The sequence below is a fragment of the Equus asinus genome, chromosome 8 (assembly GCF_041296235.1).
Source record: "Equus asinus isolate D_3611 breed Donkey chromosome 8, EquAss-T2T_v2, whole genome shotgun sequence".
Classification (NCBI taxonomy): domain Eukaryota; kingdom Metazoa; phylum Chordata; class Mammalia; order Perissodactyla; family Equidae; genus Equus; species Equus asinus.
Window position 1 is genome coordinate 86,821,038 of NC_091797.1, and position 107,847 is coordinate 86,928,884.

Genomic DNA, 107,847 nt, shown 5'->3' on the forward strand with positions numbered 1-107,847 from the left:
CCTCCAAACACCAGGACTGCCCGCCTCTGCCAACCTGGAGCACCCCCGACACCCAGCTGCCTGCCAGGCCTCCCTCAGGCTCTCTTCCGCCTGGAGCTGCTGCAAACCCACCCACGCCGGCCCTTCCAGGAACATTCTTTCAGTCTCCACGGGCAGTGTGAGGAAGACCCCATTAAAGAAACAAACAAAGAACTGGCACCCGGGCGTTCTGGTCACACGAGAAATCTGTCTGCTCGCTCTTCAGCTGCCTTCGGCCTCCTGAGCTGCGTACTGAAGCGGACTGACTTCTTATCCTCCGACCCCAGGCTCCCTGGGCAATGGCGTTGGTACTGCTTTCCTGTCATGTGAGCCGTGCTGTTCACCCACTCACTCCCCTCACCCCCATTTACTAACTCAGAACCTTAAAATCCGTTTTCTTACCCAGTTTCATCTCCATGCAATAAAATAAAACTACACTGCGCTTCAAAGACCCCGCCAGCCTCTCTAAACTCACCCTCCTCCACATTTCAACGACCTAACAGACTCAGCAGCTACCCCATCCTGGAGTATCTTTGGATCTGGAGCACTTGCTCTCTCTCCACTTCTCCAGAAACCTGCCATCAGGGGCTTTCACAAAGCGCACCATGATTACCGTCTCCCAGCAAACACCTTCCCCTCTAAGCTTTCGGTAAACCGTGTGCTGGTGACAAATTCCTGGGGGCAGGGACGAGGAAAGCTGTTATCCACCCGTCAGCCCTCTCGACCTTAGAACTGGACACATCCCACCAGGGAGGTGCCACCACCCCCATGTCAAACAGAGCAGGGAGCCAGGACTGAGAGGAAGCGAGCTATAATGTATTCTCGCCTCTCCCTGGGCGAGAAGACATTTCCCAGTGTCCAGGGCCTTCTTTCTTTGCCATCCTGGAGTGGTAGGCAGTCTGATTTTTACGTACCAAAGCTCTCTTTTCGTCTGTGACTGGTTTCACTGCTTTGGGATTTAAAACGTTCTCGTCAGTTTGAAGTCTAGATAAAAAGGGACTTATTGTTTGCTTCTAAATTTGGAAAGAAAAACAGTTTCCTTTCCTTTGACTACGGCCTCCACAGAGAACGCACCCTGGTGTCGCCGTGCGGCTCTGAGGAGCCCCCGCCCCCAGAGCTGCTGAACGACGCACATTGCTTCCTTCCCCACCACTGACTCACCATGCTTGTTCTAATCTATTATTAATTTATCACACATTAATTTTAATAACTTCTTTCTGGGAATAAAGACATTTACAGGAAATTTAGAAGTTCAGAAAAATCCAATGAAAAATTACCCATAACAGCTACATAGCAACACAAAGCAACAACATACACATAGCAACAACATTTGTGGTATTCATTCCACACATAAATATACATTGTTTATGCATAGATCCTTAAAAGGGTTTGTTGAAAACCATCTGTCCTGGGGTCCTTAGTTAAGTGACCTTGCTCGACTCATTTTTACTCTTCCAGTTCCTAAATATATACCTCCTATAGCTTCCTTAGGACAAAATTCCCAGAGGTGAAAGTCCTGGGCCAAAAGGTAAGAACACTGAGAGCATACCCTGTCACACTAGTCTCTGGAAGGAGTGTACCAATTTGCGCACACTCCTAGCAGTGGAGGAAAGGATTTTTTTAAGTAAAAAAAAAGGAACAAAGGGCGCTGTCCAGCCTGGACAACAGTACTGCCTGTCGGAAGAAGGAAAAGTGGGTGTCCTTGATCGTGACTCAGGTCCACGACCTGGTGATGGCTTTAGGACGCCTAACATGCTGGCAGAAAGGGAAGGGCCACTTAGAGTTAACAGATTCTTAAGAGCCAACAAAACGTTTTTCTGGACACAGAACATCAAGTATGGCAAGGGAAGTAGCCTTTAAAAAACGGAAGTTCTCCGGCGACAGGGCCTGGCTGCCGGCTGTCTGGAGCTAAGATGGTGACCTCTCAGTCTTCTCGAAAGCCAGGCGGCTGAAGTGAGAAGAACCGTGGGTCGTAAACACTCCACACCACACGTCTGCCCCCTGACCACGGGCACCCAGGGGCTACAGACAGCATCTGCCAGCTTCTACTTCCTGCCACCACGCACGCTGACCACAAACCTGGCCGCCGCTACCCCAGACTACAGCAACTTTAGGAGAAGGTGGGTGAGGAGGGGAGCTTCGTGCCACCCTATTTACCAACATTCAGAAAAACCAAACAGTGGGGAATTCTTCACTAGAGTCACTGAAATGTCATGAGACAATGTTTTAGTGCAAAAAAGGGAAGCTGGAATAAAAATCAGAGCCAAGCCAAGAGAATTTTACTGCTACTGAAGAAGAAAGTGCTTTCAGAGGCCGTCAGGGAAGCAGCTGGGCAAAGGAACCGCGACAGCCGCACAGTGAGGGCTCCCTGTGCGCCAGCTCTTTCCCCGAAACCAGAGAGTTCCCACCACCCCTCTCCCAAAATAAGAAAAGGGACTCACCCAAGTTAGGAGCTCTGCCCCCGAGCACAGCCCGGCGAAGGCTGGAGGCAGGATTCAGATATCCAGGCCTGCGGGAACGTGGCACGCAGGCACTCCACTCCAGGCGAGCCCTGGACCTGCCCCTCTGGTGAGCTGAGTGGCCCACCACACGGCCCCGTACCCCCCCTGAGAGGTCAAAGTCACCTGGCTAGTTCCACTGAGTCAGAGAAGCTGGGCCAGGCAGAGCCGTGGGCAGCCTCCAAGACAGCCCAGGCGTGAAATAAACACGGACACCATTTTGTAGTCAATGATTTTTTATCTTTGAAAATGGAAGCAAGTGTTTTGACAGAACACCATGGCTGCTCTATAAGAGCCGATCTAGGAGTAATGCACTGGTTCTCCTCCGGGATAGCACGGCTTAAAGAAAAGACAGAACAGGACAAACAGCCCACAATGCTTCAGGCGCCCATTCTGAGCCTGGCGGGGCACCCGCTCGTTAAGTCAGCCGTAAGCTGCACACTAGGACCAGGGTAACCTCTCCTTGCCCGCCCTCTTCTCTCTGAACCACGCTCCTGATGGTGCTTCACCAACAACAACAATTTTGTTTACTTACTTAATTTGATACTAGAACTGTAAAATATTTTTGAATCTTCAAAATGAAGGTCCTCAGCAGACTATGCTGATAAACATGTCCAGATTGGAATATAAGTCACTGTAATTATTGTTTTCTTTGTATCTCATTATCCACTTCAATATTAAAAACACACATATACACACACACAAAAAAAAACCACACCAAACACTCAGATGCCCTGAAATTGTGGAGACAGTGTTCCCAGTATGGGTTAAGAACACGGTACCTTTTCTACGCAACATCACCCCCAGCTTGGCTGCATTCTAACCCGCTGTCACCACACTCTGCCTCCAGCCTTGCTGCCAGTGCACAGACGCTTCCAGCCAGTTCCAGCCCCATACCAGCACGAGCATGTGCAAAAGTGGGCCCATTATGGTCCCAATGACCCTCTATGCTCCATGTTCCATCACAGACACTCAGCCATTCCAGAACAGAAGCTCCTTAAATCCTGCTTCTCAAGCATGCACGAGAAAATGGAAACGGAGAGAAGGCCTAGCTGACCAAGGAAGAGAGCAGGGGACCAGGGCTCAGCCTCCGGCCCGCCTGAGTGGGGGGCGTCTGCTGTGACACAGCTGGGTGCGAGCTGGAGGGCGCAGCAGGTTAGTCTATGCAGAGGGGCAGACGGACATGTCTGTACATGTTAAAGCTACAGCAGAGGTCTGCACTCCTCGTCGTGCTTCCTTCTAGACCATTCTTCTCAGCCTCAGGATCCAACAGCACCTCTGGCCTCACCTCAGCTGAACGGTTAGAGCCAAAGGGCAGGAAGGAACCGTGAGCGAGGCAGTGCACGGCGAGGAGGGAGGGAGGCACAGGGAGAGCCCTTCTCCCTGCAGCACGGCCCAGCCCAGGACAGCAGGGGACAGGCGGGAAAGCGGAGGGTCACACAGGCAAACCCTCCCCTCCAAGGCCCCTACTTCTCAGCGCCCCAGCGTACTCAGGTGCTGGGCAAGCTGCTGAAATAGGTGAGAAGGACACTCAACAGTGCGTGCGTCCTCTCGTCCCGGCACGTCTAGTCGAGCACTGGCCCAGACCTGAAGCCCGATGTTAAGGGGATGAGGGCAGCGGTTCTCTGTGTAACGACACTGCAGACACACGTGCTAGTTAGGCTAGAGTGTAATCATCTGAAGCACAGGATAACCACGAAGCAGAATTCCGTTCTGCTACAACCACCCAACTTCTAGAAAAGAGAAAGAAAGGAAATGATACGCTCTGGAGCTTTTTTGATCAGAAGACTCAGTGAAATGAGAGGGGTGGGAATATGAATCCACGTGATTTTTCGAGTCTTCCTTTTGTACAGTCACTAAGATGACCAGGTCTGCGCTGCGAACGAGCCGGCACGATGTGCCTACTGCTCAGATTGTTTTCAGGTGAACGTTGATACAAAATAATATCTTATCTTCATTTAGTTTATAAACATACACAGTGCTGTCCCTTTCAAATTAAGGAAAAAATAAAACCCACACACAAATACTGCAAGGTAGCAAAATACAAAGAAAAAAAGCTACTACTTTTGGTTTTGGCAACATTTAAAAAAAAAAGAAATATAAAAAGCAATGTGGCATTGGTCCCTGTTTGTAAAAAAAGGTACTTGGGCACGACACTGAATCAGAATTGGTTGGTTTTCTAAAATTCAGAATATCTGGGATTTTAAAAGTAGCACTTTTGTCTTTTAAAAGTTCAACAAGTCACATAACACTTAAAACATCAAAAAAGCTTTCTGATAAAAAGCTCAGCTTTTAAATCACATTTTGTTTCTGCAAATTTGGGAGACGAATTGAGTTCTTCCTGGAATGTGGCCTATCGCTGGTTAACAATCTGAAATGGAATGTCTCCCAAGGGCAGTGCCTCCCTTTCGCCCTCCCTGGGACCACATCGACAACCAGCCACGAGCACAAGTCCTTGCTCCCATTTTGGGGGTGGGGGGTGGACCTTCAGGCTGCTATCTTCGCCATCTGCTGTTCTAACTTCGAAATACGTTCATCTTGATTGCAGATTGTGTCTTTTATAGATTTGATCTCTTTTAAAATCTCATCCAACTTGGCTTCATTTTGCTAAGGAAACAAGAAAAAGGAGGGAGGGAGGAGGGTGACCAAAATGCAGTACCCAGGGGCCAGCAGGTGGCGCAGCAGTGAAGGTCACACGTTCCGCTTTAGCAGCCGGGTAGCCACCAGTTCGGATCCCGGTGCGGACATGGCACCACTTGGCACGCCATGCTGTGGAAGGCATCCCCCATAGAAAGTAGAGGAAGATGGACATGGATGTTAGCTCAGGGCCAGTCTTCCCCAGCAAAAAGAGGAGGATTGGCAGCAGACGTTAGCTCAGGGCTAATCTTCCTCAAAAAACAAAAAAGCAGTAAACAAAATTTAACGCAGTTGACAATTTATAAGGCATAAAATGTAATTTTCTATTTTGGAAGTGGCAAGCCATAGCTGCCAGGTTGGGCCTTATGAGAAAGTAATTAATGCTGGTCAGTCCATCAGACACCCACAGCAAAACCACAGTGCATGACAGTGCTACTTCTGGCCCCCATGCCTGTGCACCCATCTGGACCATCTCTTGGGGCACAAGTAAACTGCAGACAAGATTGATTCCTTCAAAGCTGCCCTATGTCCCACAACCCCAGTCATGGAACTCCATCAGGAGCAACTTTCTTTTTGGTGAGAAAGACTGGCCCTGAGCTAACATCTGTTGCCAATCTTCCCCTTTTTGCTTGAGGAAGATTCTTGCTGAGCTAACATCTGTGCCAGTCTTCCTCTATTTTATGTAGGTCGCCGCCACAGCATGGCTAGATGAGGGGTGCTAGGTCCACACCCAGGATCCAAACCTGCAAACCCCAGGCCACCGAAGCTGAGCGTGCAAACTTAACCACCGCGCCGGCCCCAGGAGTAACTTCTATGTGACCAGGATGAAGGCTGACCTTTCAGAGGCTACAAGGCTCCTAACCATCTCCGAGGGAGGGTCCTTCTTGGGAGCTAAATCCTTTGCCCTGCCTGCTAACTCTTCTAAAGAGGCCGAGGCCTCTCCCACGTGGAGCTGATTCTTTTGGAAACCTTGCAGTCACCAAAGTCCACTGTGCCTCATGTGGCTTCCTCAGACACTGCCAAACAGCAGCTCCTCCTGGCACTCTGCCTCTTCATCCCCTTACCCTCTCACTGAGAACTGGCGGCCCTGCGCTCTGGCTCCCTGGAACTCTGTTCCACAGCCCACCACTCCCTACCTCCCCCTCCCCACCTGACCCTGCTCGCCCAGTAGCAGTGCTCTCCAGCAGCCACACGGTCTGCAACGTCAGGCTTTGGTTCCCATCGCTCCATTAAAAGGGTTCTTGCCAGGGCACCCAAGATCATTTCTGTTGCTAAGTCCCACACAGTGCCAGATCCTTCATGTCACTCGAACGCTCGGCAACCTGGGAACCCTCTCGGCACCCCCTCCTTCCTGGGACCTTCTCCTCCTGGCATCTATGCCCCTATGCTTTCATGTTTCATTTCTACCCCCATCAGAGATGGCTGTAAACAGTTTGGGGAAAGACAGTTAGAAAAACCCCAAGGGGCTCCTGTTCACTCTCAGAGATGGCAGGGAACCAACTTCTGTCCTGGTCATTATCAAAAACACAGCTAAAGGAGCCAAACATGGCCACAAACTCATAAATGTCACGTGATTGAGGAGGTTCTTCTAAGAGCACAAGTTGTCCTTTACTGAAAGGCCCATCTGTCCGTGGGGACAGTACTCGCTGATGCCCGGGACCGAAGGTGCTCTCAGAAGCACCAGGCCCAGCCCAGCCAGGCACATCCTCCCTCCCATGGTCCTTACCACACTGGCCGTGTCTGCAGTTTTCTTGGGGATGCTGATCAGGTCACACTTCTTGTTTGCACTGGGCTTGCTATCCAGAATGTTCTTCTTGACCACCTTGAGATCCCTGTTTTTGCCTGGAATGTATCCGTGCTTCAAGGAGATGAGGACTGGGTCCGCGTTCTTGCCCTCAAACCACTCTTCCGCCTCCAGCGCCGCTTCGGGCCCCGCCGTGTCAGGGTACAGGTCATCTTGGAACAGGTCAGACTACAAGAGACATTGTGAGGAAACCCTTAGGGAAGGAAAAAAGGTCTGCAGTTTTTAAAATCGTCTTTAAACATGGATTGCCTAGAAAAATGGGCACTTACCTTCCTGGGGACAGTCATGATAATAGGCTCGCACTTTCTCTCGTGAAGTTTGAAGAATCTTCAAAAGGGAAATAAAGGCAAAATGGCATTCAGTGAAATAGGAGGCCGACACAGGGATAGTAAAAACTCCCCTTCTCCAGTGCCACGTGGGATGGGACACTCTGCCCATTGCCTCAGCGGATTCGCCCCGGGGAGCAGGGAGAACTCAGTGTTCCCATTTTACAGATGAGAAAACAGAAGCCGAGAGTAGCTGTGCTGGGAAATGGCAGACGGGAGACGAGAACCAGGGGCAGAGAGCTCTGTGCATTACGGTGACAGTCCAATTCCAGTTATCTGGGGTCAGGTCAACACTTGTGAAAAAATTACCAAGTCACCAGACAGGAGGAAACAAACACCTACATACTAGATAGTATCTACGACGTAGATGCCAGGTCTTCTGCCCACTTGAGGTGGGTGAACGTTTGTAAGTATCAATGTGATTTTTAAAAAGGAAAAGAAGGCAATCCTAGGAATTAAAATGTTGGCATCCAAACCATATCATGCATAACACTAAGGAAAAATCTGAAATTATCCAAAATGTGGACAGAGCAGGAACAGAAAGCACAAACCTCTGCAGTCAGCACTGTGGTGAAAAGACTGACCAGGGCCCGACATGCAGCTCCGGACACAGCCGCCAGAGCGTGCGCCCCTTCAGCAAGCCTCTGTGGCCAACCACAAAGGGGCAGGAGAGGCCCACAGGGCTGTTACAGTAGGTGACAGCGCAATCCACAGGGCAGGTTCAGCACAGTGCCCAACACACAACGAATGCTCAAGAAACACTTAATAAACAGGAGGCGTCCTGAAGGATTATGCTTGTGGTCTTTTAAACTTTAAGGTGACAGTAAAAGAAGTGTGTTCCCAAACACTGGAGCAATCTTAAATTCAGATTCAATCTATTGTGAATCGTATTTTGATTGGTATGGTTGACACCACGATTTTGAATTATCTGTGACAGCTTTCCTTCATTACTCCAGTCATAGGGAGTTGAATGGATTAAAAAAAAAATCCATGGGGGGAGGGCACAAAGGGTGAAGTGGTGCACCTACAACATGACTAACAATAATGGACAACTGAAATTCCACAAGGTTGTAAACTATCATAATCTTAATAAAAAGTTAAAAAAATAATAATAATTTTGTATCCTAAAAAAAAAAATCCAGGGCTGGCCCCGTGGCCGAGTGGTTAAGTTCGCGCGCTCCGCTGCAGGCAGCCCAGTGTTTCGTCGGTTCGAATCCTGGGCGCGGACATGGCACTGCTCGTCAGACCACGCTGAGGCAGCGTCCCACATGCCACAACTAGAGGAACCCACAACGAAGAATACACAACTATGTACCCGGGGGGCTTTGGGGGCTTTGGGGAGAAAAAGGAAAAAATAAAATCTTTAAAAAAAAAAAAAAAAAAATCCATAGTGGTTAATATAGAACAGGGCTTATAAAAATTCTTTCATTTTTGTTTTTAAAGATGTTAAGTGTCGGGGCCGTCCCCATGGCCAAGTGGTAAGTTCACACGCTCCGCTGCAGCGGCCCAGGGTTTCGCTGGTTCAGATCCTGGGAACTGACATGGCACCACTCATCAAGCCATGATGAGGCGGCGTCCCACATGCCACAACTGGAAGGACCCACAACTAAAAAAATGCACAACTATGTACTGGGGGCTTTGGGGAGAAAAAGGAAAAATAAAATCTTAAAAAAAAAAGACGTTGTGTCAATTATTTAATAGTGTGACCAGAACAGCAGACTAAGACAAGTGTCCACATAAACATAGCGTTATACAAATGTGTGCTAGGATGTTACACCTAATAAGGTAGTGACAGTGATTCTGTTGTTTAAAGTGGCCAGTGGTCAAGTGAGTATCTTTTGTTGAAAAGTTTGAGAAAGCAGCCCGCCCCCTAGGACGCCCACTAGCATCATGCAATACAAGTATTTTAAAAAGCCAGGGGAGTGGAGAGGCAAGAATGACCTGACACAGCCGAATTTCCTAAACCAAGCTAACCCACCGCCCACGGTGGATCCTGGCTTCTCTAGTGTAGGATCCGCAGGGTTCACAGTCCAGTTTGGAACCTGGTTTGACCCCCTGGAGCAGGAAAACTGTCCCTTATTCCATCACAGGGCCAGGCTCTCCCCTGCTTGCCTCCCAGAGGACACTGGCCACAGCCTCAGTCCGAAGACAAGACACAAAGGCGTCACTGCTGAACCGTGTGTGCAACGCACCTCAGCTAAGGCACGCGACTGCTGCGCTTCCAGCCGTGTAATCTGAAGGGCGGAGGGGCACGGCTGGGCTGAAGGGTGGGGAACGGTTCCCTCCTGCCCTAAAACCGCCCCCTTCTAAGCACGGGCAGGAAATAAGACACTAATGCTGTGCCACCCACAAAGGGAGAGGGACGGGAGCATTCAGCACTGCTTGTCGTCGTACCGCTCCTCTATAACGTGGACTATAAACAGTGAGAACACTTTACCTGGCAATCTCACATTTGTTGACATCAAGGCCCCTCTTGGGCATGTGACCCATGCCTCTCTGAGGCTCCTTGCTGCTGAAGGTGTTGAGGTAGTGGACATAGGGGGATTCATCCGTGATCTCAAAATAGCGGATGCTGCTGTCACCCTACAAGACATCGGAGACAAGCCCATGTTGAACGTTACCTGAGCCATCGGGTGTTAGCGGGAGTCTATCCCCTATGACCCAGCCTTAACTGGGACTCCGCTGTAGCGGCTGACCTTTCTTCCTCAGAAGAGGCCCGCCTAGAGCAAACGACATCTCTCTCCCTGGCAGAGGAGGCCCTCACTCATGACACGCCAGCACGCCCCCTAACCATCTCCTCTCCTCCTACTGGAAGCTCCGGCGTTACTCCACCGAGCGAGATGCCAACCAGAGCCAGGGCGAAACAGTAACACCTCTGCCGAACAGCCACCCTGCAATCCAACGTCAACAGCAACAAAACTGAAGACCAGGAGGCCTGCCGGGAGGACGATCGACCTAAGTACCCGATCACCCACGTGGCAGAGCAGTGTCATTCACAGACCTGAGGGCGCCGACCCCGGGCAGTCAGGTGATAATAAAAAGTAAAATTTTTCTCATTAAGAAACTTTCGTTTTAGTGAATATCCTTTAACTTCAGAAGGTAGTGCTATCTCACTGCAATGTGTCAGATTCGATGATAATTTTCCTCAGAATTGTCAGATTTGGGGGAAGCATATGCTCGTTTCTCCGAGTATAAACAATTGTCACACAGTTACACCAACCTGAACAATGAAGGCAATCCTACCTGGCAGAGGGAGACGTGCATGCGTGCACGGGTCTGTGTCAGATATATAAGATAGAAACAGCCAGGCGATCTCCTGCCCTACCAATTCTTAGTTCTCCTGACTCCATTTGTTTCAATGATGTAAACATCTAAAGCAATGACGAAGAAGCTAAACACATGCTATCTGTTTTCCGCAGGCTCAAAATAATCTCCCACTTGGTGCTAACAGCTGCTCCTTTTGTTTGTTTTGATGCAGTCTCCGGCAGCTGTTATCACCTCAAGTAAAGCATCTTTCAAGGAAACAGACAAGATCTCAGTTTCTAAGTAACTGACCTATAAAAATGTAAAGCAGGCCTGCAGCCGCTCAGTCAACTGTGAAAAGAAGCGAAGCACGCCAGCCTTCCCCAGCAACCAGCTCCGCCAGGTCTGGGGGAATACGCCACACCAACAGCGCCAGTTTTAATTCATTTATTTCAACTACAGATTCTAAGGAGAACTCAACTACAAAAGAATAAGGAACCCTGAGGTTACTGCCTACTAAAATGAAACGATGACAATAATGAAAACAAAGCTGCCAACACTCTAGTTACGTGGGGATCACAAGGCAGGCGGTAGGGTTTTGGGGTTCAGTGTGGGCTCTTCCTGTAACAACTGTCACCTCCTGAAACTTTAGTCAGGCCACACATTTCCAAGCCCAGGCCCTAACACTGAACTCCAGGGACAAGAACCCCCGGAGTCTCTGAGGCCCTCAGAAGCTCACGTACTCTTCACTCTTTGGCATCAGACGTGGCAGACGAGTTACCCAGCCCCGATGCCAGCACAGAGAACCTAAAAGCACCAACCATGCGCACACTGGGTGAAAAGGTGCCCGTCTGGCCTCTTTTTCTCACCAGACGGCCCCAGCAGAGACCTCCCTGTCAGCAGCTGCCCCAACACCCCAGCCCAATCCCCGCTTCGGTCAAAAGTACTGGACACGAAGTGTTACTGCCACACAGCTGGCAACTTACTGACGGGCCAGTCTCAAGAACAAAAACAGAAGAAAATCATCTGTCCCTATTTTAGCTTGAGACATACACACACACACAAATCAGGCAAATTAAAACATTAAAATGATACAACACATTGCCTATCTACTAAATTTCTGAAGGATAAACTTCTCCTTCCTACAGAATTAAATTTAATATCCAGCATCAAAATTACTGCCTACCTTTCCACATAAGTAAATGATACTGGTGTCAGGGTCATAGAAGGGCAGCAACACCCCATTGCTAGTGTCCATTTCATGAAGAGCAATTGGTTCCTGCATGTTTTTCTGGGGAAAAAAACAGATATATATTAAAAAATGAATTTTTGTAATACTATACATTTTTTATCCTTAAGTAAGCCATTTCCCTAGAACAAGAAAAGCTTGCATAATGCACATATAATATCCATCCAAGTAAATACCGATAGGGATGCTAAACGGGCTCCAACCCACTGAAAGCTGTGTCGATCTCAGAACATAATTAATGCACATCAGTGCGATTCCATGAGAGTCCTTCTCCACGGTGACTATTTTCTTTTTGAGTAGTATTTTTATTATAAAACAAATATATGCCTTTAAAAAATTAAAAGATACAGAAGAACATAAGAATCATCCTATATTCCATAATTCCACAGTCCAGTGGGTGGCAGAAACAATGACTGTTTTGGTCTATTTCCTTCCCACACACAAACACACACAGATTGGGATCGTACCATATACACAGTTTAGTATTTTTTTTCACTTATGCTATTCTAAACATTTTCCTAAACATGATTATTTTGATTTAGACATTTGATCATATTCTTTATAAAACAGAAGTTTAGAATTTGTCTCCCAAGTCTAAAACACTGGATTCTTCGTGCATTCTTTCTAAAAAATAGAGTCAACACAGACTCCCTGGGAATATCAAGAATGCATTTTTGAAATACATTCAGTAATAAATCCCTAGTGAGGATGAGACCTTCACATCTAATTTAAGACAAGCAGGAGTTCAGAAAACTACACTGAGAATCCTACAATCTACATACCAACCCAAAGACCTGCTCAGAAAAGAGAGACAGCTCCAGGGTAAGCCAGTGGAAAGGCTGGAGGGGCATACCGGATTCCAGAGAGCCAGCTGCCGCTCGCTCATGCGGCTGAAACCCGTGGTAAAGACATTCCCATCAGCCAGAAAGATGGCTCTCATGGGTCTTGCTCCTTCATGTGCTTTCTCCTTCTCCTGGGGCAGAAAGGGCAAAGAGGCACATTACACACATTCAAACCGCAAGAAGGAAGGGTGAGGCGGGAGGCTGGGGGCTCAGACCTGGACCCCACATGCCATTTGGATTAATGGGTGTGGGGGGTGTGTGTGTGTGTGTGTGTGTACTACCTCCCCTCCCCAGATGAGGAAACAGAGACACTAAGCAATCTGGTCAAGGTCCCTCAGCTGGTTAGCGAGTGAGAGTGCCAGGAGTGGACTCAAAAGCCTCCTTCTCGCCACCTGCTGCCAACCCAGGAGCACGCACTGCGAAAATAAAACCCAGGAAAGGCCTCTGTCTGCTCCTCAGGAGGATAATAACCTGAGGTGGGAGATCCCCTGGAGTTTCCACCGATTTCTCAGGACAGGAAGAAGTTCGGTTTAGTTAACCCCTTCCTCAACCTCATTTGTTCAACGAGCACACTAGTACCAACCCCTGGAAGATTCTAGTGGAGAAAGCACTCAGCATGGGGAGGGCGAGTCCCAGTGCTCGATAAGCACTAGCCATGAGCGCTGCCTGACCCTTGAGAAGTAACACTGCTGAAGAACCACCACACCTCAGAGAAGGGCAACCACGGGCCTCAGAGTGGGGCTGAAGCGAGGCATCCCGGGAGCGAACGCGTGCATCTTCAGCCCTGACCCACGTCTCCAGTGTCCATCTTTTGTCATATGTGATTCTGCTGAGGTCTAGCTTAGGTGACAGAAACCAAGACACTGAGCTGTTGGGAGAACACGCTGCATCTTTGTAAGGCACTTTAACAAGCACTTCTGGAACAGAGCGGGGAACCAATCTGTCAAGATTCAGTACCCAGCCGGGAAGGCAGTTAACTGTTTGGATAAGCTGATTGAGACTTATAAATTCTTAAGGACTCTAGCAAACTGGTAAAAACTGTTTCTTTGTGAAAAATGGTCACCAAGTGAGAGAGAAGCCTTGGGCAAAGGCTAGAAATGTCCACCTGAAGAGAAGAGTGATCGGGAGGCAGAAGCCCGTCCAAGCCTTCTCCGACGCACCGTGTGGCGTGTGCAGACAGTAAGGGTCCACTGAGCAGCAGCGCAGCCTCTGCAGCCCACCTTACAAAGCAGACAGCTCACCCTCCCCGAAGTGCTACAAACACTGCGGCTCTTGCCCCAAGAATACTCACAGCAACAATCTCTTGCTTCCTAGGATCGATAACTCTCACTTTCTTGTCTTTGGAGGCTGTGCAGATCAGGCTGCCATCCCGGTTCCAGCTGACATTGTAAATCATGTCTGCATGCATGTCGTCCAAGTTTATAAGGGCTTCCCCCGTCCCCACATTCCAGATGATGATGGCATTGTCACAACCTAAAAGCAAGCAAAACCACGCCGCTCAGAGATCAGAACACCTGTGCAACTACACCTTTGTGAAAACCACCAATATGGTGAGGACACACATGCACTGAAGGGACGGTGCTGTTTATAAGAGACCCTACTGACAGGGAGTTAAAAACTGAAGTGACAAAGAAAAAAGACATCTGTATAAAAGAAATAAGTGTTAAAGGAAAAATACAGCTTGTTAAGTTTGGGTTCATATGACAAATAAACCAAAAACAAAGAACTACAAGAAAATAGAATCTTATGTTTTTTTAAGAGTTAAGTGGGCTGGCAGACCCCAAGTGACTGTAAGTTTCCTTTTCTAGTAAAACTAGCATCAGAATGAATACAGCTTATTTCTTTTCCAGAGAAACTAAAAATAAAGAGTTTAAATAACTGTTTAGGCCACTCAACAAAAATAAAGGATGGAGGTTATTCAAATCAATGATGCTGTAGAACGCGTCTTGGTAAATTACAGTAAGTGAAAGGAAATGCAAAGGCCACCCTAAACATCTGTTCACAACAGATCTCTATCTCTAAAAGAGGAGAAAAATAGACCGAGACCGGGCTGCTCTGAGAAGCCCAAACTGCAGGCACGTCGAGTTAGGAACTGATCCCCAGGGAGGCCACAATGGCGACTCAGCCACAACCCCTCAGCTCATCAACTCTGTCCTTCAAGGGTCGGCCACAACCCCCGAGGCCCCTCTACAAAGAGGCTTTCTGCTGTTGCTTCCAGGATACTAGTTCAAGGATGAAGCAAAATAAAAGATGGACACCCTGAAGGTGAATTTTTGCCAGTAAACTAATTTTGCAAGCACTTTAGAAAAATCAGCCACTCACATCAAGGACACCTAAGTTGCCAAAGGGTTAGATGGAGGAAATTAGAGGAAAAACTGCACAACAGTATGAAAAGCTGGAGCTGAACTCCGGGATGGAGACCTGGCCCCTCCTGTGCCTTGTTCACCACAGGCACAGCCGCTGGGGGCAGATCTTGCAGCCTTAAATGCGCAGAGCCCTGCGGCCCACCGTTCTCCTGGGCTTGTAAAAGGGGGAGCAGGGCTCAGTCTGCTTGCCATACCCTATGCTTGACCTCGACAGGAAGGCAGCAGGAACTTTCCGTGATGCAGTTCTACCTTTGGAACTGTTTTCCCTCCTTATCAGACTGAGGCTCTGAGTCACATTTCAGAGGGCTTCCTGGGTATGGTTGTGATTTTAAAAGAGAATCCTGGGTAGCATCTTTTTTGAAAAGCAGTTTCTTCGTTTCAATAGGTCCCTGGCGTTAAATTTTTTATTTAACTCATTATATTATAAAAACTCTTTATTCCCAGTTAAAAACTGAACTGGGGGCTGGCCCAGTGGCGCAGTGGTTAAGTTCACACGTTCCACTTTGGAGGCCTGGGGTTCGCTGGTTCGGATCCCCGGTGCGGACATGGCACCACATGGCACACCATGCTGTGGTAGGCGTCCCACATATAAAGTAGAGGAGGATGGGCATGGATGTGAGCTCAGGGCCAGTCTTCCTCAGCAAAAAGAGGAGGACTGGCAGTAGTTAGCTCAGGGCTAATCTTCCTCAAAAAAAAAAAAAAAAAAAAAAACTGAACTGATTCCTCTCCTTTTTACCAGTGAGGGGAAAGATCTTTTAAATTCTACCACTAACGTTAGTATTGCTTTCTTTTCCTTTTTGTAAATAGTATTTTATTTTATTTTTTTAAAGACTGGTACCCGAGCTAACATTTGTTGCCAATTTCTTTTTTTTCTTCTTCTTATTCTCCCCAAAGCCCCCTGGTACACAGTTGTATATTTTTAGTTGTGGGTCCTTCTAGTTGTGGCATGTGGGATGCCGCCACAGCATGGCTTGATGAGCAGTGCCACATCCGCGCCCAAGATCCAAACCAGCAAAACCCTGGGCTGCCGCAGCGGAGCGTGCGAACTTAACCACTCGGCCACGGGGCCGGCCCCTAGTACTGCTTTTTAATAAAGCAGTTTTATTAAGGTGTAATTTACGCACAATACGACGTGCCCATTTGAAGTGTGCAGTTGTTAAGTTTGACAAATGTGTATGTTCACGTGGCCACCATCACAATCAAGATAGAACATTTCCATCACCCCACGAAGTTCCCTCATGCCCACCGTGTTGCTTCTAGAAAAGAAGATAAAATCTCACATTTTAGACAAAGAAGATTTCTGTAGGATAAAGCTTGGAAACTACCCAAGTGGGAAACCAACAGGAAGGAACAGCAGGACTCGGTCACCAGAGTTCGCTGCAGTGCTGTTTAAAGTGAAAAATCAGAAACCACCTCAACTTCCACACACAGGGGAGTGATTAAATAAACGGAGCTATCCAGACAGTGATCACGAATGGAGTCATTAAAAACATCAGAGGAAGAACATTTAGCGGCACACGAAAGGACCGCAGTGCACCACTAAGTGCAGAAAGCAGGTAATGTGTGAAGTATCTCAACCCATCTTCGTGTGTAAAATCATTTACGTAGGTGCACAGGAATACCTTCCAGAAAGAAACATCAAAACGGTAATAATGATGTTCCCTCTGGGCGGCGGGATCACAAGTGATTTTTATTTTCTTCCTTTTGTTTATATACATTCTCTATAACATACATGTACAACTTGTATAAAGAGAAAAATTAAAGTACTTTTGAAAAAGCAGGAGGATATTTGCCTAACAGGATGACCCCAAAGTTGGCAGCAACGCCAGAGCTGGCTCCCACAAGGGTTCCTTCTCCATCAAGAGTAACTAACTGTGGTCCACGGAGGGCCCCAGCAGAAAGCATGAACCTGCTGAAATTACAGGTAAGTAAGTACGTATCTGTCCATTTTTCTAAGTAGGAAGTCCGCAGCTTCCATCAGACTATCAAAGTGGCTTCACAGACACGTGCGCACGCACGGGCTGAGGAACCACTGTATCTCAGCATCTCTTCGTGGGTTCCTAATGACCTCCTTCAAAACTGAGCAGCACTCAGTCAGAATGTGCCGGCCAGGGGAAAGGCGAGGGCCGCTTACCTGCGCTGAGAAGCACGTTCCGGGCTGTCGGGTGCCAGGCCACGATACCAACTCTCTTTGAGTGGCCTTCTAGAATCACCACAGGTTCGGTCAGGGAAAGGGTGAGTCCATTTTCTGGGATCTGCCATACCTGTTGGAAAAGAAGAAAGAGGACCCTTAGGAAAGCGATCACCCTCGACAATCACATTTACCGCGGCCATCCAGCCTGAAGACTTGCTCTGCAGAACCAGAACATACAATGGTCTTGGGATGAAAGGCAGAATATTGTGAAATGACTGGGTACAGTTGTTTTTAAAATGTAACAGGATATTAAAGATCAGAACATCCATACGGCCTACAAAATGTTACCTCTCCACTTTTATTTAATATTAATTGAGATTTTATTTTAAATTCCCTGTTCAGTTAAAAACTCTCCAGTTAGAAGCATGCAAAAAGTTGAAAGAAAAATACAAAATGATTGAAGCACCCATGAAACGAGGCGCTGGGTGAAAGCCCCTAGCTGAATCCATGGTTCTTGAGGGGAGAGCACACTCCACTCACCAACCAAGGGCTCGTGAGGGATGGTGCACTTTTAAAATAGTGTATTTTCTATAATTTTACATTTGGAAAATGAAAATATATCTAACCGTTTTGTAACGTGTACCACAGAAAACAAATCATCTTACAAAAGAAGAAAATGGGGGGCCAGCCCAGTGGCACAGCTGTTAAGTTCGCACATTCCACTTTGGCAGCCCAGCGTTGGCCAGTTCAGATCCCAGTGCAGACCTACACACCGCCTGTCAAGCCATGCTGTGGCAGGCGTCCCACATATAAAGTGGAGGAAGATGGGCATGGATGTTAGCTCAGGGCCAGTCTTCCTCAGCAAAAAAAGAGGAGGATTGGTGGCAGATGTTAGCTTAGGGCTAATCTTCCTCAAAAAAAAAAAAGAAAAAGAAAAAAAAAAGGAAAAATTGGACCTCATCAAAATTAAAAACTTTTGTCTTTCAAAGGACACGATCAAGAAAAGTGAAAAGACAACCCAGAAAATGGGAGAAAATAATCTGCAAGTCATATATCTAATAAGGAACTTTTATCTAGAATATACAAAAAATTCTTACAACCCAATAAAAGGAAGATAACCCAATTTTTTAAATGGGCAAGGAATCTAAATAGACCTTTCTTCAAGGAAGATACAAAAATGGAGAAAAAGCACATGAAAAGATGTTCAGTAGTGTGAGTCATTAGGGAAATGCAAACCAAAACCACAATAAAACATTACTTCACTCCCACGAGGAGGCTGGAATCAAAAAGACAGACAAGTGTTGGAGAGGGTCTGGAGAAACGAGAGCCCTCACACACAGCTGGGGGGAACGTAAAATGGCGCAGTTGCTCTGGAAAACAGTCTGGCGGTTCCTCAAATGATACAACACAGGGTCACTACATGACCCAGCAATAACACTCCTAGGTACCTACCCAAGAGAAATGAAAACACACGTCCTCACAAAAACGTGGCCATCAATGTCCACAGCAGCATTATTCATAAGGGCCAAAAGGTGGAAACAACCCAAACCCCCAGCGACTGTTAAATGGACAGACCTGGGTTTTAAAATGTTAAGAAACACCCTCTAAGAAGAAAGGCCCCGAGTCACAGCTAAGCTGAGGAGCACCAAGAACCCCAGAGAAAGCCAGATACTAAGTAACATCTAGGTTTGTGAAAAGGTTAGTTTAAAATAATTATCTTCTCATATATGAAGAATAAAATAAGTAAATTTACCAGCAAAAATGATTTTAAGGAACTGGTTCATTTGAAAGATGTAGAACTTGCCAGTGAAACATCATGTTCAACAGTGGAACAAGTGAAACACAGAATTTTCCTTTGCTGGGGATTTTTAAGGAGGGGACAAACAAGTGTGTGTTTTCAAGTGCTCAGGGGAAGGCAGAGGTCTGCATGAGGGGTGTTTAAGGTTCGCGTCTGTCTATTGTCCCGCAAAAAGTTAGAAGTCTGCCATCCTGAAGAGTGAGAAAAAGTTATAAATTAAGTGACCGATAATATTTACAGCTAAATACTGCCTGGGCTAAATATAATCCCTTATGCAAATCATGGCAAAATAAACCTGCCTTTTGAGGGCCCAAAGTTAGAACGTCACCTAATTTCCACTGAACTCTCCTCATTCAGCAAATGGTAAACACAGCAGATGCAAACAAGCAAAGATGGCAAAAGAACACCCACCTTGCCCCTCTCTGTCCTTCCCCAGACCACAGCCTCCTCCACCCAACAGACTTTGCCCCGCACTCCCCCCTGGGAGTGTGGGCCTCTGCTGACCACTCCCAGCATTCCATGTCTGTTCTCATCCTGATATACACGATTTTTATTCAAGGCTCATGATCAGTAAAACGGCTCCGAATTGAGCTTGGCTATATGAATATAAAGCAGGACTGATTCTTTAACAGAAGGAATAGAAAACAACTACTGATCCGATCAAAGCATGAAGTCAGCAGAGAAACAATTATGAAATGGGACTTTGGTGACTCAAGAGGAAATGCATTTTGCAAGAATTCTGATCCACGGCTAGAACTGAAGGGGTGGTAATACCAGCTGCCATCTCCAGATGGCACCATAACCACGGGCTGCTGGGTTTTCCTCAAGGACTGCAAAGCCGCCTTGCCAGACCCTGACCACAATTCAACAGCACCTCATCTAGATCCCATCGAGGCATGGAGTGCTGGGGCTTTGGTTATAAATCGGCACTTGCCATCGTGAACAGGAGGCCAGAAGCAGAGCTCCTAATGGGACTTCGCCCTTTCCCTTCTCTAGCTTCCCCTTCATCCATCTTTTCCTTGGATTGAGAGGAAATTGTAATGATGGAGCAAAACATTTATTATATAATTTTAAAAGGAGGAAATGCTCTGTTCCTCGTTTCTCTCACTTGTGGCAGATTCAGCGGTTCCCTCAACCAAGTTTAAGCACGTCACACAGGTACCTAACCCACCTTACCACCTGGGTCGCTCACTCACGCAGCACATTTCTTGAATGGCCGTCTAAGGCAGGCCTGTTGCCAGGCAAGCGAGGACAGGGTGACTGCGCACACACCTTGCTCTTGCAGGGTTTATGGTCTAACACAAAGCAGAGACCTCTATGAGACCCAAAATCAAAGACAGCAAGACAAGGGATGTGACGGAGGGTTGCAGCATGGACTCTGGAGCCAAACAGATCCTGGTGCAAATCCTGCCTGGGCTACTTCCCGGGATGGTCCTGGGCAAATGGTGTCCCTATGCGCAGAAGAGACACCAGTACGCATGCCTCCTAGGGCTGCTGGGAGGTTAAAGGAGCTACTAAAGCCCCAGAACAGGGCCTGGCACACAGTCAGTGCCACCAAAATGTAGAGACAGTGCGGTGGTTAAGGACATGGGCTCCAGAACTAGCAGAGACTGTTCAACTGATTCTGCCACGTATGGGCTGTATGACCTGGGGGACAGTCACCTCACCTCTCCGGGCCTTAAGTCTCCTCATCTGTAAGACGGGAGTAGTAATGAACCTCCTCTCACTGGGGTCGTTGTAAGCACGAATGCGGTAACACGAATCCAAAGCACGTAGAATAACGCCAGGAGTAGGGCAGGCTCTCCACAAGGGTTAGCAATTGCTGTTACTTGTATTTGCAGCGGGAAGGCACACAGCGTACGTCACCCACGCTAGGCTGGTATAAGCCAAGTGCTGCAAGAAAAAAACGGGATGCCCCAAAGAGACTGGCTGCAGGGCTGACAGGGAAAAGGCACCAGAGTCAAAAAGGTAACACAGGCACAAGGGTTTAGAGTGGGAGGAGAAAGTGACTGGAAAAGTCTGTGAAACGAAATGAAAAGACAACGGAACTCTCGCCTCTGCCGGTAAATAAAGGTGGTGTTGTTCTCCACTGTGGATGGTGGAAAAGAGCCGGCAGGTCTGTCAGTCTTTCCACACAAAGCGGACACACCCCCGGCTGCTGCGCGCTGGCCCTACTCACAGCCTGTCGTTAGGTAGCTCTCTGCCCTTTTTAGGGCTGTCCGCTGCTTCCGGGCAGCAGCCTTCCAGTTTGGACTGAGAGGTCCTGCCTCCTGCAGTGCAGGGACAATGAAGAGCAGAAGTCCCACTCGGCACGTGGTTAGTCTTCTGGAGCATCACCTGGGGCACAGCCTGGTACGGCAGCAAGGACGCTGGCCTGGATGTCAGAAGACTCGGGCTCCTGTCAGAGCAGGGACACTCATTGGCGATGTCAGCATTAAGAAGGGACTTCATTTCCAAGAGCCTCAATTTCCTTGTTTGATACTGGGGACAGCATCAGCTCTGCTTACAGGGGTTACTGCAAGGGTCGAATGAGCTAAAACATTTTGCATACCCAAAGCACCACCATAATGTAAAAAACTGAAATAGGGTGGCCTTTGACAAAACCGTCACTCCCTGGGCCTGTTTCCCAAACTGTAAAATAGGACAGACTCCTGCCCACCATGCTGGCACAAGGACTAAACACAGTCATGCTCATAAAGGCTTAAAGCAGAGCTTGGCAAAAAAGTGTCTACTCTCCGTTCATGGTTATTTTTCTCGTTGATACTGTGATCACTACGACCCCATAGATATTTCTAGGTGCGAACATCAGGATTTCTGCCATGAGTCTCATCTTCAAATTAATTCAGCACTGTACCCAACTACCTGATTTATGTCCGAGATACCTTATGTGTGAAAGCTCTGGTTCGTGCCTAGGCCAATTAGCACAAATGAGAACAACTCAGATCGCCACGCAGATCGTGAGCTCCTCTCTGTTCCACAGCCGCAGGCTAGTGCTCCAACACCAACCAGCTGCTTCAAAAACACACGCAGTGAGCGGAGAGGAAAACAGGCATCACGCAGCCTCTGCGTGCCCAGAGTGGGCGTCTCAGCGACACGGCCCACCAGCTCTCCTCCCTCCACTTGATTTTCTGTTCCGTTTTGTTTTGTTAAATAATACTGTGTGTTCCTGAAAATTTCTATTTGGACAACACATTACTATGGCAATGGTTTTGTTTTGTTTTGAAAAAATGCAATCAGTCGCAAGGCCTTCCAGATGAAAAAGTGAATCAACAGTGGAAAGCCATCATGGTTCCGGAGAAAAACAACTTTAAGCACATGTTGAGGAACGACTGAGGATCAACTGGCATCCTTTTTCACATGAAATTCTGAACACGGAAAAAGGACAGCTCAAGAGAACAGTTCCAACAAGAAAAAAGTGAGGACAAGTAAGAAACTTGGGTTTCTGTCAAGCAGTAATTTTCAGAGTAATCCGTTTGATGGTTTTATTTCTCAAACACGGTGCAAATTTAAAGCATACACCAAGTTTCCAGACACTGCTGCCTGATTTTAATCACCCATCATGAACTTGCTACTGGGCTCGCACTAGAGTTACAGCCACGGAAAGGTCTATTCCCCCTAATGGCCATCGCTTTCAAAGGCTAAGGAACCAATTCCGCAAGGAAAAGCAAGGACAGAGATGATCCTAAGAGACAGGAAGAGGCTCCCAGCTTCTGCAGCAGCTGCGGGGCGGCACAGTGCCCCGCAGGAACCACCGACCCAGGAACCCCGAGGGGCAGCGCGGAGAGGCAGGGCACTCCTAAACGAACCGTGACAACGAGAACAACAGCCGACTTGAGAGAATCAAAGCCTGAGCGCTGGGTTCTGATTCGCCACAGCTATGATTCCGCTGGCAAATGGCCCAGGTGCAATCTGTACAAAAGGGAAATAACACGAAGCCCTCCTGCCTGACAAGAGGGACAGGCATCCTGAGGAGGGCGCTCCCGTCCCACCGACAATGGCACTGCCACGTTTATTTCAAGGCAAAACTATCAGGAAAATTTACGAAAGAAGCAAAAATGTATAAAATAGGGAGTTTATTTATTTATTTTAAGGATTTTATTTTTCCTTTTTCTCCCAAAGCCCCCAGGTACAAAGTTGTATATTTTAGTTGTGGGTCCTTCTAGTTAGTTGTGGCATGTGGGACAGCACCTCAGCATGGCCCGATGAGCAGTGCCACGTCCGCGCGCCGGATCCAAACCAGTGAAACCCTGGGCCTCGGAAGCAGAGCGCGTGAACTTAACCACTCGGCCACAGGGCCGGCCCCCAGGGAGTTTATTTTTGTTGACTTCCACAGGAGTGTAAGACTGATTTGGGAGAAGGGAAAAGTGTCCACTTAAATTTAGCCATTTGGGACCATTCAGAACATCTAGCTGGAGACAAATAAGATGACACTGCCTGCAAGACCTTCCCGTCCCAGATTCTGGAAGAAACAAGTACCCAACCCCATTGTTTGAATTAGCCATTTTTTGCATTTGTGTTAGATTACCACCCTGCAGATAAGGGACAACATTGAATCAACATCGTTCACTGAACTGAACTTGGCCGCTCTTTGTATTATTTAAAGCACTATTATTTTCTTGGAGCTAAAATTTTCCCAAGTAAAATACTTAGTAGCCAACAGTCTTTAAAGCTCCGTATGAGAAGATACTGCTGGAGAAAAGAACTCTCAGTACCCCAAATCTGGAAAACGTAAGAACAGAGAATAGTTTCTAGGAAGAGGGTTTATATAATTGTTTTCTGCTGGTATAAAACACTGCTTCAGAAAGTAGGCCATTAAAGGTAAACTATGCCAATATCATTTACTTTTAGGCTGCTTAAAGAAGCCAAAAGATGAAGGACTGGACCATCAAGCTGGCATTCCTCCTCCTAAAACTGCAATCAAAGTGACATCACTGTCACTGAATCAATTCTTGCAAAACTAACAAATCAATGCCTAAATGCTTAGGACTTAATGGAATTAAACTGTAAATAGAAAAAGCAGTTTTTCAAATTAACTTAACCCTTTTACAGCTCATTTGATAAACTGGTTCCATTCTATTTTTCCTACCAAATATTTGCTAAAGATATATTCTTACTGAGTCCACTAAGGGTACACATCAAAACTCACTGCAAAAAGTAATAACTCATCATATATTTACATCTTCCTGGACCCCCTCAACTGGCATCATTATCATCATTGCTTTGCATGTAAGGGAACTGAGGCTGAGAGCATTTAAGTGCCCCGCATGCACTCAGAACTCCCACCCTCGCTTTCCCAGCATCCCTCCTCTACTAGAATTAGGCCGTGCTATGCTCTCTACTACTTGTAGCTCATAGGTTACTACTAACAGCCTAGGCTTAGGAAACAACAGCGTTTTTCTGTAAAAAGTAAAATAAAACAAAAAACTGGTGCTGTCTGAAACCATCTGACCTATTGTATGGGGTTCTTTTGCCTTCAGGAAAGCACAGTGGGAAAGGAGGTATGAAGAAGCAGGTGGCGCAGGAGGAGACCAAATATTTCTGTACAATTTCACTTCAACTGCTAAACTACAAAAGCTTCTTGTAATTACCTCAATAATAACTAATGATTTGGGGGACAATAAGAGAATGATATACCAGTGCTGTACTTAAGGGCTTAAAAAAAAGAACGAAAAACCAGGAGGAGGATTTATCCAAAGCATTATTTCACTTACAAAATGCACACTACGGCGATACCAATTAAAGGGCAATGTCAGAGGATTCTGGGAAGGTGGTGGTGTCAGTGGCAGCATAGTTTTGAGATCTTCCTAAGTCCCTCCACAAAAACACAGAGCAAGCAGGTAACAAATCAAAAACCCATGAACAGGGGCTGGCCCCATGGCCGAGTGGTTAAGTTAGCGCACTCCGCTTTGGCAGCCCAGGGTGTCGCTGGTTCAGATCCCGGGTGTGGACCTGGCACTGCTCACTGGGCCATGCTGAGGCGGCGTCCCACATGCCACAACTAAAATATACAACTATGTACTGGGGGGATTTGGGGAGAAAAAGCAGAAAATAAAATAAAATAACTGGCAGCTCAGGTGCCAATCTTTAAAAAACAAACAAACAAACAAAACCCATGGATAATATTTACACAAAACCAAGTAACAACCCCCAAATGCAAGTGGGTGGAGGAAAGCCACCAACAGCCACGTGACTTGCATATTATCGGCCTTTGTGTGGAACAATGGAGCAGCAATGGGTCGCCTCACAGAACTGAGAACAGCAAGTCATATGGACCCGTCCGGAAAGTGGGAGGGGTTCTGCCCTCTGCAATAGCAGGTGAGCAAGAGGGCCTGAAATGAAAAGGTATCAAGGGGCTAGAGCTATCAAGACCCCACACTCTAGAAATCAACCAGAGAGGGCTCCCTTCCGGGAAGGCCCCACACTGAGGAGAGATTCCAAGGAATGGACTCAAATCTGAGCAGGACAGAAATAAGAGGGGCAAAAGGAGGAGAAAGGCCAAATAAAAGCAGGCCTGGGAATCTGAGCAAGCCAGCCAGCACGTTTGTGACACTACCTGAAAACGACAGAAGGGGGAGCCTGTGAGTAGGAACAGCTATGTGAACCAAGCCGCCTTCTCAAAGCTTGGGAAAACTGAATTCACATACAAATAGGAGAAAACAAAAATCAAGGCCCCAAAATCACCGTAAGAAAAAAAAGAGGACAAGGCACAGAATAACATCCCTAGAGACAATACAAGAACGCTAAGAAAACATGCTCAAAAAAAAGATAAAAACTACACATATTTTAAAATAAAAGACTAAGAAGACAATACAAGATGGGAAACATTACAAATCAGAACTTGAAAAGTTCAAAAGTAAGGTTGCAGAAATTTTTTAAAAATTAGAAATAAAAGAAAAAGCTCTTTAGAAATGAAGACTAACCAAGAAAGAACCTAAGATCAAATAAACACAGCAAATAATGCCCCCCAAGAAAGAAAGGTAAAATCAGATTTCAGTCTAAAAGAAATGGACAGGGAAAAAAGCTTAGAGAAACTGACAAATACTGAAGACAGGTCAAGAAGATGAAGCACACAGATGACAGGAGTCCCTGAAGAAGAGAGCAAAGCAAGGAAACAGAACAAACGCTAGAAACCGTAATTCGAGAAAACTTTCCTAAAAAGAAAACTCGCAACTATATATTCAAGGAGTACACAGTGAACCCAGGAACACCAACTCAGGATAATGAACAATATTCTAGGAAAATCACTGTATTTTAAGAAAAAAATCTTACGAATATCTAGGCAGAAAGAATATAGGATTTATAAAGGAAGAAAATTAGATTATCATCTGATTTTTTTGACAGCAACACTTTATGTCCAAAGAAAATGGAATAATATGTTTAGATACTTGAGGAAAAACTGAAAGTGAAGGATTTTCTATCCAGAAAAACTCATCTTCAAGTATCAAGGTCACAGACAGGCTATTACTGATATAGAAGAGCTTAGAGAATATTTTCCATGAGCCTGTTCCTTGGAATCTCTCCGCAGTATGGGGGCTGTCCCAGAAGGGAGCCCTCTCGGGTTGGTTTCTAGAGTCCTGGGGTCTAGAATCTACCAGAGAAGAAACTTCAGATGATCCAAATGACTAGAGAGAGACCAGCATGAGGACTGATGGGAAACTAAGATACGAGAGGCTGTTAAATGTAATGGCTATGGGACCTTGAAAATATAGAGTTTATCGATTTTTAAACAGAGGGAGAACAGAGATAGCATAGATTAAAAAGTTGGTTTTTTAAAAAATTTTCAGTAATCACAGTTGGTCGTGATACTAGTATTTTTACTCTGAAACTACTGTATGTATACTGTGAAAAAGCAAATGAGACACATCCGGATATTCTGATTCACCCACTGAGTCCTTAAGAACCAGGATTCTCAGTGTGGGAGAAAGGAGATAGAAACATAATATTAACGAGGTTAGGTTAAAACTTTATGGTCCTGAATTTGAACTGGAAATATTAAGATGAAGTCACAAGGTATATCTTTAAATACATATGTATATTCTAGCCCCATTTACTTCGAAGATAAAAACAGTGATCACCATGGTGACAATGAGCATTTCTAGCACCCAGACTGTGATCTAGCAATTCCATTTTCCATTAGAAAAACGACGACAGAGCTTCTGAGAGAAATGGCTGATCCAAAGTGTGGTCAAGAGATGTCCAGGAGGATCCTAGAACAGCTTAAGAGACCAGACAGCAAGGAAGCTATCAAAGACACCAAGGTCATGTCCAAAGGACTCGGGAAACATGAAGAGATTCCTGCTGGCAAAGACTAGCCGACCTGAGCTCTGAGACAAGAATCAGAATGATCAAACCCCATGAAATACGTTCAAATCTGTGATTTAAAACAAAATGAAAGGGAAGAAAAAGACAACCCTAATTGGTCACCTTCTGAGGAAGACAGAGAACAAATTCATTATTTTGAAAACTGGGTAAATAAAAGGAAAACAATCAAGCATTTATCCTGTTTCATATACGAACTCACCACTGGGTAACTAAACAATAGAGAAGAGGGAGCATCATCTTATAAAATTTTACCAGCTAAAAACTGAAAACGAAATAATAGAATTTAATATCACCATTTGTGACCCCTAAGAAAATCCTGGTTCTAGGCCCTGAGCAGCAGTAGCTGCACAAATCAAAAAAGAACAAAAACCAGACATCTTGACACCAGGTGCCTCCTGGCGGAAGAACTGAACACTAACTATATATGATCTTGCCAAGGGGTTGAACCTGAATCCCATCACACTTCAGGATCCAGCTGCCAACCTGCAGGGAATTCAGAGGACAGAGGAGCATGCTGAACTGCACCACGAGGGTGCAATCAGCAAAATCTAGGCCTGAAAGACACAGGTCGAAGGTCAGGCTTCTTCAACAAATACACTGTTAAGGACAAGAAAAGGATGTAGGAGGAACCTACAGATTAAGAAAGACTTAAAAGACATATCAAGAACCAGCCCTGATGGCCTAGTGATTCACGTTTGGTGCACTCCGCTTCAGCGGCCTGGGTTCGGTTCCCAGGCGTGGAACCACACCCCTCGTCTGTCAGTAGCCATGCCGTGGCAGCAGCTCACACAGAACCACAAGGACCTACAACTAGAATGTACAACTATGTACTGGGGCTTTGGGGAGAAAGAAAGAAAAGAGAGAGAGGAAGATTGGCAACAGATGTTAGCTCAGAGCAAATCTTTCCCAGAAAAAAAAAAAGGACATATCAAGTTTTTAAAACTGGCCAGACTAAGCTATAGTGTCCAGAGATGCACACCTGAGTGATTAAAACCATCGAGACAGGCAAAGAAGGGAGGATTAGAAAACGCGGACGGTGGCTCCTTTGAGAGCGCAGGAGGGCTTGCGACTGGGCTGGGGCACAGGGAGGAGTCTGAGAAGTCTGGGAAAGTTCTGTTTCTAGAGCTGGGTGGCGGTTACAGGGTGTTCACTTTGTAATAAATCATTTAACTCACTTAATTCACTTTTTTCACTTAACTGAATTCATTTAACTGTTTGTTTAGTGTGTCTTATAATTCAAAAAGAAATGTTTCCAAAGGCAACATGACCAATGATGCTGGAGAGGGAGCGAAGGACCGAAGCTGCTTCCTCAACAGAGGCTAAGACTCTCAGTGTAAAACTCTGGCATCAGGTCTAAATACTGTTCCCTTCTCTTAGCAAAATGTGTCTGCAGCAATTAAAACGATCAATTTAGCAAGGCACATTAAATGGGACAATTCCTTTTAACAGCAGCATATTTCTTTAATATGCTTTGGCTGCCAAAATTATGAGATCACAGGAGGAGTTATCCTCAGCCAAAAGTCCACGAGGAAAAATGGGTAAATGTTTAAATGACACGGTTCAGGAATTAATTTGTGTTCTTGTAAAATAATGTTAACCAATAAAGCTTTCCAAACAATGTTTCTAAGCCTGGTTCAGTCCACAGAAAATGAAGAGGGAAACAGAAGCGGTGTGGTTCTCCTAGCTGCCCAACCAGCGTGGAGACACCTCTTGCACTTAATCAGGGCCCCCCTTCCCTGATCCAGTGCTCCCTGTCTCTGCTGACACCTAACCTCTCCACACATCTTGGGCTAGGATTAAAAATTGATCCAAACCAATAATTACAGTTTAAGGCGAAGAAGAACATAATGAAGAACAAGCAGCTTTAGGGGCCGGCCCCGTGGCCAAGTGGTCAAGTTCGCGCACAGAGCTTTGGCGGCCCGGCACTCCACCAGTTCGGATCCTGGGTGCGAACATGGCACCACTTATCAGGCCACGCTGAGGAGGCATCCACGTAGCACAACCAGAGGCACTCACAACCAGAATAGACAACTAGGTACTGGGGGGCTTTGGGGAGGAGAAGAAGAAGGAAAAAGCAAGATTGGCAACAGATGTTAGTTCAGGTGCCAATCTTAAAAAAAAAAAAAGAACAAGCAGCTTTACATTAAAAAGTATCCCAAACCTTGGCTTCAGATAAAACCTACTTTCGGAATCTAAATGAGGGAATGTAAAGAACTTACTTTATCTTTCAAGCTGTTTGTTTATATGTCTGCATAAAAAGGACTTTCTTTCATTTTTTTGAGGAATATTAGCCCTGAGCTAACATCTGCTGCCAAGCCTCCTCTACCTGCTGAGGAAGACTGGCCCTGAGCTAACATCTGTGCCCATCTTCCTCTACTTAAAAAGGACTTTGTTAACCAGGGTCCACTAGACAGAACATACCTTCTGACGTTAGCTTGGAAATAAGCACTTGAAAAACTCTTCCCTACCTCCCCTTATCTGTTACATATCCCATTTCATCTGTATAACCTCTGGCATCTTATTTCACAGTAATATACAATTCACGCTAGAAACTTTTTCTCTCCTTTTTTGGAAGAGGGAGGGGTCATCATGTGGTCCAATGGAATTCACAGAATTACTGGAAAGAGCAGATGTGTTTACTGTCAATAAGCACGTACACACACATACAAAAGAAGAGAAAAGACAATACAGTACAACCTCTTGACGTAAGGGCTTGTAGAAGGCTTATCTGCAGTTAAACTTGAACGTGGCTAAATCCTCATCTAAGCCAGTGGACAATCAACACTGCTCTGATTTTCTGCTCTTCAAGCCTCGACACACACACAGGCTTTGGGAGCAGCAGGTGAGTCTCCCCGGCCGTGTGCACGCCACACCCCAGGAGCTTACCATAACCGTGCAGTCCTCTGAACCGCTGGCAATGACCTGATCGTTATGTGGGCACCAGTCGATGTCGAGCACGGGTCCTGTGTGGCCACATACTGTAGGGTAGGATTTGTCAATTCGTCCAGTCTGAAAGAAGAAAGAAAACGAACCTATTAGGTAACGCCACAGAGTTGGTGTGTTTTCTGAGACCCATGTCTCCTTTATTACCTCCAGCCCAAACCCTCAACCGTCTACATACAACACTCACACCAGCCAATGTCAGCTGGTTAAGCACTGTCAACTTGCATTTCTAGGAGTAGCTACTACCAAGAACACTCCACCAAACTGGAAGGATCCAAATTTCTAAAACCACAAAGATTTCATTTACTCGACTGCATTAATAGACATAGCGAAAGAGAAAACAAAAGTCTTCTTACAACATACAATTCTACGATAGTCAAATTATAAATTATAGGTCTTTTTACTGTAGAAAGAAAAAAGGAAAATCAAAAAACCTTGGTATTATTCAAAATGTAAAATATAGCTTTTAATACAATAATCCTTGATTATACAAATTAACAGTTCTGGAAATGAAAGGCACTGTGAGCAAGCAAAGTTAAGATTATGAAAAGAAAAGCTTTAGCTACTGCTGAGGGGCTGAAGGACACACGCACTTTAATGTCTCTCTCTCCGCTGTCTTCAATGACCAGAAACGCCAATCTAATACCAACTTGGACCTCATCCACTGTCCAGTTCCACATCTCACTAAGAACACCATTTTTAACGCTGATTCTAAGTAGTCATCACAATTTGCCTGTGTTACACCTTTGAATCTAACAAGCCAATCTGGCTTATCAGACCAATTTTATGTTAACCAAGACACATGCTGTTGTAACAACAGCTGTGCAAAAGTGACTTCCTTTTTTAAACAAGTTAGCGTCAGTTCACACTGAGGGTTTCATGCTCTAAAGGCAGGTATACAAAAGGAATCCTGCAGTGTAAAACCCAACCCGTTTTCTGCTGTTTTCCCCCTGTTATGGCAAGTCGTCACAACACTGGGGCTGGCTTCTTGGAAAATTTTCAAGCTCAGTAAATTCTACGATCTCTCCACTTTGATTTGATCACGGAAATCTCCAGAGAAGCAGTATGCTAAAGTACAAAGACCATGGAATCCAGAGTCTGACAGATAGGGGTTCAAATCCAGTCCCCACTGCTTAAACAGCATGTAACCACAGGCACGTCACATCATCTCTCTCAACTTCAGCTCTCATCTGCAAAATGGGTAACAATGCTACTCATCTCCCAGGATTACCGTGAGGAGTAAATGAGAGAACGTTTTCAGCTAAGTCATAATTTAGTATTACAATTATCTCTATAAGGTAAGTAAAAAATCTAATTATAGTACCTGAAATATAGTAAACAATTAAAAACGAGTGTCACTTATTAGTGCTTCTGGCATAAAATATTAATTTACTCCATCATTAAGAATTACAAATATGTGGGCCAGCCCTGGTGGCATGGTGGTTAAGTTCAGCACACTCCACTTTGGTTGCCCAGTGTGGACTTACACTGCTGTGCTGGTGGCTCAGTTACTAAAAAACAGAGGAAGACTGGCACAGATGTTAGCTACGGGCAAATCTTCCTCAGGAAAAGAAAAAAAAAAAAGAATTACGACTATGTGTCATTTGTGAACTTTTATGGGCCAGACAACGTGCTGAGTGTTGGAGATACAGAAATGAACAGGGTAGCCCCATCCTGGCTGAGCATCTAGTCCAATGCGAGGACAAAAGACACTTAAACTGCCAGTGCAGTATGAGACGTGCTCCACCAGGACAGGCCCAGGGGCAGCAGGAACACAGGAGAAGGGCATTCAACAGCGTTTGCGGGGGTCACAGTCTTTGGGGAGGTTTTTTGCTAAGAAAGGTGGGTCCTAAACGGAGCTGTGAAGATGGCCCTGTCTACAGACCCAAGGCCTAAGTTTTTTCCACACGCTCTCCCCTTCCCTTGCAAAACTAATTAAACCCTGTTTGGATCTCCTGAACCACATCACCAAAAAAGGAATTCATAAAAGAAAATGTTAACTAACAAACAGAATATTATACAGAATCTGGGTGTTACAAACAGAAGCCACAGGGTCATTTACAGGCAGCAAAGCACCAAACTGCCTGGGTTGCAGTGGTGGCTCTGTCATTTCCTAGCCCTGAGCCCTGGCCAAATTCCCTCACCTCTCAACCTCATTCCTCATCTGTAAAACACGAAAACAGTATAGTCCATTCCTGCAGAGCCGATGTGAGGACAAGCTGGGACAATCAAGGTATAAAGCATTTGGTTCTAGCCCTGCACTGGAAGTGCTCAATAAATGTTACCCCAAACTTAAGCGCTGGAACCCCCTCTACCACACCCCTGATCACACCTTTCCGTATGAAGGAACTGCTGCTAGGCACTCAGCCAGGTGCGGCCACTAACTCCCGCATTGTGCACTCACAAAAACTAGTGAGCACCCCACCCCTGGAACTACTACCACCCCAGGTGTCGTTCTGCTGCTCAAGCGGCTGCTGGCAGACTCACAGGTGTTCATTTTATGATATTATTATATTACATATGAAGGTATATTATGTAATACTACGTATTATTATTTAAATTACAGGCCTAGTTACTCTTTTGAATGTGTGATATTTCATAATTTAAAACATTCTGGGAAAGGAAGGCCAGGATGAGGTCTGACACATATTTAAGTAGACATTCCAGAAGGAGAGAATAGAGTGGAAGAGAAGCAAAAACTTCTCTTGAAGAGAGACTTCTCCAGGAAGAGAGAATGGCTGAGAATTTTCCAGGTTCAATTAAAAGCATAAGTCTTCAGATTCAAAAGGCACAAGTCTCAAGCAGTATAAGTAAAAATCTATCTGTATCTACTCACATCCTAGTGCAATTTAGAACACCTAAAACAAAAAATCTCAAAAACAACTATAGAGAAAAGACATTACCTACAGAGAGAGACATTATAATTAGACTGACTGTGGACCAACTTCTCAAAAGTAATTACAGAAACAAAGACATGGGAAAATATCTCAAACACTAAGAAAAACAACAATATCCAGATGAACTATCATTCAAAAGTGATAACCAAAATAACCCAAACACATAAAAGACATTTTAAACAAAAAGAGATGTAGAATTTACCATTTATAGAGTCATATTCAAAAAATTAAATTCTTGGACTTATCTCAAAGAATTTGAAAATTAATTTCAAAGAATTAAGTTCAAGAACTTACTTTAGGAAAAGAAAATGGACTAGAAGAAAGAATTGGGATACCAAAACAACAGTGAGCAAAAAACCTGGTAATGTGGTCAACGTCACCAGGCACTGACTGTCTAACACAGCGGGAATGATGACTGGCTGGAGTACAAGTAACACAAGGCAGAGCTAAAACACCAGACAACAATAACGTGAGCCAGATACGATCAGAGTTCACAGGTTTCAGGGCTCTTCTCTAGAGAAAGGCAGGAAAACCGACTAGCTTCAGACTTTAAGTCACGTAAGCATTCTAAAATTACGGGTAAACACTAAAAGGAAAGACAATGTATAATTTCCAAAAAGTGTGTGGAATGGGAAGAAGGGTGGTGGAATTAAAAAAACTCCTTCGATCCAATACAAAGGGGAAATAAAAAGAAAAAAAGGCAAGAAAAAAAGTATGCAAACCAGAAAGCACAAAGTAAGATAGTAAAAATAAAACCAACTAGAAATCATGAATTGTGGTAAATACAATGGCTTAAACCCACCAGCTAAAGGACAGTGTCTCAGATTAGATTAGCCACTAGACACATTTAAAAAATAATGGTAACAAAAGGCAACTAAAGGAGGGGAGGGGGTATAAAAATCTATGCCGGTAGCTATACTAAAACAGACACACTGTAGGGTGGAGCGAGGCGTTACGTAAGACCAACGTCACTACATGATGCTGAAGGAAACAATTCACCAGGAAGGCACCGGCACCATGAACTTCTTAACTACACAGCTTCAAAACACTGAAAGCAAAAGTGGACAGAACTCTAAGGAGAAAATAACAAAGCCGTAATCTTAAGAGATTTTAACAAAGATTTAAGAAACCAAGCTAACAGATAAAGATGAGCATGAATATAGAAGACTTCAACAGAAGTAACAACTTCACCCACTGGATCTACTCAGCCTTGTAGCTAACATTTTAAAATAAATATTTTTTTTCAAGCACACATTAAATATTTATTTCTTTAAATGAGCAACAAGGATACCACAAAGCAAATCTCAAAAAATACTAGAGAATCAGTATCTCATAGAGCAGGTTCAGAGGACAATGAAACACAATTAATAGAAAAATATAAACCAAAACCCTCCAATGCATCTGAAAAAATTTAAGTTTACTAAATAATTCATATAGAAAATCATAATGGCCAACAGAAAAAAGTTAAAGCTGATCAATAAATACATGACATATAAAAACTTGTGGGATACAGCTAAAATAGATCTTAGTGAAAAATTTATAGCCTTAAATGGATATACGAGACAAGACTGAAAATTAACGAGCCAAGCATCTAACTTGAGAAGTTAGAAAATAAAAGAGTACACCCAAAGAGCGTAAAATTGTAAGAGAAGAAATTATCGAGAAAGAAAATAAATAACAAACTGAATCAACAACAGTGGACAGATTAGGAAAAGAGAGAAGCCATAAGTACCAAGAATTTAAGACACATCATTTACAAATATGGTAGAAATTTACATAATATGAAAACACTAGGAATAATTTTGAAAACTCTAGATGAAACAGGCAATCTCCCAGAAAAAATATAACTTATCAAAACTTTTTCAATAAATAGAAAAGACCCATAACCATAAAAGAAACAGCAGTATAACTCCACACACACACCCTCCATAAATCAATCAAGCACTAAATACCCAAAATTACTAGGCCCCCGATGGTTTTACAGGTGAGTTTTATCAAACATTCATGGAAGAGATCATCTCAAACAAACCTTCCCAGAGAACAGAAAAAAGAGGAGTGCCACTGAACTCATTATGTGAGGAACGTGCAGTAATAAGACAGCGTACAAAGGACAGCATAAGGAAGTTTAAGACTATGTGACATAAATATCAATGCAAACTCCCCTCCAGAAAAACAGTAAACCAAATTCAGCAGTGCGAGTTGTTCTCCAAAAACATGAGCAAAGTGAAAAGACACCTTCACCCTGGGAGAAGATATATATGCAACATACGCTCCTGACAAAGTGAACACACAACCCAACAGAACAATGGGCAAAGGACACAAGCAGGAAATTCAGAGAAGGAAACCTGAAAAGCCAGGAGATATATGAAAAGATACCCCATCTCAATGGTAATCAGAGAACTGCAAATTAAAACAGTAAGGTGAGATTTTACACCTATTAAAACTGGCAAAAATTCAGAAGTCTAAATACAAGTGCTGGCAAGGATGTCAAGAAAGAGGAAATCAGAAAACTGCTCACAGAAGACTATCCTGCTACAATTCCTTTCGAGAGCAATTTGGAAACAGCTGGAGGGGAAGATGCTCACTTCTAGGTGGACTGCAGGAGAGAAACGCTTACTTTTTGCATGAGGATATTAACTGCAGCACTGTTGGGAAGTGTGAAAAAAGCAGAAACAATTTAACTGTTCTTTGCTGTTGGAATGAAAGTTTAACACAAAACAATCATCTACGTTATAGACACAGACACATATAATAAAAGCACACAATGATGACACATACCAACTTGAAGGAAAGGATTACCTGTGGGGAAGGAGAAAAGGAGGAAACGGAATGGCATTCAGCTACACCTGTTACGCTTTATTGTTTTTCGAAAAGGGAGGCATGAAACAAACAGCAAAATATTAACATCTGTTTAATCTTGTGGGTGAGTACATGAGTGTCCTATTATTTCGTTTGATTTGTTTCCTAGTAGAAAAAATAATTAAAATATAACAAAGTCGAGAAATACACCAATGTATTGTTAATTAACTTTACATTTAAAAAAATCTTTACTCCCAAGGAAAACAGTTTTTCTATCTGAATTGTTTTATTTAATCTCAGAGTATGCATTCTTAGATTCTTCCCAGCAAACCACATGTGGCAGCCATGAGGGCCAAGGACAGTCACTGAACTCTCAGCTTCCCAGGACACCAAATCATTTCTTCCAATCTGAGCTAAAAAGAGCTTCTGCTCAGATAGAAGGCAAGTTTGAGGGGAATCTGGAAGGACCGACACTAGCTGTTCTTAATTATACTGAGAAGCTTACTAAGTGACTTTTTTTTTAGGTTAAAATTATGCAACTCTGGTTAAAATAGCTATTCACCAGTATTCTTCAGTCAAGTAAGATATTTGAGAATAGTAATAAGCATTTCTGCCATTCTCAACTCAGTCCGATAAGTCTACAGCATAAAACTACTCAAGAGTCTAACACTTTCATAGGAACTTAAATGTCATTTAAAAAGCAACTGCCACCTATTCCCCCCTTTCTATCAAAAACAAGTAATTAATAATAGTTTGAGGGGCTGGCCTGGCGGCACAGCGGTTAAGTGTGCACATTCCACTTCGGCGGCCCGGGGTTCGCAGGTTCGGATCCCAGGTGCGGACATGGCACCGCGTGGCACGCCATGCTGTGGCAGGCATCCCACGTATAAAGCAGAGGAAGATGGGCACGATGTTAGCTCAGGGCCAGTCTTCCTCAGCGAAAAGAGGAGGGTTGGCAGCAGTTAGCTCAGGGCTAACCTTCCTCAAAGAAAAAAAAAAAATAGTTTGAGTGCTAGGAACTGCATGAAGACCTTTCTATCTTTCATTCTCACAGCTACTTTTATGACATAGCAACTTTATTATCCCCATTTTCTAACTAAAGAAACAGAGGCACAGAGAAAGTCAAGAAGCAGAGATCTAAAAATCACTGACCATTCACACTACATTTTGATAGGGAAAGAAAATTTTCACTATGCCATACGGTTGTGAAAAAGGCACAGAAGTAATGTTGAAATTATTGGCAGCTGGTCATCAGAAACACTGAGTTAATAAAAAACGATACCCCACAAACAGCTGCTTCCTCTGGCTGTAACGTCATCATAAATCCTTACAACAAACACAGCAGCGGAAGGAGCCCCGTACTGCAGCACAACAGAATGGGCATCGACTAAACTTGATAGTGATAAAGGAACACAAAGGAGAAGAAAGTGAGAAAAACGGGCATTTTAAACGTGCACTGATTGTTTCACATAACAGGGTGCCCACAACAAGCAGTCAAGTATCAGCTAGCTGGATTTCAAGGGCTTATACCTCCGAATGTCTTCTTAGCCATAACAAAACCAAATCACAAGAAACGAAAACAAAATATTCCACCCAATGAGTATATTAAATAGTATACTCATTAAAGATTAAAGGGGAGACTGGGCAATTATCAACTGCTGAGAGCTCAAGTACACGGAACTGAAGGAAACCATACAATAACGGCCTTATATGGTAAAGATGAGGACACACGATTCCTGAAAGACATTTTGCAGGAGGATCTAATGAGAACGCATTTCTCACTCATCCCCGCGACACACCCTCATTTATCATCCAGTGACTGATCCCAGGAATCTGTGTCTAACTCGCTCAGCTGGGAAGGACCACTCAGACGCTCTCTGCGAGTCGTGCTGACAGGGAGGCTCACCTGCACCTCTAAGCAGCAAGTGCAAACGAATGCTGAGGCTGGAAAGAAGGTTTCCAGGAATTTAACACCAGCTTTTAGTGTCTTTTCTGACTCAATGGTGACAAGAACCATGCATCAATTTTCCAAGGATTATCTGTAGAATAATTCCATTTACTAACAAATCAGTCCACCGTTTCATGAAGGATGTGTCACCTCAGTTGCATCATCTAAAATATTGCTACTTTTCTAGCATGGAATTGAAAAAACTTAGCTGAGAACAGTATGTTAGCCATTTAAACTCTCTGCTTTAAATAATTTTTTAAATTTATTCATTACTTACGAGTGCCAATCACACGCCACAGGAGAGCTTTCATTGTACCTCTCCAGCTAAAACTCCAAGTGTGGGAATTACCAGCAAGTCAACTCAAGTGGCAAAAACGACCAAAACCAAGATTCCCAAAGGCTCAGGCCCAGAGCCCAGTTCATAAACTTGTGGGACAATTAGTTAAATAGGTCAGGGCACTGGCTTACCGACTATTATCTAGAAGATCCAGTGGCCCGCCTGGGGCCCAGCAACATGAGCCCCAGGGAAAACGCAGCCTCCCAAGTGTGTGCACAGCTGGCACAAGGGAGAGGTGTGACAGCACAATTTCCGTGTGGCTGGCCCAAGCTGAGGCTGACGGCTTTGACATGTTCCAGCCAGCAACCCCTCAGGGTGGCAGAAAACCACCTAGACACGAGCTCTATCATTTGCACTGTGTTTAGGGAAGGTCCTCAAAAATCTCCAAGCCGCCCAAAGACTCTGCAGAGCTCCTGGAGACTGCCGCTTCGATGAAACCCCCCGAGTTAGGCAACACTTTGCTCCAACAGGCATGGGGGCAGCGGGCCGAAAATCAAAATTTAAGCATCAGTAAACACAGAACTTTATCTAACTGCTCTAAGAAGGAACGTTCGTACTTTTAATAACTTTGCAAAAACATTCCTCCTTAGGCATACAAAATTCAGCATAACTCTTATGAAATGATATTTCTAATTGTGAAAGTATTTCCCGTCAATTTCAATGCGAAAACACACCTGCTTCCACCTACATCCAACAGTGTATCTTATTTATTTCTTGCACTTCTTCTCAAAAAGGAATCCATACTTAAGAAGTGCACTCATTCCACGTGCCAAGGGCAGTACCGTGCAGTCAAAAAATTCTAAACACATACCGACAAATACGTACAGAAATCTTCTCATAGATATGTGTCTATAAAGGAGTTCCACTCTGAGATGTGTTTTTAAAGGACCTAACAGTGTATTACAGATGTACCCACAGACATTTTCACCCTCCCAAACACTCAAAATTCAACACTGGGATGCTTCCAATATGCCCTATACATTATATAAAAGATCATTCAGAATGACTATTTCTTAATGTAAGATTGACTCTTCACATGATAATTGTTTTTGATCCACACACTAGCTGGCTCAATATTAGGTTGAAGATGCTACCAAACTGGTGCTAAGGAGGATCAATCTAATAGTTATTGGTTCCTTCAAAATGTAACATTTTGTGTTGGAGAGGGTGTGGAGCAAAGGGAACTCTCATACGCTGCTGGTGAGAATGCAAACTGGTGCAGCCACTATGGAAAACAGTATAAAGAGTTCTCAAAAAATTAAAAATCCAAATACCATACAACCCAGCTATTCCACTACTGGGTATTTAACCAAAGAACTTGAAATCAACAGTTCAAGGAGACTTATGCACCCCTATGTTCACTGCAGCACTATTCACATCAGCCAAGACGTGAAAGAAACCCAAGTGCTCATGGACCAATGACTGGACAAAGAAGATGTGGTGTATATATACAATGGAATACTACTCGGCCATAAAGAAAGACAAAATCCTCCCATTTGCAACAACGTGGATGGACCCTGAAGGTATGATATTAAACAAAATAAGCCAGACAGAGAAAGAAACATCAGATGATTTTACTCATATGTGGAAGATAAACAAATAGATGGACAAAGAGAACAGATTATGGTTACCAGGGGGAAGGGGGGTGGGGGGTAGGCACAGGGGTGAAGGGACACATACATATGCTGACAAATAACACACAACTGAAATTTCACAATGTTATCAACTATTAAGACCTCAATTAAAAAAAAATAAGGAACATTTTGTTAGAGCCACACAACACTCTACCCAGCAGGCTGACTCTTTCTCACAACTAACATGCTTTCACAAAGGCAATAAACTCCCACGGTGTTAAAAAGTGACACACATTAATTTTATCAGTCACATCAAATGCTCCCTCTTAAGAGGCTCAAGGAAGTCTGAGTTTACACTCTGGTTTCCAGTTTACGCTCTGAAGTCCAATCGTCTCAGCCAAACCGTTTCAGGGCGCTGGGTTGGGGCGGCTTTCTACGCCGTCTGTCTCCCTGGTCTAGTCCAGCACGCGCAGCTTCCCAGTACTTTTCCAGCTTCTAGTCTGCAGCCTTCTTATTATCCAGCCGCCTTACAATCCATTGGTATAATCTGTGCTTACTATCCAGACTGGTTACACCACCTCAGGGACCAGGGCCTAAAAGGCCCCCACCCCACTCTGACCCAAGGAACAAGGTATAAGGATTTTCCAAACTGCTCGCCCCTACTTTACATAAGTTTTCATTTCAGGAAAAAAGGGTTATCAAAACCACTCATGTGCCCCAAGTTCACTACCTTTATCATACTGCCCACACAATAAAAGCCCTCCTCGAAGGCACTGAGAGTCACTTATTACTGGCCGTGGAGCAATACCGAGACTCCTGAACGTTCACCAAGGAGGGGGGTAAGTGAAACGTGCTCGGAAGCAAAGGAAGTTTCCAGCCCAGGCATAAGGGCTCCATCCACACCGTGCGAGTTCAAAGCAATCGACAGAGCACGTCTATTGAAGTAGGTTTTCCTTTTTTCCCAACTTCCGTTTTCCCCTAACAGCATTATTTAGGCGGGCACCCGCTCGGTGGAAATGGCCCAAGGCCCTGTTGCTCCACAGGGAGGCGCTCTAGTGGCCGTGGTGGCGCAATGGGGAGAGGCTCGGAGGACCAGGAGCCTCCGCGGCCACCAGAAAGCCTGCTGCACACAGCACATGACTTGGTGACAGGCTGGTCCCTGAGACCACCGGCTCATGCACAGGAACACAGCCGTCTGAGGAGGCTCTGCTTTAAGGGAACAAGAAGCACCCACATCGAGGGCAAGAGGAGGTGCCATGGAGTAACACCCCCAGCTTGGGTGACCCGGTGTAAAGCCAGCCAGCAGCGCCGGCCGCCAGGAGAGGCGGCGTGCCTCCACAGAGCCCTCACCCAGCCAGAGCGGAGCCACGGCCTCCTCGGGCACTAATGCCAGGCAAAGCACTCTGGCATCACAGGTCCTCTTTCAAACCTGTGTTTCATATTGACTAGGCCACTTTAAAAGTCCATTAAGAACCTAAGGAAAGTTACTGTAAAACCATGGCTATTTCATTACCAGAAGGCAAGAGAGCGGCCGAGTTAATGGTTCCTTACTCAACCCTGCCTACTGCACACTGGCAAACAGGGAAGCTGCATTTCCCAACATCCTGACTCAATGAAGCGTGCACAGCGAGAACCTCGTCACTGCAGACAAGGGGCTCCATAGACACTTCTGGTCCGAGAACAAACAAAGACCAGGAACCCAAGAGGAGGCAGCCCCTAGTCCAAATAAAATCCAGCTTGAAAGCAAAAGAACTATGGACGTAAGTGCAAATACAGGCAATTCACACCAAGCACTCAGTGTCAGATCAGAAGGGAGAGCGACGGGCTGCCTAACCCCTCGCACTGGGGAGATGACAGGAAAGGGGTCTCCCCGGGGACCCTGTGAATGACGGAGCTCCAGAGTCACCCCTTCCAATCCCAGGTTCACCCACAAGCCTCAGAATAAAAACCCAGCCTCCCCGAAGGGGGGATGAAAAACAGAAAAACAGCACAACTCTGCTTGTGAGCAAGTGCGCTGGGCTGCATGGCCAGGGCACTTCACATCTTGCAGCAGCTGTAAACAAGCAGGAGGAGCGGAGTATAGACCCAGTTCAGTAGCCTGTATCATTTACTCATGACTTAAAGCTCAGCCAGAAAAGAAACCCAAGTCACCGCTCCTCTGAGAAAGCCAACACGTGCTCCATCCTCGCCCTCCCAGCGCAGCCTGCCCTGGACTCAACTCAGGCCCCACCCCTAGCTAGCACAGATAGTCAGCTTGGCAGGAACAGAAAATTTGCTACATATGGTTATAAGAAGGCTTCTGGACAAATCGGGATGTAGAAACGTGTCCATTAACCCTTGCGTCTGTTTCCGAGCCATGTCTACTCGGCAGACTTTTCTTCGCTGCTTCCCCAGACTTGGGGTGTCGCGTTTATACACTGAGGGCTTCTGGCGGCAGCACTTGCCTGGGTGCTCAGCACGGACTCACGCCCCAGAAAACCAGGAAAGGGTTAAACGTTCTTTGCACTTGACTCAGTGGCTTCCCCTGCCACACACTCCCAGATCCCACCATTCTCTGAGCGCCGCGCAGCCAATCAAAGCGGAGGAAGGAAATTATCCTGGCCGGCTGACAGCGCCAGCTCTGATGGCCATATATGGTAAAAAGCACTGTCAGAGCCGGCAGGCCCGCGGGCCGGCTGCTGCGGACAGATCAGCGAACTGCAGCAGCAGGAGAAGCCGGCTGAGGAAACGCACAAAGGACGGGCCACCCGCTCATCTCCAGGGGAGGGGAGGGCAGGGGAGGGTGGAAGCCGTCATCTGCCAGGGCACACTCTGAGTCACAGCCACTCACTGTAATCAAAAATAGCCCCAGGGTACACTGTGAGGTTCCTTCTGCCAGGACTTTGTGCTCCATTGTTAACTGGGGGTGAGTAGGGTGCACCCCTCCCACCCCAGCAAGACTGTGGAAAACACAGTCACTGGGAGAAAATGAAAAGGCCCTTCTGTGGCACTTCATGTGGTAATGAGGCCGTGCAGTGCTCGTGTGGCTGGCAGCTCGTGACACAATTTGGAAGTCATTGTTCTGCACCTGGCGCCCTCCCCCTGCATCCTCCATCCCCCTACCCTGCCTCCCAGCCTTTCACAGTCCATACAATTGACAGTTGAAGGTACTAGGGCATCAGACAGCATCTATTTCAGGAGGCAGTGAATGGGCATCGAGGACACATCAGGACACTGGCACTGAATGAAATCTCTGCCCATCACACCAAAGCCACCATGTGCCCAATGTCCACATCTGTACGAAGGGCTGCTGGCACTGCTACCCTTGAGCAAAATGGAGCCCCGCTATTTGTGGGAATGGAAATTGCCTGTCGGGGTGTACAGTAAGGGGGAGATGTGGCTGATGCAAATCCAGCAGGTGCTGGCAGTGACTGGGGGCACAGAGAAAAGCGCCATCAGGAGACTGCCATCGCTCTTGAGCTGGTCCATGAAAGAAAGCACTTACCAGCATGGCGCCCGGCACTTAGAGGAAGCCCTCAATAATGGGAACTGCTGCGATTTCATCACTGTCGCCGTTTCCTCACAAGGCATGGTATAGACCAAGTACTTTCCAAACCTTGAGACAGTTCTCTGAGCTGGCAGAATCAAAGCCCGGACAAGCTAGTGTTTTTGTTGTTAAGCCTTCTGATTCCAGGGAAAGAATGCCAACGGTTAAGCGTCATTTAGACCACAGTTTCTGCACACAAAAAAATCTTTCACATTCAGTGGGGGGAAAAATGTTAATCAAAAATATACATGTACAAACCAAATAAAGACTCAGAGATCTAGGTTCTAATCCATGAAGGACTCCACAGCTCTGGGCAATCACTCGATCTGAGTTTCAATTTGTGCAACCAGGGTACGAACAGAAGTATGACAGCAATTACACCACGTGCAAAACTAAGACGTCACTTATGAAAGGGACCCTCCCAGCACATTCTGACGTCATTTTGGAGTCTCATTTTTATGAATGTGACGTGAAGTCACTGCCTTTTCCTGAAGAGGGAGCAGAGGAAAGGTGCTATGTCAATCCCTCTATACCAACAATCCCAACATGTCGAACAGCACTGCTTACTCTGGTTCTTCTCCATACAATGATCAGGAAAACACCAATTTCTACTATTCACACTGAAATGAAGTAAAAAAAAAAAGAGCCAAGAAATGTGTGATTTTTCTCCCCAAAAGCTATCCTTCCGCTCCTCTTACTCCCCCTTCAATCAAACACCTCATTTCTCCAGGATTAGAAAAGCCCATCTCAGCGCCCAGAGAGCCAGGAATCTGAAGGAGTGCGGCTCACACCCAATCTTCACGCTCCCGGGCACACAGCACCTGGTCTAACTCATCTGTTCAGCAAACTGGCTGGGCCCCTTCTGCTTCATCCCCGGCTCCTACACACAGGAGAAACCAAATTCCAACAGAACCTTCTCTGTGGTGTCTCCCTTGACTTCGGAGCCTCCCTTGGAACTCATCTCTCACCGCCGTGTCAGAGCACTTTATGCACACACAAAGCTCCCCACTGGAGAGATCAAGGTCAGTGTTATCAAAGCTTTTTAAGAGCAAGAACTCAACAAAGTTCCTGGCACAGAGCAGGCGCTCAAATGTCTAAGAAATGAGTATGTGTGTGAATGAATATGATTTTTTAAAGTACTGTTTTAGATTTCACTAAAGTTTAAACAATTAGATCTTTCTATGTGCTCTAGTAATATTACTGATAATACTTTTTAAAAATAATCTTTAGGGGCTGGCCCCATGGCCGAGTGGTTAAGTTCGCGCGCTCCGCTGCAGGTGGCCCAGTGTTTCGTTGGTTCGAGTCCTGGGCACAGACATGGCACTGCTCATCAAACCACGCTGAGGCAGCGTCCCACATGCCACAACTAGAAGGACCCACAACGAAGAATATACCACTATGTACCAGAGGGCTTTGGGGAGAAAAAGGAAAAAAATAAAATCTTTAAAAAAATAATAATAATAATCTTTACATGTAATAAGTTCATTGTAAAACATTTTGAAAAAAGTACAGGTAATTATAAAAAAGAAAATAAAAATCACCCTTAGTTCTACCATCAATGTTAACATTCTAGACTTTTTCCCAAAAACCAGTAACATAGTTTGAAGCTATACATAAGATAGCGACTATGACCTTCTAAGACATTTTTTAGATTATATGACAGTATCTTGGAACACAGGATAACCAAATCTTGCCATATAAAGTAATTTTCTCTTGCTACTGCACAAAATCCTTCAATTATTCATTTAAGATCTAGTTAAGCATGTTAAATATCTATATGTATTTATCTACCTATTCAGACTTTCTAAAGGAGAGATGGAAAGAGTGCTTAAAACTACCAGAAAGCCTTTAGGGTCATTATGAACTACGCATTTATTTATGCATCGTGTGACCTAACATTGTGAGTCAACCACTATATTCTGCAAATACATGTATTAGGGATCAATTACTGCTTAAAAAGTTACTCTAAAACTTAGCTGCTTAAAACAATAAACATTGATTATTTCACACAGTGTCTAAGAGTCAGGAGTTCCAAAGCAGCTTGTCTGGGTGGTTCTTGCTCAGGATTCTCTTGAGTCAAAGTGTCGGCCAGCGCTGCAGGATCACTTTCAAGATGGCTCACTCACATGGTTGGTAAGCTGGTGCTTGCTACTGGTAGGAGGTCTTATGGCCCTCTCCACAGAGCTGCTTGGGTATCCTCACAACATGGCGGCTCCAAAAGAAACAAAGTAGATGCCAGTATGCTTTTATGACCTAGTCTAAGAAGTCACACTCTATCAATCCTACCATATCCTAGTGGTTACACAGGTCAGCCCTATTTAATGTGGGCGGGAACCAATCACACAAGGGCAAGAATACAAGCACGTGAGAATCACTGAGGCCATCTTGGAGGCTGCTACCACCATAGAGTAAGGCCAGATTTTGGAGAACCTGTATCAAGGGAGACCATACAAACAGCCATCCAGTTTGCATACTCCATCCAAGAGAATGTCAAGATATCAACATAAATATAATTCTAACTGCCCTCGCCTTATCTGTTAAGTGGCTAAGAAAATAATTATAATACAATGTGACAATGCAGCCTGTGGTACTGGCGACATGGACAAGCAGCTAAGGAACCCAAAGGATGATTTCCACTGTCACAGCAAATCAGAGGTAATATCTGAGTTGGATACTGAACAGTACGAGACGTTCAGAATACTGACTGAACTGAACCCAGATTTCTTCCCCAATAAACATGACAGAAAAAACACTCTAAAGCAGCCCTTGTCAACCTGTGTTCTGTGAGAGAATTGAGCCCTAATGACCTAAGGCAGCTGATGTATGTAATGAATTAATTTCTCTCCTATGCATCTAATAGCTATGCCCCACCCTTGAGAGAAGTAAGAAAATATTCATTGAAATGACTGTCTGTAGGGCTAAATTCTTTCACAAAACCCTAGTTGAAAAAGACTAAAAAATGAGCTGAAAAGACAGTTCACAGACATAAATAAAGCAAGATCCCAAATATTCCCACACACAATTCCTAAAATAAATGGAGAAACACAACTGTGTCTAAGAAGGTACTGCACAGCTATACCAGAGGAGCCAGAAGGAGAGCAAGAAGATACTGACCCACAGGGTTAACAGAGACCTGGCCACGCCCATCATGGCCCAGAGCAGAGCTGCTCTCCCAGGCAATTACTAGGAGGACGAAATTAGCCATCACTCCAATACTCCCAAAGCAAGAACAGTCAAGGGAGGGAGACAGCAATTACAGAGTATAGGAGCCCTCCAATTTGCATCCTCCTTCTAAGGGAAGGTTAAGAGATAAAGAGCATACAATACTAACCAACTCCTTCCACCCTTATTTGTTTAAATTAGGATTTACAGGTTCACTGTGATCTGAAGTTTCAGTGTGCATGCACACGCACACACACACCCACCCACAAACGTTGGTGTATTCATATGAGCCACTGTGGTTCATGATGGGGATGGGAATGCCTCAGTCCCACATCACGAGTGCGGCTACTCCACACAGGAGAGGCTTGTTCATGCCCAGGTAGGAGAGTGCACAGGGGGCTGAATCTCGTGTGCTCTTGAGACAAGGCAGCTTGTGCAGTTGTGGGGGGGGAAATCATTATAGCAAAAACCACAAAGCCAACTTCTGTTCAGCAAGACTGCTATGATTCAGCCTGTGAAAGACCAACGAGTCAGAAGATGTACTAAGCCACACCTTGAGAAGTCCTGACAGAATGGCATGCCCCGGCTTGATGGAAGCATTAGAAAGAAAGCCAGAATCACAGGCGCTAATCTCTCTCACCCCACCTCACGGCTGAGTACTTCCCTCTTCCTCCAGCAGCGACCTCTTAGAATCCTGCTTTCTCTAATAAAATCTGCCGGAAAACCTCATAAACCAGATGCTCGAAATAAACATACATTCCTTCCCAAGCTGACCTCTTGCTGAATATGTGTCTTAAGGTATTTGTCCCTACTACTCTTTCCATTTTTGATTTTACGTCCTGGAAGACAGGACCATGACTCTCCGAGAATCTAACCACAAGTCTCAAGAGGTTGCAATAATAAGCCCTATTTACTGCTGACACCAACTAGCTGCGGAGACAAATTCATGGAAGGCCATGTTGTTAAATCGTAGCCTTTCTGAAAGAGTCACAATACATCTTAAGATCAATACAGGCATATTCAATACTAATACAGACAGCCCCAGCAGCATCACCATGCCTGTCTATAACCAGGAAAAAAAAGGAAACGTTACCAGAAGTCTTGGAGACTGTTATTAAAAACCAAACCCATCTCCTAAAGTTCATATGTAGAGTAATCCCAGACTGCGAGTGACACGTGCTGGAGCCCAGTCCACACCCAGAGCATCATTTCCTGCAACCGTGATTTCACGCATCACTTTATATCATATGTGGGAATTTGGTCTTTCTTTGCTTTTAAACTAAAGCAGCACCTCATTATAAAACTATTTCAAAGTTGCCAAGATGCTGAAGTTGTAGGAATTGCTTTCCCAAAGCAGAGGACAGAGTGACATACCCATGTCCCCCTACAAGTCAGTGACAGAGCCAGGACTGAACTCCCAGCTCCCTGATCCCCAGACCTGTGTTCTTTCCTCTATGGCACATAGCCCCGAAGGCCTAAATACACACACTTTAGTACACAAAATCCCAGAGAGTATATGTGCACCCGTCAATTATAAAAGTCGATAACCCCAAGTATTGACCTTATTTCCAACGGCTGTCACGGGGCTTGGTTTACACTAATGTCACCTCCTCCAAAACAAATTAATATTTAAGAGCAAAGCCACACAAACAGTATCACAGCCTGAGAAAGAAAGACCCTCGAGGCTCCTCAAATACCAACACTTCATCCAAACATGATACTTTGTAAAGCAACTTATTCTATCCTAATTCCATACGGCTGGTTAGAGAACAAAATATTAAAATCTACTTATTAAGTGGAGGCCACTTAATGCAAGTGAAAACCAAACCATAAGATGCACTTAGCTCAGGAACTGCATACAGGTCTCCCTTAAATGGAATAAGTAAAATTCAAAGCTCCCCACGCACCGTAAAAGCAGAGGTGCGCTCAGAGCCCTCTGTGGCCATGGACTCAAAGAGAGCTGTCTGAACTCAGAGGATCACCAGCCATTCAAAGTGTATCTGGGGCTTCTTAATTGGCTTATTCCATATCTTTGCAGCAAAAAGTGTCTTAAATTTATCCCTCAGTCTACCAAAGGGGGAATAAAAGCTCGGAACTCCAAAACAGAGCATGGTGCTCCAGCGCCTGATCTTGGTTGACAAGTTGAGGTATCTTCTCAGCTGGCCCCAGAAAAGCCACGACTGAAACGTCAAGTTTCCAATGCTCCTTGCTCCTGGTGAACAAATAAACTAAAAAGCTGTGGAGATCAAATGCAACTGGCATTCAATTCCAACTCCCACTCCAAGATCATGTAAGTGCAGTTCTAACAATGTACCGCATTATTTGCCACTAAACAGCAATCTTCTCCACGGAAATCAACGTATCCAAGTAAAATGAAATTTCAATTTAATGAAAAGACTCTCCTTTAAAAGATGATCAACAACTTTGCCAATCAGAAAGTACATTTGAAAAACCATCAAATTTGTTCCCTAAAGACATCCATCTCCTATTTCTATAGCAAGATGGTCTTATTGTGTAATATCACATCGATCCAGCCACTAAAGCAAAAATCAGATGTTAAAATAAAGTGAGTTAGTCATGCACATCTGAGAGAAACAAAAGCACAAGAGAAATGGAAGTTTTCCCAGTGAGAGTTTTCCTGAGGAAAAAACACCACAATAGAATGGGAAATGATACTTCAACTGCAATTTACTTTATTCTAACGACTTGTTCAGAATCACATGGTCCATTATGATGTGACATACCCCTAACATGCAGGGCTCACACTCAGGGAGACCCACTCCTCCCAGCAGAGTGGAAACAGCTGTCCTGTGGCCCAACATCTGCATCCTCTCCACCACTGAGCCCTTATCATTCAAGCTCAGGACTCACCACAATTACTTTCCTCCTAAAAGCTAACCAGAAAACGACTCTTTCCAGGCTCTCTTCACAGCATCCCCCAGCCCACTATCTGCAATTCTGGAATTTCCTGTTAAAGCAAGTACCAATTTTCATCCATAATACTCAAGAACAGTCAGAATCACCAATCTCCTACCCTCTCCTCCATTCTGGAAAGGGCTCTCTGGAAGGACAAGGTCAGGAGAAGGGAGGAACAGGAAGCCCACTGAAGTTGAAAGTCACAGGGAGCCACTGTCAGCGAAGATCTTTCACTTCTACCACTTGTTAATGCTGTGTAGAACCCACGCTGAAACTTACTATTATCCAGACTTGAAATCTCTATTGTTTTGGAACATTTTCTTGAGCTTTCCTATTTACTGTTCAAAAAACCAAAAGTCTCAGTCCTCATGACTCACAAAAAAAGAGATTATCTTACAAATTTCTGCCCATTTAAAAACATGTTTTTAAAATTGTACTTTGTGGAAAAACTTTTGTGAAAAGTAGATGATTACTAACCAAATCATCAAATTCCTGTGCCTGCCCATTCTCACGGCATCACTATAACAATCTTTTCATCCATAGAGGGCACACCCAGAACAGAGTTCACCGTTCCACTTAATGATTCTCTGTTAGAGAAAAACTGAAGTGGTCAGTAAGGCGTGTGGAACTTAACTTGAATGACATCAGAGTCGAATATCTCAGCGCACAATTCTGAGTGAACTATCTAATCTCCAAAATCAATCCACTGTGGAATAAACAGAGATTACCAGAGGGCATCTAACAGCATGCAGGGCCAAATGACTTACCTTGTGCAAAGGGAGCACCAGGAACGCTCCTCCCCCGCTCGCTTCTACGATTATGGCAACAAATCTGGGATTGACAGCGCAAAAGGAACTATCCCAGGTCACACGAGAAACCCGGATATCATCATAACACTGGTCATTCTTCACCGCTTGTCCAAATACATGCCGAAACTTGCTCTGTCGTACCACTCGCCTCATCGTGTCTGTAGAAAGGCAAAAATTATGTTAAGATTATGCACCAAACTGAAAACTGTACTTTTACAAATGAAAAGCTCCAACTAGAAAAAAACAGAATGGTATGGCATTTTGTCTGCTCCTAAAAAATAGCCAAATGGCAAATCCAAATTTCCTCTTGCAGCACATACCCAGAGAAAACTGCAAAATGCGTCAGGGAAAGAATTACAAAGAAATGAAAAATTCCTAATTCAAGATCCAGAAACAGCTCATCAGTTTTAATTTCAGGAGAAAGATCAAGGCAAAGAATGAAGGAAAATTAGCCTTTCAACTTTGGGTGGGAACTGAAAGATAATTCACTCCAACCCTCTCCTTTCAAAGATAAGAAAACAACAAAGTGAAGTGATCTGGCAGCTTTGAAGCTGAAGACTTCCCCTGCCCAAAAAAGTTAGACTACTGTGGCTTTTCCCTCGCCTGCCAAGGTAATTTTTCAGTGTTAAGCATTTTCCCCAGACATCAGCACTCTGCTGTCTGAGAACCGTGCCTGCTCACGAGTGTGTCCACAAGACCAACTACGCGTAGTGGAGAATTCAAGAGATATAAGCCGCCACCCTTGTCTTCAAGAGCCTTCCAAGACAGGAATAAGAACGAGAGCAACTCAGAACCAAAGTCCCAGGGCTGAGTGCTACCAGGAGCCTGACTAATGAAGCCAACAGGTCAAAAGCCAGGTCTCGGGAAAGAGTAGCAAGGATTTAAATGGACAGCAATGTGATAAAAGTGATATTTAGGATGACAAGAGGTCTGGCAGTAGCATACTGGACATATCAGGCAGGGGAAACCAAAAGCAAGGTGCTGGGCTAAGAAGCTGTGACAATAAACCAGGCCTGAGAAAGGCCTGGAATGATTAGGGCAGTAGCAGTTGGACAGAGGAAAGGAAAAACTCAGGGAGGGGAAACGCAATCAGGATGGGTTTTCACGTCAGAGTTGATCATTCACCACAGCCACTTCCCAATAAACCAGGGGCCCTGGGGGAGGGAAGTGACACCGAGTTGGTGTTGCTGGGCTTCCTCATGGGTAATTTCTGACTCCAACTTCCACTAGGTCTTCCAACAGACATATGCACTGCAAGCTTTGTACTGCAGAATCACCAGGTCCCATCTGAATGAGCTTTCCTAGACCGCACCCAGTGGAATTACCCTATCTGCTAACACAGGACATTCTGTGCATACTGGCTAGGAAAGAAGGAGCCCAGAGAAAACATAAGCGGAAATGGAACATGGTCAAACCTTGACGACTCAGCTGAAAACCAGTCCTCCTGATCCCCACCTACAGAGGAGGTCTAACACCTGTCCACTCGTGCCAAATGGGACACGTGGTGGGCTGGTGCTAACTCCTTCCTTTGAATTCCCTTCCTCACGGCTCGGGGCCCACTGCTAAAAGCAGAGGGAGAGAATTTATTTTTGCCAGAGCCTCCTTCTACCCTTCCCAGGCATGTGCAAAAGTGGCCTCTCTCCAGAGCCTGGGGCATGTGGCTGGACTGAGGCAACAAATCCTTGGCAGACAGCTGAGCACCGTGTTCCTCAGACCAGCTGTTGCCAGACCTTTCCAGCTGACTACCAGGACCAAGCATTTAGAGTACTTGGTAGAGAAGATGGCAAATGATTTGCTTCCACTTGACCAGGGTTCTTCATTTGTGAAACAGTATGAAGACTTCTCAAACACGAGGAGATAAGACAGCTCCCATGAGGTAGGGAAAACCCTAAGAAGAGCACATCCGTACAAAAGCCCATGCACAGGCGGCTGGCCTCAGGACCCACTTCCCTACACGACCATCTGCACAAGTCAGCAGAAGCTGGACTCCCCACCAGCACCTCCCAGAAAGTGTTTCAACAGCGAGTTAGCAGGGAAGAAGAAACATTTGCAACATATGTCAGAGTTCCTATCCTTCATGTATAAATTTTTACAAATCCAAAACATGAAAATCCCAATAGAAAACTACATAAAGGACATGAAGAGATAATTTACCAAAGAAAGACAAATGCCATTTATCTCCATTCCTCCTGAAATGCTAATAAAATGACAGTGAAGGAATAAAAATAAGTATAAACACCAAAGGACACTGGAAAGGAGGCTACCAGAGAGCAAATGTGACCAGGAAATCTTAGAAGACGGAAACTAACACACACATGTACAGTGAGTGTTCTCCACTCAGCTGAGTGTCTCAGAAGGACGCCAAGGCTCACAGTGACACCCAGAGCTTTCAGAAGACAAACTGTGTCTAGAGACAGGGATGTGGGAGAGGAGCTGCAGAGAAAATTGACTGAAAACCTAAATCAAGAGCAGCTTGACACCCAGATCCCCTCCTTCAGTGCTGCACAATCAGGGGACTGGCCCACACCCAGCCGAGCAGAAGCCAGATTGGCAGGATGACACCCAGCACAGGTGAACACAGGTATGAGCAGGTGCCACCCTGACAACCTGTTTCTATACAGTGGCGCCTCCTCCAGCGCCCTGTACCTGGAACTCCCAGGACACTGGCTGCCAGGTGTAGACAGCACCTGCCCCACCCTGCAGATCAGACCTCAGGGCCCTCTGTGAGGCCCACCACTCAACCAGCCCCTCCACCCACACAGGTATCATGTCAGCTTTTTGTGCCTCACTTTTAAATGTGAAGGGACATCTGAAGGCTTCTACCTTGAAAAACAAGATAATTTTTCCTCTTCCTTCAAATAGGCTAGATACCATCTAATCTCACCAACAAAATGAATATTAATATAAATATGTAAAGTACACCAAATGTCTTCATTGAAAGATATTACACAAAACTGCCAGTCAACTTACACACTAAACTCCCTTTAACTCATTTCTATACCTAGTGACAACTTATTTTCATTCTAACTTCATGGAGTCAGAAAGGTATAAAGGCTGTTTTGCTACAACCATGGAGTAGAGTGTTAGCTGCAGAGCAGAGAGAGCGAGAACAGCCAGGGCTTCCACAGCACCGCGCTGACAGCCAGGCACGTCCATGCAGAGCATGAAGGGCAGTGTGCACCCGCGCAATCCAGGGTGGAACTTGATCTGAGTGAGCTCAGCTGTCCACATGTGGCACGGCTGCTTTGCTGCACACGACAGAGAAACGCAACGAGGAGGGCAGGCTCCAGAGCCAGGCAGCCTCCTGAGGGAGAAGCACAGGTGGACCATTTCCTTCCTGCCATGGTTCAGTAAAGTCACTGAACCTCCTAAGTGCCAGATTCTCTATCTGAAAATGGGTACCATACATATAAACTTGAAGTGATCATTAAATGAGCACTCAGTGAGGGACTGTGGCAGGAGATAAATTGCTAAAGCACCTTGTATGGTGAGACACACAGCTAAATACACAATAAATGTCAGCTACTGTTATCATCCTAGTACCTGATATAAAGTAATCTGGACTCAAATCCCAGCTCTGTCACTTGTTAGCAAATTACTTAATCTTTCTGAGCCTCAGTTTCCTCATCTAAAGAATGAAGAGAATGATACCAATAATAAGAATTAAAAACATCTGACAAAGCCCAACTCCAGATGGTTTCACTGCTGAAGTCTACCAAGATTTAACAAATACAAATTCTTTACAAATTCCTCCAAAGAACACAAGAGAAAACACTTGCAAGCTAATTTTGTGAGGCGAGTATTACGCTGATACCAAAACCAGACAAAGACATCACAAGAAAACTAGACCAATATCTCTTACGAATATAGACAAAAAAATTCTCAACGAACTACTAGGAGACCAAATCTAGCAATATATGACCAAATCTAGCAACATACATGTTTTATAAAAAGGGATTATACGCCATGACCAAATGGGACTTATCCCAAGAATGCAAGGTTGGTTCAACATGTGAAAATCAAATAATGTGACATATAGCAATCAAATTTTTAAAAATCACATGATCATCTCACACAGAAAAAATATCTGACAAAATCTAATTCTCTTTCATGATAAAAACACTCAAGAAACTAGGAATAGAAGAGAACTTCCTCAAATTGATTTTCTTCAAAAAAAAAAACCACACAGATAACACAACATTCAATGGTGAAAGATAGGAACAGACAAAAATGTCCACTCTTGCCACTTCTACGCAGCAATGTACTACAGGTTCTAGCCAGGGAAATTAGGTAAGAAAAAGAAATAAAAGGCATTCAAATTGGCAGAGAAGTAGTAAAACTATCTCTGAATGCAGCAGACACGTTCTTACATGTACAAAGTCCTAAGGAACCCACAAAAAAACTATTATGACTCATGAACAAGTTCAGCAAGGTTGTAGGATAAGAAATCAATATGCAAGAAGCAACTGCATTTCTGTATGCTGATAACAATCTGAAAGTGAAACCAACAAACAATTCCATTCATAGTAGTATCAGAAAGAATAAAATACTTAGGAATAAACCTAGCCAAGCAGGTGAAAGACTTGTATAATGAAAACTATGAAACATTGCTGGAATTAAAGACACAATTAAATGGAAAGACATCCCATGTTCATGGATCATAAGACTTAACATTAAGATGGTAATGTAATCTCTATCAGAATCCCACCTGATTTCTCCCCAGAAATGGACAAACTGATTCTAAAATTCATATGGAATCGCAAGAGACCCAAAAATAGCCAAAACCACCCTGAAAAAGAAGAATGAATTAGGAAGATTCATACTTCCTAACTGCAAAACTTACTTCACAAGCAATGGAAATCAAGACAGTGAGGTATGAGAACAAGGACAGACAGAGAGATCAATGGAACAGGATTCCAAGTCCAGAAACAAATTCATACATCTTCAGTCAAGTGATTTTCAACAAGGACAGACACAGAGATCAACGGAACAGAATTCCAAGTCCAGAAATAAATTCACACATCTTCAGTCAAGTGATTTTCAACAAGGGCATGAACAGCCGCCACGTGCAAAAGAAGCTGGACCCTGACCTCATACCCTATAAAATAACTAACTCAGAATAGATCAAAAACACTAACTATAAGAGCTGAAACTATAAAACTCTTAGAAGAAAACATAGGATTAAATCCTCAGGACCTTCGATCTGGCAAAGGATTCTTAGATATGCCACCAAAAGCATAAGCAACAAAAGAAAAAGTAGACAAATTGGACTGCATGAAAATTCAAAGCGTTTGTGCTTCAAAGCGCATCAAGGAAGTGAAAAGACAGCCCACAGAATAGGGGAAAATTTTTGCAAATCATATATCTGATAAGGCACGTGTATCTACAATACATAAAGAATTCCTACAACTTAATAAAAAAAAGACAATCCAATTTAAAAATGGGCAAAAGAATATTTTGACAAAGAAGATATACAAATGTCCAATAAGCACATAAAAAGATGCTGCAGGGGCCAGCCGGGTGGCGCAGCGGTTAAGTGCGCGTGTTCTGCTTCGGCGGCCCGGGGTTCGCTGGTTCAGATCCCAGGTTGCAGACATGGCACTGCCTGGCAAGCCATGCTGTGCCAGGCATCCCACATATAAAGTAGAGGAAGCTGGGCACAGATGTGAGCTCAGGGCCAGTCTTCCTCAGCAAAAAAAGAGGAGGATTGGCGGCAGATGTTAGCTCAGGGCTAATCTTCCTCAAAAAAAGAAAAAAAAAGATGCTGGACATCATTAATCATTCTGGAAATGTAAATCAAAACCCCAATGAAATACCACTTCACACCCACTAGGATGGCTAGAATCAAAAAGTTAGAGAATAACAAGTGTTGAAGAGGATCCAGAGAAATCAGAGCCCTCATACACTGCTGGTGGGAATGTAAAATGGCGCAGCTGCTTTGGAAAGCAGGCTGGCAGTTCCTGAAATGATTAAACAGAGCGTTACCAGATGACCCAGAAATTCCACTCCTAGGAATTTACACAAAAGAACTGAAAATGGGTATTCGACCAAATACTTGTGCATGAATGTTCATAGTAGCATATGCATAGTAGCCAAAGGGTGGAAACAACCCCTGTGCTGGGTATCCATTGGATGAAGGGAAAAACAAAAAGTGATATAACCATACGATGGAATATTATTTCGTAACAAAAAGGAATGAAGTACTAATACATGCTACAACTTGGATGAAGCTTGAAAACTATTACACTAAGCGAAAGAAGCCAGTCACAAAAGTCCACCTATCAGCATTCCGTTGGTACAGAAGTCCAGAACAGGCAAACCTATAGACATACAAAGTAGATTAGCAGTTGCCTGGGCAAGGGGTACCCTGCTCATTAGATCTTTCAAGTACAAATTCTTAAAACTGCATAGGGCCTCTTCTTTGCAACTGGAGGATCATCACAGCACAGCCATGCACCGTATAATAAAGATCAGTCAACGACGGACTGCAGATACGACGGCGGTCTCATAAGATTAGTACCGTACAGCCGAGGTGCGTAGTAGGCTATACCATCTAGGTTTATGTAAGTAGTCTACGATGTTTGCACAATGATAAAATTGCCTAACGACACATTTCTCAGAACATGTCCCCATTATTAAGTGGCACATGACTTATAACAGACGGAGACAGTGTAGCAATAAGTCATTCATTAAGCAAATCCAACAAATGTTTACAAATTTCCAAATAAAGTGACTTTAGATGGGAGAAAAATACAATGTGTTTTCTAATTTCCACAAAATGTGACAATTACAAACCTTACCTAAGGCCTTAAAAGATGCAATTTATCATTCTACTTCTACTTCAGACAGGACCAAGGCTATTCTAGAATGGTTTTCGTTGTAATAAAAACAGATATGGGGCTGGCCTGGTGGCGCAGCAGTTAAGTGCGCCATGTCCTGCTTCTCGGAGGCCCAGGGTTCGCCGGTTCGGATCCCAGGTGCGGACATGGCACCGCTTAGCAAAAAGCCATGCTGTGGTAGGCGTCCCACATATCAAGTAGAGGAAGATGGGCACGGATGTTAGCTCAGGGCTAGTCTTCCTCCCCAAAAGAAGAGGAGGATTGGCAGTAGTTAACTCAGGGCTAATCTTCCTCAAAAAATAAACAAACAAACAGATATGTCTGTGGAAGACAACATGAGAACAGGTTGAGTGTAAAGGTTTAACTAATGAAATGCTTCTCCGGGATTTGGGTGAAACCTCTATTTTAGAAACATGGACAGTCGTCTCCCTGCCAAAGCTTCCAGGTGATACTGAAAGCCAAGAAAGAGGATTAAGGGTTAGGGCTTCACTACCCAGGAACTATAATAATACTTTTTTTTACAATTTCTTTATCTTTTTTATAGTCACCATGCTGTAAATTACATCCCCAGGACTTATTTATCTTATAACTGGAAGTCTGTTCTTCTGACCACCATCACTCATTTCACACCGCCTCCCTCGTGGTCTATCCATGTTGTCACAAACGGCAGAATTTCCTTTTTATGGCTGAATAATATCCCATTGTATATATACACACATATCTTCCTTACCCACTCACCTGTTGATGGACACTTAGGTTGTTTCCACACCTTGGCTATTGTAAATTATGCTGCAATGAACACGGGGCACGGGTATCTTTTCAAGATAGCGATTTTTTTTCCTTTGGATAAATACCCAGAAGTGGAATTGTTGGATCATACGGTATTTCATCTTTTAATTTTATGAGGAACCTCCATACTGTTTTCCATAGTGGCTGCCTTAATTTACAATCCCACATAAATTTCTAATCAGTAGTTAATATACTCTTGTTTTTAGCTTCAAATAAAGAAAATCTAAAAGCTGACTACCAATATTCACAATACTTAACAGGTCATCTAAGGAAACAATGATTAAAACTTTCTTTACAAATTTTCTTTACATCTTAACCAAGAACAAGCTGTAAAAATAAGGTCTACCGCCAGGGTTTAAGGACTTATTTTACAAGTGTCAGAGGAAAGTTTGCTAAAACTCATTCTCAGAGTAAAATTTCCATCTTACAGTCAGCTGCTAAGCCTCAAGCTCTAGGAGAGCGTAAGGAATGTTTCTCATGGTACTGCCAAGTCACGTCACACACAGACAATTTATTTCATGGGCCATACAAGAAATGCTTTGGGTGTGAGGACGAAAATAATGTAGACAAGGCAAGGTGCTCATACTTAATGGCACCAAATAAAATACACTCAAAACACCTGAGTAAATGTTACCACATTTTCTCTCTTCTCTCTGCCTGCTTCCATCGATCTCATAAAAAAAGGACCACAATTTTGACATTTTCCTGTTTATTGAGAAGTTACCTGTTTAAAGATTCCAGCAGATGTACTTCTATGGTTCCTACAAAAGGAAACACATCCTGCTAGGAACACATACAGGAAAACCCCTACTAGCAGCAAAATCCCGCTTGGCACATTTGCTGAGACCATCCCAGAGCATCAGTTACTCAAGCGGTCAGCAGGCTGAGCACATTTCCTAGCCAGCAGCAAGCGCAGGAGGACTCCAGAATGTCCCAACAGGGACAGCGCGTGTTCCCTCTCAGCTGCTGCTCTTAGGGCAGGCACTTTCTAACGGGGGAGAGATCAGACGCGTCAGGGAATCAAAAGCGGCAAGTTGGACAGCAGATAAGGAAACAACGTCCTAAAATTAGCTATTTAAATGGCAATGCCAACAGTTAAAAATTCCTTTTAAAAAGTTGGAAATGTAATATGTAAGCCTATGTAGAATACACATTCACAAGAGAGCAGACATTCAAAAACAAATATGGGAGGTACTCCGGTTAAATACAAAAATTCAACACTCACCATTTCTGGATATGAGATGGCTGGGCTTTTTCGAATTTTCTTAAACAAAATCTACCAGTGATACTCGAAGAGTTCATCTAACAAATCATTTTCACTGCATCCAATTCCTTAATTAACAAATTCATATATGAGATAGCCAAGAAAAAATATGTCTAACTTACCTACTTTAATAGAAGTTGTTTTAAAAAGGAAGAAAACACACCACAGGTCACATTTGCTGTAAAGCACAGGAGGAAATCAGACACAAAACAGACTTCATACAGAGCAGCTACAGCTCAAAGAGATTCACACTCCACTCATGACACCGAGGTCTTAGAACAAAATGGTTTTTTCTATGGGGTTGGCACTGTGGCGCAATGGTGAAGTCTGCGCACTCTGCTTTGGTGGCCCGAGGTTTGTAGGTTCAGATCTGGGTCACAGACCTGAGCCCCACTCATCAAGCCATGCTGAGGCAGCGTCCCACATACAAAAAATAGAGGAAGCCTGGCTCAGATGTTAGCTCAGCCACAATCTTCTTTAAGCAAAAGAGGAAGACTGGCAACAGATATTAGCTCAGGAACAGTCTTCCTCACCAATAAAAAATAAAAATAAAACCTTTAAAAAAAAAGTTTTTTTCTAGAAAGACTGCTCACCACTTAAGACAACTGACTGCAAGTATGGAAAAGCCTTGATGTTGGTTCAATGCATCATTACACCAAGAATGGCAGGAATAAAGAGGGAAAATTCACACTCATTACAGCGTTCCAAATAGTTTCGCCCCATTATTTATCCAGATCATAGGTAAAATGCCAAGAATGAGGCATACCAAATATAAATGGACTAGGTTTTGAGTCAATAACCCATTATCATTTTAGTTTTTAAATGTTTCTAGGAATGAAAAGACAAGAAAATGCAAGTGACATCTCCCAAGAAGCGTGCAGTCTCGGTCCTCACAGAAGCTGGAGTGGAAAGAGTCCCACAGCCCATGAATTTCAGGCCCTTCACTCTCAGCCCAGAGACATTATGGGACTCATCCAAAAATAAAGGACTTCTAAGAGAGACACAATGACCTCGAACCACAAAGTACAGGGCACTCAACTTTCCACCCCCTGAACTCTCATACTTTTCCAATGATAAACTCCCCATCATACATACAATTTGGCTTTCCCACGTCAGCCAACAGTGCCACTCAGAGCTCTTTCAAGGGGGGGTGGGTGGGGGGTCCTTGACAGCTCACGGTTCCATCTGGCCAGTTTATGCAATTTTTACATATGAGACAGCATTGTGCTTATGCTTTATGAAACAAAGAAACTGGCCATAAGCATTCAAATATACGAGACAAACAGCAGAGAGCATTAGGTATGCCAAAGAAAGCAAAACCTTACCTCTGACTGAAAACCCTTAGGTTTAACCCATAAGACTAGGTACTCAATTGTCCAAGAGAACTGCATGAAAGGACATGCATAAAAAACTGGAAATCTATATATCAAAGACGATTTCTAAAAGCTAGGTATAATGAACAGGTCCATACTTTTTAAAGCTTTCCAAGAAGAGAACTCTTACTTTTACATTTTAAAATCTGTCCTCATTTTAGGAACCTGTTAAGAGGTTGGGGACAACCTGACGTCAACATAAGCATTCGCTGATGATTTAGAGTAGAATGTGACCATGAAAGTGACTGCTAAAAATGAAGTCTGACAAGAAATGACCTAGATATATAAATCAAATCACCATAACGTCCACTTTAAACATCTTACAAAATGTCAATTATACCTCAATAAAGCTGAAATTCAAAAAAAAAGAAATGATATGAACAGCAAAATAGCCACATATAAAGATCCAAAATACAAAAAATTATAATCCTCAATTTAACTCTCTCACACTTGTATTAGAGACCCATTATCAACAAAAAGACGTCCTGATAGGGCCTGAACCTTACTTAACATATAATAAATAAGAACGACGTTACAGAAATTTTGCAGTTACTAAAACATAAGGCTTTACGGGTCATCCCTAGCTCTTCAATGACAGAAATACACTTTATCACACTATTAAAATAAGAGCAGATTTTTCCTGAGATAATGTGCAAGGATGACACGTTTACAAGCCTCCTATCTCCCAATTTTCGCCTCATCACCAGCATCCTGGGGCTTTGAAAAAGGATTACTCAAGGAACCTCCACGGCAGACCCAGGGCAGGCACTAGCTGCCCAGAGAACAGACAGGACCGTATACACTGCGGGCAGCAGCACTCAGGGCCCTCAAGCGCACCGCAGGAGCCCAGGCTCCAAGCTGAACCGCGCTTCTCTCTTCAAAGAGCCAAATTAGTCCCAAGAGTTCACATACCAACCGCAGAACTTTCAGAGACGTGACTGACCCAACCTCACTTAAAAATTAGCAATGCCTGTGTTCTGAAATACTCTTTCTATACTGATGACCTGCTTTTCTTAACAGCTGGTAAAAAGCACACTGTGTGACTGTTCAAGCCCACGACTTAGTCAGATGGAGTTTCTCTTGGGATAAAATTTTAATAATTCTTTGTCAATATTCTTTTTTTTTTTTGAGGAAGATCAGCCCTGAGCTAACTACTGCCAATCTTCCTCTTTTTGCTGAGGAAGACTGGCCCTGAGCTAACATCCATGCCCATCTTCCTCTATTTTATATGTGGGACGCCTACCACAGCATGGCTTTTGGCCAAGAGGTGCCATGTCCACACCCGGGATCTGAACCCACGAACCCCAGGCCACCGAGAAGTGGAATGTACGAACTTAACCGCTGTGCCACTGGGCCGGCCCCTTTGGCAATATTCTTATACCAGGAAACGAAATTATTGGATTCCCAGGTCTTTTGGGGGGGTTTTCTAAGGTATTTTTATGAAGACCCTCGTAAGACAAGTCCTAGGCAAAACTAGCAACGTCAAAAACCAAAGTAACGAGCCAAGCCCATCGCCTAGTGGTTAAGTTCGGTGCACTCTGCTTCAGTAGCCCAGGTTCTGTTCCCAGGTGCAGACCTGTCAGCAGCCACGCTGTGGCAGCAGCTCACACAGAAGAACGAGAACTTACAACTATACACAACTGTGTACTCGGGCTTTGTGGGGGGAAGGAAGAAAAAAAAACGAGGCAGATTGGCAACACATGTTAGCTTAGGGCAAATCTCACCCCCCCCCCCCCCCCCCCCCCCGCAAACAAAACCAAAAACAAAACAAAGTAATCACCTTCAACTGAAGAACTTCAGTCTTCCCCTTTTTGGACAAGCAGAGATTAAATAAACATAAGCTCGTGACAATGTCTCAAGCAAACACTAGCTACAGTAGGAGCTCTGGCTCGGTGTCAGACGCGACACAAGTTTACCCTGACACAGTCACTTACCCACTAAGTCATTTTGGTCCTACGGTCGTTGGTTTCTTCATCTAAAAAGTGGGAGAACTAAAATAAATGATTTCTAGAGCCTTATTATACCCTAAAGCCTACAAGTCTCCAGGGACTGGTCCTGCACTGGATGCAGTCCTCATTCCCCCAACAAACCCGCATTCACTGAGAACCGAACTAGCGACTAGCACCCACAGGGTTAGCCACATAACACACGCACTCAACTGTGAAGGCTGAGTAGGGCTTTAACCCCAGGCGTTCATCATTCATTTATTCAACAACTATTTACTGAGCTTTGACCACGCGCCTGGCATCAAGCTAGACACTGCAGATGCAATGGTGAGCAAGCAGACCTGGCCCTGCTCTCAGAGAGCTCACAGTGCAACGGAGGGGACACAGCACAATCAAAGAGACACACACTCGTTAACGTCCTGCTGGGACAGACGTACACAGGGGAGGGAAGTACACACTACACACTGGGGTAAAGAACCACCCCTTTGTATTAGCTCCAAAGAGCCTTCTCTTTACAAGTAGGGTGTTTGAAAAGAGTAAAAACACATGAAAAACATTTAAATTATTACACCTTTTCAGATTAATAACTGGACCCGTGTCTTTAATATTAAGGCAGTTTACCTGGAGCTTGAAGGTAGACATATTGAGCATGCGAGTTGAAAATGAAACTGACACTCTTTAAAATAAAAATCTCCCTATGTTTCCAGAATTTTCTGACATCCTATACAAACAGGAAAGTATATGTCTTCAAATCTTACCGCACCTAGGGACAAATCATTTTGTCTGATCTTTTTTGGTAAAATTACAAACTATTTCCTTATCAGGAGGCCTCTCTTCTAAAGAGGGGGAAAGACAAACAGAATATCAGTTATCTACAACAGAGTATAAAAAACTGTAAGAATATAACTCACTGGGGAAACTGCAGTTACTACCAAGTAAACACTTGACCACCATCCGATACCTTCCTTCTCAAGGGCTCAGTTCTTTAGAAAGGAAGCACCGCCCATCCCATGTCACCAATAACGTGGGAACACCTCCGGGGAAGTAGGAACAAACAAATAAAGCCCACTTCCAGGAGGAAGCGTGGGCTAGGCATTCTGGGAGTGAACACTGGATCAGAAGAAGCTCTCACCAGCCTCACCAGCCTCAGCTGGTAAAACCGGAACCCGAACCATCCCAAATCCTCCTTCCTTCCAAACTCTAGGAAGATTTGAAAAGCAAATCATAGTCCTTAATTCTTTACGTTACATTAATTGGACGGCAAAACAGTGACTGAAAGAGCAACCCTAAATGCCTCAAATGAAAGCAGAAGAAACCTTTTTAAAGCATTTGGAGGAGAAGGCTGACAGAGCAGCCGGTCTCTCATCCTGATACTCTTTTAAACAACTACATTTATGATTTGTAATGATCCCTACAAACGGCCAGAAATAACATACAAACACACATACAAACAGAAATACAAAAACAATTCTTTTTTTGTGATCACATCACAACACGACTACTAGGATACAAACCAAAGCCTACAGTCCTTCAAATTTCTATACTGCACAATGAACTCCGAAATGACGAGACCATCCGACGGCTGAAACGGTGCACAACTCGCCCTCTCTGCACTTACTCCGTTCTTGTCACCCTCTCCAGTCAAAGGGAGGCAAACAGAGGAAATCCATGGAGCCCCAGGAGCCACTCACTGCCCGGAGACCGCCCTGTGACTCCTCTGAGCTGGGCCTGGAGCCCCTCAGGGCCACCCTCCAGTCTTCCCGCTGTGGGACGGCGACACTTCTCAGTCAGCCAGAAACTCGAGAAGAGAAAGACAATAAAAGGAAACTCAGCTGTCTTGATGGCTCCCTTAACTTTAAATCCTCATCTTAACACAAATTATGGTGCTTCCCATATCTATTTTGACAAAAATTTTCAAGATGAAAGCATGCTTCCACTAGGATGTTGCTTCATCCGTTTTTTCTAGAGTCAAAGTTGCTAACTGGACTAGAAAACAAAGCTGTAAGAATCCCATGCTCCCAGTACTTCTTAAATTCAAAATTCAAAATTAAAATAAATTTTAAATAAAATTAAATTAATTAAATATAACGAAATATTAAATAAATTAAATATAATAAAATTAAATTTAAATTAAATAAACAAATTTTAAATAAAGTTCAAAATTCAAATTAAAAATTCATGTCAGTTAAGTAAATTTTCAATAAAGTACCAAAATGTAATGTCACCCTGTTTTTCATCAGAATTCATACTTTTAAATAACCAGAACTCTAAAATCTGCTTTACAAATAAAATATGTTTCAAAGGGGCCGGCCCGTGGCCCAGTGGTTAAGTTTGTGCGCTCTGCTTCGGCGGCCCAGGGTTTCGCCGGTTCGGATCCTGGGCACAGACATGGCACCACTCATCAAGCCATGCTGAGGCGGCGTCCCACATGCCACAACTAGAAGGACAGGCAACTAAAAATACACAACTATGTACAGGGGGGCTTTGGGGAGAAACAAGGAAAAACTAAAAAAAATATATGTTTCAATAAATAACCGTGTATATACACAAACATTGCTAATATACTTATTTGTAATGAAAATTATGAGGTTAACTGCAAATGTTTACAATCAGCAGTCCTCCTACATCACAGAAAACTTCCTCTTTACTCCTTTCATCTTCTAGGAAAATGGGAAGACTGACAATCTTTATCACAAGTGTGTCGTGTAAAACCGAAATTCAATTATTCAAACTAACACTGAGCACCTATGGGGTGCCAGCCAGTGTGCTGGGAAGCAGAGGCACAAAAAACCTAAGACATTCTCTGCCTTCGAGGAACATGGAATGGATAGCAGTACTAGCGTCCACTTTCACAAACTGGAAAATAATAATTCCATACTTAGATTTATTTTTAAATTTCTACTCATTTAACCCAAAACATAACTAGTATTAGCATAGAAATCATTAGCACTAGGGACACCCATAAATTACATTTTCATCTACCTTTATAACTCTCTATCTAAACTATATTTACATTTTACTCAAATATATTGCATAAATGTATATTCTATGATGATGACTCCCTGCAATCTGGGCCATCCCACCTAGCCATCTTACACTACTCTTCCCTAATCACACCAGTCCCGAGTGGGCCCGGTGCTGTTTCGCACATCCACGGGTGGGGCCTCCCCTCAGCTTCCCACAGACGCTGACTCTCGATGCCCTGTCCTCTCAACCCCCAGAGCTCACTTCCCACAGAATTCAGCAGCAAAAATTACATCCTTGAGGACCAGAGGAAGCTTGTAACCTATTTTTTAAATCATTACACATTTTAAAGGTAAATCAAAACATTAAGACTGCCATTAACATTCTGTGAAGACTTTAATTGCACCAGAAAAATCAGGTCCCTAATCCTTATGCCATTTAGCATCATCAAATGTTTGAATGAGAAGAGTTCTTGGGAACTACGTGGTCCAAACCCTTCAAAGAGGCAATAACAAAAAGAAGTCAATTATTTCCTATTGTTTGAGGAAAGAAGGGGCTTTTTGGTAAGCATTTCTAAGGGAACACAAACAGAGATGGAGACCAACGTCCAGCTCCAGTCAGTACAAGCTGCCCCAGCTTACAACCATTACTCTGCCCTGATCCACTTCCCAAAGGGCAGAGAAACCAAGTCACTGCTAAAATCTAAGACCCTTTCAAGCCCTTCAACAAACAGAAAGAGAAAAAAGGAATCACGAGTATTTTGAAAAGACCATAGCAGATTCACTGTTTTAGAGGTGACAGGAAGAACCTCTCCTTATTTATCAATAGGGAATATTTTTAAAAATATTAATACTGTGCCTCTACATGGGTTAAGGGACGTGAGTGAAATAGGAAAATATAAACAAAGCCAATGGCGGTCCCAGCACTGAGTAACAGTGGTAATCTCATAGTAACTGTGGCCACCCAGGGACACATCAGTGGAAATGAATTTGAACCATTTGCTTTGCCACCACTGCTTAAAGGACTTGGCCTGAGAAGCGAGGCTTCAAATTAAGAGGGGGGGAGGATGAAGAACTTGGGTGCTGCTGTGGCATGAGGCTGCTGGATGCCACACAGCCTGCACAGACAGGCACCCAGGGTGAAGCACGGTTCCTTACTTCTGTTTCACATGACTCCCAGCTTCCAAGATCCAGATTCTGCCATCATCATTAACAGTTTCAAAAGCTGTGCTGTGAATTAAACAGATTTCTTCAATCTAGGCTGAGAACTTACCCCCCCACTTATAATACTGAATCTATACCAAAAAAATGCCACCCGAGTTCCAAATAACTGAGTTAGACTTTAGAACACAACCCAGTCCTGGGCTGGGGACTAAACGTACACACTGCCTCCCAGAAAGACACTGCATCTGGTCTCAACCATTCACCTTTAGAGAACCACGTGGTTCACAACCATCCTTTGTAGATACGATGCATCACGGGTTCTACTTGACAATGCAGTTCAGCCCAGTGCATGCAAGATACCTCTATACTGCCTAAGAAGACCAAACTGGAACTCTTAGGGTAAAAAAAAAAAAAAAAAAAAAACTTTCAATTTACCCTTTTTCCTATAGTAGCATTTAAAGCAACAGGGCCCGCAAAAGAGAGAGAGCCTACAGGACAAGTTACTCTGTTTCTAAAACAGAAAACACACATCTTATTAAATATCACCTCAAAGAGCCATGGCCAGCACTCGTTGGCTCTGGCCTTTCTCTTGCTTGCCAAGAAAAACTCGGACGACAATGTTAAGCTAAAGACACTACTAACCGCAAAACTAATTCACCATCTAGCCCGTAAAGTGACTAGTCTCCTAATAAATCCTCCTGCTTAACGGAGATGATGGCTCAAGTTCACACGTGTTTCTCAGTCACCACTCAGGCAGCATCTGAGGTTTTATATTAATAAATCAGCCTCAACTCTTTAAGTTCCTAAGAATGAAAGGAATTAAAATCTTTAACTAGAAAAGAATGCTTGACCATTATGAAAAGGAATTTAAGTATCTTTCTTGTGAAGTAAGCAAATACTGGTGATTAAACATTTGTCCTAAGGAGTGGGAGCTTGTAAATTTGTCAAGAAGCCCCTCCAACGTCAGGCGTGGAAAATACACCCCCCAAAGGCTCTGCTCTCCCAACGCCTCCTTTCCCACGTGTCTACGGTCTTTTACAAGCTGAGAAACTACAGCTTTGTGTATCCAGGATGAAGACTTCAGCAGTGGCTAGAACATGGGGACAGACATCTGATTCTACAAGGGGGCAAAAAAGGCTCTTACACCAAACTGCCACGTGTCCAGATTCCCAGTCTGTCTTGGTTCCCCAGACAAAACGATGACACTGAAGCAATGAACAACTTCTGCTAATCCGAAGAGGTCTTCATTATGCCTGTTAGAATCTGTGTAGTTCCAGCACTGGACGGGTGTTGTTCCTGTCAAACAGTGTTTTCATATACAGATGGCCAAATGGTCCCAATTATTCTCGCAAGGCAATGCAAGGGCACCTTTGCAATATTTACTGGTCTTTGAAACACTCGAGAGAAATCCTTACAACCCCAGCTTACTAATGGTCAGATGATAAGATTGAGGAAATAAAGAGAGATCAATAAAATACTGTCAAGGCACTTCACATTAAAACTAGGAAATCAAGTCTCCCAAAGGCTTATACAAGAGAGTCCATGTATTTTCAAGTTTCCCAAAAATGCATCGAAAAAACCTTCTGAAAATCTGGACCAAACTTCATAGTTTCATACACGTCCCATCTGAAGATGTGAGGAAAACACACACACACACTGGTACTATCAACTGTAGCGATAAACTGAAGAGAGAAGCTCTGAGCAGGCTCAGTGTGCAGATGTGGCAGAAGACCACGGGGGAAGGTTAAGAGGGAACTGTCGCATCAGGTCAAGGACTGAAAAAGGGAAAGCACGTCAGGTTCACACAGTAAAAAAAAAAACAAACAAAAACCCACACTACACTATAAATCCACACTACCAACTCTAAGAATGACTTCACACTACAAACGGAAGGAGACGGAAGGGGGCTGGGGAGGAAGTGAGGGATAGTTAAGCTCCTGATCTTGGGTGGGGGAGCTTCTCAAGCTCCTGAGACCACAGTCCCTCATCTGTAAGCCGAGGAAGAAGGGACTAGCGAGGTACTTTCCGCTCCAGCCGTGATTCAGAGTCAGCAGGGAGCTGTATTCATAAAGGTCTAACAGCAGATCCTCAAGAAACGAGGACCTCTGGACCTGAGAAATAATCTGCCAACCTCCCTAAAACGATATACTCTTAAAAAGGTGGTGAGATACTGGCACAAATTATGATCCATTATTCATAATTTTTAAAAAGAAATGTAGATAATTGCACAACCAAAAGGGGAAACAATGTGTATTGGGAAATTACTGCTGTCAGTCATACAGAATACAAGCCTTCCTAATCCCATTCATACTCCAGTTTCTCTCTCCCACTCGGACCTCTGCGTCAATTTGATTTCTCTTTACTATGGCAGACAAGACAAATTGATTTTGTTACTAATGTAAGACTCAAATGACGGGCCTAATTTCACATCCCATGAAACTACTGGGCTCTTTGCTCACACCAAATGCTACACTTTATCACAATGCTGCCATTCACACTATAACCAGATGAGTATCTGCAGTGCCATCTCCTTCCAAACCTTAAAAGGATCAATCTTTTGCCAGGAACTAAACCTTTTTCCTTAAAATAGATAGACAGACAGACAGACTGAATACAAGCATAAGGCCTGAATAAGAGAAGCCTGTCGGAGCAGAGACATGGTAAAAACTGCCTCGTTTTTAACACTACTTTCCTATCCTAAAAATTAGACATTTTGTACCGCTTTAGTAATTCCACTTTGATTCAAGTCTAAATACTCAAGTGGGAGTGGGAATCCACATATTAACAGCTAAACATCAGAAATAAAATGTATTAAACTTACTCTACTTGATTCTCCCCAGTTCCACTCATTAACAGACATTAAGAGCGAAGACAGAGGGAAACACAAATTCATCGTCCACTCAATACCCCAGCAAGGGACCACTGGCATCTCCATACTACCAAAGAGGAAACTGAGGATCAGGGAGGTGAGGTACTTGGCAAAGTCACAGCTATTAAGAAGAGGAGCCAAGAGTGACGCCCAGCCCAGCCTGGCTGTAAAGGCTAAACTCTTCATTGCCTCAATTTCTTTAAAGACAAAACTCCTAGAGCAAGAAACTATATAAGATACGGAGAGGTCACTGAGCCTAATGAAACAAAGAAGAAATACGAAATTTATTTTCCTTCTTCTCTTCCATACTACCTCACCACAATCCAACCACTGCAATGAACACAAAAAATGAAAACGTAGCCCAAATGGTCAGCTGGTTTCTCCTAATTGTCAGGGAGATAGTAAGTGGAGTATTTTTAATTAAGGTATTAAAAGTGAACATAAGAACACAAAATACAGGGCCAGCCCTGGTGGCCTAGTGATTAAGTTCAGTGCACTCCGCTTTGGCAGCCCAGGTTCGGTTCCCTGGCGCGACCTACACCACTCGTCTGTCAGTGGCCATGCTGTGGCAACAGCTCACATCCAAAAGAGGAAGACTGGCAGCAGATGTTAGCTCAGGGTGAATCTTCCTCAGCAAAAAAAATAACCCACAAAATATAACTAAAGACTACTACTTGAGTCAGATACTCTGAGAAAAGCAAGAGAGCAGGAACAAAGAATGAAAAGGAAGGAAGTATGTGCCCTTAACAGCCAGTTTACACCCATTATCAGGCATGCCCTGGGGTAGTTCCAGTCCTGACTGACTCAATACCATCAGGGCTGGCCTGCTGCATTTGGTGTGGCTCAATCATACCAAACTAAACGTGTTCCCTGGCCACCCGCCCTACTGGGAAGGCTGTGCGCCAGTCATCACTGTTCATTGGGGGGAAAGAACCTGGACGAGCATGTTCTGCCCTCAGGAAAAAGCTTCAAACATTCGGTTTTACATCCATTTTTTTGGTAAGGGCTAAACTCGGATGCCAGAAAGGCAGAGAGGAATCACCCGTGTACTTCATGTTATTTTTACACAGGCAACAAAGATGTGAATAATAATCAGAGAAACCCACTGACCGTGAGATCGTTTCAACTAACTTCAATAATCCTGCATTCAGCAGATAGCCGGTAGGCACTGGAGCCCAAGCTGTGAGCAGAGAACCTCGATCTGCCTTCCACGTGAATTCCCCTCTCACACCCTGCTTTCCATGGGAACAGCCTTTCCGACAGTAAGCTCAGGTTCAGGTGCAGGTCCCTGCGGCAGACAGCAGTGACGAATGTACGATGCATGCGGGCAGGGACAAGGTCTGCCTGGGAGGATCAGGAAGGTCTCCTGGAGGATCCCAAAGGACACGTGGGCCTCAACAAGTGGAAAGGGGGTGGAGTAACAAGTGCATTCCAAGTAGAGCTGAGGGTGGGAAGTTCCAGGAGTAGCGATGGGCACGGAAACATAGGGAGGGGAGCAGTGAGAGACCAGGCAGCCGAAATTAGACACCCAGATCCACAGCCACATGCAGAAGTCCCAACTTTAACCACAGACAATGGGGGGAGGCCACCAGAGGATTTAAACAGGGGAACGTTTCCTGACAAGCCCGTTTTGTTTTTTTGAGGAAGATTAGCCCTGAGCTAACATCTGCCGCCAATCCTCCTCTTTTTACTGAGGAAGACTGGCCCTGAGCTAACATCCGTGCCCACTTTCTCTACTTTTTATATGTGGGACGCCTGCCACAGCATGGCTTGCCAAGCAGTGCCATGACCACACCTGGGATCCGAACTGCCCAACCCCAGGTCGCCGAAGCAGAACATGCACATTTAACTGCTGCACCACCAAGCCGGCCCCGACAAGCCCTTTTTGATCTAAAACTAATTCAAATCTTTCCCTAACCCTTTCACATTTGGCTTTTACTTTTTTTTTTTTTTGAGGAAGATTAATCCCGAGCTAACACCCACTGCCAATCCTCCTCTTTTTGCTGAGGAAGATTGGCCCTGAGCTAATATCCGTGTCTATCAAGGTGAACCTGGGGCCAACGAGGCCAAACATGCAAACTTAACCACCATGCCACCGGGCTGGCCCCTGGCTTTTTAACGTATATAACCAAAACATTGATGAGGATGTGATTTAAGGGCTAAATAATTTCTAACTCCATTACTATCAATTCTGACTCCATTATGCATAAATTGGGCTGCACCAAAAGTAAAAACTTTTGTGCTTCCAGGAATACCATCAAGAAAAGACAACTCACAGAACTAGAGAAAAGTTTTGCAATCATCTATCTGATAAGGCACTTGTATCTAAAAGATATAAATAAGTCATAACAATAAAAAGATAACCCAATATTAAAATCGGCAAAGCATCTGAACAGACATTTCTCCAAAGAAAATACACAACTGTCCACTAATCACTTGAGAAGATGCTGGACATCATTAGCCATCAGGGAAATGCAAATAAAAATGACAATGAGATACTTCACACCCGCCAAGATGGCTAGAATTAAAAAGTCAGAGAATACCAAGTATAGAGGAGGATATGGAGAGATTGAAACCCTTATATGCTGCTGGAGGGCTTGTAAAATGGTGGAGCTGCTTCGGAAAACAGTCTGGCAGCTTCTCTAACAGTTAAATAGAGTAACCAATATGACCCAGCAATTCCCAAGAGAAATGAAAACATATGTCCACACAGAAATTCGTACACTTACGTTCACAGCAGCATTAGTCATAATAGCCAAAAAAGGGGAAACATCCAAATGTCCATCAATGGATGAATGGATAAACAAAACATGGTATATTCAACAATGCAATCTACACTGAAACTGAAATACAGTGATGCACACCTGAAATTTACACCATTGTAAGCCAATATGACCTCAATAGAGTAATTTTTAAAAAACACCACAGTATAGCCATACAATGGAATATTATTCAACCATTAAAAAAAAGAATGAAGCACTAATACATGCTACAAGACTGATAAACCTTGCAAACATTACACGCAATAAAACACAGACACAAAAGATCACATATTGTACAATTCCATCTAGATGAAATGTCCAAAACAGGCAATCAACAGAGACACAAAGTATATTAGTGGCTGCCTAGGGCAGGGTAGAGAGGAGAATGAGGTGGAAGGGGGACTGTTAATGGGTACGGGGTTTCTTTTTGGGGTGAAAATGTTCTAAAATTGTGGTAATAACTACAAAACTCTGTGAATATACTAAAACCACTAAATTGTATACTTTAAGTAGGTGAACTGTATGGTATGTGAACTATATCTCAATAAAGTGGTTATAAAACAAAAATGATTCCATTATGCACTACTGAAACACAAAATAAGCTCTCAAAAAGGAGTATAGGATCTTGTTCGCTCATTTTAAGGGATCTGAACTAGGGCAATGAAAACCCAGAGAGATTCTATTACTTAACGTTCTAGGTACTAGGTCATACTGAAATATTTATGAGGATTTCCATGTTTTAATACAGAAAAGGCATCTTAAGTTTAAAAAGACATACTCACAAGTGTCAGAAAAGAGTTTTCATAACTCAGGAATAGGATAACACAGGGAGGTCATCAAATGGAAAACAAACATGGATTTGTACCCTGGATATGAAAGTGGTACCCAAATTTATTATTGTTCCACCTCTGAAAAAGAAGTCAAAGGTAAAAAAACCAGTTAATAATGTTTCTAAAACCCCAGTTCGTGACACATCAAAGCGATTAAGAAATAATTTGCCATCATAAAGAACAGAATCTTCACATTCTCAGTTATGTAACTAAGAACTGATCATTTATCCTTTCGAACATTCCATTTCATAGGCATTAGAGTGACTTCCCTCCTCATGGTTAGAGTGGATCCCAAAAAGTGACAGATGCATTAAGCATAAAATTTAAATCAAAAATGTTTAAGAAGTGTTTAAAAAGTGCTACTTGTCAATCCTGAATCTAATCCTAAACTACATATAAATAGACATAAATGCTCATTAGCACAATCTGCAGGCAAAGTAACACCTGATGATGAAAAATTCAGTACTCTGTGCATCGATCTCTCACTGACATGCGTCTCGTAAAATCCATCAGGCTTTCATGTACCTTCCACATATAATCAAAAATAAATACAGAAAAGGCACATTCTGGATTTGTCAAAAAGGTGTGTACCCGACCTTCATACCAATCTTTGGCCAATCCTCAGTACACATGACTGCCACCTACCACAAAACATTGCACTTCCAGGCCTAACATACAACACATTGCCCAGTTTTATTTGACTTTTCCCCCCATTTATTTATACAGCTTCTCAGACCCACCCGGTACTATTAGGCTTCCTATCCAAACACTGCGACTCTGAAATGAATCTCCAAGTCAAAAAAAAAATTACTTTCCTTAAATTAGTTTTCTGAAATATACAGAATCCAGTCCAAAATAGATTTTTCCCATTTCTTCAGTTTTACAGGGAATGCAGAAAGTGAAGTCACAGAAACAGATATCTATGTGCCTTCACAATTGAACAGATGGTACAAACAACTGGTTATACCTAATCATGTTTCTGTCTAGTCTAGCAAGGCCCTGGTGTCAGGAGAGAGTTCTGCCAGATAAGGACAATGCAATGCATTATTATATAGAGTGACTAAGAACCCCAGAAATACAGTTTTAGAAGGTAATCCCAGGCAGGAGAGCTGCGGGAAGAGGGCCTAATATTTTGTGACAATTCCCAAAAGTAAATACATTCGCTACCCAGTACCAGTTTAAAAACACGCACTATATTCGATTCTGTTTAAATGTCTCACAGGAAAGAAAGGCCTTTGTATCCTGCTACCCCGAGGGAGATGAACAACTTGCAATTTGCTTCTCACACTGAATCCCACGTTTGCAACATGTAGAGCAAGGACTTCAGACACCACAAAACAAGGACAGCCTACATTAAGGCCAAATATAGGATGCGATTCTAAACCATGATGCAGTAAAGCCTACGTTTCCTTTTCCAGCGATCAAAAACCCTTTGAACACTCCCAAAAAAGGACGGCAGGGCCGGCGCCTCTCTCCAAGAGGAAGCCCCTTTCTTCTCGGCTCTCCCTGCAGCCTGCCACTTCCCCCGACACATTCAAAGCCTTTGAGAGACGGAGAGCTGGGGTGTGTACGCTTGTGTGGACAGGCGGGAGAGCTCAGCTCCTGCATTCCCACCCTCAACATCTGACCTCATCCTCAGTCATTTAGGCGCAGGGGAGCCCCACCTGCACCTGGCTCCTTTTCACCGCGCCCCTCGCCAGCTGCTCCGTTACTAGGGGAGCACATCCCTGAATCACCCAGCTCACTCGGACGCTCCAGGCCCCCGACCCTGCAGCATGCCTGCTTGGATCTCGCTCTCCCAATCGCCTGCCAGTCCCAGTCCTCCGTTCCCACCGCCGGACTCCTGCCCTTCTTCCCAAGCCGCCCCCGACCACGTAAACTCCAGCTCTAGCCCTGCCCCGCCCTTCCCGACCCCAAAGCCATACCTTCAGGGCCCAGAGCCGGCCTCGCAGCCAAAGCCAGGCAACCCCGAGGCCAGACCGCCGCCCTCGCCCTCGCCCCTCCCACGCGGGGCGCTCGGCCGACCCCGTGTGAGCCCGGCCCCAGCCCACCCCGACACCCACTCCCTCCCCACGGCGGCTCAAACCCCGCCCCAGGCCCGGCGCCCCTGGGCTCCGCGCCCCAGCCTGAAACAGCCCCTCCCCACCCAAGACCCCACCCAACCAAGCGGGGTCCCGACCCCTGGAAACCATCCCTCGGACAGCCCCGTGCCCCGCGGCTCCTCACCCGGCGGAGAGGGCGCCGCACCCCCAAAAGCCTCCCCTGGGCAGCCTCCTCCGCACAGGGAGCCCGGGTCGCTCTCGCCAGGCCTGGCGGTTCTGTCCCCAACCCCCTCCCCCCGGCCCCCACCTCCTGCACCCCGGCCTGGGGGCCCTGCCCCACGCCGCCGGCTCCTGTCAGCCGGCGCCGGCACATGCCGAGGGGACGGGTCCGCCCGCCCGGCTCGCTCCGAGCGGCCCCGCCAGCGCGCGCTGCTCACCAGGACCGAGGTGCCTGGGGAGCCGCCACCGAAGTCCCCGCTGCAGAGCCCAGCGAAGCCTCCAACCGCTGCCGCCTCCCGCCTGGCACTGAGCGCCGCACGGGGGAGGGGCGGGCCGCCGCCACCGCCCCCGCCGCCGCACGCAGGCCCCGCCCCCGCGCAGCGCCGCGCCCAATCAGGGCCACCGGGCCGCGCCGCGCCACGCCCACTTCCGGGAGGGGAAGCCCGCTTCCCAGCTACGTCCCCTGCCGCCCTCTAGCGTGCGCCCCCTCTGGTCGCGCCGAGGAATGCAGGTGGGCCGCGGATGAAGGCGGTGCCCAAGTGCACGCACCGCCCACTGAGTCATGGCAGCATCCGAGGGCCACGCCCACTGCTCCTTATTACCGGGAGGGGCCTTCTTAGAGCTCCGCCCACTGGCCCGCTGGGCTCTGCAGGGCCACAGTCCCCGGCTCCTCAAAGATTCCCCCAGAGCCCTTAAAACCCGATGAGCTCCTCTGAGCCCCGCCCACCGCCCCATCAAAACCCCCAACCAGCCTCGTGACTCCCTAAGCCCGGCTCCCGTCCCATTACTTCAGAACTGGCCCCTCGGCGCCACAAAGCCCCGCCCCAACTTCTAGAAGTCCCGCCCACTGTTGTCTGAATACGTGATACTCCAAGCCCCGCCCCGAATCTCGAATCCCCGCCTCTGGCTCCCGAAGCTCCGCCTCTGCTCCCACCACCCTCTCCCCGCCCCCCTGCTCTGCGGACTCCCGACCCCCTGGCCTCCACTTTCCACTTTGCATTTGTCACAGGGTGGCTGCCCCTGGGTTGGGCCACACCCATGTATCCCCCAGCAGTACATGGGAGGACCGGTCGTGACCCCGTTTCGCAGGTGAGGAAATGAAGGATACAGGGTCCCTCCCTTCCTTTTCCTGGCCAAAGTCCCTCACCCGTTTGCTTACTAACTGGGCGGCCCTGGCCTTTGGAAAGTCAAAGCACCGGGATTGGAGTCCCAGCTGTGCTGCTGTCAGACTGTCCTGGGGCAGCTCCCTTCACCTCTCTAGGCCTGAATTTCCTGATCTTTGGCGTGAAGTTGTCCTCCTAAAAGCCAAAGTCCCTTTCTCAAATACCAAGCTCTGAAATGCCAAGATTTGGGGAAACTGGTCCTGAGGAACTGAATTCACAAAGCAGACCTGCTGAGGCGAAGGGCCATTTACTTCCCAAAGCAAGGCATCTTTGCAATTCACAGGGGGGCGATTTTCATTTTAAGCATCAGCCTCAGAAATGTGTGTTATGTAAATCAAGGTCCACCCGAACCAAAACAGCTCTCAGCACAAATTATTTATCCTCTCTAAGCCTCAGTTTCTTTACCAGTCCAACAGGGAGAGTAGCATCCCCTCTCTGGAAGGATTCCAGGAGCTCACCTTCAATAGTGAACCCAGCAGGGCGCCTGCCTAGTGATCTGCCCGCAACAAATGGTACCCGTGGCTGTTCCTGCGGTGCTTCAACAATATAAAGGGATGGGTTTCATTTGCCTTCAAGCATCCACTGCCATCAAGAGGGACTGAGACCCTTTCCGCAGCCAGACTTAGCCACTCGTTTCATTTAAATGAGATGACGGTGGTAAAGCACGTACTGCAGTGCCAGGCATTTGGCAATGCACAAAACACGATTGGCTATTATTGTGATGTTTATGGTTCCTGGCTTTCCTTAAACCAGAGCATTGACAGCAGTGAGTTCTGAGTGCTTTTGGGAAAACGAAGGTTGATAAAGTGCTTTGAGATGGAGCCGGGAACCAAGCTGGCTTACTCTTTGCAAACAGATTATTGCTAACCTTTTCCTTTGCTTATACATACCAGGCGCTACCTGAGCCCTTTAAGTGTAAAATCTCCTGAAATCCCCTCAACAATCCTGTGGCCACAAAAACAATTCTTAACCCTCATTATACAGGTGAAGAATATGAGAAGGTAAATTACTTGCCCAAGGTCACACAGCCTGAACCGGGTAGAGCTAACGATGGAACCAACATCCTTCTAATTCCACAGTCTGCACTCTTAGCCAGTTAGTCATTACATTAAGCTGCCTCTTTGGCAGCATTACAGAATAGAAAAAACGTGGACTTTGGCTTTAAATTCGGGCTCCACTAGTTACCAGTTGTGTGACCTCAGACAAGTCACTTCCCCTCTCTGTGCCCTACTCTCCCCCTCTATAGAGTGGGGTTCATTCAAATGCTTACTTCGTGGGGTAGTTTTGGAGATTGAGGAGTTTAGATTCAATGAATTAAGGCATGGCATAGCATCGAGGACAGTGCCCGGCACACAGTAGGTGTTTAAAATATGTTGATTCCTTTCACCTAGTTCGTTAAATGATGAGATTAGAAGTAAGATTTCCCAAGACACCAACTCCTCCCAGATAACATAACCATAAAGTGGACCATGAAGTCCACTGAGAAAAAAAGATCCCAAGACCTCTGCCTCCCATCCCGCTGCCTGTTTCAGTTCCTATCCCGCTGCCTGTTTCAGTGCCCAGCTTTATCCCTGGGTTGGGGGAGGTGATTCTTGCACAGAAAGCATCCAAGGCCAGAAGCAGTGCCACGTCACCATCCGACCCCACACCTGCCCCAAATGTGGCCAGCTGAGAAGCAGCAGGAAAGTTGCCTAACCCTCTGCTGGGAGAAAATCGCCATCATCTTGCTGTTCTTGAATCTATAGCAGCCCTTTCGTGGGCCGGAAGGAAACCTTGGCTCTGTCCAAAACTGGCCCTAAGTGGAAGGATTCGGTCCAGGTAAGATGCTGGATTTGAGAATCTTTTCCTGATCGCAAAAGCTGGTAATTGCTGAAGTGGTCTAAGATAGATGCTAGATGAAGAGGAATTTAATGACCAGGAAAAATAAGAGTGATTGCAAATCCCACATAATACATGTGCCAGCTCAGGTATGAAGAAGAAAGAATTGTGGGACCTGCATTCAGAGGCTCCTCAGCAAATCATTTTTCTATTTTCTCTTGGTACCAAATGGGGACATTAGTCTTAGGTTGCCAAGGCAACCAGGAAGCTGAGTGAATTAGCCCTGTGGAAGCATTAACAAATATTAATAATATTAAATAAATGAGAGACTGGAAGCTCCCAGAATAATTGCAGTAGGCAAGACCCCTAATTGAGTGACGGAAGAGGATAAAGCTCAGAGAACATTAAAATTCACGCTACATTGATAAATCTCGATTCTCGCTGCTCTGAGTACTTCTTTCTGCAAAATAGGAGCTGGAAATGATTGACGGGCTACAGATAGATGGCCTTTTTTTTAATTAAATTTTTTACTTTGAGATAATTGTAGATTCACATGCAGTTGTAAAAACTTATACAAAAGATCCCATGTACCCTCTACTCAGTTTCCCCTGATGGTAACATCTTGCGAACTATAGTACAATATAACAATCTAGACATTGACATTGATACAGTCAAGCAAGATTCAGAACATTTCCCTCCCCACAAGGACCCCCCCCCACTTCCCTTTATAGCCACAATCACTTCCCTCCTAACCTCACCCTTCCTTACCCGCTGGCAACCACTCACCTGTTCTCAATTTCTATAATTTTGTCATTTCAAGAATAACAAATGAGGGGCTGGCCCAGTGGCACAGCGGTTGGGTGCGCACGTTCCACTTCAGTGGCCCGGGGTTCACCAGTTCAGAGCGTGGATGCGGACATGGCACCACTTGGCAAGCCATGCTGTGGTAGGCATCCCACATAGAAAGTAGAGGAAGATGGGCATGGATGTTAGCTCAGGGCCAGTCTTTCTCAGCAAAAAGAGGAGGACTGGCAGCAGTTAGCTCAGGGCTAATCTTCCTCAAAAAAGAAAAAAAAAAAAAGAATAACAAATGAAATACACATAGCATGCAACCTTTTGGGACTGGCTTTCCACTCAGTATAAATCTCTGTTGATGAATCCAGGTTGTTGCATGCATGAATAGTTTTCTCCTTATTATTGCTGAGTAATATTCCATAAAATGGATATACCACAGTTTGTTTAACTATTCACCCATTAAAGGACACCTGGATTGTTTCCAGTTTGGGGCAGTTTATTATGAATAAAGATAATATAAACATGAAAACTATTCATGTACAGGTTTTTGTGTGAACATAAATCTCCATTTCTCTGGGGAAAATGTCCAGGAATACACTTGTTGGGTCATATGGTAGATACTTGTATGTTTAGTATTTTAAGAAACTGCCAAACTCTTCTCCAGAGTGACTGTATCATTTCACACCCCCACCCACCGGCAGTCTAGGAGTGATCCAGTTTCTTCGCACCTTCATCAGCATTTGGTGTTGTCACTATTTTTTATTTTAGCCATTCTCATGGGAAAAGTGATACATCACTGTGGTTTTAATTCGCAGTTACCTGACAGGGGATGATGTGGAAAATCTTTTCATGTGCTTATTTGCCATCTGTCTATCTCTTCGTGTCTTTTGCCCGTTTTTTAATTGGACTGTTATTTTACTGTTGAGTTTTGAGAGTTCTTTATATATATATTCTACCTACTAGTCTTTTGTTGGATATCTAGTTGGCAAATATTTTCTCCCAGTCTATAGTTTGTTTTTCATCCTCTTAATGGAGTCTTGCACAGAGAAAATGTTTTTAATTTTGATGAAGTCCAATTTATCAATATTTCCTTTTATGGATCCTGCTTTTGGTATTAGATCTAAGAATGCTTTGCCTATATCCTAAAGATTTTCTCCTATGCTTTTACTAAAAGTTTTATAGTTTTATATTTCACATCTAAGTCTGATCCATGTTGAGTTAAATTTTTTTGAGGAAGATTAGCCCTGAGCTAACATCTGCCACCAATCCTCCTCTTTTTGCTGAGGAAGACTGGCCCTGAGCTAACATCCATGCCCATCTTCCTCTACTTTATATGTGGGACGCCTGCCACAGCATGGCTTGATAAGTGGTGTGTATGTCCATGCCTGGGACCTGCACCGGCAAACCCTGGGCCACCGAAGTGGAGCACATGAACTTAACCGCTGTGCCATTGGGCCGGCCCCAATGTTGAATTAATTTTTATATAAAGTTTGAGACTTAGGTTGAGATTCTTTTTTTTGCCTCCAGATATACAATTGCTCCAATATCATTTGTTGAAAGGCTATCTTTCCTCCATTGAAAGATGGAGGAAAAATCCATTGGGTATATTTACGTGGGTCCGTTTCTGAGTTCTCTATCCTGTTGCATTGATCTATATATCTGTCTTCTTCTTCTTTTTTTTTTTTTTTTTTAAGGATTGGCACCTGGGCTAACAACTGTTGCCCATCTTTTTATTTTTTTTTCTGCTTTATCTCCCCAAACGCCCCCTGTACACAGTTGTATATCTTAGTTGCTGGTCCTTCTGGTTGTGTGATGTGGGACACCGCCTCAATGTGGCCTGACGAGCAGTGCCATGTCCACGCCCAGGATCTGAACCCTGGGCCGCCGCAGCGGAGCGCACGAACTTAACCACTCGGCCACGGAGCCGGCCCCCTGTCTTCTGACGTGACCACACAATCAGGAGTACTATAGCTAAGTAATATGTCTTGAAATTGGGTGGACTGTTTTCTCCCACTTTATTCTTCTTTTCAAAAAGTGTTTTTAGCTATTCTAGCTTCATTGCCTTTGCATATAAATTTTAGAATAATCTTGTCTATATCTACAAAAAGTCTTTCTGGGATTTTTGTAGGAATTGTCTTAAGCATGTATATCAATCCGAATAGAATCAAAGATTTATTATGCTGTCTTCCAACCCATGCGCATTATAAGTCTATTTGTTTCGATCTTCTTTGATTTCTTGATCATATTGTGTAATTTTGGTATACAAATCCTATACATGTTTTGTTAGATTTATACCTAAGTCATTCTTTTCATCAATTGTAAATAGCATTGTACTTTTTAATTTTGGTGTCCATGAGTTCATTGCTAGTATATTTAAATACAATTGATTTTTTGGTATGTTTGTCTTGTATCCTGCAACCTCGCTGAACTTACTTATTAGTTCTAGGAGGTGTTCTGCGGACTACTTGGGATTTACTATGTAGACAGTCACATCGTCTGTTAATAGAAACAGTTTTATTTCTTCCTTTCTGATCTGAATGCCTTTTATTTCCTTTTCTTGCCTTATTGCACTGGCTAGAAACTCCAGCACAGCATTGAATAAGTCATGAGAGCAAACGTCTTTGCCTTGTTCCTGACCCTAGGGAGGAAGCATCCAGTCTTTCATCAGTAACTATAACGTTAGCTATAACTTTTTTTTGTAGATGCTCTTTATCAAGTCATGGAAGTTGCCCTTTCTTCCTATTTTTCTTAAAGTATTTATCATGAATGGGTGTTGAATATTGTCAAATGCTTTTTCTGCATCAAATGATATGATCGTGTGGTTTTTCTTCTTTAGCCTGTTAATACGGTGGGTTACACTGACTGGTTTTTGAATACCGAGCCAGCCTTGCATTCCTGGAATAAACTCCACTTGGTCATGGTGTGTAATTAATTTCATATATTGAATTCTATTTGCTAGTGTATTGTTAAGCATTTTTGTTTCTAAACTAATGAAGAATATTGGCCTGGAGTTTCCCTTTTTTGTACTGTCTTTGTCTGGTTTGGATATCGAAGGAACACTGGCTTAATGAAATGAGTTGGACATGTTTCGTCTTCTGTTTTCTGGAGAGATTGTGTGGATTGCTGTTGATTCTTTAAAGGTTTGGTAGGCTTCTCCAGTAAAACTATCTGGACCTAGAGATTTCTTTTTTGGGAGCTGTTAAATTACAAATTCAGTTTCTTTTTTTTTTTTTTAAAGATTTTATTTTTTTCCTTTTTCTCCCCAAAGCCCCCCGGTACATAGTTGTATATTCTTTGTTGTGGGTCCTTCTAGTTGTGGCATGTGGGACGCTGCCTCAGTGTGGCTTGATGAGCAGTGCCATGTCCGCGCCCAGGATTCGAACCAACGAAACACTGGGCCGCCTGCAGTGGAGCGCGTGAACTTAACCACTCGGCCACGGGGCCAGCCCCACAAATTCAATTTCTTTAATAGTTATATCGCTATTCAAATTATCTATTCCATATTGGGTGAGTTATGGTAGTTTGTGTTTTTTAAGGAATTGGTCCATTTCACTTAAGTTGTCAAATTTATGTGTGTAGAGTTGTTTGTAGAGTTTTCTTATTAACTTTTGCTGTCTGCAGGGTCTGTAGTGATAGCTCCTGTTTCATTCTTTATATTGGTAATTGGTAATTTGTGTCTTCTATTTTTTTTCTCTTGGTCAGTCTTAGAGATTTGTCAATTTTACTGATCTTTTCAAAGCACTGCTCTTTGCTTCATTAATTTTTCTCTATTGTTTTCCTGTTTTAAGTGTCACTGATTTGTGCTCTTATGTTTATTTCCTTCCTTCTGTTTGTTTTGGGTTTATTTTGCTCTTCTTGTTCTAGGTTCTTGAAGTAAAAGCTTAGATTATTAATGTGAAACTTCTTCTTTTCTAGTATATGTGTTTAGTACTATAAATTTCCCTCTCAGCACTGCTTTAGCTGTAGGCCACAAATTTTGATGTGTTGTATTGTCATTTTCTTTTCTTTTTTTCTCTTGAGGAAGATTAGCCCTGAGCTAACATTTGCTGCCAATCCTCCTCTTTTTGCTGAGGAAGACTCACCCTGAGCTAACATCTGTGCCCATCTTCCTCTACTTTATATGTGGGATGCCTACCACAGCACGGCTTGCCAAGCGGTGCCATGTCCGCCCCCAGGATCTGAACTGGTGAACCCCAGGCTGCCAAAGCAGAATGTGCAAACTTAACTGCTGCACCACCAGGCCAGCCCCATATTGTCATTTTCATTTAGTTTAATGTATTTTTTAATTTCCCTTGAGATTTCCTCTTTGATCCATGAATTATTTATAAGTATGTTGTTTACTTTCCAAGTGTTTGGAGGTTATTCTATCTTTCTGTTATTGATTTCTAATTTGATTCCACTGCAGTCAGAGAACACTCTGTATCATTTAAATTCTTTTAAATTTGTTGAAATTTGTTTTATAGTACCAGATATGGTCTATCTTGGGATATGTTCTGTGGATACTTGAAAAGAATGTGTATTCTTTTTTTTAAGATTTTTTAATTTTTCCTTTTTCTCTCAAATCCCCCCAGTACATAGTTGTATATTTTAGTTGTGGGTCCTTCTAGTTGTGGCGTGTGGGATGCTGCCTTAATGTGGTCTGACGAATGGTGCCATGTCCGTGCCCAGGATCCAAACCAGGGAAACCCTGGGCCACTGAAGCAGAACTCGCGAACTTAACCACTCAGCCATGGGGCTAGCCCCAAATGTGTATTCTTTTTCTGTTCAGCAGAGTGTTCTATAAATGTTGAATAGATTCTGTTGGTTGATGGTGTCCTTGCTGATTTTCTGTCACATTGTTCTTTCAATTGTTGAGAGAGGAGTGTTGAAATCTTAAACCATAACAATGGATTTGTCTATTTCTCCTTTCAGTTCTATCAGTTTTTGCTTCATGTATTCTGCAGCTCTGTTGTTTGGTGTGTATACATTAAGGATTGTTAGGTCTTCTTGATGGATTGTCCTTTCATCATTATAGAATGTCCCTCTCTGTCTGGTAATCTTCTTTGCTCTAAAATGTGCTTTATGTAATATTAACATAGCCATTCCTATGTTCTTTTGGTTACTGTTTCCATGATATATATTTTTTCCATCCTTTTACTTTCAACCTGCCTATATCAGCATATTTGAAGTGAGTTTCCTGTATATTGCATATAGTTGGTTCATGTTTTTTAATTCCCTCTGCCAATCTCTGTCTTTTTTTTTTTTTTTTGAGGAAGATTAGCCCTGAGCTAACATCTGCTGCCAATCCTCCTCTTTTTGCTGAGGAAGACTGGCCCTGAGCTAACATCCATGACCATCTTCCTCTCCTTTATATGTGGGATGCCTACCACAGCATGGCTTGCCAAGCGGTGCCATGTCTGCACCCGGAATCTGAACCAGCAAACCCCGGGCCACCGAAGTGGAACGTGCGAACTTAACCACTGCACCACTGGGCCAGCCCCAATCTCTGTCTTTTAATTGGTGTATTTAGACCATTTACATTTAAGATAGTTATTGATAGGTTAGAGCTTAAGTCTACCATTTTGTTTTGTGCTTTGTGCTTGTCCTCTCTATTTTTCATTTCTCTGTTTTCTTTTTCCTGTTTTCTGGGTTACTCGAACATTTTTTAGAATTCCATTTTGATTTATCTCTAGTATTTTTGAGTGTTTCTCTTTGTATAGCTTTTTTAGTGGTTGTTCTTAAGTATTACATTATGGATATAGATAAAGATAAGCCTATCTATCTCTATCTATATATAGATATCGATATATCTATTCACAGTCTACTGGTATTATCATTTTACCAGTTGAAGTGAAGTATAGTGACTTTATCTCCCTTTATGTCTCTTTTGTTTGTAACATAATTATCTTAAAGATTTTCTCTACATATATTTAGAAGCATATCAGACAGAGTTATCATTTTTGTTTCAGGCATCAATCTTTAGTGTCCCCATGTGTCCTCCTCTGACAGCACAGGAAGGTATTCTCAGACAGTGGGCAAAGTCCTGACTCTCTCTGATGCCACCCTAGAGGAGAGATATAGGAGCATGTCACTTCTGCCAGCTGGGATAGAAATCCAGACCCCTCCTATGGTCTCCATTGATACCAATGTGGGGAGGACCTCATGACTACCAGGTGGGGATGAAAGTCCCTGCTCCCTACTCACCTTCTGTGACACCACCTTATGGTGTTGTGGGTGCGTCAGTGAGGAAATGCAGGTTGCACACTTGGCTCAGGGCCCAGCACATGCTGGGAGTTGAGTCCATACGTGATAGCCATGATGGACTGAGCTGATGGCAGAGTTCCTGGTATAACAACTAGCCCTGTCACTTCCTGGCTCTGAGCTCTTGGGGAAGTAACATCACCTCTCTGGGCCTCAGTTTCCTTATCTCTTCAGTGGGGAGAAATGATGCTAATCTGAGATTATGTTTGTGAGCATGTCTGCCACAGATCTTTAATACAAATAAATACTATGATGGAGCTGGTGCTTATTAAACACTTACTGCTCACCAGGCCCAGTGTTACCAATTTTCCAAGCACTAACTCAATGAGTCCTCACCCTAAACTGATGAAAAATAGTATGGCTTTTTAAATCCCCAGTTTACAGAGGAGGAAACTGAGGTTTGTTACACAGCAAGAGCTAACTGACACAAACTCAAAAGACCTCAGGAGAGGTATTCTACTTGCGCTCAGTAATTCTATTCTCAGAAATTTATCCTAAGGTAATAATCATGGTCACATGCAAAGATACGGTCAATTCTCATTATTCACGGTCGTTATATTCTATACAGTCATCACGAACACTGAATTAGTGAATACTGAATTATTGCTGCTAGGGGAAATACGGCATTAGGTTCCTGGAGGCCTCTGGTCACAATATTTCCATCAACCAATCAATATATAACCTTGTTTTTATGTATGTTTCTGTTTAAAGATACCTTATTTAATATATACATTGTTGATCAATATATACATAATTAATTCATTAACAATGAACTCATAGCCAATAGCACTAAAACTCACGTCTGAATGAAGCTTATCGAACACGTGTATTTTCTCCGTAAGGCAAGTGGCAGCCTTCTTATGCTTGGGAACGCTAGACAGCACGTCAGCACTACGCTTGGGGGCCATTTTATTTTTTATTTATTTATTTATTTTTTTTTTTTTGGAGGAAGATTAGCCCTCAGCTAACTACTGCCAGTCCTCCTCTTTTTGCTGAGGAAGCCTGGCTCTGAGCTAACATCTGTGCCCATCTTCCTCTAGTTTATACGTGGGACGCCTACCACAGCATGGCTGCCAAGCAGTGCCGTGTCCGCACCCGGGATCCGAACCAGCGAACCCCAGGCCGCCGAGAAGCAGAATGTGCGAACTTAACCGCTGTGCCACCGGGCCGACCCCTTGGGGGCCATTTTAAATAGCAAAAATCATGCCCAAGATGCATACAAATGCTACAAATGTGGCACTAAATACAGTCGGCCCTCTGTATCTGCAGGTTCGACATCCACGGATTCAACCAACCATGAGTCGAAAGGCCTACGATGGTTGCGTCTGTACCGAACACATACAGACCTTTTTTTCTTGTCATTATTCCCTAAACAATACAGTATAACAACTATTTACATAGCGTTTGCATTGTATTAAGCATTATAAATAATCCAGAGATGATTTAAAGTATACAGGAGGATGTGTGTAGGTTATATGTAAGCATTATGCCATTTTTTATAAGGGATGTGAGCATCTGTGGATTTTGGTATCCTGGGGGAGGGCCCTGGAACCAATTGCCTGCAGATACCAAGGGACAGCTGTATACCGTGTATACCCTGAAAGGACACTTGCTTACAGTGTGAGAGCTGAAACAAGCAGGCAGCACATCACCTTGTTCAACCTCAACTGGCAACGTGCACATTGGCTAGCTCAAGGTTTTCACCACTCTGCACATGCCCACAAATGACTACAAAAGCACTGTGAGTATTGCTTTTGGGGTTACAAATAAAGGGTTTTTTTTTTTTTTTTTTTGCTGGGAAAGATTCACCCTGAGCTAACACCTGTTGCCAATCTTCCTCTCTCTTTTTTTTTTTCTGCCCAAAGCCTCAGTACATAGTTGTATATTCTAGTTATAAGTCCTTTCAGTTCTGCTATGTGAGCCACCACCACAGCATGGCTACTGACAGACGAATGGTGTGGTTCCACGCCTGGGAACTGAACCCAGGCCGCTGAAGTGGAGCACACTGAACTTTAACCATGAATTCATGCATAGAGAGTCCACGAATAATGAGGACCAACTGTATATGCATAAGGACGTTTATCACACGGCTGTTTGCCATGGAAACAGCCCTTGACGGAATCAACAAGAGGAGACAGGTAAATACATCCCAGTGCAGTAATTGGCAAGAATGCTATGAACGAGGGATACGATCAGGAAGACAGACTGAGGGAAGGCCCTGGACAGAAGGGACATCAGCAAAAACATCTGTACCTCATCCTGGAGGCAAAAATGACTTCCCAGAACCCAACTCTGGCCTCTTCCTTCACGAGCTCTGTGGTCTCCATCTTCCACGTGTCCAGGTAACACCTGTAAAGGACTGCGGTTCAACAGGGACCATGGAATATGGCCTCAGCCTCCTCCTCTTGTGAAGCATGGCTATTCCCGGGAGCCGCAGGTTTTCAAGCAGGAAAACTAAAAGAACTTTGTGGAAGAATACTTGTTGCTCAATGATATGTAAAAATATTCCAGATGTGCTGTAAGATGAAAAAGGCAGGTCAGAAGGCAGTATGTCCCACTTTTATAAAACACACACTCACGTACATATTGTAACAGAAATTATCTCTGAGTGACAGGATTCGAGTTATGGGTGGGTTTCCTCTTTACACTTCCTGTTCCGTATTTTCCAGTTTTTCTGCAAAGGGCATTCAACAGTTTGAAATCAAATAAGTTATCTTCTTGAAGGGGGAGAAGGAATTCTATAAATTCAAAGTGCTTTATCAAGACCCCAAGCCCAAGCTCAGCAGAACCCCAGCTGGAAGAATTTCCAGACAATGCTCCTGTGAAGATTGTTCAAAATTTAAACATGAATCTTGGCACGGCAAGTGCTCAGTCGTCCACGTAAATCTCGTTCTGGGGGTAATAAACCTTGCGAACGCCCGTGCCATCTGTAGCAGTGCCAGCTGCAGCTTCCGAAGCCCAACCTGGCCAGTGCTCCCCTAATAAATCCAATGCCTCAGCCTCACACGAAAAGGGAATTACTGTTCATTAATAACAGCAATAAAGGCTTAGGCCAGTGGTTCTCGACTGGGGGCAATTTGCTCCCGGCCTTCCCCCAGGGGGACATTTGGCAATATCTGGAGACATTTTTGGTTGTCACAACTAGGAGGATGCTCCTGGCATCCAGTGGATGGAGGCCAGGGATGCTGCTAAACATCCTACAATGCGCAGGAGAGCCTCCATCCTGCCCCACGACAAAGGATTAAGCCCCAGATGTCTGTAGAAGCTAGATTGAGAAACCCTGGCTCAGACATATGGAGCCTCATTAAGTCTTGCTGGGCCAGAGGCTTTATAGGAAAGCTCCCATTTAATCGTCACAGCCATCCTAGGAGATAGGGCCTATTATCGAGACTCTTTTACAGAAGAGGGAACAGGCTTCGGGAGGGGAAGGAATTTGAGGTTTTATGGCTATGTCTCGCGGAACCCAGAATCTCATGGTGTTTCTGACATCAGGGCCTGCACTCCCTCCTCCCGACCTCCTGCGTCCAAATTGCTGAGTTATTGCTGTTTGTGTTTTGAATTACGGAAACGTTCAGATATCAACGAAAGTAAAGAAAGCCATCGAACAAGCCCCCAGCAGCGTCCGGGCTGCCCTGGGGACCCAAGGACATCCTGCTCTCCTGCAGAATCGAGAATTCCTGTTCACCAAGATCAACATGCCAGCCTGGGCCCTCGGGGGCACGTGAGCGCCTCTCTCCCACAGCTTGGGATTTATTCCCTTTTCCTTTATAGGTTTTGATCACAGCTCCCATCAGCTGTCGTCTCTCCCAGCAGAAGAGCCAGGTGTAAGATCATCTGTTCTCTCCCCAAGGAGGTGTCACTTCCTTTTCTGAGAGGCGAGGAAACGGCTTTTCCCAAAGGAAAGTTGAGCGGGGAGAACATACCCTCTGAAACACACACTCTTGCCACCAAAATTGTCAGTGGCAGGCAGGAAGTCTGCGCGATGTGGGAGCAAAGCCGCTCTCCCTCCCTGCCCGCGCATACGTCAATTCTCATGGACTGGGAGGCGGTATCTTTTACTCAAACAACTGCTCTCCGGTTTCTACTTTGTGCCAGGCTCGACTACAGATGACAAGCAAAGGTCAGCTGGCTTCTTTCAAATGAGGCCAGGCCTTCACGATGGGACAAGAGAAACTGGGTTTGTAACCCAGATGGAAGCTTCTATCAGTCACTCTGAATGTTCGAACTGAATTACTGTGCTGGGAAAGCAGCAGAAGGGATAGCTATGAACGTGAACTCTGGAACCAGACAGCCCTGGGTTCAGAGTCCAGCTGTTTCACTAATCAGCTGTGTGACCCTAGGTAAGTTATCAACCTCTCTGAACAACAAAGAGTTCCCTTACCTGGAAAGTGAGGATTGTTCATTCAACACGTTCTGAGCCCCTACTATGTGCCAATAAATGATTTCTATTATCTTAATGACTACGTAGAACTCTGTCGTTTTTCATTTGTTCTTCCCAATATCTCTGCCAGGGACACCGAGGTAGATGGTAAATTTGGCCACAAATTATTCACCTCCATCTAGCCATGCTGGGTGGAGCTGCTCTGCACTCTGACTCTAGCCTTGACCGTGTCACCAGCCTTGGCCAATGGAACATCAGCAAACACGACACGTGCAAAGACTGTGTGCTTGTGGAGCTTGTGCTCTCTTGCCGTACTTGGATCCCAGCCACCATGCCAGAAAGCCTGGGAAGAAGAGGCTAGTCTGTTGGATGATGACAGTCCTGTGGCCCAGACGCACTCTGTTACCCTAGTCAGCAGCCGCCTACCACCAGACATGTGAGTGAGGACATTCTAGAGCATCCAGCCATGAGCCAACCTTTCAGCTGACCACGGATGCAAGAGCAAGCCAACAGCCAAGCCAGCCCCAAATGATAATATATGAGCTAGATAATATATGTTGTCTTGAGCCACTGACACTGTGGGGTGGTTTGTTACACAGCCCAGATAACCGACACACGGCCCTATCCTCCCACTATGCAGACAAAGAAACTGAGGCTCAGAGAGGCTTGCCTGAGGCCATGGAGCCGACCCTTAATCTCGCTCCCCTACGCCCGCCCCTACACTCTGCAGTGAGGTCCCTCCTGCCATCCTCAGCCCCCTGAGGCAGGGCCTGTTATTGCTAAGACAGCTGACGGGGTGAGGGCTGCGCTCCTGCCTCAGCTCAGGGGCCTGCTGGGAGACCTCGGCCGTGCCCTTGGCCTCATTAGCCTGGCGGACCTGTAACGGGCCGCTCAGAAGCTCTGTAGAGATACATGGAGCCTGGAGCATGAGGTGGAGACCCACACAGCCGGCTAGAGGATGCAGGCTCCTTGAGAACTACTCACCATCCACCGGGGGACCCTCAGATGCTCATCAGTCCCCTCTGTGTCCTGGCCACCTGCTCTGTGTAACTGAGAGCCAGCAAGAGGGGGATGGATAACCTTTCTAAAATATGTATGAAGGAAAACACACTTTCCTGGGACAAATGGAATAAGAATAGCAAAAACTACCCAGCAGCTCCTTCACAGAGCACACCCGATGTTGCAGACTCTGGGTTCGGCAGTTGGCACGATTTACAGATTGATTTGCCTGATTTTATCCTCATCCAGACCCCGTTACGTGGATATAAAGCTGCAGAGTTAAAAGTTCAGAGCGCTGGCTGAGGACTCGGACTGCCTGAGTATAAATCCTGGCTGGGCCATTTACGAGCGCAGATCTAACTTTCCTGGGCCACGCCTTGCCCATCTGTAAAATGGGGATCTAAGAACAGCACCCCCTTCGTGGGGCTGTTATGAAGATTAAGTGAGTCATGAATGTAAAGGACTTAAGGGGAGGCCCACAGCTGGCAGTCAGCGCGTGCTAGCTGTCACCATTTACACTAGTTTACAGATGGCGGCACTGAAGCTCAAAGAGGCGACTGCCTTGATTAATTTCACTTGGCTAAGTGATGGTGGAGCCAAATTTTGGACCCTGGTCTGATAGGCTCTGAATAACACCCCCATCGCTCCTGGCAGTTCCAAGACTATGTGCCCACCACACAGGGTCCTTCCTCTGCAGCCAGGGTTCCTACCCAAAGTCAAACAAGGACTTGCTCTCTAAGCTCCAAATTCCTCCGAAATCCACACTCAGGCCTCAAATTCACGTGAAGATCTCTGCTATAGCATTTATCACTCTGCATTTGCAATTATTTGCTTTTCTGATCATCTTCCCCACTAATAGAAATAGCTACCATAGATTATGGGTCTCCTGCGTGCTGAGCATCCATATGCCTACACTGCCTTATTTAATCTGCATGACAACCCAGCAAGGTACATTGATGAGACCCATTCGACAGATCAAGAAACTGAGGCTCAGAGTGGTGAAGGCATATGGTCCATGGCACACAGCTGGGATTCAAATATGGGTCTGTCTTATTTTGTGATCCGGGCTCATCTGAGGCACTGTGGGACCTTTTACTACTAACAATAATAAGTTCAGCAGTGGTCAAACACATGCCATTCTCTAGGTTCATATGCCTATCTCATTTATCCTCGAAACATTGCAAATAGATTCTGCTATTATCCTCTCCTTTTAGAAGAGGAAACTGAGGCTCAGAGAGGTACAGAAACCTGTCCAGGGTCACACAGCTTGTAGCTAGTACCACTGGGATTTGAATCTAGTATACATATAACCTCCAACATCGATGGACTTTCTACTCCATTCGCTGCCTCTGTGAACAACCGCAAGCACGAAGACCGTGATTTACACACTTTCGAGTGTTCTCAACAGTGTCTGGGACACTAAAGAATTATTCACTGAACATAGTAATGATTAAATGAATGGAATCCTCTGAATTTCTCCGAGTGCTCATGTGGGTTCCCTGGGTCTGTACATCACATGGGGATCTTTTGAGCATGTGAGCCAGAGAAACGGAAGTCGGCGTCCTCACCAGAACCCTTATTCTGGTTGTGCAGCTCGGATGAAACATTCCTTCACGAGCCAGACGTTTCTGCTTACACGCCTTAAAAAGCTTTTGAGAATCCGGAGCAAGAAAGGAGCGATTAACCTACAACAGGCTGGCCTTTCTCTGCTGCCCAGCTCAGGCTGTGGGATGGTTTAGCGGGCCAAGGAAACAAGCTGTGGAGACCTCTCTCTGGAAGCACTCACCACCAGAAATCAAAACCCAGTCTCTGGGGGCCAGCCTGATGGCCCAGCAGTTAAGTGTGCACGTTCCACTTTGGCGGCCTGGGGTTCACCGGTTTGGATCCCGGGTGCGGACATGGCACTGCTTGGCAAGCCATGCTGTGGTAGGCGTCCCACATATAAAGTAGAGGAGAATGGGCATGGATGTTAGCTCGGGGCCAGTCTTCCTCAGCAAAAAAAAAGGGAAGGATTGGCAGCAGTTTGCTCAGGGCTAATCTTCCTCAAAAAAACAACCCCAAAAACAAAAAAACCCAGTCTTCATGTGGGAACAGCAGAGGAAAGGCAGTTGGTCACATTAGGGGCTTTCCAAATATACTCCGCATCCCCAGAGCTGACAAACACTTAACAGGAGGTCACTTCAGATCATCAGGCCAGTTACATGTCAAAGGAAGAGCTGACAATCTGGTGACATGAAAAGGAAGGAGAAAATGGCATTCTCCAACAGGAGTCTGTAGAATGCTCTGGTCTTTGGTTATCTATGGCTGTGAATCAAATCACCCAAAACCAATTGGCTTAGAACAGCAAAATCATTTATCGTCTCTTGTGGGTCAGGAATTTGGGAGCATCCCAGCTGGGACACGGTTCTGCTCAGGGCTTCTCTTGAGGCTGAAGTCAGAGGAAAGCTGGGGCTTCCAAGTTGGTCTACCCACAGGGCCGACAAGCTGGCGTGGCCATTGGCGGGAGGCCTCAGCTCCTTGCGGTGAGCGTGTCCACAGGCTGTTGAGTCCTCATGACATGGCGGCTGGCTTCCCCAGATTGAGAGATTCAAGAGACCAAGGCAGAAGCCTCACGGCCTTTTATGACCTAGCCTTGAAAGTCACACACTGTCACTTCTGCTATATATATATATATTTAAGATTTTATTTTTATTTATTTATTTTTTAAAGATTTTATTTTTTTCCTTTTTTCTCCCCAAAGCCCCCCTGTACATAGTTGTATATTCTTAGTTGTGGGTCCTTCTGGTTGTGGTATGTGGGACGCCGCCTCAGCGTGGTTTGATGAGCAGTGCCATGTCCGTGCCCAGGATTGGAACCGACAAAACACTGGGCCGCCTGCAGTGGAGCACGCGAAGTTAACCACTCGGCCACGGGGCTGGCCCCTTAAGATTTTATTTTTTCTTTTGCTCCCCAAAGCCCCCCGGTACCATAGTTGTGTATTTTTAGTTGTGCGTCCTTCCAGTTGTGACATGTGGGACGCCACCTCAGCATGGCTTGATGAGCGGTGCCATATCCGCACCCGGGATCCGAACCAGCAAAACCCTGGGCCGCTGAAGCGGAACACAGGAACTTAACCACTCGGCCACTGGGCTGGCCCCACTTCTGCTATATTTTATTGTCCACTCCAGCCAGCCCTGATCAGTGTGGAAGGCGAGTGCCTAAGGGCAGGAATATTAGAAGGTGTGGATCCCTTGGGGCCACCTTGGAGGCAGGCTGCCGTTTCTGAGAATCTGGCCTAAGGAAAGATGGTAGGTGCTAAAAAACGCTTTTGGCACAAAGATGTCCATCGCAGCATCATTTACAATAGTCAGAAATTGGAAATAACCTGTGTCCTTCTATAGGAGACTGGCTGACTCAACCCCAGCAGAGCCCCACACTGGAATCACGATGCTACATCCGCAGACGCCCCGAGAAAGGAGTGGGAAGACATCACCACAATTTGAGCAACGGTTATTTCTGTGGACTGGCGTGCGATTGAGTAGTATGGGCAGGAAATTGAGGCTCGGGGAAGCCCCATGTGGGACCAAGGAGGGAAGGAGAGAAGTCAGGTCTTCATCTATAAATCCATCCTGCTGGGCTTCTTTCTCATCAACCCCCCAGACAATTGAAGGCAAACACCTTCGTTTTCTGAGCGCCCCCCGGGGCTGAAGCACCCCTTAACCAGGCTGTATCTTTTCACACCAGAGGCTCTGCAGGTTTATTCCAAGTAGTAGATGGCCCAGCCAAGTCTCATCCACCTCTCTAATCCTCTGTGTCACCCACACTGAGCAGAACACTGACGGTCCCCTCTAGCACCCGGGGCAAGGAAGGGCCACCAGACACTCCTTCTCCTGTCAATCAGAAACGGACATTTGCTCCTGCCCCCTTCCCCTCCGTCAGTTCAATGGGAAATGACCAGCCGTTTTCCTGACCCCAACACATTAATTACCCAGGGCTGGCAAAGCGCAGGAGACCATTTCCGGGAGAAATCTATGGCCTGTCTGTCCCTGTTTCCCTGAGCCTCTCAGGGCTCAGCAAGCTTCCTGGGGGTGCGGACATAGGTTTCCATGAGCCAGATGGCTGCAGTCTTCCTGTGGGTCAAACTGAGTCCTGTCCCAGGACCGGGACAACCTCCCCCCTAAGGGAGAAGAGGCTGGTCCAGCGAAAGAATTGGATGCTGACCCTTCCCCCGCCTCAGTCAGCAGGCCAGACGTGACAAAGAAACAGGACAAGACTTTCTGCCATAATTTTAACACCGATAAAGCAGTTTGGCAGGTGAGCACGGGCCTCGGCAATGAACAGACCCCGTTTTGATTCCCATCTCTCCCAGAGATGTGCTGTGTAGCTTTGGGCAGGTCCCTTCCCCTCTCTGTGCCTCCATTTCCTCACCTTAAAAAGAGAAGAGTAATAGGGCCTATCTCTTGTGGTTGCTGTGAGGTTTAACGAGATCACGTGTAAACAGCAAAGTGGATGGCACACGATAAGCACACAGTAGACGGTTGTCAGGATCATACCATTGCAGATGCACGACACCATATTCTGGAGTGGGCTGACGACAGGAGGGACTTGTTGAAAATCTGGAAATGCCAGCCGTGACGTGAGCGGCACCCCTTGCTCTTTCTCTCTACCTAGATTATTCCCACTTGGGAACTATAGCGCTTTTTTTTTTTTTTTTTATCACTTTGTGGTTTATTTACCCCAAAGGCAGATAAGTGCAGGGGACGCACCCTGGAGTTGGAGCTGGAGGAGCTGGACTGGAGACTGGGCCCTGCCAGCCTGGACGGAGCCTTCGTGAAGTTAGGGGAAGGCACCCAGGGTGACCGCGGGGCAATCGCTGAGCCACTCGGACCTCAGTTTCTTCCTCTCTGAAATGGGGACAAATAAGACATTGCCACCGCACTGGGATGTTCAGATAGTCATTGGATCTGGTGTAGACGGGCAAGAAGGTCTCAGATGCCACTTATGGGACTTCACCGTATTCACAGCCCCTGCTCTTTCCCCGGGTCTTCAGCCACCCCCTCCCCAGCTCCCCGCCCCATTTCCCACTAGCCTGTGAGCAGGCTCAGGTCTGGCCCATCTCAAGGAGGAAAGCCCCTCCCCACCCTGCAGCTCCCTTCAGTAGCAGCTTAACCCTCTCACCAGCAAGCCTCTCAAGACTTGTGGCCCCTCGCTGCCTCTTTGTCACTTCTGGTCCGCCTGGCCGGCTGTCGTCCGGCCTCTTCTCCTTCCCCACCCTGGATCTTCTCTTCCCAAGGTCACCGACGACCTCCGATGGCCGATCCAAGGCCTCCGGTCCTGGTTAACAGGCCTGCCCCCTGACCCTGGCCCCTCCAGCACTGCCCATTCCTGGCTTTGCTCCTGCTCCTCTGGCCACCTCTCTGATGACAGCATCCCCAGGGTCCCCTGCATCCTCTCCCGGGGGGTACCCCTCCATTCCCAAATCTCTGCCTGGCCCACACCTCGCTACCAGCCTCAAGGCCCCAACATCCGGTGGCCTCAAGGACATCTCCGTGTGGCCACTGCACAGGCACCCCAGACACCAGCTCGTCCTGGTGCCCACACCCCCTCTCTCTCTCCCGGGTTCCCATCTCAGGCCACGGTCCCACCATCCCCTCAGCTGCCCAAGCCAGAAGCCAGGTGCTGTTGCTGACTTTTCCACCAGTCCCCACGGCCTGTGAATTCAGCGGCCTGACCTGCTCTGGAGAGCATCCTCTCACCTCCACCCCCACCCCCTCACTCTAATCCAGGCCACTCCTCCTTCCAGTGGTCTTTAATTGAGTAGCTACTGTATTCCTGGCACAGTGCTTGGCCACCAGCATCTCTCACTGGGTTCCTGATACCCCATCTTCTGGTCTCCTCTTCTGCAAACATCTTCCACCCAGAATGCCAAGTGACCTTCCTAACACAGCACTATCCAAAGAACTTTCTGTGATAATGAAATGTCCTATATCTGCGCTGTCCAATATGGTAGCCACATGCTATTGGGCACTTGTAAAGGGCAAGTGTGACTAAGGCACTGAATTTTAGGTTTAGTTTTGGTCAACCGTGTGCATATTAGTCAGCCCCAGCTGCCATAACAAAATACCACACTGGGTGGCTTAAACACAGAAATTTATTTTCTCACGGTTCCAGAGGCTGGTAAGTCCAAGATCAAGGTGCTGGCCAATTTGGTCCCTGGTGAGCGCTCCTCTTGGCTTGTGGACAATGTCCTCACATGGCGGAGAAAGGTCTGGTGTCTCTTCGTCTTCTATAGCTTTAGGGCCCCATCCTACGACCTCGTTTAGCCTTTATCACCTCCTCACAGGCCCTATTTCCAAATATAGGCACGCTGTGGGGCAGGGCTTCACTGTACGAATTTGGGGGTTGGGGGAAACACAAACATTCAGTCCACAACAATGTGGCTGGTGGCTACCCTATTGGACAGTGTGGCTTTAGAGAGAAAGGCTGACTACGGTCTGCAGTCTCCGCATGGCTCCCCAGCCTCCTCAGGATCAAGTCCAGACTCCTGACAATGGCCCACAAGGCCCTCAGGTCTGCGCCCCGCCCACTGCCCTGCTTCCGTCTGCTCAGGACGCTCTTCCCACCTCCAGCTCCCCACACAGCCCCCACTTCTTTGCCTCACTCTTTGACTCCCAAATCGGGGTCCCTGTTAGACTTCTGGGAGGGGAGCCCTCCTGCGCTTTGTGTGGAAGCTTCCGGGTGCTATGTTAAGTGGGCATGAGGCGGGCAGGGGATGCTGTGTCCACATTGGCTGCCCCGCCCCCCAGGATGCTCCCCAGGGATTCCCAAGGATGATGCAGAGAGCTGAGGGCTGGCAACGGGCAACAAGAGCAAGGACCGCGGGCCATCCTCTGTGGGGCTCGAGGACACAGTCTGTGGAGGCGGTGTTTCTCCTGGAAAGGGCATGGGGCTTTGAAGTCAGACGGGGCCGGGGCGTTAAGTTCCATTTCGGCAACTCCCGCCCACTCCTATGACCCTCAGGTCTCACCTCAAGGAGACAGGATCCCAGCACCTCCCCGGGAGGGGTACCCTGAGAATCAGGATTGAAAGACAGGAGCACCCAGGAGGAGCCCCCTAAGCCCTAGCCTCCTGGTGGGAGAGATGCCTGAGGCGCATCCTGTCACTTCAGTCCCACAGGTGGAGCCCTCCTCCCACAGAAATGAAGTCTTGAGTTTGGGGGCTGGAAGATGGCAGTCCAAGAGCAGAGGGCAGAGGCGGGAGTCTGCCCTAAATCGTGGGGCTAGTGGGCAGCAGGACGGGAATGCCGGTCTGCTGACGCCCCCGGGGCAAACTGTCCCCACACTGTGCAGGTCCACTGGAGGGGAGGGAGACCCCCAAAGGTGCTCACATTTTCTAGGGGGCCGAGGAGTTGTGCCTCCTTCCTGTCGGACCGTGGGACTGGCCGGCCGTCCTCCCTGGGCCATCGGAGGGTGCCAGGCTTCTCCGTGTCCCCGAGGGAGCACGCTGCAGAGGGTGCCCCTGGAGGCTGCTGCTGGACCTGGAGCAGGAGGCAGAGGGCAGCCGGAGGAAGCAGCAGCACCCTCTCCCCCAGGCTGCTCTCCAAGGGCCTCACGGGTCCCTGGGCCCCCCGGGAAGGAGCCCGGTGGCTGTCTAGCGAGCGGCTGGTGTGCTGCGCGGAGGTCGGCCCGGCTGGGGAGCATCCCGTGGGCGGGGCAGCGGGTGGCAGCGCCCCCTCCCCCATCTGGCTCAGCCAGGCCCGCCTGGTCTCCTGGGGCTGCAGAAGCCAGCTCGAAGCCCATCTGCCACCCCTAGGAGGCTTCTGGACTCGGGGGGTGGGGTAAGGGTGACTAAGCTCCCCGCCCCCGCACTTTGGGAGCTGTTAATAACATCCCAAGCCCAGATGCAGTGACACTGTGTTGCCCCCTCACTTCCCCCCCTCCGTGGGGGAGGCAGACTGAACTCGGAAAGGACAGAACTCACCCAGTGTCCCTGGACTGGCCACTGTCTCTTCCTTCACTCAATGAACAGATCTGGGGCTGGGTCAAAACCTTCTTCCCATCCCTTTGTGCTTCGAAGCAAGTGACTTCGCCTCTCTGAGCCTCAGTTTCCTCATCTGTAAAATGGGGATGATAATATCGCCTTCCTAGCTTTTTCAGGATTTAATGAGAAACGAGGCCCTCAGCCAGAGGGGCTGTTACTGCTGATGCTCTCCTCCACCCCACCCACCTGGGCCCCTGGAGATCCCTGACTGGTCTACCCAGAAGCCCAGCCCTGCTGGTTGTTTTCGGGCTGAGCAGGGAGAATGGCTAAGGCCACAGCTGGAACTAGTAAGATGCAGGCTCTGTGACCTTGGGCAAGTCACTGGTCTTCTCTGGGCCTCAGTTTCCCCATCTGTGGAAGACAGGAGCTGTACTGCAAAAACAGAGACAGCAGTGCCCGGCACATTTATGACTGATTGTGCTGACTGCATGCTCCACACTTCACCCGCTTCCCAGAAACCCTCGGGGGCTGCCAGTGTGGTCAACAGCCCCACTGTACAGGGAGCGAGGCTCAGAGAGGTGGGGTGACATGTCCATAGTCGCACAGCTAGGAGTAGTGGTCGTCAGCTTGAACCCCGCTGTCCTCTCTGAGTAGCTTGGTCCCCCTGGGGCGCTGGGCTCACTTTGGAGGGGCTCCCACTCTCCTCCAGCCCTCCCCACCTCCCTTCCAGCGTCCATGGGGGGCACTGCCCTGGAGGAGCAGCCGCCACCCGACCTCCACCGAGCTCAGCACAAAAGGCAGTGACAGGCCTGTGCTCCGGCTCCACCTGCTCAGGAAGTGACAAGGAAGACGCAGGAGAGGCGGCCCGCTTGGAGGGCGTTCTGGGAGCGGCGCTGGCTCTCTGGGCCTGCAGGAATAAGGTTCAGCTCTTTCAGCAATCTGAGCACCCACTGTGTGCCCGGCACGGAGCGAGGCCCCAGGGTCGGGTGGAAGATGTTGGAGATTGCCCTGTCCTCAAAGAGCTCACCCTAAGTCACAGAAGCTCATGTCTTAGGGGACTTACTATGTGCTCTCTCTCTTAATTCTCTCCACAGCCGAGCTAGGGGTGCTATCATTATCCCCAAGCGATACCTGGAAAATGAAGTCCAGAGAAAGCAAGTGATTTGTCTGAGGTCACACAGCTGGTCTGTTTCGGAGGTGAGATTTGAAGCCTCACAGCCTCGCTTCAGGTCTGAATTGTCTCCCTACAGTGCTGTTTATTGAGCATCTACTATGAGCGGTCATTGTAGGGCATCCCCAACCCTCCCCACAGAGAGAGAGACAGAGGTTCAGAGAGATTAGTTAACTGCTCCAAGGTCACACAGCCAGCAGAGGAAAGATTCAAACTCAGGCCTGCCTGACTCTCCCAAACTTCTCCTGGCCAAGAGGGGAAAAGAGATCAGCTATACCATTCATTTATTTATATCTTTATTCATTCAATAAATATTTATTGAGTACCTACTATGTCAGGCACAGGGTGGACCACAATAAACCTGAGCCAGCCGCTGCCCTCAGGGGGCTCACGGTCTTGAGCACGCCCATGGGGTACTCAAACTAAAGAGCCATCTCTTCTAGAATCGGGGGGTGCTATCAGGGTGGCTTCCTGGAATTGGCGGCTCTGGAATTCTGTATACCTTCTGGCTGGGCCGCTTGGCCCAGAAGTCATTTCTTGGCCCATGAATCTCTTCATCTGAAAAATGGTCATGACGAAGTCCACCTTGCCCAGCGAGGCTCCAGAAATGCCACCTGTTACTACTAACATTATGGTCACGACCGAGCCCCCACCACAAGGCAGAGAAAATCGGCAGGAAGGAAGAGCATGACGCCACCCAGGTCTAGGCCTTTGGAGGGGACAGGCAGAGAGTCCTGGGGACACAGGGCAAACCCGTGGATGGAATCCCCAAAGGCCTCCGGCGGGCTGTGACCTCGATGAGTCTAGGGCCAGTCTGTGACCTCAGCTAGACCCCGGGGCCACCAGCAGGAAGGAGGCCAGGGCTGGGGTGTGGGGCCTGAGGAGAGGAAGGGACTCCGTGCGGGGTTCAAGAGCTAAGAGAAGCGGCCGAGGGTGGAGGCAGAGGCAGTGGGGGAAGGATCTGGACCCGGAGTGTGAGCTGGATTCAAATCCGGGGGGGACACTCATTATGTGACCTCAGGCAGGTGATGTCACCTCTCTGAGCCTCAGTTTCCTCCTCTAGAAAATGTGTTACTGATAGCTGCGTGGCCAGCTTGTTGTATGGAGTCAGATCATTTTAACCATTGCTTTATTCAACAGGCGCACGCATAGCATCTCCCATGGGCCGGGTGCCGTGCTAAGCACTCTGTGTGTCTGCTCCTCATGAGAGCCGTGTGGCACAGCGGCTGGCTTGTACGTGATGGGTGCAGCTACTGTCACTCCTCTACACCGCGTGATTTTGTTACAATGACTGTGTTTTACTTTCTAATCAGCAAAAACAACAAGAACCAGCAGGAGAGCGAATTCCGTTTTGGGAGCGGGATGGGGTGTAGGGCAGCTCTGGGCGCCCGGGTGGGAGCTGGACCAGGATGAGAATTCAGGAGGGCCCAGGCTGGCCAGGACTGTGTGCTGGGGATCTCAGGACGTCCAGGAAGAAAATCGAGAATTAGGAACTCCTCTCTGAAGGAAATCTGTCTGCCCTGGGAGGCCAACTTGCCTTCCAGACAGAGTGGGTGCATGCGTGTGTCTGCATGGTATGTGTGTTTGTGCGTGTGCACCTCTGTGTGTGTGTGTGTGTGTGTGTGTGTGTGTGGCGGCTTGGCGAGGTCTCCCAGATCATTGTCCAGCTCAAGTCTCGCTTGCACAGTCTTGCGCCCCCTTCACCCCAGCCTCCTGCACCCGTCCAGGCCCTCACCCGGCCGCCAGCCCCAGCCGTCTGTTGTGGCAGATGTTTACGTGTGCCATGGCAACGCCAGAACAGGATGTACCTCTGGATGGCAGCAGGGACAAGCCCACGCCACAGCCGCCCACGCCACAGCTGCCCACGCCGTCCCCTCCCCAAAGGCTGGTTGTGAAGAACCGCTCAGGTCCACATTGGGGACAAACGGTGTTTGTACCCGAGAGAGGCAGAGCCAGTGTCCTCTGCAGGGTCAGCAGCAGGGGAGGAGGAGGGCATGTGCACGTCCCAGCGGAGTCCCTTCCTCTCCAGGGAGCTGGCGTCTGCTTCCCTCTGCTCTGGCGGCAGAGATGCTGAGGGAGCACGGTGGGAAGAGGAGCTGCCGCTCAGCAGGCTCGGTCTGTGGGTGGCCAACCAACGTCCTCCCCACTGGTACAGCAACTACTCACTGAGGCGTGACTTTGGCCAGGACCCGGGCTAAGTACTTTATGTAGCCAATAATATCTAAATCCAAGGCTACCATGTGGTGCTAATTACACAGTGCTAATCTTGTAACACCCCTATGAAGTCATTCTTGTTTTTCAAATGAGGAAACTGAGGCACAGAGTGGTTATGTCACTTGCTCCAGGTCACAGAGTGGGTAAGTTAGGGAGCAACATGCAGGGCTGTCTTGCTCCACAGCCCTTGATCAGAGTGGTGACACTGCCAGGACCAGCTACATAACTTGCAGGGCTCAGTGCAAAATGGAAAGGCCTGGCCCTTGTAAAAGAATTCTTAAGAATTTCAAGACAGCAAGAGCAGAGCATCAGACCTATCGCAGGGCCCTCGTAAGGGTGGAGTCCCATGCTACCATCTGTGAACCCAGCCCCGGGCTCTGCATTTCCATCATCATGTCATGTGGTTCCACTGCCACCTCCCAGATGCTCAGAGGGTGGGCACAGCGGCCTGGAGAAGCTTTCTGCCCGGAAGCCTGAGCCCCTGCCTGGCACGTGCGCCCCAGAGATGTGAGAGCACCCTGTCTGCTGGGGGGAACCCATGCTACCCAGCACAGGGGAGAAACAGCCCTCCCTCCCAAACGCTGTGCTGAATTCCTCGAACCCACGAGCCTGGGAGCTGAGAGTGCAAATTTCAGCTCAATACAGAAGCATCCTTTGAGTCAATCTTTACATTTTTCTTTTTTACTATAAAAGTAACATAATCCTATTGCACAGACTTAGGAAAATAGATAAAAGGAGGAAAAAACACAAACCTTGCATCCCATGTGTCTGACCCCCCTGCTGCGGGCAGGTGCTGTGTTTTCCTGTCTCTTACAGAGGACTTCCCATCGGGACTACCAGGGATGGAACAGATGGCCTCCTCCTTGTCCCCAGCGCCTGGCACACGGCAGGGGTGCCAGGAATGGGGAAGAAAGCCGGAATGGATGGATGTTATAAAGGGACTTGGCTTGGATGACCTTTCAGATTCCTCAGGACTCTGAAAAACTCAGAATTCTTCGGTTCATAGCAAATGCCTGGTGTTGACCTGGGGTTCAAGTCCAACATGCCAAGCCCTTGCTGGGGTCCCAGAGGTGACTGAGACATGGCCTGTGCCCCAGAGGAACTTGGTTTAGGCAGTCATGGGTGTCCCTAAATTTCCAAGCCTTGGTGAATGAAACTTTGGCATATTTCACTCATTCGCTCACTCACCCATTCACTCTCTCATCAAATATTTATTGAGCACCTACTAAGCACTAAGCATTGCACTGCGCACATTAAGGGCTACTTTCTTTGGGGAGAAGATGGTAGGTTAGAAAGTGTATGAGTTTGGAGTCAGGCACCCCGGGCCTCTGTCCCTTCCTGGCTGTGTGGCCCTGACCCGTGTTACCTGACCTCTCTGAGCTTCCACCTCTTTGTTTGTAAAACAGGGTCATATCTGCTATGAGGATCAACTCGGTAACACACATGGAACATTTGGAGCTCGCAGATGCTCAGTGTAGGTAACTTCTTTCTCCCCACCCTCCCCTCCACCCCTCCTGCCAGTACCAACAGTAACAGCCACCACTGTGGTGAGCCAGATAGAAGGGGTTTTGCAAATGTTATCAGCTAATTCTCAAATTATTGGCCCCATGAGGTAGGAAACATTGTCCTTAACCTGTTTTTTTTTTTTTTTTGAGGACGATTAGCCCTTAGTTAACATTCACTGCCAATCCTCCTCTTTTTGCTGAGGAAGACTGGCCCTGAGCTAACATCCATGCCCATCTTCCTCTACTTTCTATGTGGGACGCCTGCCACAGCATGGCTGGCAAGCAGTGTGTAGGTCCACACCCGGGATCTGAACTGGCAAACCCCGGGCCACCAAAGCGGAACACGAGAACTTAACCACTGCGCCATTGGGCCGGCCCCCGTCCTTAACCTGTTTTGCTATCCAATTTCAAAACCAGAGGGAGCTCGCCACTTCCAACGTACCGCGTGTGGGAGAGCTTGTCTCTTAGCGTCAGATCCCCGTGCATCCTCTTCTGTGCTGGGAGGCTGCTCATGCAAACGCCGACACTTTATTTGCTGAAACGGTTTACAAAAAAAATTTCAGGCTGAAACGGGAGCCTTTGCAAGTTTACTTCTAGATGCACGAGCAGTTTCTCTTTCAAGGCAAAATGTGGTGACCATGACTCAGGAGGGAAACACACCTTGTGTCGCCCAAACGGGTTTTCGAGCACGAGGTGGGTCAAACTTCCCTGTGGCTGGAGGCTTCATCTCTGACTCCTGTGTTTTCTTGATGACACCTCAGGGAGATCAAGATGCAGCTTCAGCTTGCTACTTTCTAATTCTGGGGTGGGGGACAGCTGGGCAGGTGGGGAAGAGCTTCACTACTTTTTAGATGTGACCTTGGGCAAATGACTTACGCTCTGCAGGCCTGATTCTTCATCGGTAAACCGAGGACAACGACAACAGGGCTGTTTGGAAGATTCAACGGGATTGCTTACGTAGAGGGCCGGGAACACGGAAGGTGCAGGAGTGTGGTTCTGCTCCCTCGTGCTAGGTGCGGGGACAGCGGGGTGGGGTTTCTGGGCAGGGCTCACTCTGGGCACTGCTGGTGGACATCTCCTTCGGAAAGAATTTCCTACCATGAAGTGAATCCTTCTGAAACACCAAGTCGTCCTCTGAGCTCTGCCTTCTGGAGCCTCTTCCAAGCATCTTGCCAAGAGGGGCTTCCCCAGGCGTAAACACAAGCAAGCATGCGGGTCCTCCCCTGCAGAAGCACCTCCACGGGAGGGGTGATCTGGGGTCACACTCAACCTCGGGACTGCTACTCTGAGGACGAAATCAGCGTAGAAGCAGCCAGTGACAGGAACGTCCTCCCAGGGCCCCGGGTGCATGAGGATCTGACAAGTTAGGAACACCCATGTTCCTAGGGTGATGTGGGTGTTGTCACCAGAAAGCATGTGTGGAATGCGACTGTAACGAGCAAAGTGGAAGCCTGCTCGATTGCATCACATTCTGACTTCCACGCTTTCCAAACTTGGCTATCAGAATTCCCAGGGAATCCGTTAGGAACGCTGAGAGTACTGGGCCCCATCTCCAGGCTCAGACTCACGCTTGGAGCCTGAAGAGAATTTGTTAGCTGTCTCCAGCCTTGCCACCAGACTGTCCTGAACCACGACCCTCGCGGTTCAGTTTCAAAAACATCTTACACCAAGGGCTGCATCACAGCCTGACTGCATTAACCATCAGAGTCGGCCCCCTAGCTTTTTGCTTCGATTTCCTACTCCATATGCAATTTCTAACCACAATTTGGTTTCAAATGCAGATTTATCTAGGACTCAATGTGCTAACGGCAAGTGAGAGCGATCTGGCCCGTGACAGCCATGATTCTTGTTGTCAGGTAGCAAACTTGCCTTCCAGTTTACCCATCAGCCTCCTGTGAGTCCAGGTGAGAGACAGGGCAAGTCTAGGTGAACGAAACAAAGTCTCTTCTGGATCTACAGGCACTGGAATTCAGTTGTCACACCAAGGGACTCGTCTGGGAGAGACAGTGCCCACCGTGGATGCGTAGGTGTGCAGCTTACACCTCCCAGCCCCCTGGCAGTCGGGGGGGCGGGGGCGTGTGACTTGGTCTCACGCGTCAGAATGTGAGCAGGTGTGACCGTCGCATCCAGACAAGGGCAGTCAAGGGTGAACGTGAGTCCTCACGTTCCTTCCTCGGACTGCGCAGCTACAAGCAAAGAACTCCAAGACGGCAGGGTCTTATGACAGAAGCAGCCGGCTTTGCTGGTCACCCAGGGATGAGAGCTACCAAAAGCTCACTGCAGCGGCCTGTGACCTGAGCCCTGGACAAGCCTCCACCTTGTTTGGGGACTGAGTTTCCCTGGCACTCCTGCCCTGGCCGTCAGCTCTAACCAGCCTCTCCGGTGCCCTCTCCCATGAAGCTAGGTGTGAGCAGCTTAGGGGTTCTCTCGAGCACACCTCTAGCTTTATGCTTTCTGCCTGTGCGGGAAGAGACATCACCCACAGCCCAAGTGCCACCCTGGTGGGGAGGTTTTTGGCACATAAATGACCACCCACAAGTGGGCCTGCTCTTCCTTACTGGCAAAATCAGGAGGAAAAAAGACGATTCCTGGAGAAGCTAACATTTTTCCTTTGGTTCTTTCTTTGGTCTAACTTGTCCAGGTCGTTAGCAGGGGGCCTAGCAGACAGGCGGTGCCCAGGAGAGCCTGGCCATCACGATGGTGGAGATGTGTCTGACCATCTCGGCAAGGGCTGAAGAGGCAGTTTCCTTTTGCACAAGTTCACAGGTCATCAGACATTTATAAACAAAAAGTTTATTTCCATCACAAGAAGCACACAGACTATACAGTACACACCAACAGAAGTAAAAAAAAAAAAAAAAGTGCATTATGCATCTTCTACTGCAAATTCACAGTACAAAAGATACTGCCTTTTAAATATATAATATAAAAAAAACAAGAAGAAAACCAATAGAATAAAAAAAAACCCCATGGATGTAATGCAACACACTGGGAACCCACTGGCAACTCCTAAAAACCAAAGGGCAGCCCATCCCGGGGTGCTCCTGATTTTGGTGCGGGGCTGGGGGGGTGGGTCTGTACCTGCATTTTGTTGCAAAGAGCTCAGGACACTAACAGAGAGGAAAATAGGGTGGTCGACGTGGTAATAAAAAGTCTATTAAACAAGAGTATGATTGTGTGATGGGGGAACGGGTGAGGGGCTGGGCTGCGCCACCCCCCAGCTGGCTAGCCAACCCAGTTCCGCTCTTTCCTCGCTACCCCGGGACGCAGCGGGAGCCAGCGCCCACCTCGCCCACAGGAGCTCCCAGCGCTGTCGAGAGCGATGCTCCTGGGGCGGTTGTGGGCACACGCGTGAGGCCGCACAGCAGATGAGTCAAGTATGGGGCAGGACAAGCGCCAGCCCTACCGCCAACCACCACCGACAAGGCAAAGTATCCAATCACAGAAGGTGAGAGCTTAACAGTTTCCCATAAATACACAGTATTTGTAAACTATTATTAAGGCACTCAATTGTAAAACAATAATTACAGTGTAGGAAAGAGGGCGGAAGCAGCCACCTTCTCGTGCAGCACGGCCGACAGCAAGGACAGCAGAGGACCGGAGGTCTGACTATAAAGACTCCTGTTTAAGAGACCGGCTGAAGCCAGGGCCACAGCACCTACGGCAAGACAAACAAGGCAGTCCCATCCCGTCCCCCAGCTCCCGAGGGCGGTGCCACACAGCGCCACTCCAGATCACCCAAGGCGACCCGCTTCACAGCACAGGGGACACGGCGAGCATGGATGAGAGAAGTGACGCACGTGATGATGCGGTTCAAGTTATACATATATTCAAATATATATATATGCAGAGTGAACTCATACACGTAGTATTCAGCTGCAGAGCACACAATTAAAAAACCAAGCAGCTGAGCGTGGGGGTCAATCAACGACCTTCGTTTGGCGTGCAGCGTTGGCAAGAACCTGGGGGTGCGGTTGGGGGACCAGAGCAGGCGACTCTGCATTGTGCTGTCCAGATGTCACAAACGTCATGGCCCGCCGAGCTCTCCTGCCAGAGGTGAAGTGGTTGCCCTCACTGCGTGTGTGTCTGGGGCAAGCCCAGCTAGAGGGGAAGCCAGAAACTAGGGTTCGGGGAAAAGTTTTCTGGCACCAAGCACTTCCGGCCAGCAGAGAGCAAGGCCCTCTTTGGACACCTCGGGTGAGGTTACTTAGATGATCTTGACTAAATGGCGCAGGATTTGGTCTCACTAGGGAGAAACGCCCCCCAGCGAGCAGGGGCATTTACCAGCCTTCTGGGATCGGGCCGTGTGGAGAGACCAGAGTGCAGAAGCACAGGGGTGTCCTGAGGGCGTTAATTCTATTGCACATTTGGCTCCATCCTGTGGCATCCTCTGG

General features: G+C 46.0%; 1 protein-coding gene and 1 long non-coding RNA gene across 7 annotated transcripts; one reads left to right on the forward strand and one right to left on the reverse strand.

The window, feature by feature from the left end:
* Positions 1 to 2,734: 2,734 nt before the first annotated feature.
* Positions 2,735 to 75,584, reverse strand: CORO1C (coronin 1C). 6 transcript variants are annotated; one of them, XM_044775725.2, is made up of 12 exons: positions 75,427 to 75,562; positions 72,900 to 73,025; positions 50,107 to 50,306; positions 30,124 to 30,246; positions 17,118 to 17,247; positions 13,909 to 14,090; positions 12,629 to 12,748; positions 11,713 to 11,817; positions 9,721 to 9,866; positions 7,227 to 7,284; positions 6,880 to 7,125; positions 2,735 to 5,123 (listed from the first exon to the last, which is right to left on the reverse strand). In XM_044775725.2, exons 3-12 carry the CDS (start codon positions 50,299 to 50,301, stop codon positions 5,004 to 5,006), a joined length of 1,425 nt encoding a protein of 474 aa, XP_044631660.1. In that variant the 5' UTR covers positions 50,302 to 50,306; positions 72,900 to 73,025; positions 75,427 to 75,562; the 3' UTR covers positions 2,735 to 5,003. The 6 variants fall into 6 exon arrangements, with proteins under 6 accessions (XP_044631660.1, XP_070372331.1, XP_044631662.1 ...); XM_070516230.1 differs by lacking the exon at positions 75,427 to 75,562 and adding an exon at positions 74,873 to 74,974; XM_044775727.2 differs by lacking the exon at positions 72,900 to 73,025 and having other exon boundaries at positions 75,427 to 75,584.
* Positions 75,585 to 76,133: 549 nt separating this feature from the next.
* On the forward strand, positions 76,134 to 89,652 carry LOC123288026 (uncharacterized). The gene is made up of 3 exons (XR_011505665.1): positions 76,134 to 76,297; positions 78,117 to 78,189; positions 86,265 to 89,652. It is a non-coding gene; the product is annotated as an uncharacterized lncRNA (long non-coding RNA).
* The last annotated feature ends 18,195 nt before the right edge of the window (positions 89,653 to 107,847 follow it).

Coding starts and splice junctions, on each gene's coding strand:
- CORO1C (XM_070516229.1), bottom strand. CDS start 63,313: ATGGTGGTCAAGTGTTTACTTGGTAGTAACTGCAGTTTCCCCA. Junction 17,248..30,123: donor CAGAGGACTGCACGGTTATG/GTAAGCTCCTGG, acceptor CTTTTCCAACAG/GTATGGCAGATCCCAGAAAA. Junction 7,126..7,226: donor TCATGACTGTCCCCAGGAAG/GTAAGTGCCCAT, acceptor TGTCTCTTGTAG/TCTGACCTGTTCCAAGATGA.